A 144,179-nucleotide genomic window follows, 5' to 3' on the forward strand; every position below is an offset into this window, starting at 1 on the left:
AACCAGCAGGATGTGAGTGAGGAGCAGCCTCAACGTCTCCGTGTCTGATCTCCCCAAATTCACTGTTTGACTTATATACTTTTATACATATTTAGGACATCAGTTACATTTCTGACAGTTGCTTTAATACAACTTTTTGTGAGTTTTTGAGTTAAAGATAAATTATAATAATAATGAAATAGCAGAAATCTCAGATTTCTGCTATTTCCTGTGTCTCCTGTCAACACTGATAGGCTTTCGTGACAGAGCGTCACATAAATTTCATGCCTGAGGTGAAATATTTTATATTGTGTGAATGACGAATTATGCAAATTCTGCTTCTATGCGCCTATTTGCGTCTGTTCACATCTTTGCATTGACTTTGCATGTAATCGCACCGCCATACGTTACGTTGCAATGACTTGCATGTGCGTTTACTATTGAATCCTAGTCATCTAAATGCTGTTGAGACTTTTTAAAATGGTCTTTAAACCTGCAAATGTTCACTGGTAAGTGAACCAGGCACATTTCTTGCTCAGTTCAGCCACTTGAGACACATGCAGTCGATTTGCTGTTTTACAAAACAACGTCCTGTCAGATTTGAGACATGTTTACGGTGGACAATCCCTAATTATTCACCAACAAAGATGGGTCACAGTTCACGCCGGCTTCCTCCTGCCGCGCAGACAGACATCCGACTCTTGACGTTTCTGAAAGAGGTTGCAGCACAAACCCCCGGCAGAGACATCATGACCTCCTTGCCAACAGGTGCTCACTGTTGAATAATAATACGACAAAACATTTGCAGCCTTGTCAGTCAGAATAAATGCCAAATAAATACTTCTATGCACGGTAGTCCTGCATACCAGGTCACTGTCAGGACAATTATTCCCTCGTCGAGTTCGTCAAGTAAGTGAAGCCAAGACCAGTCGCTCTAAATTACTGTCAGCTTTCTACCTCGGCTCCTGTTTCCTGTTATGGCATGTATCTGTCATCCGTGATCATTTATGGCTTGGTGCTTGGACTGCATACTTGAACTCTTTTACTGCATGTCCAGCGGACGATCTGGGGATTTAAGTTCTGCGTCACTCATTATTAAGTTGCTCTGGAAAAGAGCATCAGCTTAATTCCTCCCATGTAATGCAAAATGTAAGCTTGGCTACCTGGCTGGAGTTTTCTGCCCAGATGCTTTCGCCTGGAGCCATATTGACTCCTGCCTGACTACCGGTCAACACAGCCCCAGGCGCTGTTCACGGCAGCTCACGCCTGAGCCTGCACAGAGACATCAGTCAACAGAGTCGGGCGCGCATTTGATTGGACGAGACCAGGGCCAAAAAACTCAGACGGGACCCCCGGGGACCCACAAGGCCGTGCACCTCACTCGTGCTGTCAATAACCCTATCAGCTGCCCTTTCTGAATACTGATTTCATATTGATTGATTCAAGTACACAGCTGCAGCCCTACGTGGCTGTGACAGCTTGGTTTTTATTATGTTACAAAACTATTTAAACATTATATATTCAGACTTTTGATAGAGGTTTTGCACATTCATAAACAAATGCCTAAATGGAAAAACAGGCCTGTCAATAATTACCCACTTCCTTTAAACAAGGTGGACGTGTGCCGGCGCTGGGACCAGTCCACTCAAGCACGCAGTGATGCATGTGTGGAACGCGTCTTCCAAGCGGACAATATAATGAGAACTACTACGCATCGGTGGTGTCTGCAGTTATGCGTGTACACGTCCGTTTGGGAGTATGATCGAGGCTAAAGGCAGCTTTTAACGTGCTGTCACTGCAGCCCCTGACTGTTTAGTCCCATTTTATATCTATAGAGATATAAGAAGACCTTATATTTGCATAGTATGTTGCCCTTCAACCATAAGGTTGGTGGTTCAATCCCCAGCAGCTATACTGTCTGAATGTTGAAGTATCCTTGAGCAAGACACTGAACCAGTTCCTCCCGCTTTACACCAGCCCACTGCACCGAAGGCTTCGGATTAAATGCAGACGTCATCCTCCATGTATGTTAATGAGGACTATAATATATTTAGGTTATAGATAAAGAGATCAACTTGGAAAACTTTGCCTTCACTGACACAGATCTGGAGTTACAAATAATAGAGCGTTTGCAGCTTTTTCTGTCATGACAATGAGTGAAAAACTGCCGGCTTCTTCTTTTGTGTGCTACCTCCATGTCCCGCCTGCTAGTGCAAAGCCACCGTGTCTTGACTTGACTTCCCCTCTGAATGAATCGTGGCCCAGCTGTTGACTAATAGTCCGCATTTACCACTAAAAAAACACCATGTCACCACTCCCGGTGTCCAATGTGTGGGTGGTGGGGAAGGGAGGGGCTGGCTGAGTAAATAGGATGGGGGTTGGGGGCAAAGCAGGAGTTGTAGCATTGTATTGTTTGAGTGACAGTGGGACAGCGAGGGGGAACGGGTGGTCCCAACCCAGAGACAATGCCTGAGAACACGCTGCTTCTCAACTAATCCCCCTTTGTGGGGCAGGGTGGGAAACCCCTTACAAATAGCCGTCACCAGCATGATTCATGCCTTTAACATGACATGGGAATCTGGAATCACCTTTTACAAAATTAACTGTAATCTGCAGATTTTGCAACTATCAAAAAAATAAATAAAGTTAAATTCTGCTGTGACAAAACTCTACTGTCTGGAGTGGGAAAATATTTTTATTCTAATTGTATTCATTATTTAAACTCAGAGATATATTTGAAGTGGTGTATTTGTTTTTGATTTTGTCACCCTAAAACATATTGTAGTGTGAATCGTTCTCTTCACTGTGTTGGAATAAATGCACTCTAAATCACATATATAGCCTACAAATGAACTCTATAATCAACATAATAGTGAACCCAGAAGTATAAATAGTAAAAATAAATGTGCGTAAGGAGGGGGCCAGGGTGGGTATAAAAACACAGTCAACATTGATTTATTTGTAATGTAACTTGCATTGTTATTTTAACCCAAACCACAATCTTCCTAAACCTCACCTAAAGTAGCTTTGTTGCCAAAACCTAACCAAGTGGTTTCCTGTGAAGACGGAAGTTTATTTTGAAAAGCCTGTATCCATGTAAACAGCCTTGACACATGTTGCTGAGTAATGTAGAACATTTCAATCAGATTTACAAATAAATGGATACAAAAATACTGAAATGTTACAGGGAAGAAAAACCTGTTTCCCTAGAAATTATTACTATGCTCCCCATCAACTGCTCAGTTTAATAATTACATTGTGCATGCTACAGTATGCATATACTTTGCCAAATTTAGAGATTGAAATCAGGTGGTAACTTCCAATTCTGAAAAGTGAAGCCAAAGCTGAATTGCCTTCAACCTGCATTCTTTCTAATGGCCATCAGGGGAGGATCATCAGCTTTGTCGTTAAGACTCCAATCCACAAACTGTTCTATCTAAATCTTTTTTGTTGTTGTTGTTAACTTCACCGAACTGGACTAACAATGTGAAACCCAATCCGGGCTTTAGGTGGAACACACCTCCTGAAGTCGAGGTTGTTTATTCAGAAGATTAGGATTGTATTCAGTGAGGAGCTGCAAGAGGGGGAAAACCACGTCAGAGTATCTGCTTACATTCGGCCCAATTAACAATACAATGGTGCAGGGATTTGCGGAGAATCAAGTCGGCCTATTTGTCAGCATACATCTGTTAATTATTTGTGTAAATTAGGTCCCAAACAATAATTATCACCTACAATTAGGTCAGTGGGGAGAGGAGAAGGAACTGTCATTAATTGTGTTTAAAATGCTGACAACACCAATTAGCCGCTAGATTTGTCCCCGCTGCCACCCAAAGACTGCTCTCCCTGTTGTGGGGATGAAACTCACCACGCTTCCCCCGATACACAGTGTGCCCAGTCATACTGGTTCAGCTATCAGCCATTCTGCTCCAGCACACAGAAACGCACAGGGCCGTAATGTAATCTGGCATGAGGTCATGAAATTTGTGGGCGAATCGCTCTCAGCGTGGAAAATGATCCAGTGGGACTGGCGCTGATAGTGAGCCTGGGAGAAAACAGAATATGCAAACGGCCGCTGAAAGTGCACATGAAGTAGCGTTCGGAAGTTCAGCGTGTGTTCTTAAGTAGCCAAATGTCCTGCTGAAGTGTCCTTGACAGCAAATTTAGCTGCTTAGTCAGTGAATGCCCTCAGATAAGATGGTTGAAAACAAAAAGAAGAACAAAACACACATCGATGGATTCAACAACTACAAGTGCAGATTTAAAATACACACACGGGGAGTGAAGAGCAATCTGCTCAAAGCATCAGCTGTGTGTAGGTGCTCATCAACGTCCACACCGTTGTCTTTACCTTCGCAGCAGTAAAGAGTGTTCAGTATGTGGAGGGAGTCGCCCTGATTCTCCTAATGGGAGAGCCAGTGAAATGGCCGTAGTGTCACAGAATGACCACATAACTTTTGAGAGTATGAATAACAATATTCTGTCCTTTTACTAATTAAAATTCATGCTGAGTGCAATACATTTGTTCTATCACTCCAACCTTACTTGCCAGTGGTTTATGGTGGCTAATGTTGTGGCACACTTCTGATATATAAACAGATTTCTGTGTGACTGACATTATAGAGTCAGTTAGCTTTAGCTGTTGCTTATTTACACATCCAGCATGCACCGAGCAACGTCAGCATCCATTTGATGTTGTGTTAAGTACAGAGAGAACATGACTAACATGTTCACTCTCCTTTCATCTCTGTTTTGGTCTCCACCACCTCTTGAGGGAGAACCTGATCCAGTATGTTCACCAACTGATCGAAATGTTAAATGTTTTTTGCATTCTGGTCAGAGGTAGTGAGGTAGTATATCGAGCAACCATTATTGAAGGTTATGTGGTATAATAAGAGATGAAGTCCACTAAGAGAGGGTCAAACACAGGCCGCTGTTCATGTGTGAAACCAAAAACAAACCTTGAGTTTATGTTTGTTATGTTACATTACACAATAAAGTCTGCTGTTACATTCCACATTACACATAGTCATTCCATGTATCGTTGATATCAAATTATTGATTACAGCCACTTTAAAGTTGCTTCTTGCTACCATCATGTAAAGGTTAAGACTCTTTGTGTGTTGCTCAGCTGACGTTGGAATGCCTTGCTGAAGGACACTGCAACAGTCACTCCTGAAGGAGGAGACAGCGCTTCCTGTGGACTTTCCCACAGTTTCCCAGTCCAGTCTGCAGGTTTGAACTTGTGACTCTGACCTGTCACCTTTCTATCTTTACGGATGTCAGAGTTGTTATGAATTACTTTGCTTCCGGGAGCGCAGATGACTTGATGTATGTGTTCCAGCATTCAATAGTTTATACAGTATGTCAACACACTGTATGTTCAGACTATTTGATCTCATGTTGCTCATTACTTAACTGTCTGTTTTCTTAATATTTCTGACTGAATCACCTCCGTGATGAAATCTTGGCCAGTTATTCTATATCACATCTCACTGACCAGCGGCTTTTGTATCAAGAAAACTCAAACGTTTCCAAAACATCACTCCAGCTGAATATTGATTCAGTCATTTTCAGATCAAAAGACCAGATTAAAATTGACATTTATCGGCTGCATATTGAAATACACAGTGATATGTAACTTAAACATTTAAATAACGTTTCCCTTTCAAACAAATTTAGCCCAGACTACCAACTATATTAACAGTTGGTAATGAGTTGAGTATACATCTGCTGAATGTAAAACAGGTCACGTTTTTTATGACCTTCATTTATTTCCACAGTCGAGAACCGCCCAGCCTCCTTTACTGCTGAGCACTGATCCGGAGCAGCTCTGAGCCAAAGCATGGCTGTTTAAAGGTTTGTTTCTTTCAGCTTGACAGATGTGATTTTTTGTAAATAAAGCGCAGAAAAATTGAAAGACAGGAGGTTGCGTATTCGTGGCCATGTATACTTTGATCGCAGCAAAACAATGATTCCATCGCTATCCAACAACCTCCAACAATACAAAAGAGAATCCCTTCTCCTGTCACAATAGTCAAAAATCCGCACAGTTCTACATGTATAATACCTACAGGCATATCAATTATTGAGCTCCACTAAAGCACCTCAAAAATAATTAAAACAATGGGCTAAATTGGATATCACTCTACTTTACCGCTGCAGCTACTTCAACAAATTAACAAATGAGCCAAAACACGGCGCAATACTGAGAACCGAGTTCATTTTCATTAAATGATAACACATTCCAGCCAATTCAGGTCTTTTTAATTTTTTTTTTTTATTATTTGCGTATTCATAAATTCCGGGCACGGGCGCATGAACCTCAACCTTTGTTAATATGAATATATTGTGAGGCATTTGCATAATCCACTTCATAATCCACTGCAGCACTCGGCGGTAACAAAGATAAGGAGGGGTAGCCACTGTTTCTCCTGGGAACGCTACACAGATAAACGGAGAAAAAGAGACCCACTTTCTGCTCCTATTATGAGATAAAAAAAAAAGAGGAAGGCTTTGCAAAGTTTTCACTTTTCAATGCATTTCCCTTTTAGAGACAGATGGTGGTGGAATATCATTATTTGTATGTGTTCTGTTTTTTTTATTTTCACAGACGCTGAAATTTACTGAATTTCCTCAGAGACGAGGTGCATGGGTTATTTATGTATCCGCCACAGACACAGCATGCTGATTGTATTACCTCGCTGCTGCTTCACTGAGACGCTGAAATATGTTTCTTGCAGAATCTTTTTTTTTTTCATAAAAAAAAACTGCAACGGGAGGAATCACAGGGCGACAAATGAGCAAACAGAAAACTCCCGACTTGTCCTGAACATCACTAATGAGAACCCTTTTTAGCTTCAATGTGGATGGAAAAGTGTGTGTGTGTGTGTGTGTGTGTGTGTGTGTGTGTGTGTGTGTCTGCACCTGAATGACTTTGTGAGTGCATGAATGTGTGTGTGTGTGTGTGTGTGTGTGTGTGTGTGTGTGTGTGTGTCTGCACCTGAATGACTTTGTGAGTGCATGAATGTGTGTGTGTGTGTGTGTGTGTGTGTGTGTGTGTGTGTGTGTCGTGACTGAGACAGTGAAAAGCTCTCTTAAGTCCCGCAATCTTTCCAAATTGGCCTATGGGATGACGCCACCACACAACTACATCCATCCCCGCTGTGCTGCATGCATTCCTGGTGTGTGTGTGTGTGTGTGTGCGTGTGTGCGTGTGTGTGTGTGTTTGGACAATGGCAACACTTCCTTTTTGGCCTAATAGGCAGGGAGCCCCAACCATTGTGGCCTGATTAGGGCTCCCATTCAAGCTCTCTGGGATTTCTAATTGCGGGGCCTTGTGCGGCGAACTCCCCCTCACTTCCCACCCCGCTACACTCCCCTCATGACTACTGTAAGACTTAATGAGACACAATTACTGCCCCCTAGGAGTCCTACAGCGAGCCAATCACAAAGAGAGACAAAGACCCCCAGTGAATGGCCACTCAGCGGAAAAAGAGACAGAAAGAGGGAGCAGGAGGGAGGGAGAATCACAAGCCCTCATTGTCCGGAAAAAGCACAGAGAGAAGCCTTTTTTTTTTTTTTACAAATATAAATGTTTTTATTTAATGCCGGCTCATAATTAGGCCCCTGAGAGGGGAAGGGAGAGCCAAAGGAGTGGAGAGGGCGGGGAGTTCAATGCGGAAAAAGGGCCTGTAGGTACAAAAGACCAAGAATGACATGTTTGACGTGCAAAGAAGGAGGAGAGGGGAGGAGGGAAAAGGAGAAAGGAAGAGGGGACAAATAGATACGGTGGAGAAAAAACACAGAAGCAGAAAAAGAGAACAAAACCAAGTGGAAAAACTTGACAGGACTTTCTCCGTTTCTTCCCGTCCTAAGCCTGTTTGCCGTGGGAAATAGCCCGACATTGAATGATGCGTGCCAGGCGGAGTGAAAAGCCGAGACGGTGTCGCTGTGTTTCGCAGGTTTGGCACTTCATGTTTGGCTCAGGAGGTGAAATATTACTCGATTTTTAGAGGCCTTTTCGACAAAACTGTGTGGGAAGCCACACAACAGGCTGCAAGAGGTTGGATTTAGAAAGAGCTGCAAATAAAAGACGAGAAAGGCACGGTTCGCAGACAGCTCTTGACTGTAATGGGTACATTTACCAAATGATTCCTCTAGAATAATACAGATATTGTTTCGGGTAGACGGGTTCTCATGAGGGCAGTTTATTGGGAAGCTGAGCCTCTGCATGATGTTCAGACAATCTATCTATCGGACAAACAGAAATCACAATAGTCACCCAGCAGGAGATGTGGCAGGTGTGACCCGAAACACACACACACACACACACACACACACACAGCGCTCCATAGCATTCTCAAATCTAACTGGACAATCTTTGTCTTTTGGAAAGAATTTAATCTAAGAAAATCTCAGTCACACTTCTTGCTCTTGGCTAAACAAGCAGACAACAGTGTCAGCGCATGTTTGGTATGCACACACACACACACACACACACACACACACACACACAACCACAGACAAACACACTCTAACTTTCGACATAACGGTCCAATTTTATTGTGGAGCACAACTGATTTCATTGGTCATTTTCATTTGTGGATTGAGCCAAAGAACCAGTGAGTTTAAAAAGCGGATTGACAGTAAATGCAGCATTAGAGGCAAATATTGAGATATGCATCTTCATTTAGACCGGTTATCAAGCTAACCCCTTTGGGACATGCCCCCCTTTAAGTCAATCTGATGGCATGTAAATTACATGAAATATCCACATTCCCTCAACAGCATCCACAGAAAACAAATGAGGATTCCTTTTCATTCTCCTCTATTTTTGCTGTACTCTATATGAGCATATGTGTAGGCGTACCATGAGAAATATCTTAATAAAGTAATTTAAAGGCATTTCATATGTGAATTGTATGTGGAGATGTTGACCAAAATACAGGGTAACAAATAGCTTAAATCAACCTAACCACTCCTTTTTAATGTTTTGTGAGTCAAGTCATTGGTTGCTTTTGAAACATGAAGATTTACATCCAATCTCAGTGATGATGGTAACCAATAAATCAGTGATGTCTTCGCAGCTGTGGCCTTTAAATAAAATCTTTGTCTGAGGAAAGGCAGAGTACTAATGCAGCAATTTACGAGACGACATTTTCAAAAAGAGGCCTTGGGACCAGCTTTGGGACCAGCTTTGGGGCCGGCCTGGAGCACCACGACACTGTGAGGAACCCAGTGAGACAGACTCTTTGACTTTCTCATATCAGACTAGTCCATAAAAATGAATATTCCCCTTGTATACTGGAGCAAAAGAGGTTAAAAAAAAACCTCATTAATACAAAAATAATCTGACCAGCATCCTCACCATATATTTCCAATGTTCATTTCTACCAATGACTTGGAGGCATAAATGAATATTCAGCAACACGAGTCCCGACTGTCACAGAGCCAATTCCTGCTGTTTTTCCAACAGTCACACTATCATGTGAAAGATTTCCTGATATACTGTATGTGATGATACATATTGGTCTGAAAAGAAACCTTTGGATGTTAATCGTCACCGCGTGCATCCGCATCAAGACATCAGCCTCAGCCCTGTTATGTCATCAGTGTAAGCCAGAAAAGACCCTCATCGGAATCTCCCGTCGCCTCGGATTGGTGCTCCGAGGGAAGGACGGCTCATTTCACTAAATACATATTCCCTGGATTCCTCTTTCCTCACGTCGCTTCCTAATGTCTTAGGATGGGAGATCTAAGAAAACAAATGACACACACATTTCTCTGTTGTTTGCGTTAACATTGCATTAAATCTCCAACCTGCGACACACACACACACACACACACACACACACACACACACACACACACACACTCACACACTGGCTTGGCCCCATGTTCCTTTCAGTGTGTGCAGCCTCTCAGCTACTGACTGAACCCCCTTTGTTCGGCGGTGACCCTCTTAAGCGCAGGTTGAAGCCTGCAGCCATTCCACTTTGGATTTGGACCCTATCGCGTGTCACACGGCTAAGTCGACCAGGACTGGGCCTCTTCACTCAGACACACGGCAACAAGTATCCATTCATGTTACAATGAATGCTGCAGCGGCTAAAATGACGAGATCACCAAAATGACGAGCAGCCATACAGGCGTTGGGTGGTAAAAGGCTGCATCGCATGGACATTTTTGTATTTTAACAAGTAATTTTATGTTCAACTGGTTTTAAAATGCCCAAAAAATGCCCAATAGTGAAGTCTCTATTGTTTGAAATGAGCGACTGGGAGTAAACAAACCGATACAAATACAAACATACATAGCTGCACAGCTGCTGACCAGAGTTGTAATATGTTGGTTACAATTTGGCACTAAATAATTTGGATTCTCAGGTCAGACAAGTCCATCACTCAAGATCACTCAAGGCTAATTAGATTCTATCAATCTACTCAATCCTCTATCCTGGATTTTTCATCCACACCACCAACACTAACCATAGCTTTATTTAGACACTTTGCGTATTATGCTTTTTCTAAATAACTGTCTCACAATCAATCATCAAATTCATCAATCATACCATTTCAAACAATCAATCTTTGAAATTGTAACAATGGTCGCCATTCCCATCACTCCCATGACAGGATACGGACGTAGCGTCAGCCAGGAGTTTGAAAAGCATCTCATCTGATCTCTGCTGAATATAAAGTGCCTTGCCAGGGTGAGTTAGGCCCCGATGTGTCAGACCGCGTTTGAGCAGCCTGGGGCGTCTTTTTGGAGTTGGTTCAGTGAGAGTGGAGCGTTTAGCATGCTGCTTTTGCGTTTTTCCACTATATTCAGCTCCTGTTTTTACAGGAGCGCCCTGAACGCCTCCTTGAAAAGTCTTCAAAAGTGTTTTTTCTTTCTGATTTTCCAATCAGATGAATTGAGAGGCAGCATGGTGTCTGTTACTGGATACGTTATATGTCTTTACCAACAGTAGTGACCCTGATCTGAACACAAAACAGGAGCTAATTTAGTGCACTAGTGTTTCAACTGAGTTGAGATTTGGGGTAAGTGGTTTTCATGAATTTAAAATAGGGGTGTAAAATGTATTTGAGCTCATTGGACAAATACAGTTCAATTTGATCTCCAGTCAAACTGGACCAGTAAAACCATTTCATAATCACCTAAATAACGACAGAAAGTTTGTCTCCCTCTCTTGAGTAATGTCATGTAAAGGGACTGAACTTGTAATAAATTGATATGTGTTAAGAAAAATCATATCAACAATTATACAACAATTATGTGCATGACGATTTTGACATCACAGTGCATCTGCAAAGGCACAAAACCTTAGTCACATGTATTTGGGAACTGAACACATTATTTTGTACTGAAGCTGCTGATCGACAATATTTTGAACAATGTCCAATATCTCTAAATATGACCATTCTACATATGAATTGTTTATTCGGAGAAATTAATTGTGGAAAAGCCTCTGAGGCAGCATTTTACAAGAAGCAGGCCACTCACCGTTTAACTGGCTCCTGTAATGCCGCTACTGCTTTCCCCTTTTTGCTCTATAAATTGTCCAATTTCCTCTCGTTAACCAGAGACGCATCAGAAGGCTCCTCGGCTGGACCACCTGACTCCGCTGTGGTACGGCAGACCATGGCTAATGTTTTTGACAGTAAGAAGGCTGTCAAACTGGCAAGGCTTCAACAAAAGAGGCAGTGTGTTTTCAACCTGCCAAAAGCTGCTCTGTCTGATCGGGGCCTTAACACATATGGTGGAAAAGGAAAGGAAAAGCAATAGTTATTTTCTCTTAATTGGGAAAGTTGATTTGGAGCTCACTGCAGCACTTTTGGAAGTTTGTACCTGACTTAAAAATGTACCCAATTTCACCAAATTAGTTGACCTGGCTGACACTGTGGGCCCTAGTTTCGTGGCGCAGCGCAGGGCGGCGCAGGGTGGCGGAGCCGGCGTAATGCAAGTTTCGACCCGCGCAGCCTTGCGCACGGTCAGTTTGGCAGTTTGGTGGATCGCCTGCGCCAAGATGGGTGTGGCGGCGCAGCAGGGGGAGGCGTCACAGATTCAGCTTGGCGTAGCGGAAGTTTCGTGGCAAAAAGCCTCGCCGAGACTGCGCTGAAAGCTCGCCAGCTCCAACCTGGTCTACTCTCGGCGCAAGGCGCAAGGCGTAAATAAAGTCCATTCATTCAATGCGAATCCCAGCTGGCGGATCGGAAGTTTGGCTGACGGCGCGCAGTGCGCACACGTCACCGAGACCTCACAGGCAGGTTTCCACAGTTCCAGGCACATTTAAATGCAATACATAATCACAACAAACACTATTAATGCAACTAATTGAATCAACACGTGAATGTATATCTATATAGATTGTCCCGTCACATCTGACGTCAGATCAAAGGCGGATGGCACGCGTAACGGAAACTCAGCCTCTCGGACCAAAACATCTCCCTCTCTCTCTCCTGTTTTTTATAATATCGGCATTGTTATTATTATGATACGCGCGCACAGCGCGTGATGAGCGTGGTGGGAGCAGCGGCGCTGCTTCTGTCATCGGGTTGTCAAGTGACAGAACTTGCACTGAACCTCCCCTAACGCATTAAAGGAGAGGAGAGGAGCTCATTTGATTGGTGAAGATCTGAATCGGCTGTATTAATCCCAGTCCACGCCTCGTCTCCTCCTCGTCTCCCACTCACGCCTTCTTCTCCTCCCTCTTTCCCACTTGTGCCGGTGGGCGAGACGGGAGGTGTGCCTGCACGAGCCTGCGCGGTGCACGAAACTTGCAAAGTCCAGGCGGACACACCCCGTCGGCGCGGCGCAGGTGCGCCGAAAGCTGACTGCGCCTGGTCTACGAAACTAGGGCCCTGTATCTTGTCCATTTATTTATGCATAGAAATTAATGTTCAAATTGTACATTTTTGTAGTAGAGTTATTTTTAATATATGCCGTATTAGCCGTAGTCAGGCTCGATAATGATGCTGTTACCATACAGGTGAATCCCACCAGTTTAACCAAATCAACACAGCACTTATCATAAAGCAATCATTTTACTACAAATCTTTTGGAAACATGCAGATCAGGTGCTCAGGTGTCAGGATGATGTCACTCAGTGCAACGCCACTCTTTAGGTTCATTTGCACTGGAAACAAGTGAACTCATCTCAACTCACTGGCAGATGTTTTAAAGAGCGGGTATCAAAGTTTATTTTCGGAGCTGCCTTTTAACGTCTGCCTTCAGACGAGTCGTCAGGCTGTTGCTGCTGGAACAACACGCCTGCCTGACGCGTACAAAGTGGAACGCGTCTTTGTCAGTTTCAAGTGTCTCTCTGTTGGTTTCATCAGGTTTAATCAGGTCCAACAGTGACTTAGATTGACAGGTCATATGTCAGACGTGGATGTTTCACAAAGCAGCGCACCTTTCCTGGAATCCAGGAATTTTTTGCTAATCCCTCGTGCTGTTTTCTTTGCCGTGATCTCCCTCATTCAGCCCCACATTTTCATACCAGCTCAGTGCTATTACGAAGATGCTAAAAGCAAGTTTGGAAGTAACAGTTCATATGAAACTACATTAAGGTAAATAATGTTTTACCTTAAGTTAAGTGTGTGGTTTGAGTTGATTCATTGCATATACATCGACATTAATGCTGCATTAAAACATAGTCAGCATTAATGTTTTGCTTCACTTTTCCTCAGTGATTGATTGTGTTTCTTTGATTTATAAAAGGGGCACATAACTCATTTTAATTAGTTTATGCCAAATCACAAAAACACAACAGCATTTTTATAGTTGTTTTAGCTGTTTTTATAGTTGTACTTTTATAGTATAGTATAGTTAATTTTATACTGTGCCTATTGCCTGTTTGTATTTTTGTACTTTAAGAGCACTGATGTGAGAGATTCTACCTCAATTTCGTTGTACCTGTGCAATGACAATTAAAGATATTCTAATTCTAATTCAGGCGAGGGTAAATGTATATCAAGCACCTTTGACCAAATTATGAACCACTTTCTGAAAGAAACAATTCTGATATTTTTGAGGTTGCACCTCTAATACTGGCCATCATCTGATTTATACTCAGAGGGTATTTTCTGCTGTTTCCACACAGTGTGGGATTGACTCTATATAACTCTCATGACGTATATATCCATCTTTGTTCTGAGCCTCTCTGTCTCCTCTTCCTGCAGATGAGTCAACAGTGACGGTGTTAATGTGTCTTTTATTCCTCTGTCTATTCTCTGCATTCATTCTAACCACTGTTTCTCATGGTTGAAACGCCTAAAATAAGTGCATTGTTCTTTCCCAGTGGTGTCGCAGGAAGTCATGACGCTGAGCCACCGTCAGAATAACGCAGAATGCTGCGGTTATCTCCGAGTTAGCCCGGTGCAGTGTAGTAAACACCGAAAGAAAACATTAACAAGTCTGTATAATGCTTGATTACAGGTCTGTAATCATTATCTGGAGGAGGAGATCCAGAGGCATGGGTGGATTATGAGACAACAGGCCGCAGAGCACTGACATGCAAAATGCCCCAACACCTCTCCTTCATAGAAGCCACAGACCGTAGTCTCTTTCTGTTGTAGTTGTTGTTGTTGTTGTTGTTTTGTGTGTCTTTGTGGTCGATACACATCTTTCTGTGGTTGTGTGTCTCTTTGTGGTTGTTTTTTGTCTCTTTGCAGTTGTTCCGCATCTCTTTGTTGTCATTTTGTGTCTCTTTGTGGTTTTTGTGTCTCTCTTAGGGTTTTTTGTGTCCCATTGTGGGGGTTTTGTATTATGATTGTCTTTTGTCATTTTGTAATCGTTTTGTGCATCTTTGCAAAAGTTTTGTACCTATCTCTCTGTGGTTTTGTGTCTATTTGTGGTCATTTTGTGTCTTTTGTGGTTATTTTGTGTCTCTGTAGGAGTTTTGTGTCTGTCGTTATTTGTTTAATGTCTCTTTGTAGTCATATTTTTGCTCTTTCTAGGCGTTTTGTGTCTCTTTGCAGTAGTGTTGTGTTTTTGGTTTGGGTCTATTTGTAGCCCTTTTGTGTCTCTTCCTTGTAATATGTCAAACCTATATAAAAAAAAACATTGCATCACGTCAAATCGTATTGTGTTTCTTTGAAGGACACATCATAGGTGAAGGCCAGGGGACCCCTGTCATCTCGGGCCCCTGGAGCAACGTCCATTAATCTATCCATGATTGTAAGCTGTTAGATGAATAATGATGTATTCTTTAAACACACATGGCGATGGTATCTCCTGTCTTTACTTAGTGTAAATCAGATGTTATCAAGGGCCTAGAGAAGTTTGAAGATATTGTTCACTTTGACTAAGACGGATGTTCTTTTACCAGACCGATGCAGTCGGGCTTCACATCACAAAATGTTCCTGTCACTTTGGTTCTGGATATCTTCTTAAAACAGCAGCACAGAAAAAAAAACATTCATGAACAAATCAAATATATACAAGTTACAAATTACAATGTTTCTCTACATGTTAGAAATACTAAAACAAACGAAACAACATCCTGATTTAAAGCTACAGTCACAGTGTGAAATAGTTCCTGGCAGATTGCCCTGTAGGAATCATTATCCAGCAGTTTAAATCTTTAAATCCCAGTGTGCAGCCATCAGCTTCACTGAGTGTCGCCTCTACGACAAGAGTAAAACATTTACTAGTCTGCCCCGTGTTTTCTGCAATCCGGACAATGTTTTATATCCTTATGTCACTATATCATAGAGATAAGACGGATAATGTTCGAATCCAGTGGAATTTTTATTAAGCTGTTTTCCCACTTCTTTGATGTGGTGTTTTCTGGAGTGGAACTCACGGAAGCTGTTAACCTAAACATGGGCTGCTGCACATATGTGTCAAGAAAGAACTTCATTTTAAAACTAAAAAAGAAATTCATAATAACAACAGTATTGGCTGTTATAATAAACCTGACTTCTTGGCAGGCAACACATGTTCACACTTTTTATGACGGACTGTGAGGAAACAAATACACCCTCATAAACGTGGCCGTATTGTAGTTTACAGCTCCAGGTATCGCCTCAGTCAGATGTTTAACACTCCGTCGCTTACAATTCAAACCACATTGCAAAAGTGTGTTAATCTCAAGTCTGTGAATGTTACATCAACACCACCTTTGGCTGCTGTACAAATTTGCAGCTTTCGTTTTTAGGTGGCTTAAACTAAAAACTAAAAAAAAGAAAACTGTTGCGGAGGCTGGGTGTTGTCTACCGTCCTTTACGGCAAGAAAAATCTCATGATGAGGTGCCTCCACATGATAAACATGGATTTTCTCACACATGTACACTCAAGAGGTTGCTGAAAATGATCTTTGCCATGCACAAGAGTCAAACTGGCTTGAGCTGCTCGATGAAATCTTGCGGTACAAAGGTCAAAGGAATAAAGCCCTGTTTATCCTCTAATACTGGTTCAAAGGTCCTCCCATTGCACTCTTTGCTATATACTTCCAATACTACGGTGCAGAACTTCTTGTTTACCTTTTGCTGGCTAGATTTAGCTGCAAGCTACACACACGCTGTGTATGGCTCTATACGCTTTTATGAGTTATTTTCATATGAGGACTTGTTGCCTTCACACAATGGTGTCTTGGTAATTCCTTGTATTGTTGGATGGGAAAACAAAATGCTTGGCATTAATACAGGAACAAAATGGATAATCCAGAGTATAATTTCATCACAAATTAAAGAGTATAGGCTACCTCTGATAAGATGTGGAATTACACTTATTTAATCTCTGTCTCTTACACTTACAGACAATAAAAACTAAAAGTGCCTCCAACAAGGTACTCAAAGAACATAAAATATGTAATTGAGGTGTTTCAAGAATTGTGTACTGAAACCTTACCATAAATAGGATGAGGATTCCTCAACAACCTACAAGCTCCTGCAGGTTCCTGCAAGTACTTTTCTTCAGCTCACAATTTATATGAGTCACATGCATTGGTGGCTTCTAAAAGAACCCAGTGCCTAAAGGAACTAAGATTTTTGTAAGGTTACACAATGATCTGTTTTACTCAGGATATACATATTCATGACTATATTCATGACTACGGTGGTTGTTTTCTTGGATTATAAAGGAAATTGCAACAAAATAAAATAATAAACATCCACATGTGAATGTTCAAGTCAAGTCAGAAGTCCACACCAATATGTTTAGAACAGAAAAGTCTCTGCCATCCTCAGCCCTGTGTCTGCTTATAGTAGTTTTGTGTATCTTTGTAGTCCTGATGTGTCTCTTTGTGGTTGCCTTGTGCCTCTTTCTTGTTGTATATCAACGCAATAAAAAGATGAAATCACATCCAATCATTTTGTGTTTCCTTGACTGACATATTATGAGTTAAGGCCGGGGAACCCCCACTTCTGTATCTCTTCCAGCCCCTCAGTTGTCTTTCTCCCTCCTCCATCTTTCCCTGTCCCTCTCCCTCTTGCCTCTCTCTCTCTCTCTCCCCCTCCTTCATTTGGCTGAAGCTAAATGTCTTGTGTGAGATAACATCACAGTAGGAAATTCCGCCTGTGTTGCCAGACTGCTCAGTTTTCTCCCCCGGGCTGGCAACAATGTGCATCCTTCATAAGTGCCTCTGCAGTGCTCAGGATCTCCACTCATCCCCAGTGAGCCCGGTCAAAAGACCCGCCGGCGAAACCCAACGCCGCGCTCCAAGCTCCACGCCGGAGCAGTGGCAGCGAGCCAGTGGGATTACTACAAAGCCACTGAAAAGTCCACCTTACGGTCTTACATTAACTTACAAGACCCCGATAATGTGGAGAGGCCATTAGCATAAGTGTCTCAACCATTTGTTGTGTACTCAATTAACATTTTTTTTACAACTTGAAAGTTGTCTTTCGACCTGACGACGTCTACACTTCAAGAAGTCACTGCACCCTGCCAAGAAATATTACAGGATAACATAAACATAACATAAACTTCATAACATAAACTTCTAAGTTCTTAAAACTACAGTGCATTGTTTTCAAACTCTCATTTTGGATCCCCAGTTTCAAGCGTCGTGCTAAGCTAAGCTAACCATCTGTGAGTTTAGGCTTCATAATTTTTGCAGGGATCAAGCAGCACCATCCGGGTCTCAGAAGTATCAAGTCTTCTTCAGCCTGATGTTCATTTAGTAAATGATGGTCCATTTAGAGTCAAATAGACCAGAAAGCAGCGTATGCTTTAGGGCGGGGCTAGCTTGTGATTGACAGGTCGCTACCACGGCCTTATCCGGTCTGGGAATGTTCCATGTTTACGTCTCGTGGAACCAAAATTTCAGGTAACATTGACACCTCCATATTGCAACTATATATGCACCAATAACAGCCAAGAAGAAAAATTGCTGAAGTGGGCATTTTTTAAGAAATACACAGCTATAGCCTCACTCTTCTTCACTCAGGGGTCCTAATTTGTCTGTTGTACTGAACATCCGTAGCCTCTTGTAGCAGGAAGGCTCACGGTTTGGAAAGTCTTGATAACAAATAAATCAGACCTTTTTTGTCAAGCTTCTGCGTTAAAGAAAGGTAAGAAATAAAGAGTCAGAGACAAAAAGCAAACTTTTGAAATGTATGTCTGCAGAAGTGAAATCCCCAAAGATAAATCACTGACTTGATTTTGTGAGACGCTATTGAAAATGAAAGCCCACAGCTTTTCTGGCAAATGCACAGAAGCTGCAAATAGTCACAGACATGGTGATGTCTTCAATTGTGCTTTCAGAGACCGAGGCTAAAGCTGGCGCTCAGTGAGCATAAAAGATTAATCTCTTATGGCTATGGCTTACCATAAGAACATACAGTGTAATGGTCAGTTTACCCTCCAGATGGGTCCATAGCGTCTGTCATCCATGAAGGGCCAAGAAAGCTCATTTTAATGACCTGTGTCAAATAGCATTTATCTTTTTCCTGCAATGTAAACATTTAAATCCCTATAGTCTTTATTTAGCCCAAACCGAGCGCCACAACACACAGCGTTGCCACGGTAACAAACAGTTACCTTCAGCTTGGCCGAGATTAGTGGGTTGTTGTCTGGGCAGGACGAGATGTTTGCGCGGCGTACGGCATGAAAAGCTTTATGTATTTAGGGTTGTGTCTCTAACTTTGGAGCGTCTGCGCCATAAGCGCTCGAGGCTCTTTGACAGCAAGGAAAGGAGTGTCTCGCTGTGTCAACGTCTGTGACCTTTGGAGTTGAGTTCAGGGGCCGAACTCTGTTCTTTACACTGAAAGAAAAATGTCTGCCAAAGAGAGGCAGACCAACTCGCCGAGCTTCTCCCTAACAGCATCGTAAGCAGGGAGCTACAGGTGACTGACAACTAGGAGTGAATGCCTCCTGGAATCGCATTTAATTGCATAATTGTCAATCTTGACAAATTATCGAAAGACATGAAATTCCAGAAGTTTTTAAAATCAAACCTTTTTCAAGAGTTCAAGAGTAAAATCTACCTTATTATGAAACTGTTTTATCAGCTATATCTAGGGAAAGCATTGCCTCCCTGATATTGTTTGGTCTTAAGGTATCACAAATGCATTTAAACAAAGCTTCTGTTAAACACAGTCCTTTCACTCAAGGGGCTACTGTCGCTATCCCATGTAAAACCAAAAAGTACATCCTTATTTAAACCCCTAACATGATCTTTCACTAAATCTCAAATAGTAGATTTGTTGCCCAAACCCAAACATAATTGGGAATGCAGTTTCAATTAGCCAAAAGCACTACAGCGGGTTAAAAAACATCAACGTTGATGTAATAATGTAGATATTTTTGGTTCAGAAAGGATTCAACGTTTCCATTGTTTGCAGGAACATACAAAGCCAACATTTGACTTTAAAAAAATCATTCATTCATTTTTTTGTTGAAATCATACCATTCAGTGAATTTCAATCAATCAATGTATGATATCTTAACAAAGCAAATTCTAAGTTTTAGTGTGTTAAAAACAGGCCCTGAAATTGGCAATGTTGGGCCGTAATCAGGTATATGAAACTACCAAACTCATTTGCAGACTGAATGCCATTAGTCAGTCCTACAGACATCTTTATGAGCGTCTGAACATTCGCAGCCATCTCTCTTCGGGTTGGTTAGCCTTTGACAGCTCTATCTCGCAAATGAGGGCTCTTGCAGCTGCAATCCTTGTCAACCGCCGCACTAAGCACACCTGTTGTCAGACCTATTTGAGGTGAGATAAGGTTAATTACGCTCCAGTGCATGCTTTATCATCGCTGAGTGACACACATGGAGTTTGTACAGGGGCTGCACTTCCAGGGCTGCAGGAATGACATTCAATAGATGTCGTGATCTTTAAGAGGGAATCGTCATAAAAAAAAAACTTGCTTCGCCTTCACTTTTGATATAATCATTTACTGCAAACCAGTCGCATCAGGTGGAATACAGACTGTATAGAAGTACTATATGTTATACATTTACACGTTAAGCTGCTGCAACAAAGAATTCGTAAATCTATAGTTTATGATTACTGTTTGTAACGGCAGTGTTAGCAATAAAAGTACCAAAAGTACTGCAAGGACATGTTCTGGTTGTATATTAAGAGACATGTAGTGCATAGTTGTTTTGTGAAATTATGACAGACAGAAGGAGAAGTTGTAATTTTAGTAGCAGCAGAGGGGAAAGTTACAATGTCCTCCAATAAAGTGCAATATAAAGGAACTTTTTATTGAATATTTTCCTTTTTCTGAGACTTTACCTCCTCTACATCACAGAGACTAATGTAATGCTATACTGTAATGTACTACCATTTATCTGATGTTTGTTTTGCAGAGCAAGATCCAGTGCTTTCATATAACATAACTGTGTTGTGGTATTATCCACCCAGTTGGCAGAAAACAATGTTGGATATCATAGTATAATTTGAATGTCCTTATAAACCAAATATATATTTCATGAATAGGTTTGATATCAGCCTCGTTTCACACTCACAGACACGCATAATGCCACAGGGTTAACGTTGGGAAATGATTGGTTCGGTTAGGCGACGAAACAACTTGGTTAAAGTTAGAAAAAGAGATCACGCTTTGTGTTAAAATATTAACAACGTATCAATGTAACTACCATAAATGAGTAACATCCTCGGTGGACTATTTTACATAACAAGCGTGAACTCAACAGTTATTTTTGGTTTCACTCGGAACACGTACAGTGGTCTCCTGGGTGAAAGTCCTGTGCCCTTAGTGCACTTTCTTGCTTCTTGTACTTATACCATTTAATAATGTAAAATACTTCATCACCTGAGAATGCATCTAAGTCCACATTCAGTTTATCTACGGTTTGCAGAAAGGTTTTTTTCTTTTAGACAACTGGGATGCATATTAAACTTTTACTTCAGTCCTTTTTCAAATTAATTCAATGTATTCATCCAACTTAATTTGTAAAAAGCTAAAAGCAGACACATGTAAATCAGCAACAATGAACATACTACACTTAATATCTATACGCAGAATTATGTGTAATTCCATTAAAGCGCAGTTATTGAAACTGGACATTTTCTTGTTTATGTCTGACTTGCCTGTCTGTCACTAATGTAAACCCTCCATCTCTGTCCTCCTCCTTCTCCCTCTTCACACCCACCTTTTCCTCTTTACACCATTCGATGTCCTCCTCCTCCCTCACTCCCACATCGACCCACATTCACCCCAATATTTCACTCCTGTTTGGGGGAAGCCATGGTGCTCTCGGTTGACTGTGAGCCTGTTGATGTGTGTGTGTGTGTGTGTGTGTGTGTGTGTGTGTGTGTGTGTGTGTGTGTGTGTGTGTGTGTGTGTGTGGACTGAAGGATTTGGGTGAACAATGGGCGTGGGTGGGTCGACAGTGTGGGTGGAGGCTGCTGCCGGGTCTCGTCTGGGTCAAGGTTGACTCATCACCTTCGTGTGGAATTTGTCGATCCTCCAGGTACAAATACATGTATGCACACTGCCTTCAGAAAGCAGCCAACACCCTTCGCTTGGTCAATATTTTGAAGGTGGAATCAGTGAAATCCAAAGTTAAAATAATTATCAACACTGATACAGACACGTCTTCGAAGAAATATTGTCAAGGGTAAGGCTCTTCTCAAAGATATACCTACTAAAAATAATGCAATGTAATTAGATCTCCTACAAGATCAAAATTTGTATGAAATGTAATCCACCTAATTGCAAACTTGGAAGTATAAAGAGCGACAAACTCCGTGTAAGGAGGAGGTTGCACCCGACTTTCACCCAGGAGACCACTGTTTGTGTCCAGTGTGAAGCCAAGAGTCAATTTTCATTTATTTGTCACCTAGCTTACATACTTAATTAACACCACTTCCATAGTAACCCAAACCAAGATATTTTCCTTAACCTTATAAAGCTGTTTTGTTGCTTTTTTCCCTGTGAAGACGAGTAAGATATTTTTAAAAAGACTGTATGCATGTGACAAGCGGAAATCGACACACGTTGCTGGACATTCGTAGGAGAATCCACAAAATATGAGGAATACTGCAGCATGATATCAGAACAAAACTGGCATTGCAATATTTTTTTCTGCAGTAACTATAGTGATATGAAAAAATAAACCCTAAATGTTGTCGATGTGAAACTTGAACGGTCTTTGAGATCTAAATCAAGGACCTAGTTTCAAAGACGGGCTCCGTGTTTCAGGGGAGGTCGAGAGGTTTACCAACATGGCCAGTCGACGGTTTGCACTGGTTGACAGTTCCTCCCCGCGTGGAGAGAGGGCGAAGCGAAGTCCACAGTGAGGTGAAGGCGAAGGTTGTGGCAGACCCACCCTGGATGTAGGTCCATCCATCCATCCATTTTCTACTGCTAATCCTGTATTTAGGGTCACGGGGGGGGGGGGGGCTGGAGCCAATCCCAGCTGGTGGATGTAGGTCATTCATCAGAAATATTGAATTTGTCATGGAAAAACGACAACTGTGTGAGTTTTCCTTTGTTTCAAGCAGCAAGATAGTTGTAGTGTGACATGTTTGAGTTCATTTGCAAACATCCTGCGATGGGACCACACATCGCAAAGTTGATGCTGTAACGATATATTTTGCAGCCCTAATGAGGAATAACTTTTCATAAGATATTATAACCATTGTATGAGAATACATTGCAAGGTTCTACACTCACACACACACACACACACACACACACACACACACACACACACACACACACACATACACACAAACACACGCAGTCTGAGTAAATGCAGGAGACGCTGTTAGTTAAGGGGATTACATCAGTAAATATTAGGAGAGAGAGAGAGAGCATGACTGTTTACCCTCTGTGCAGATGTGTGTATTTGTGTGTGGGATGTCTTCCTGAGTGTGTGAGTGTGTGAGTGTTTATTAACCTGCCCGTACGAATGTGTATGTTAGTCAGATTTTTACCAAATGAGTAAAACGAGGCCACGTAAACCCTCCAGGAAATAAGTCGATCCTTCAAACTCACATGCCGCGTACATGTTATTTTAAGCCCAAATTACACATCATCTGATATCCGTCCTAAATGGCTTTTCCAGCTTCACTGCTCCAAGTATTCTGAGGTAGAAGGACAGCGGTGAAAAGGGGCCAACAGGTTTACCAGCGGTGTAAAGAAAAGGAGGGAAAAGAAAAAAGAGAAGACAAGGCCAGCTCCACTAAGATGAGGGAAAGCTGCCAAATCCCCAATTCCCTGAGAAGGAGAGGACAAGGCCCAGGCACTACATAGATGGTTGGCTACTTATCTCTTTTTCAAACAACTTCACTCAAGGCTTCAGTACTTCAGGGAAGTTGATCTTCCCAAATGTTCAAGCCTCCATTTGATGAAGTGCTGGACGGATGTTTCCGAGGCATCCGGTGTAAATTTAACAAAGAGATAAGTGTTAAATTAGGCACGGCTCTTTAGTTTCAGTCATGCAGTAACATTTGTGTCAGTGACATGTTATTTATGAATTCAAATGTGATTTAAGCACCCCTGGGTCATGATATGATTAGCTGCCTCTGTGCAGAACACGGCTTTACTGGAACTGAACCATTTTGCCAGAATAAAATGTTATCATTGAATAGTTTCTGAAAACCAAGGCTCACATCCGTGAACTTTTCTGAACTATGTTACAGAACATTTCAAGATCATGTATCACCAGACAAAATTATGTTTCTGTTTATTTACATGCGTGAATGAATTAGTGTTTTAGCCGCTTGTGGTGCTTTTGGCATTTCAAAACTACAGTATTGATTAGGTTTAGGTTCAGGCAACAAAAGGTATGTTAAGTAACATCAGTCTTTGACCCAACCATTCAACCGGAATACAGAATTGATTTAAATGTATTTGTGAAATGCAAACATATTCCATTTTTGAAAATACATTCCCACGAAACTGACAATGCAATTTTGTTCATCGTTTTTTCGAAGACTGTTTGTAGATGTAGCTTGTAAATGTATCAGTGTCTTAGTTTGAATGATAAGTTACAATCAATGTCAAGAATACAAAATCTCAAAGTGGGAAATTGTAAAAATAGTATTTACAAACACAAGCCAGGTCTAGACAGACAGATATAGTGACTAGCTGATTTAGCAGCTAAATAGCCAGCTCAGGAGATGGTGGAGACCAAAAACAGAGTAAAAAGACAGAGAATTTGGGTTACAAACGCAAAGTTGGCCATATAAACCTAAAGGTGATGATATGTATTTTTATTCACAACCAGTCTGTGCTGCTCACAACTGTAGGCAAAACATTTTTATTGCAGGTTTTTTAAAAAATCGACAAAAAACAATTTGGTCATAACACAAAGACAAACCACATTCAGCCTGAGAGTTCACTGTTGACCTCAGAAATAGTTGTTTGAAAATCTCCAGAAATAGCAAGTGGAACCTTCTATCAATTTCTGTTACGAATCGGAAACAGATACACTTCCAGCTGCAATCTTTAGCTTTGTACATTATTTTTGCTAGACCAATGGAAATCTAACTCTAATGGTCTTAGATGTAGATTTCTTTGTGGTAAAAGGGATACGTTAATCCAAAAAGCCTGTTAAATAGTCCTAAAACAACATGTATGTGGTCTAATAACATGCTGCTCAATCAAGAACAGAGATAACTTGTTTTAAATGACCTGTGACACGCATGGCATGAAAAAGGTGCAGTGTGTCACTTCTATTTGCCACAGCTCACTCCTGAAAGCCAAACACTAAGGGAACACTAATGGCTTTCAACATGGCTCCATTTCCCCCCTCGTCACTGTTTCTACCCTCGGAGCGGCTTTGATGACAAGCTGCCTCTGAGTCGAGAGAGGCTCATAAAACACAGCCAACGACTCGCGAGTTAACCGAGCTCCGAGGCTGTCGTCACAGCCCTTAATGAATCCTCGGGTCTGTGCGAGACCAGATCCGGCCCAATGAGTGGGTCCACCACGGAGGAGACGTCATTGCCCCTGAAGAAAGAGCGTAATTATAAACATGCCACTGCTGTTTCCAGGGGCAGCCATTTAAGAACAGGCCTCCTGTCGCTTCAGGGTCTTAATGACGCCAGCGGAACAAGTGGCAATTTAGAAGGGCTCATGGTAACACCCTCGGTGTGGGGCTGGCACCCTCCTAACAGAAACTACAGTATGGAGGGATTGTGGAGGGTGTAGGAGGGAAAACGGAGACAAGTGGTCACACTTGGCAGCTGGTTTCTCCCGCTGAGAAAAGAAAACTTCTATATCATAACTTGTTCACTTGCCATGAGGCTACCTTCCCTTTCCACAAGGCCTTGTTTCCAAACATGTTTTGTGTGTTAAATCAATAATTCTCCCAAGACACTTGATTTATCAGTCCAGTTATACACACGGCTGTTTAAACAAACGTTAATCAAGACTTATGTCTTATGTACATAGTTTTGTTCAAGTTACTTCATAAGATCTGGGAACACAGAGACACATAAGCTCAAAATAAATCAGAGAAACCAAACGATAAAGTGGTCCTGTGTTTGTTTGTTCTTCCCTGTGTGGACTTTCTCACTGTTTTTACTACATCAGTTGCTCTGATGGTTGGTTTGAACCTCCAGTTTGGCATTTTGTTGTCTTGCAACCAAGTGACATGAGAAGCTTAATACAACAGAATGACGAACAAGACCAAGCAAAAATCGATTTCCATACAGTGCAACACACTGTATAAGGTGTAAGACAACACAGACAACTCAGAGACTGGTCCTGAACGATGAACACACAGTAGCCCCTCCCTCAAGGAAACCCTGCCTTATCAGTCGACTCTTACAGGAACTTAATTTACTAACTCAACATAGTTGAGTACTGAAGAAAGTAGCGATTGAGACCATGAACTCATGCTAACAATGTTGACTAAAATAATTAATCAAGTGGGAAGTATCGCATAATTTTCTCATAAACTCCTTCTGTCTTTCTTCTTTTTGCAAAGGAGTCACCCCCTGATGGCCATTAGAAAGAATGCAGGTTTAAGAAACTTTTTAGATCTGGATGTTGCTGCATGGTGAAAACCAAACGAAATGTTGGTAATTATAAAGCACAGGTCTGCAACAAAAACTACGGGTCAAAGTTAAACCTAGAAGCAATTCTGTGATACTGGGATGGAGAGTTTGAGTCATCATGTTACCGTTTACCTTCTTCTAAATGCGTTTGTCTAACCAGATGTTTGTTTAAAACTTCTCTGACCATCTGGGTTAATTGCTGAGATCTGGAAACACAATAAGTAATTATAATTACAATCATTAATAATAACAGAAATGATGGCCTAAACTTTAACAGCAAATTGTATGATGCTGGAATGTCCCTTTTCCAATGAGTAGTTTTATTTGTGTTCCGAAGGGTTACGATCTGTTAAAAGGATTAAGATTAATGCAAACCATCTGCTGGTTCAGTAATATTGAAAACAGGTGTGCATGATTAGCTGAAGGCAGTGAGAGACTGGGCGCTGTTAAAGTTAAGGGAGGAAGGGTAAAACCGTTCTGCAGCAGATGACACTATTCAATGTGGTGCCCATGTGTGTCGGTTTGTAGCTAAATTCAGGCTTTAGTAATGGCTAATTATCTTGATTTTACTGTTACTGTCTATTCGTTGAAGGATTACATGTGTATAGGTCACCACATGCACACCTGAGCAGATGGTACGTTCCAGTTCAGGTGAATCGGAGAGATGCACTGGTCTGTAAAGCGATTAGCAGTTTGCTGTGAAGCTTTAGTTGCAGGATTTCTTTTTGCCTCTTTTTTCTTTATTGTTTTTGTTAATTATACTCCACCTTTGTCACATGGACTCCACCAACATCTCATTTGAAACACCCTGCGATATCCAGCCTCGCAGATCACTTTGATAGAATTGTTTTTTAAAGATCTTCACCACCACGGTGCTGCCACCACTTCACCACACAGCCTGGTCTCCTTAAAATGAACGTTCCCACACGACCAAACTGCATTGTGAGTTACGTTTCAAGGGAAAGCGTATTTTCATGTGAATAACATTTGCTGTTGACATGTCGCAAATTGCTTTTAAATAAGCCTGCGGACGCCGGCCCAGGGAGGAGGTTAAGGTGGTGGATGGGCTTGTTTGTGTCCCGTGTGAACCAAGTACTTTTGTGTTGCTCTTTTATTTAAATTTCATAGTAATTTTAAGCCAAACCATGTTTTTTTGTCTTTCACCAAACCTAAACAAGTAGTAACTATGTAGTTTTATAGCGTTTTTTTGTTTTATTCCTTAACCACGTGTTTCATTCGTTAACCACGTGTTTCAAACTGCGACCGTTGGTTCCGGTAAAAAATAAGTTTCCCTGGAAATGTATTTGAGAGTGCAGTTTAGTTGTATGGGAATGTTTATTTTGTTGCAGCGCAATGAAGGTGAAAGGAAACGATTTTGAGTGCTGAAACCATTAAACAACAACAACAAAATTAACATCTTTTCATGATATATTATTAGTTCCAATTTCCATGGCGTGTAGATATCTTATTGCATTTAAATAAAAAATAAAGAACAAATACATTTCAATGATTTAATGGGGAAATAGGTGGTTTTCTCCAACTACATTTTAGTTAAGAGCCTGAGCTACAAAGATTTTTGTATTTCAGAAATAGGACTTTGAATACATAAGTTAATATGAGCCAGACAGATTAGCTCTCCCTTCAACAAATATTTGTGTGTCTGGATGTTGGTGTTAGTTCTGGGGCTCTTAATAACATATTATAAGCCTATTTTATACTTTAGACCTCTTAGCTCCTATCTCCCAGCTGTCTCTGTGTGTGTGTGTGTGTGTGTGTGTGTGTGTGTGTGTGTGTGTGTGTGTGTGTGTGTGTGTGTGTGTGTGTGTGTGTGCGTGTGCGTGTGTGTGTGTGTGTTTGGTCTCAAGAGGTTGGTTAACAGACCTGGCTGTCATGATCCAGCCCAGCAGCAGACTGATTGGATGGGAGGGTTTTGTGTCACTGTTTGCTCTGGTTAATGAGCGGAAGGAAGGTGAGCCAATACAATACACACACTCTGTCAACAGAGGGACACTGTCAGGGGTGTGTGTGTGTGTGTGTGTGTGTGTGTGTGTGCTGTCAAGGGTGACTGCTTTAAGCCTTGCATCCCACCTCAGGCTGATTAGTAGTCGGCCTTTAAGTAAACACGCGGCTAACTGTGGAGGAATCTAACCTGTGGAAGGAAGGAAGGGAGGAATCCTTCATCCATCACTGACCAGAAACAGCAAAATGAACACACATGACCGGGATCTTAAATTTCCCCTGATCGTGGCCAGAAAATGAAAGTCTCACATTTCATAATAACACACTCAAAAATGGGGGCACATTTAACAAACCGTTGACAAAGTAAACCTTCAGTGGTCAAAGAAATATGATTCATGGAAATATCAGTTTAGAAAAACATGTCAGTCTAATTTCCAAGATCTGGATCATCTATGGGATCGTTGCATTTTTGTCCCCAAAAATGGATGCATAGATTTTTCTGGAGCCCTTCGTATAGTTATTTATACACTGATTATTTATCCGGCCAGTGAGAACTCAGCGGCAGCAGCGTTCCCTCGGAGATCAAGTGTGGCGTCTGAAAGACGGCGTCCAAACTAAAAGAAAGTAAACATCTTCAGGAGTCATAGGGGGGACCTCCACGTCTTATCTCGGAGTCATACATCAGATCTAATTACACTCAGGCCTCTTCTCCGAAGTTTTAAATCAAGTAGATCACCGCGGGGAGCGAGGCGACACTTTATTTAAATATGTATTTAATTGCCAGCTGCAGAGACATTTTCAGTTGTGGGGTTCATGAAACTGGGTCAGGTTGGTTATTAACAACTGCAGATTGAGGCAGTGGGAAAAATCAAGACAATGTCATGTTCTGTTACATTTGGAATATAGTGACTAAAAATCTCTCGAGGGCTTAATTTCTCTCTCTGGCTGGCTTTTTTTTTTTTCTTTAAGTGGCACAAAATTGGGCGACAAGCTGATTGAAGCACTGTCGCCGAGAGTGTCTTCTTCCTTTCAATAACTTCCAGCAGGTGACGCATCATTATGGATGGTAGCTTTTCTGCAAACCAGCAAAGAACACTTAAACGCAACACACACCTGCAGCATCACGTCATTGAATGCCACAAATAAGTGTTGTCAGGGACTACTGGAACTAAAATCATCATCACTTTAAGATGGAGAGGGCAAGCTGCTACTTCTGTTTTTTTAAAGGCAGTCATTTTAACACTAAGAAGGTGTTGTGGTGAAAAGAGAATCTGGTGATGATGAAGACCTTCAAGACACAGGGTTGGCCAACATACAGCCAGAAAGTCCAATCCGCTCCACTGGAGGACGACTGCAAGTGAAAATTGCAGAGAAGTTATTCATTCCAATTCCAATTCCAATTTGCAAAAGCAAATGCAAAACAATTCCTATTTGTCCACTGGCGGTAGCACTGTCCTTATACATGTAGCAGGCCTATGCTTTTATGCTACATGCTATCTACAGACTATGACACAACACTGTCCAGCATCGGAGGCTGCTGCTCAAGCAGGAGTCGCTTGTCTTTGTGTCCACTTCTCTCCTTTTGGTACGTCTTGTTCCTATTTCTTATCAGAGGAAAACCAGTGTGCTCGGTGTGTTCCCAGCACCTTCCAGTGCTCAAGGAACATATTATCAGGCACCACTAATGGTCCCATCCTGGAGGAATATACAAAAACTAGTAAATACTGACAACAGAGAAGATAAATGATTGTTTTGAGGTTTGAGGTCTGTTTTTTTAGAAGGTGAGAGAACACTAATTCATTTTGAATGTTTTGATGGTGTAATTGTACTTTTTTATACTGAAAGACAGGGCAATATTTTGGTGTGTTTTTGAGGTGTTTTTATGATGCAATGGTTTTACTGCTCTGTCCCATTTGAGATCAAATATCACTGTGTGAGGCCTGTGAGATGAGTTTGAAGCCCCTTCTTTAGTGAGCCCGTCACCACGTCACTGAATCAAAACAAGACCGGCCAGGCAGGTCTGGGTGAGCTGGAACACTAGTGACAAAATCAAAATCTGTCAAAATTGGGAGGGGCCGCTGTATCTCCCCCCTCAATATTGAAAGTGTGATGGCCCAGTGTGACAGGTGGCGTTCCACTCGGTGCTGTCTGGGGCCATCAGAAAATGAAAATGAAGCACTTCACTTTACATGCCAGTACAACTGTGAAAAAAGTTTTGCTTAAATCAGTATTGCTACAGCTACCTCACAATGGCACAAGCCAACGTTAATCAACACAATGTTAATCCACTCAAATGTCGGCACGTTCTCTTATAGGAAAGATGGCCGAGTTTGAGAGAATCACAGGGCCAAACTTCCCATGAGGAGGTTACAAAGACAAACATTTCAGAGTTTCACAGCACGCCTCAGTAACTCTGTGAGAACCCCTCCTCCTCCTCCTCCCTCGCCTTTTCCTTTGCCGATGTGAACTTTGAGAGCCCTGGGAGAATCTGGGGGGAAAAGAGAGACGCGAGAAGGGAGGTTAGATAAAGGAGTGGTGGGGTGGGCAGCCCGGAGAATGCAGAAATTGACTTCTAAACAGATGCAGTAATTCCATTTCCATCCCCTTTACATTTGGTATGCAGGGGGCCAACGCGTAACTCTAAACCCACTATCGCCGTTGCACACAGAAGGCGGGAGGCGTAGTCGACAGTTGGTGGCTGGGGCCGCCGAGTCTATCTGCCTTGTTAATCAATATGGGTTCCACTCTGACAGACAGCGATCGGTGTAACCGATGCTCGGCCTGCTATTCTCTCGGCCCTGGTGGGAGGAGGAGGCACCTGTTTCCTTCCACTTTCACCTGCGGTTCACAGCTCGGCTGGAGATGGCTGGCCCAGCGGGAGGCATCTGGATCAGACCCAAAAAAAAAAGTCTCTGTACGAGCATGGGAATGTCTGAGGAATCCACCATGAGAAAAACCTTCCACTTGTTCTGATGAAATGTTGGCTGGTAATGAAAGTGAAACTAAGTGCTGAAAGTTGGTCGAGTCAAGAGCTTTAAAGTTGCACATTAATGAGAAACTGAGAAAACGCTGTGAAGACTGGTGTAAAGACTCAGATGATATTTTGGTAACGCATGCAGAGCATCGCATGTGCTGTGTTATCAGTCTTGGATTATGGTGATATATTATATGCTTCAGCTGCGACTCTGAAGCCCCAGGAAGCTGTTTATCCCTCTGCACTAAGACGTATCACATCATCGTAATACTCATCATGGCAGGCTGTATGTTAAGGTTGGACGGCCCTCTCTCTCTCTTTCTCTCTCTGTAAGGCATGATAGACGCTTCATTTATTTATAAGGCTATTACTGTTTCTACCCTCTTACATTGCTTCGTTGTTGACTCTTATCAAACACTCTAATGATTGGATTATATTGCGGGTGCCGAGTGTTATTACTGAGTTATAAATACAGGACGGATGAATGAATGAATGAATACACGTTTTCCAACATATTAGCGTGTATTTTAAACATGGGAAAACAAAAGGCAATAGACTCCACTTTCTCATGGCCAATAAGTTGCACCAGCCTTTCTGTTTCCCAGAAGCAGATTATTAAACAGTGAAAATGCTTCTTTTCTGTAATATCTGTTACTTATTCAGTCTAACTAACACATTCAGAGTTGTTGGAACATCGGAAAGACTAGCGACGACAGTTTTGATGAGTTGAATTTACAATGTTGGATGTCTGGTGACCTTGAGAGTATAACAGCTGTTTGTTTTTCCTCTCATGCAGGGTTTATGTTGCCCAAACCAGAGTTGGTGATTGTTGCAACCATGGGAAGACTAACCAAGGTGGATCTGATGGAGTTTTATTTCCGTTCTGTCCAGTTTGAGTGTGTTTCAAATAACTGGAATCTGCAGGGGCAATATCTGTGTGATTACCAGCTTACCAAGCACCCTCAAAATGATCTTTTCACACCGCACCCCACCCACCCGGGACCCCAGACTGAGCGAAGACAAGCATCCCTTAGCAAATACTGGAGCTGATTGGTTCTGATTAACCCTGCACGTTGAAAACAGGCCGCCCGTCTGACAAACGGCCTCAGCTCTACGTGAAGGCCATGAATCCAATAAAGACGTGTGAATGACTTCAATTAGTGCTATCACAATGCTGTATCTGCCTCCGCTTGTTTTCTTTAGGCTGAGCTCTAAAAAGTGTTTACACACACACACACACACTGTCCTGTTTGCGGGTCGCAGTAATCGCCGGCCCAGCATGCTCTGAGTGAAACATTGGCACCAGCGTTAAGACAAACAGCCCCTCCTCCCTATAGACCAGGACGACCCCCCGCTGAGGGTGAGCAAGAACACATTAACCTCCCTCACCACACACACACACACACACTGCCTCTGTCTCTGCAGCAGGCAAACAGACATGCACTGATTCTCATATAGGACACACATTTTTCACAGAGGCTGGAAGTCGTTCACCGCGGTGGAACGTGAATGACGAACAATATCAGACTAGTGCTCCCTTGTGGTTTTCAGAACCATTTGCCGGTGATTAATTGACACATTTGTTATCCCTAAACGTTGCTGAACCAGGATAACAGCCAACATACTTCCATCTTAAAGTTGAAATGGTCAAACTATGTCCCACTGCCCGTTTTTTAAATTAACTAATGTGTATTTTGAGCATATTTCTAATAAATTACAATGCTTTGCATGTCAACCACATTTAGTGCAATTATCTCATAATTTGTTTAATTTCACTGAAACCAATATTACTAATATATCTTAATTTAAGAAAGATTTTCATTGTACATTAATATTTACATTAAAATCTCATATGCATGCACTTAGGCCATGAACAGAGACCAATATTTGTCCATTTCTGTCTGCATTTTCTCTATTACAGATTTACCTAACATCATAATATCATATAAGACTATTATCTGTGAGAGTTTAAAAGTATCGGTAAATTTACGAGCAGCAGAAATACTTTTAGTAATATGTGGGCACCAAAACACTTCTCTAATGCCAGATATACTGTTTAGTAGTGTTGCTTAGTTTTTTTTAATAGAAAATGTATTTTCTATGACACATGGGGATTCTAGTCCAGAAACAATGACCTTCTTGCGGTGAAACTGGTTGAAAACGTCCCATTTACTCAAAAAAAAAAGTCTTAAAGGAACAAATTGTTTTCCACGCTGTGATAGAAGTGACTGTAGAAAATAAAAAATATGGACCTTAGACCCTAACAATGATTGTGAAATAACTTTATTGCATCTTGCCTTCTTTGGATGACATTTTGAAAAGTTTGAACTCTGCATTCCTTTAAAAAGACAAATTAAAGAAAATAAACCATCAGAATAACTGGAAGTAAACAGAGGACACAATAAACTCCAAACTAAACATCTCAGTAATAAATAATAAATGGGTATATTGTTTCATAGTTAAAGACACAAGCTGCAGTATTCTGCTTTAAATATTAAGAAATGTAATCCTGTTCAGACTCCAGTCAGCTATGACTTGCAGATCCAATATGTTGCATGCTTTAAACCTGCGAGGACAGCTCGTGACAAATTCAAATTTGAGCAACAAGAACACAGCGAGGTTCAGACCTGCGTGACTTTGAAAACGAGAGCTGATGGACAGTCTGATGGATTCAGTTGACTCATATCTAACTCAACTATTACAAAATGCATCTTACTTTTAAAATGTTTCTCTCACTGTCAAGTTCTTGTTTTAAGCAAATGAGAAGTTTTAATGCCTTGATTATATCTACAAGCTACATGGACCGAGAAATATCAAATGCGGATTGATGTGGTGGTAAATAAATAGCTAAAGGTTGATAGTTCCTGGTTATATTAATGGTTTGCTATCAGGAATGCATTCATATGTAACTTGCATGCAATGATGCATTCAGGTACATCCCGTATCCTGCTGGACTAATACGTTTTACGGTTGACTTTATGTTTACCCCCCACAGTCTGCATAATAATTATATGTCTTCGTCGTGTGTGTGTGTGTGTGTGTGTGTGTGTGTGTGTGTGTGTGTGTGTGTGTGTGTGTGTGTGTGTTTGGGAGGGGTAAACGGAGACAAAGTGATTATAACCTTTCCTCCGGGGTGAAACATTTTAAACAAACACCTATAGAAGGAACCCTTGATTGACTTATTCTCGCTCCCCGCCCACGCTGGAGGAGTGTCCTCGCTCCTCCCGTATAAAACCCAACGCACCCACCAGCGCCGGAGCATGCATGAGACACAGGGCGCACCGTCGACACAAAGGGAGAGAGAGAGAGAGGAGACGGCCGGGCGCTATCCCAGACTGTGTGAAAGTAAAGCGCTTGTTTTCTTAGTGGGATATTGCGGACGACCACACAAGTACCTGCGCTCTAGCATGAGTTCCGCAGCATCCCGGGATTAATCGCACTTGCAGCCTACTTGCGAAGCGCAAGTTCGCTGGCACTTTGTCGAGGAGGGGAAACCGCGCACGGAGACAACGACGATGGAGAGGAGCATCCCGGGATGGTGCGCGCTGTTCGCCCTCGTCCTGCACGGCTCGGGCTGCATGGCGGCCAAGGAGCTCCAGTGCCAGGAGATCTCCGTGCCCCTGTGCAAAGGGATCGGCTACAATCACACCTACATGCCCAACCAGTTCAACCACGACACGCAGGACGAAGCCGGCCTGGAGGTGCACCAGTTTTGGCCCCTGGTTGAGATCAAGTGCTCCCCGGACTTGCGCTTCTTCCTCTGCAGCATGTACACGCCGATCTGCCTGGAGGACTACAAGAAGCCTCTGCCGCCGTGCAGGAGCGTCTGCGAGCGGGCGAAAGCCGGCTGCGCGCCCCTCATGAGGCAGTACGGGTTCCCGTGGCCGGACCGGATGAGGTGCGACCTGCTGCCCGAGCAGGGCAACCAGGACACGCTGTGCATGGACTACAACCGGAGCCAGACCACCACCGCGTCCCCGGTGGTGGCGAAGCCGACGAACCGGCCGCTGAAGCCGTACAGCCCCAGGAAGAAGAGCGGCTACGGCCGCGGCGTGCCCGGGAAACACAAGCCTGCGGCGGCATCCCCGTGCGAGCCGGGCTGCTTCTGCCGCGCGCCCATGGTGCCGGTGACCGGCGACGGACACCCGCTGCACAACCGCGTCAAGACGGGGCAGATCATGAACTGCGCCATGCCGTGCCACAGCCCGTACTTCACCCCGGAGGAGAGGACTTTCACCGCCTTCTGGATCGGCCTCTGGTCCGTCCTGTGTTTCGTCTCCACCTTCGCGACCGTGGCGACTTTCCTGATCGACATGGAGAGGTTCAAGTACCCGGAGCGCCCCATCATCTTCCTCTCCGCCTGCTACATGTTCGTGTCCGTCGGCTACATCGTCAGGCTGATCGCCGGACACGAGGAGGTGGCGTGCAACCGGGAGAACGGCGCCGAGCACATCCACTACGAGACCACGGGTCCCGCGCTCTGCACCATCGTCTTCCTGCTCATCTACTTCTTCGGCATGGCCAGCTCCATCTGGTGGGTGATCCTGTCCCTCACCTGGTTCCTGGCCGCGGGCATGAAGTGGGGCAACGAGGCCATCGCCAGTTACGCACAGTACTTCCACCTGGCCGCCTGGCTCATCCCCAGCATGAAGTCCATCGCGGTTTTGGCTCTGAGCTCCGTGGACGGGGACTCCGTGGCCGGGATTTGCTACGTGGGCAACCAGAATTTGGATAACCTGCGAGGTTTCGTGTTGGCGCCGCTGGTCATCTACCTGTTCATCGGCACCATGTTTCTGCTGGCCGGCTTCGTCTCGCTGTTTCGGATCAGGAGTGTAATCAAGCAGGGGGGCACCAAGACGGACAAGCTGGAGAGGCTGATGATCCGGATCGGGGTGTTCACGGTTCTGTACACCGTCCCGGCCACCGTCATCGTGGCGTGCTACTTTTACGAGCAGCACAACAGACAGACGTGGGAGATTACGCACAACTGCACGTGCGCGTCGGACCCGAGCAGACACAGGCCGGACTACGCCGTGTTCATGCTGAAATACTTCATGTGCCTCCTGGTAGGCATCACGTCGGGGGCCTGGATCTGGTCCGGGAAAACCCTGGACTCCTGGAGGACTTTTTGCACGCGGTGCTGCTGGGGGAGTAAAGCCTCCGCGGGCTCCATGTACAGCGACGTGAGCACGGGACTGACGTGGAGGTCGGGGACGGCCAGCTCCGTCTCCTGCCCCAAACAGATGCCACTGTCCCGGGTTTGACCGCAGATGCGTCTGACGTCATTTGACACTAAAGACTTCAAACCAGCGCATATCAGCTCTTTTATTTGGTAAATTATTCAAAGTGAGTCACCAAACTGCCCGTTTTTTTATGTAACTCTGGCCACGAGCACTCCTCTAATGTGAACTTTAAAAAAAACAATTATATGCTCCGTTCTGCTTCTAAAAGTTTATAAGATCAGGTTGGGCTCATGGAAAAGTGCTCTTTCATTGCCTTATCCAAATGACGTCCGTGGGTTTGAATGGAGGGTGCTGGGGAGGGAGGGGGGGGTGGGGGGGTGACTAATTGTGTTGGGATTGTCCATCAGCGTGTTGTAATTAGCACATTAATGAGCGCCTAATGGCTTCTCTTTAAATAATGAGACCGTCAGCAGCGGAACAATGTACCTGGCACGAAGAATGCAGGGTCTTATCTGCGCTTAATTGAATGCGCGCAGCTGACAAGATCCCCCTTGTCGATAGGTTACGTGCCATAGCTGAGACTCCTCTTCCTCTTACTGTAAAGAACCGCAGTGTCTTAAACACGAGATTCACAATGAGGCTGCTCTGCATGAAATGAGGCCATCGCCGGGCTGTGTTCTTTTTTCTTTATTTTAATTTGTCTGCCAGATGGATTTACACGTACATTTATCAATGCCTTAATACTGTCTCATACGGGTTGCATTAGCGCGTAAAAGTGTATTTATATAATTATTGGTGTACATATATTGTACATTTGTATATGAAAATTTACGAGATTGTAAATATGTATAATTTCCACTTTGATAGAAAAATTTATTTTGAGAATAAAAACAACTTTTTATTGAATTTCTCCTCATGCGTCCTCGTGATTCTCGCCCCGACACTTTGGCTCGTGAGCTGGGAACACTGCACTGTTTCACATCTGTTGCTGCAGCGTGTTTTAACAAGTGTGGAGTGATGGATCAGCTGATTCATTCTGGGGAACTTAAAGTCAGCGTAATGGCTGACTTATGCGTTTCTTTACTGTTTAACTAAACGTTGCCTTTGGGGCCGCATGGCATATGTAAGCTTTATTAAACCTCCCTGTGTCGCCACGCTGTGAGACGCACACAGCAACACTGGCATGGCAACAGGGGCTCTACAGGTGGTCTACTCAGATGCATGCCCCCTGCGCCTCAGTCTTGTTATTAACTCTTGACTTCTGTCCTCTGTTAAACCCCTGAGCCAGACTTAACGCTATCTTTTTGAAGAATTCAAGTCTGTAAGTCTTTTATTCTTTCTCCAACAGGTGGATCAGGAATATAATTGCTCTTTCTCGGTGATAATCAGCTTGTTTCGAGGGCTTTTAGAGAAGCAAAACTATTTGTTCAAGAAAATAATTGAAACAAGTGGCAAATATCTGCTTCAAACGTGGCACTAAGTGCTCATCTTGTGCGAACCGTTCGCGTTAGTCGAACTATAGATTATTTGCAATGCCCCAGGCTTATAATTAAGGCGTCATTAAGGAGAGACAGACAGTGTGACTGCAGGCTGACGCCCTCCCTGTCGTGCGTAAAGGTAATTACCGCCGTGCAGTGTGTGGTCCAATTATCGTGTGACACTCGGGGCTCTGAGCTGTCAGTGTCATCACTTAACTGTGTCTTAGGAAATGTTAAAAAGGTTTGTGCGTATTGGCTACTAAGTGATGTCTACTTCGTAAAACACAGCACGTCCTCAAGTGTGTCTAGTATTTTATAAATGATATTACAAACGTACAACACACTACTCTCTGTGTTATGCTGCCACCTTGTGGTCAAAGAACGGACAACGGCGTTTATGTGCTTCCCCTTCAGCTCATTTAAATGTTTTACTCCTTCCATAACTCTTAGCTGGAACATCAATATAACACAAGCAAATAAGATTATTCCTTTTGTTTTCGGCTGCACGGATGCATCAGATTAGTGTAATAAATTAGACAGCTTGCACACCAAAAATCCATAAATGTTTGGAGAAAAAAAAGGATCACAGCTGAGAGAACAATGCAGTTTAACGTGCGTTTTTAAAAATGGAGTTGTTGTGTGTAGCTCCGAGTTAAAGGCTTGGTTTCAGTGAAGTTACCTACTTTTATCTTCAGCGTTCGTACAATGGAAAAAGTGGACATTTCTGACTGATTTTTAGCTGTGAAGCCCAGTGACATTAATAAATCAGTCACATCCTAATTGTCTTAATGTATTTCCCCAAATAATGACATTACTCAAATTAAGAGACAGAAGGTCCAATGAGAACTAATTGCTTGTTAACCAAGTTAGCTTCCCCTTCCAGTGTGTGTGTGTGTGTGTGTGTGTGTGTGTGTGTGTGTTGTGGCAGGGGGGTCGGGCATGTTCCCTCAAGCCCCCAAAACCAAACAAGAAATCAACAGAGGAAATGGGTTGAGGGGTCATGCCTGCTCCGTCTCCCTCTAACATAAACAAGGTGCCGGCTCCAGGAAGAGCCCGTCATGGAGAGATCCTATTGGGTGAAATCCAGAGAATCCGACGTCTTCGTCGCTGGTTGGGATGTTTATGAATGCCATCATTGTCTAATGATCTAATTAGCTGTCTGACTCTGACTGGTACGGAATAAATCATGTTAAGATGTCTGACTGCCTTACGTGGGCTATTAAAGGGTCACACAGTGCAGCGGTGGCCGCCTGCCACCTCACAATGTATACAAAGCTGGATGGGAAGCAGTTTGGATTCAATAACAGCTATTGTCATGTCATGGCTGATTTACAGTGCGGTCTAAACAAATATTTCTTCTGGGCCTGACTGATGTGGCTTGTGATGATGATAAACCGCTACAGGACTCGAAGAAGAAGAGAATATAAATCCTCCTCCGTGTTAGCTAATGGGAAAATGGGCCAATCTAAAATAAATAAATCAAAGTACCTGTCACATTTTTCAGGAAGATGGTTTCTGTTATTTTAGGTAGTCATCATGCGGACGGAGGTTAAAGTCATATACATAAAGCAGGGTCATGATTGACTTGTGATTCCCTGTCGCTTCCAAGCATGCTGGGCTCGCGATGCGTTCAGGCCTCGATACCCAACACTAACACGGTCTGCTGTTTGGTGCTGAGCAGGCAGCCTGGCATACAATGGATTTATCAGAATTTGCCTGCGGAGGACAAAAGCGACACAGATGAGAGCTGTGAGAGTGAAGTGAAACGTTAACGTTGAGGACTCGAAAACAAAACGGCTAAACGAATCGTCTGTGGGTTCCTCACTAGGAGCGAACCCGTTCACATACAAGTAATCGTGCTTTATGTAAAACTACAGGCGATTATAGTTGCTTTAATGTGACGGACTAAACAACATGCTGCTGGAATGAGATGAAAACAAGATGTGAGCTTTACTCTGTCTGTATATATTTTTAAAAACATAAAGACACTCACATGATTGTGTGAGAAGGTTTGCTAATGGGTGTTAAGTTGAAAGGTCAAAGGTCACATTGGTAATGTCTGGCATTTTCTGCAGCAGGGGCAAATTAAAGTAAGAAACGTATTATCTCTGTTAAACTTCATTACACAACTTAAATCTTGCTCTCCTACAACTATGAACTTAATTATTTGGGATCTGACACGGCTGAATGGATTCTCTCATTAACGTTTGTAGTCTTTGAGTCGCACATTAATTCCTCACATCAGGCCATTTTACACAAGGAGTGTAACACAAGGGAGTGTTACGTCACGGCCGACTTATGAAGGAGCATAAATCTGAGAAAACCCCAGAGTCAGCAAGATTAAAAAAGGGTGTTTTCCAGGTAAGAAAAATAAAACCGTGTTATTCATTGTATTGTGGGAAGTTTAGGATTCAGTGTTTTTGGAGCTTTACATACACTAGGGACAAGAGAGAGCATGACGATATCATCTGCTTCATTTGATCTTTTATCTTTCCTCCATCTTGAAGTCACTGAAGTGCCCTTTGGATGGACGAGCAGAAACGGAGCGTACATGTTTTTATGTGCTCTGTGAGGGTCGACGGCTGCACAGAGGCTGTAAAACCAATTCAACTGCCGTTTAAAAGTGGCTCAAACACACGACCCTTTTAGCGTTCTCCGAGGTCCAGACGAGGCAGATTTCAACCCACACAGCCTTTCCGTTTCAAATCACTTTCATGGTTGTTGGTATTTGCCAAAGTATACTGAAGAGCCTCTTGTAAAGGCAAGCAAGACCTGGAAGCCATTCAGTCTTGGAGCTCTCTTTCTCTTTGGCCACCCTGCAACCCCTCAGCATCCACATCAAAGACAGACAGAACACCACCAGGGACAAGCAGAGCTCACCGGCCCCCACCCACCTCAGAGGTGAAGAGGACGCTGGGTAATCAATATGTGTGATGCCTCTGACATCTTATCTGATGTGCTGTTGTGGTCAGTGATGACATTTCTCTCCTTCTTCTTCATCTCCTCTATCTATCAGCCAGAGTGTATTATTATTATTATTATTATTATTATTATTATTATTATTATTATTATTATTATTATTATTATGGATTTCATAATGTGGCATAAGTGTTGCCTTTTCATGGTTTTATAGGCTGCATTGCAGTAAAGTGACGTAATTGGCTCTTCTGTTATTTGTTACACACACACACACACACATGATGTCTGAAAGCAGCTGTACAACACAGAGTGAATAAATGAGGCGTTTATCTCGGAATGAGATATCTACCTATTTTTTGAAGGTATTTTTTTCAAGAAAACTAGAAACATTCACCATTTCACCAACCTATTCACCACAAGTTGGACAACTCCTTACAGGATGGATCCATGATGAGTTCCAAGTAATGCTGTTTCCATATGCAAAGTAGAATATTATATATATATATTCTTTTTTTTAGGTTGGAAAAAGTGACACTGAAAGTTGTAGCATTTGACATCTTTCAAGAAAGAGGCTTTAGTATCCAGAAATTGTTTTTTTCACTAAATGATTTTAGATGTGCTAGCTTTACGTTAATATGATCAATTCTTATTTTGTACTTAATCAAAAATTTCACGAGAATGTTTGATGTCATATGGGAAAATAGTTGATAATCTCACACTGCAAGGTTAACTGTGATTTGAGTAATTTCTGTCTATAGTTGCTTTGTCTACCACTGCCCACTAGATGGCAGTATGAGCAACACTATCTTCAGGGTAAATGATAAACGCAGGCAAATGACCTCTGAGGCTCCTTCAGATTCCTTTTGCAAAAGTGGCTTTCAACCACCCACATTGTGGTTAATGAAATCAATGAGTGGTTTCAATAATTTGTTTAAAACTATTTTTATTATTCTAAATCTAATAATGTAACACATTCCTGGAAAGTAATAATGCCGGAAAATGTAATAAAATGTGCCCTTAAATCAATTGATCGAAAATTATATTAAAACCCAATAATGTAATAAGTTGATCAATAATGTAATGTCTGGGGAAAAATATAACATTATTGGGTTCTACAATATGGAGGACTAAACCTGACATTAAAATACATAAATAAATAAATGACTCAATAAATAAATGACATAAATAAAAGCCTCAACCATCAATTAAATGTGCAGAATAAATAAATATGCACAGAAATATAAAAATAAAGTAAAATGTATGTATTTATATTTTTATTTATTATAATGGCAGTTTTAGTGCTCCATAGAGGTGGTTTCAGGATGAGATGTTCAGCTGTCATGGTTGTAATGCTCAGGCGTCCACATATATTTGGCCATGTAGTGTCTCTTCATTCAGCTTTACACACTTGTTTTCAGACCTGTAAAATATGCCAGTAAAATATCCTTTACATTAATAAACCCGGTTAGGGCAAGCAAAATGTTCCTTCAGGTCTTATTTTAGATTGCACAACAAGGAAGCGGTACCTTAACCACGGCTGATATCATGACTATTACAGCATGCGTTCAGACAGACATGGTGGCTGGGATTTTGCCAAGGACACATAGCTAACAACATTGTTTCTGCATGTATTGTCACTTTAGGGACACTGTCTTGTGCGGATATGGGCTGACTCGTGTGCAGGGTCACCAGGTTTGCTTGTCCGACCTCTTGACCTCCACCAGTGACAGTCGAGTCCTTTCTCTGAGCACCCGACCGACCGCAGGCCACCCTGCTAATGTTTCTGCACGTCTTAGCTGCCGCGAATACCGCAGCAGAAGAAGAATGAGACGGGTATGCGGCATGTGTTAGGGTCACGGCTACACTGGAGATAATGTGTCTCAGGGGTTGTCTTGTTGCATTCAGTGTCATTGTCTTAACCAGAGTGTCAGTGACTTATTTCAAGTTACAATTTGTATTCCAGTAAATTAAAAAATGATTTCAGTCGAGGGTTTGGGGGGTTTTGGACACTTTTATAAACAGTGATAACAGTGATAATTCCTAAAAGAGGACAGCTAATAAAATGGTTTCTTCCACAGGGAAAAGTACAGAAAACATCATCCTGTTCTGAGTTTTTTTTTTTTACCTGAGCATTTCAGACATAAGACTAAACTCTGAATGCAGCATTTTATCAACCATAAAGTCAAATGTGAGAGCGATCATTTATCCTTTCTGTGTCACGTAGGTTGGATGTTGAATGGAGGTGGCGAGAGGGTCAGAGGTCTTATGTCATCCGAGCATGGTTCTTCTTAAGTCAGGTCAGTACTGGGTTGTGGAGCGGTCATGTGAGAGGTCAGAGGTCAGTTCAGTGTGTCTGTTGTGGCTGCCAGCACTCAGTTATCCAGACAACAGCTGAGCACAGAAACGTCTGCTTCCTCAAGGTCACCCTGTGCTTTTGTGAACCAAAAACATTACGAACAAGATGTATCGGCCCAATTTACTAATTCCATTTATTTCTCATTAAGCAAAATAGCATTCATTAGGCATGCTTCAACAAAAACTACAAATTAATTGTCACGTGAACATAGCATTTAAAAAAATAATTGAGATTGAGAAGATGGCTTCATTTGAATGTGTTCAACAAAAATAATAGAACTTTCTTTTTCTATGTGAACAATAGATTTACAATGTCTTGCATGATGAGTTACGTTTAGATCCTTAGATGCCCTTGAGCTGTTTGTTTTATATCAAAATGACAAGAGTTTATGTCTAAACTAAGATAAATTGCTTCAACACTGAACTAAATGACCTTTTGATCTTGGGGGAACTGCATATATATCATTTGACTTATCTGAGTTGCTGTGACGAATAGCAAACCATTGCCTATCTAGCTGACTTGCTGCAAAATGATCATTTGTCCTTTTTTTGCCACTCGTCTGTTTTGGTCTCCACCATCTCCAGAGAAAGAACGTTTGCTTGCTAATACCAGATATTTAGCTTGCTAGCTTGCTAGTTTACCATGGCTGTGTCTATAATCACTCACTTCTTAATATATAGTCCACTATATAGTGATTTTGCCATGTTTTAGTGCGGTCTGAATGTTTCGTGATACTCTGTGTCCCATAATTCATCTTGGATAGTAGTGTGCAATCGATGGTCACTAACCGAGCAATATATACCATCATGCATTGCTCTGAAGGAATGTAATGTAAGTAGAGCATCACAACACAGACGGTCACAAAGTAGTTTATTTATTAAGCAGAATTTTATTAAACTAAAAGGATGTGCCAAAAGTTGCTCAAAGACTGTTTCTCTGTGTGTTTGTCACTATTAGTGATTTGACTCATTGTTAATAAACTATTCATTAATGCAGCTTTGACATTTCCGGCAAATCTTCCTGTGGATTTATGCAGAGTTCAATCAACAATAGCATTTAAAGGGACATGTACTTCAGTTTTTGTCCAAGGACAGTAATCAATGGCCGTCCAGTCATCCAGGCTACACCCATGCCCTCTTATCTGGAGATTCACTGCTATCAGACTGTTGGCCTGAGTTTGCCCCAGCAGGCATGTGCTGGTCCAGCTTTCTGACACCCAAAGGTGTTGGCGTTCTGGGGTGGGGTCCTCTGTCAGAACGAGAGGACAGCGGAGGTCTCAGGTGGCTGTGGGGGACAAAGTGAGTCGGTACTGGAGTGCCGATGGGAGTGGGCGACCGAGACATCTCAACCTTAGCATCTTTGCTTTCCAACCACGCATCGTTTGTGGTTCCGTCATTCACCTTGGGGTGGAGAGGGTCACCATCGGGCACAACAGTGGTGCAGTTTTCGTCTTTGAGGGCGTTCTTCGAGCTTTCACCCGGGCCGACCCTTCTGGTCGCAAGAACATCGCTGTCCTCGGTCGTCGTCGTGGTTGTAAACATGCTGCTTCGCTCGCCTTTACTCATCTCCTCCATCAACATCTCCCGTCTCCTCCTCCAGCTCACCATCGCCTTCATGGAGCTCACCAGGTCGACCAAGCTCAGCAGCACGGACAAGGAGGCGACGGCCAGCATGAAGTTGAGCATTAAGGTCTTCTCAGTCGGCCTGGAGATGTAGCACTCGACGCCAGACGTGCAGGGAGCTTCGTAACACAGGAAGCTCTTCGGAACGGACAAACCAAAGAGAAAAAACTGGCCTGCACCAAAAACCCCTTCCAGAAGGATCCGGAGGATTACAACCAGGAAGTAAGCACAGTAGAAGCGCGGCACTCCCCATTCACACGGGAGGTCGTGAAGCGGAGATTTATGCAGGGACGCCTCCCATGAGGACCTCGAGTTCTCCAGACTGGAAGGAGAACCTCCTCGACTCCTGTCGCCTCCAAAACGGGGTTGGGACAACACTTTGTGTGCGACGTAGGTGGCAAACAGCAGGTGGGGAAGACAGAGAAGAATGAGGTGGAAGAGCCAGAGACGGAAGACGGACACCGGGGCGAACGCATCAAAACACACGTTGGAGCAGCCCGGCTGGATGGTGTTGCAGATAAACCTTTCCTGCTCGTCGCTGAAGAGGGTGAAGCCGGCCAGCAGGAGGACCAGCAGGCGTACAACCAGCATCAGCATCCACCACGTCTTGCCTGCAATGGAAAAGAGCAATAATGAGTGCTATGGATTAAATGATGATGAGTGATCCCAGTGGGAAATAGTGAGTCGTGGCAGCAGCACTTCTCAACGTCGCCTCTGTGACTTAGCTCTCATATAGACCAAGATTTATTAGGCTAATACTGGATTTAGTTCATATTTTAAACATCATTGAAAATGCATAAGATGTTGGAAAGACATTGAAACACAATCGAGGCTGAGACTAGATTTTTAGTTCACTTTTCAACCTTGAATAACCCGAATTTTAAACTAGAATCATACAGACAAATCCATCGTTTAAGCCTATTTTAGATGTCAAATTGCTGAGTGGCTGATTACAGGTTACATTGAAGGAGAAAAAAATAGGAGAAAAAAAATCAATATCATATTTATCAGACTTGACACAATAAAGAAAAACTGAAAATTAGAAATATAAGATGTACCGCACAATATCAAAGACAAAAACACTAGAAAAAATGTCATTATACTAAGAAAATTAAAAAAATAAATAAAAATACATTTGTCCTTCATGGCTTCTTTAATGCATCTACATATTCTATTTCAAGTATTTCACAGGATTTAACTGTTTCAGTATTAAACTGTAGTTATTATCACATTATGTCCAGGGTTAACACAGTGACAGCAGACATTAGTGATAGTAATATAATTAATAATATATAACAACTGTGATGCCACAGTATACAGCTCTCATTTCCCAATCATTAACTGTATACAGTCATTTACTCACCCATAAAGGAGACATTGTGACTGATAGTGATAAAGAGTAGATCTGTTGCTCCCATCATCCTCATTGTTCGGTGCTAACCCAGAGCCCATAAGAAGAGCAGAACTCTCCGGAGAACGAATCCAACTGAGGGAGAGGTTCCTGAGCTGCCGCCCTCTTCAACAACTCTGCTGACCCCCACAGCTCGTCACTAAAAACAGTCACCTCCAACGTTTTCTTCTTCTCTCGTCTGCTGGGGCCAGGACCTGGAGAGAGCTATTCTTACCAGGCTGCCTTCAAAGCATAGTTGGGATGTCGAGGTACCAGTCAACCTTACTGGAAGCTGACCATGGGACGTAGGCGAGCTTGTAATAGACCGCCATAAACCTAAAAGTGAGGCTTAGCTGTTGGGCTCATCTATAATTCACATTCAGGTAATAATCTGGTCAAGACAATTCATTATTATCATTATTATCAGGCTACACTTGAAGGCAGTGGCAGTTAAATTGTAGTGTCAGTGCTGTGAAACAACATGTAGAAGGAGAGGAGCAGTTTTTAAAATCAAAAACACAAATTAATCCATAAAGAATTCACAATTGCCTCTTGATACGTGCAACAATTCTTATTTTCAGGTACTTATACACTGAAGAAACCATACTAAATAATATTGTATTCAATGTCTTCTGAATAGAAGAATATAAACGGTACCTTTAAACACAGTTTGGGTCTTATTTCTGTTCTTTTAGGAGCATGCACCATGGCTGCTGCTTTTCTTCACAGAATAAATAGGAGTCATTTGCCTCTTACATAAGAGATGTATTAAAATTAAAGGTTGTTGTTAAATGACTGTGTTTCCAACAATAAACCACCTAGAAACAAGAGAGAGGTTTAGAGGTCTTAAATCACGATCACACTCGCACATCTTTGGTCCAGATTACAGAACGTTCCGTCGACTTTTCCTTTGCAAAATGTTCTGTGAAAACCTCATAACTAATAATCCATTCTGTGAATCTCTCAGTAACTAATGAAACACCTCTGTTCTGTTCTCACCCTCATGCATTTTTAGTCAATATGGTCTAAAAACTTGGAAAGGTTGCAGAAACTCGTAAACCCAAAGTTGCAGTCCTCCAATCTACGCTACATGATCAACATCAATCAAAGTGATTGGCTGTGAGGGAATCAGCTGGGAAATAAAGACAGGCACGACAAGTATGAGACTGGGGATTTTTTATTTTCCAAATTCACTGTAGATGTAATAACTGTTGTCCATTTCTGTGAAACTGAATAAACACAAACACATTGCTCTGATTATTCTGTTGGTTTGAGGCGAAAGTTTGAGTTTTGCTGCTACCCTGCACCTTTTTTTAATGGACATTTAATCCAAATGCAATAAGGCCTTCTGCAATTTTTTAAATCGCTGGAGGCGTGTATCTAATGTGCATCAGAATACCATTTTAAATGATATACTGTCGTTCATCTGAAATGTCCTTGTCCATAAGTCAAATTCTACAGTTAGGAAAACATCTTTGTTTGGTACAGAATCCCCACAAGTCACACCAGAATCATTTTAATAGGTTTAGAAATGAAAATATGAAGAATGATGTAAAAATGATCATTCCCTCTAATATCATAAGTCATGGCAATTCCAATAGACTCCACAAAGAATATGAGGGTGAACTGACCCTTTAAATCCACACAATCTGAAATGACAGTTTATTCCGATGCTCAAATATCCACTAGAGGTCAGCAGTGAGGGAGGCTCCACCCTACACCAAGCTACTATGGGCTTTGAAATTCTGCTGGTGGAAAAAAACTTTTTTTTTTTTTTTTTTTCGGTGATCTGTGGGAGTGTTGTCCCATTGTTTGATTAATCTTTACACTGCAATTGGTTTGCCACTTGTCAAAATTTAAGTTATTCAATTTAAGTATATATAGATGAGCATCACAATAAATCAGAAGCTTAAACGGACTACCTGAGTATCGAGTGGTACGCTAGAAATACTGTAAAACTTGAATATAAATATTCCCCAAAGGGAAAACTTGCCAACACGTTTATTCCTCTAAGACCTGTCGATGGAAATAAATAACCAGTAGAAATTCCAGTGCTACACTGTTTAGCTCTGCGCTCAGGCAGCTGCAAGTGTTCACATACAATAAGTCCACATGATCAAAGTGAAATTAATAATGCACTTCATTGAGAAGTTGCACGGCCATCTCAAAGGCAAGTTGTGTCAAATCCAAGTGCCGATTTGTTAAGGCAGGTTCGAGGTGCCCTGGGAAGTTCTCAACCCTCATCCTTCCCCCGCCGAGAAGATAACCGGAACTTCCCTCTCTCTCTCACCATCAGAAGAGTCGAGGCACTGCGTCAGCTCACGTTAGAAGCTGTTAAAACTACAGGTGTGTTTCACTCCTTTGTATGAAGGTGCGACGTCCAGATGCTGGTTTCAGGTTTGAAATCACAGTTGCAACAATTTCCACATCTTAATCCGCGTTCCTGAACTCACCACAGAACCACGTCGGGCTGTTTTCTGTGTCTGTGTTGAGTATATGGCAGATTAGCGTTGGTTAGGAGAGGATTGCAGGAACCCATTTTATCCCACATAGATTGTCCGTGCTGGCTGAGCGCTTCCTCGCAGCTTTCCGTACGTCCTTGTACTTGTCATCGCACAGCCGGGAAATAGCCTGAAGAAACAGGACATGGGAAGGGTTTTTTTTTAATGTAGGAACCCAAAATTCTACTTTCAGTATCTACAGTATGTTTGTGGTGATCGTTAAAAGAAAGGAAGCTGTTTAAAAAGGTACTACATTTTAGAGCACTCATGTAACGGCAAACCCCTATTAGCTCTGAATTTCAAATTTAGCACCTTTTTCAAGAAATATTTTTCCCTTTCAGACTATTTGCATTAAGTATGCTTGTGATGAATCTCGATTATCTCTAGATTAATGATGCCAGTATGTGTCAAAATGAGAATTTCTGTAGTTAGAAACGTATGGGGTCAGTTCAGTCTCATTAATAATGAATACACAGAGACGGATTCGCAAATGTATTTTGTGATTTATATATAAATGACTCTCTTCTCACAAATACATTTCGTTTTAAATAAATGTAATATAAATCCATAAATATATGAATTAAAAAAAATATTTGCAATTTTCATCAAAAATCTATTTGTATGTTGTTACATTTATAAACAAACTGTTAAACTTGAATTTAAAAGACCCTTTTCATTTGTGAACTTGTTTGCATTTGTTCGTGAACTGGTCTGTATTTGTTTGTGGATTTTTGAGACTCTCCTGACGCGGCTGGATTCACAAATGCATTTTTTTTCAACAAGGAACTCTCTGTAGCCAATCAGATGCCTCCCTCGTTTTCAGCCAATCACATGACTGCATTCCCACAAGGGGTACCTCCCCATGGCCAGAGCACAGCTTTTTCTCTGCGCATTTTGCACATTTGCGTTAGCTAACTAGTTAGCCATAATGCTTTTAGACAACGGATCATAAGCTAACTTAGCTAGCATAATATGATCCTACTAACATCAGAAAACATAACGGTACCGGTCATTTGCTTGCTAAAGCGTACCTGTTGTTAATGCATGCAAAAATAAGTTACAAGCAAACCATAATAACTAATAGGTAAATTGCTTACTACATTGGTTTCAAAGTGCTGACTATAAGAGCTAGCTAACGTTAGCTAGCTAATGGTTTAGCTAGCTACAAACAAGCTAACGTTGTTTTTATTTCTTTTTTTCCCTCGTGGGAATGCAGTCATGTGATTGGCTGAAAACGAGGGAGGCATCTGATTGGCTACAGAGAGTTCCTTGTTGAAAAAAATGCATTCGTGAATCCAGCCACGTCAGGAGAGTCTCAAAAATCCACAAATAAATACAGACCAGTTCACGAACAAATGCAAACAAGTTCACAAATGAAAAGCGTCTTTTAAATTCAAGTTTAACAGTTTGTATATAAATGTAACAACATACAAATACATGTTTTATGAAAATTGCATATCTTTTTTTAATTCATATATTTATGGATTTATATTACATTTATTTAAAACGAAATGTATTTGTGAGAAGAGAGTCATTTATATATAAATAACAAAATACATTTGTGAATCCTTCTCTGTGCATTCATTATTAATGAGACTGAACTGACCCCATAGAAACGCATTTACCATCCGAAATGAAAGCACTACAGAAAGTAAATTCAAGATTTAGGTTTTGTTCTTTTTCACATTCTGAACATCCATAAAGATGAGGTAAATTATAAAATTATACTGCTAAAGTTCTGTAGTATACAGATAGTTTAGATGACATTTTCACAATAGCAGCAGCAACACAGAGTCATGTGTCTCTGAATAACAACGATCAGCTCGGTGTTCTATGCATTTATTTCTGCTTTAGATTGTTACCAGATTGCATCCATTAGAAAATAAAGTTCAAAGTTGGAAGGAGCCGCATGTTACCATTAGTGATTCTACCACTAGTTAGATGTACACACTGCAGTTTCACCTCTAGTTTCTGGGCCTTGTCTCTGCTGAGTGGCTCCAGGGGGAAGCTGAGGTTGTTGGACTCGGAGAGCGATCGCAGGTCAAAGTAATACTTGGCGTAGACGCTGGACGGCACGTTGATGTTGAACTGCAGCAGCTCCAGAAACTGCCGCTCCAACTCGTTCCTGGCAGACAGGTTCATCAATGAAATCAAGATGTTCTGCATCTCCTTACATGCTCAGTACAGAACATATACACAGACTATGAACATAATCGTATTCCCCTTTTGTTCCCAGATGATGTGTGTTCATGACCAGTCTTGTTAACTGGAAGATGTACGTCAAAGTAGTTCAGTTCCTACCTCACCCAAAATGCTGTCCCTAATGGTGATATGAAATCTGATATCTGATCCAAAGTCCCAAACATAACACCGATGCTGTTCCTTCAAATAAACTCACATGTCCTCCACGGTGATATCCTTCAGGATCTGGCAGTAGTCCACGTTCCAGACGGCCTGGTCGTCCCAGACCTTGGAGGCCAGCAGGATAGCACCCAGGACGATCCTCTTCCAGTTACCCGGGCAGATGTCAATCTCTGCATAGGTCAGGAGTCTCTCCAGGTAGACCTGCACAACAGCACAGAAAGAAGGAGGCTTCTCTGAATTCTGGCCATGAATTCTTAAATAGACGAAAAAAAGATGCAAGAACAAGCCAAACAAGCTCCCAAAACAGTGGATGATAAATCCAGTCATTCCCAAAGACTTGGTCGGGGGTTTATTAGAATTGCCCAATAAATGTTTTTCATGCTGTTTATTTATCATCTATATCTGCAGTACACATTTGAGCCACATGAGGGAGCCTGAAGGTTCATATTGTTTTGATAATTGTATACTGCTTAGAACATTGAATCTAATATGAAAGGCTAGCGTACTCTTTATTCAACTAATGAGAGGAAATAAAAAGAAAGAAAGCCTCTTAACTCCGTTTCTCTCTGTTAGCTCCAATTAATAAAGTATTTATGGATATATTTCCAATAACACACATGAAGCGAAACTGTGATTTATCAAACGTATATATCTCTTCCAAATGGCTGGTTTACCTATGAACGATAATACAATGTGTGTAGAAATGACAGTAAAATTGGTCAGGAACATTCATTTAAGCACAAAATCGCTCTTCTAATGAGTGGTATATAAGAACTATTGTGAATCGGCTGAGATGGTTAATCATTTTTAAAACGTTGGTGTTCCTTTGCTCTCATCTGTCACTCATTTATGTTCACGCTCCGCTCAGTGATGTCAAAACGAAAACCTCCACTCTTTCCAGTTTGATGCCCTGCACTCGGCGGCATTATATTATTTTGGATTCACAGCCTCATCACCAATTTACACACATCCCCGGCTTGTCGCAACACATCAGCGTGATATTTCCCCCGAGGCCTGAACAGAAACTGTGTGCGATTATGTGAGGACACAGTTTAGTGCAAGTCACACCTTACCTTTGGTGGCTTTGTCTTGTTTGTTAGTAGTGTTTTATGTAACAACCATGGATTGAATAGAGGATCGTACCAGTGTGACGATGGCACATTCAGCAGTCAGCTGAGCGGCGCTGAACAGCGTCCTGACGAAGCGGTAGATCTGCTTCTGCTCGGGGTCATTCTGGTTGTAGTCCAGCGGCACCTCCGATTTCTGGAGGAGGAGATGGAAGGAGGAGGTGGAGAGAAGCGGGGGAGAAGGAAGGAAGGGTTAAGGAAAAGGATATTTAAATGATGACACTGACACAATACAATAAAAATATTCTAACAGATGTGCAAAACAATACAGATGTTTGTGCAAAATGAAGTCTTACTGAAAGTGGATGAAGTTTCTCATCAAATATATCCACCCGCATCCTTCCTTCCGTTTCCCTGGCATGAGAAAAACAAGTTCCATGGTGGCTTTCATTCAATAATTAAAGTCCTAACGACAAAATGATTCATTTATAGCTTATAGAAATTGGTTACATTGTAGTCGCTCAAGTTGAAAGTTATTAACTGACACTAATGCACTAATAGCTGACATTCATCTAATTGTAACACTATTTTATATTTATTTTCTTCATAATAAAATGATATTTTTCGTTTATTTATTTGGAGGTGATAACAGCTTTCAAACTTGTGTTTTGGTTTTTGGTCATGCAATCAAATACACGTAAAAACAACATAATCCACATCCAGTCCAGAGAATAGACCTACTGTTTGTAATGTTAGTGTTGAAAATGCGAATCCTCACCTGTTTTTTATATGGTAGTAAATCGCCAGTGATACACTGTAAAGAGAAATAATGAAATATATATAATAAAATAAGACAAAAAATACAAATAAATATTATATATATGAGATCAAGTGGTTTTTACCATTTGATGGTGTATTTGAGGTTGGGCTGGCTCACTGTGTTGTCGTCTAAGTAGATGGTGGAGCAGGAGCTGTATTTCCTCCTCGACGTTCCATGCTGCACACACACACACACACACACACACACACACACACACACACACACACACACACACACACACACACATGCACAGTGATTGTTATTAGAGTGTACATGTTTTAGTCTGACCCACATAAAGCCTGCCAGTGTGTCATGCACAGGGGGAATGAGAATAAGCAACATGCGACCTAAAAATATAACTGTTCACATTCAAGCTTCTTTCCAAACGAGGACAGCTGAGTTTGACTGCAAACAATACAATATGTATCACTGGTGGATTGGAGGTTTAAACTAAGGTGGTCTAGATGTGGGAGAGAAATAGAAACAGTTTTGCCCTTACATTATTGATGAAGAGGCTTTTCCGTTTATCTCGCACTGCAGAAAGAAACACAGGGTTTTTTTTAATATTTGGACTGCACTGACAGCAGCAAAAAGAAAAATTCCCAGTTATTAACCGGTGACAGCGTGGAGTGAGCAGCGTTACTATGTTAAATCTAGCACAGACAAACAGCTGTAAATGTCGAGAGGACACGGGTTAATAACAAATTAGAGAGCAGAGATTAGAGTTTCTAAGGACAGAAGAAAATGGTGCTGCAACACCACTAGAGGGAGACAAAGCCACACTCAGGACTACTCACCATTCCTGCAGGGCACCTCTGAAAAAAGAGGAACCGAAAACCTTATTCTTTTTGCAGCATTCAGTTCTGTGACAGCAGGGGCCATTTGCATAAAAGTACACCTTCTTTGTCTTAAATCTGTCTGAAATCAGTAAGTCAGACGCTGCTATAGACATTAAATCCACCTGTTGCATAAAGCAAACAACATAATAACTGTATTCACTCATATTTAGCACCCAAGAGTGTTTTTTAACCACAGTGTCACAATAAAGTGAACATATTTGCTTGTCGGATTCATTTGCTGCTGGTTCGGTCTCTTCAGGGGATTTGTTGAAGAAAATAAAAGGCTAGAATAATGTCTGTTGTCTCCTTTACAGCCATGAGGAAAAAACACGTGACTTTTTTTCCAAAGACAAAACTAAATATTACAAATGACAAGCAACAATAGCCATAACTTTTCATCTGATGGAAATAATATTGATAATGCTCATTCATTCATCCTTAAGACATGATTCATGCTTTTTTTTGTTTGCAGCTGGTTGAATATTCATCACATGGCATGTACAAATTCTATGGATGTCCATAAGCCTGTGCAGAAAAAAAGATTATATTAAATGTGATGCAATACCCCCGTGACCCTGAATACAGGATAAGCGGTAGACAATGGATGGATGGATGGTGATGCAATACAGAATCTAATGTCTGTATGACATAAGGATTACATTAAAAAGGAAAGGGGCATTTATCAGATGCAGTCTTCATCTATTTCAACATCACAAAGCTTGTATTGTCTTGCCGTTTCTTCCCCAGGCCTCTAAGAAAAATCGTGATCTCATGCTGTTGTGTTTATGGCTCTAAAAAACATCTTAATATCTCCTCTGTCACAGTATGACCGAACCCCCCACAGGAAGCTGAAGCTCTCAGTCAGATGCCTCCGGGCAACGGCATAAATTAGCAGACAAAGAAACTGCTCTGGGATCAGAGCTACGTTCACATTGTTTCTCCATGGAAATGATTTCGTTCCCTCGTTATCTTGATTATATTTCATGATCATGTTGTGTTCTGTATGATTCTTCATGTCAAACTCAGGCAAACTTTGAATCTAGTTTGATTTAAAGGGACAATTTTAAAACAGATACGTCGGTTAAATCCTATGAGACAGATACTCACCATCGTTCTGGGATTTGCTGAGGAATATGGTGCTGGCCCGCGGATGGTCCGATGGATTGTACTCCATATTCAACTCTGTCAAAACACAAAGCATACGTGTGGTCCTGTGAAGTGGCAGCGATGGTCAGTCATCGTTAATGACCATTGAATGCTAGTACAGAAACATAAATCATCATGTCAATATCTATACAAAGTCTGGAGGTCTTATGATTGTCAGTCAATACCAATGAATTGTTAAATCATTAAAATAAAGTTAGTTATTGTCATATTGCACAACACAAAAAATGTTGGATTCCCTCTAATGATCAAACTATATGTAAAACAATGATTTTGATGACAAATGATCCTGCATTCAAACTCTCACAAGTAACGTGATTAGCTTTAGTCTTCTCTTAAGACAATAACATTTAATAACACGTTTTCTCTGTATAGACCATTGTTCCATGCGTTTTCCTCTGTGAGGCTTGATGCTTATTTTCTCACACATCCAGGCATGATTCATGTTCCCATCCACACTCTGCACCGCGGCCTGAGGGCGTCAGCCACAGACCCCTGTGTTTGTGCACATCTTATGAAGCATGATGGGAGCAGCCACATATGAGCCCTCCTCATGCAAGCCAAGATGCGTTGTTGCCTTGATCACAGTGGCTACTTTGGAAGACAACGGCGGTGGCTGTGAACTGAAGAGGCAGCCATAACATGCTACAATGTGAAAAGATAACAATGCCCTCTAATTTCCAGTGAGATCTGGCCTCAGAACTTTGCATCTCAAGAAATGTGTCTGGTGGACTCATCATTCAAATATGGCCGGCATGCATTCTGGACTGCCAAATGTTCAGACTCCTACGATATGATCCAGGCTCTTTATTACAATGCGGACGTTGGGAGGGCGGCATCATCTGTCTCAGCGACAGCAGCTGCTGTGGGACGACTGTCTGTGGGGGATTAAAATAATACCGCTGCTGTTAGCTAACAGACATGCACTGACAATCAGACTTCTCTTTCTAACCAGCAGACGCCCCCTGCAGGCGGTCTACAGCCGAACCGTGCCATGGCTCTGCATAGGAACAACATTAGGGCTCACAACACTCATTTGTGTATAACTATCTTATGATGAATTGTCTTCTTAGGAATGAGACTTCCATTAACTCTGAAGACACCTGCAGCCACATAGCAAAGCAGCTGGTGAATACCAAATGTGCTCCTCTTGTATCCTACCTGAACACAGTGGACGCTGCTAGCGGCGCCGGGCTGAATGGACTGAGCTGGATTAGACTTGTGACAGTTTAGCTCTTTATGCAACAGCAATCAGGAGTATCGCTGCGTCCAGCCGATTTCAACACGTTCACTCATTGGGGCTTAAACAGAAGCTCAGCCGGTGTTCCAATGAAGCTTTCTGGTCTAATAACAACACACTGGGAGGAATTTGCATGTGCATATGAACTGTTTCTCTCCGATGGATGCACGAACACCACCACGCGTGAGTTCCCGTCACTGTGGAATCATTTCTGACAGCTGCCACTGGTGTGTCAAATATGTGACGCATGTGTAAAACAAGAGGCAAGGCTGCCAGTCTTTCTTAGGAGTCTTTTGGGAAATAAGTGAGGACTCAAAGGCAGGGTGTTTTAATCCATAAACCCGTGTGACAGCAGGTTAGGCTTTCAAATGTTTTCTTTCATTTTTTTCAACCGCAGCAACCAGGACCAGTTACTTAATACAAGCCACAAGAAATATGCTGAATTCTCTCAACAGACTTATGAATATGCAAATCCTACTACCTAGTGGAATTCCCAGAGTGCACAGCAGCTGGTGTCGAGTGTTATGCGATATTCAGCACCTCAAGTAAGCTTTAACAAAGACTCTGGAGTGAAACAGGAGACGCCCGGCTATCAGCTAGCAAGCCTACCTGTCTGCCTTACTGCTCTTACATAATGAATTAACATCAGGCGCACCCTTCTCCTAACAGCCCAAACCGTAATTGCACGATTGTGTTTCTGATATTTCCTTGACACCTTTTAATTCGGGAGCATTCAGGGCTTCTGGTGGACAAGTGTTAGATTTTGCAGTATGCCTCTGCTTGTTTCAAGCATCTTGCTGCGTCAGCGTCTCTCTCCTTAAATGCGGCAGCCTCAGCAACGCGATGCTACTATCGGTTACCACAATCTGGTTTAAATGAGCTCTCTGACATTCAAATGTCTTTTAGCCCAAATCAATCTTAAACTGTTAAGGTGCTAAATTTGAAATTCTGAGTAGATCTATGATTTTGGGATTGTCTCCACAAGGCTCTTTGCATGGCGATGGCTGAGCCGGCAGCTAGAAGCTAACGGTGCAAACAGCACGAACAGTGCCATCAACAGCAGCAGTGCAGAGCTACCAGTGTTAACCTGAGTGGGCTGGGCTTTATGCTTCTGCAATGAAGCCATTGTTCAACAACTTTATCAGCTGTCACCATCGTATCGCCTGGTTTCTTGTCAACAAACAGTCCTGGGTGTGAGTGCATTCATGGTGCAAACCCACTTCACCAGCCTTCCAAATTTCCAAAGAAATGTGGGTCACTATGCTTCTGCATGGGTCGAGGGTCGGCTATGTAAACAAAGCAGAGAGGCTCTGATTACAACACACACAGAGGGAGAGGGATTTTATTCTCTGCTCAGGTAGACATTACAACACTATTTATATAGCAAATAGTCGTTTGCTGCTATATTCATGCTCTAATTTTCAAATGAACACAATACTTTTGATTTTTTTAACCTGCAGTTCATTATTAAGTTTACTCATTTGTTTAGTCTCACAGCTAGAAAAAGCCACACATTTTCTCAGGAAAGCTGAACCAGACTAAAAGGAGAGTGCATGTTGGACTTGGTTTTCATTAGAAAATGCTCTGGGTCCTGGATCGGATGTGTGTTAGCCAGCATTACAGTCAAGACCACCTAAACCGAGACCAAGTCATGACCAGGACCAGACTGCATCGAGACCGTCTCAAGACCAAGACCATGGCGAGACCGAGTCAAGACCAAGACCGGACAACTAGTAGTTATGGTTCTTTGTTTGTGTTGTAATTATCAGGATTCACCTAGTGGGATCATTTTCCCACCTCACTAGTAGCTCAGCCTCTGACAACAGTTTGAGTTACATGTACAGTGTGCTCCGATATGAACGTGATCCCAGTATTACTGTGTCTGTGTCTGTGGATGAGCATGAATGCTCCCATGCAGTCTATGAGCATGATCGCTGTTCAGTCACGCTTATTCATCTTTGTTTTTTTTATAAATGACAGAATGAGCAGTTAAAAATGCTGAAGACGAGTTTGATGGCATTGGTTGTTGTAGCTACTGTATGCAGGTTTCAGACAATTGATGCATTGAACATTGCAATATGAATACATTTAGGTCAGTAAGAGATTATTAATGTTAGGTCAGCCTTGCTGTTTGTTCTATCTTCATTATCATGTCACCCATCAAACAACAGGAGGATGGTATCCTAACCCCCTTAAACTGTTTCAACACACACGTGTAACCACACACACACACATGTAACCACACACACACACACACACTGATCCAACGCCTTGAGTGGTAACAGACCCAACTTAAACAAACAGAACTGACCTGCACACACATGCACATGGCCCCTTATTCCTGGGAGAGAGAGGGAGAGTTGCCTGGGAAAGCACCAATCACATTCCTTATACCATTGCAATTGGTACTAACATAATGTACAGTATTCAATAGGGGTGTAATATAGCATATTATAGACTTAATAACAGACTAAATGACATGGAAGCCTGCGCATCTGGCTGAAGATGTTTTGAATGCTGAATATTGCCTTTTGATGTTAAGAATTCAGACGCATTTTAATTTGCTACCTGTTTGTTCTTATGTCTGAAAGTGTGTTATTTGTGCTACTGCCTGTCTTGGCCAGGACAACCTGGTTACAAACTGGTTACTTTGTTATTTACGTTTCATTTTGGGTTGATTTTGGCGGTCCCTGTGGACAAACGTGGTAGTGTTTCAGAGTCCCTTTAAAAAAACCTCTCATTTTACTGCAGCAGGGTCTGACAGTCGGCCCTGCTCAGTCCTGGTTCAGGTTGAGACTGAGACTGTTTCATAACCAGTTAAATGTTCCTCACAGTAAGTAGCATATTCCATGAATTGCATTTAGCACTAAAACCTGAGCAATTTGCTTTAAAAAGCAGAAGAGGATCAATTTAAAAAAAACGTTCTACTGACACATTTTATGTCAAAAGTGAACACATTGTGCGATAAGGTGGGAAAAACAGTGACATCCGTGTTTTAATACCTAAATGATACCTAATGATAACATGTGGGGAGTAGTGAGTAAAGATAGGAGAGAAGGGGATTCAACAACAGCCATCCAGGAAGATGTGCAGTACCACATGTGTGTACTGAACTACTGGGGGGTCAAAAGGCCAGGTCAGAAGACTCTGACTCAGCCTGAAATTGGTTTTGGTTTTCATGGGTTTTATAATCAGAACCGACACTCCAGTAAAATCTTGTAATTATTCATGTAAATCAGATCGTCTTTCAAGTGTTTTCTGCCTCGACAGCTCAAAGCCAATGTGCCTTTCTGTGAAGTGATAATTAGTGAGATGAGGTGGTCTTAAATTACTCTCATTAATAGTCAGTAAATCAAAGAAGGACTCTCCCCTGTGAATATCCTGACCCTGAAAGGAATAATCCATCACCAACAAGGGCAGAAGAAAGAAACAACTCTTTTTTTCTGTCTTCTGATCATTGCTTTTGTGTGTTTGTAACCTTTAATAGAGCTGTTTGGTCTTTGCCTGTCAGCTGCCCCTGGTGAAACACATGGCTGCTGTGAAAACAGTGATGGGGCTTGATGTGGCTTCTACAGTGGAAAGAATGAAATGTACTGTGCTATTTTGCCTATTTTTGTGTTGTATTAATGAATTCGCCCTGGACCAAACTTTCCATTTGCTATCAAGGGCAAGACACCACACTGCTAGAAATAGCAATGTAATGTGTTGTTGTTTTTTGGTTTGTTTTTTAAGTTAATTTGAGGCCATTTATTTCTGGAATAATACGTGGGTTTATCAGAGGGAGGAACTTGAAGAAATCTTTCGTTTGTTTCCATCTCTTTATGCGTTTTACATGGAATGGTCTGAGTCCTTTTGCTGTGATCTTGATGAAAAGGAGAACCGCCCGGGACCCAACATGTTGTTTGATGTGTCTGAGCAGACGAGGAGCAGCTGATGTATAAAAATGGAGGAGGTGGTGGTTACTGTAGCATGAATGAGACGCTGAATGAAATGTGTTGATGCACATGTTGAGATGTTGCTGCTCTGTGAGTTTGTTCCACACAGCCCACACCCTCAACCCTTCAGCTCGCCACCTCTCACCATATTACTTATGACTGATGATGTCATTTCAACCCATGCTATTCCTCACCTTCCCACCAGTATGTTTTCAGTGCCATCGCGTCACCTGATTAGTGGCCTGCCTACACACCTGCTTCCTATTAGACATCAGTGCGAGTATAGATTCTCCCTCGGCCGACACTCACTCTTTTGCCAGATCGTCCATGTTTCTGCTGCTCCTCATTCTTTTGCCGGGCTTTGAACGTTTTAAATGTGTTTGCAGATTGTGCCTGAGAAGCAGTTGGTGACTGTTAGCCTGAAACAGAGCAGTAAAGACCGTTATATCTGCTGCCGCCTTGCTTGTAAAGATTGTTTTCTGAGTCTGAAACCACAGCAAATTACAGGCTTTTAGCACACAACCCTATGTGTATTGGTTTATAATGTGAGGGTGAGATGTAAAGGCAAGATATGGTTGCTGTTGTTTGAGATTTCATACGCAAGTGATAGACTATTGAGTGTTTATATTAGATTAATTTCATACTGAGGCATTTTGAAGAGGTGTGAGAAAGCAAACCTGAGAACACAGAGGTGGATAATTAACCAGTTTTATATTTCCACTGTGTGCTGCACAGCCCTACCACACTTAATCACTTGTGAAGATCAAAGATAAGCTCTGTGAATGTACATATCACACTATTAAGTGCACTCAAACGGAGAATAAAAAAAGGCTTAAGTTCATACATAAGAAGTTAATATGCCGACTACACTTTTAAAAGTGGCATTAACGTTTCACATTTGCCAACTTCCAATCCTAAATATCATTTAAACATTGGGGCCCACTGTACATAAGTGTAAGAGCGTCAGCTGATGCATGATGCCTCATAGAGACAACAGTCTTCTTCAGAGAGAGACACAGCGGGCTTTGTCGAAGAAAAGCAGATCATATGATCTCTCTCTCTCTCTCTCACACACACACACACACACACACACACACACACACACAATAAACACCCTCCTTGCTCTTACTGTGACAGCCGCACTTTAAAATGAATTGCTGTCTTATGTGAGTAACTGCACTAAGTTTGTGTCTTTAAAGGGGACAAATGCTCATTTCCAGGTTCATACTGGTGTTTTGGGTTCCTATTAGAACATGTTCGTATGCTTTAATGTTAAAAAAAACGTTTATTATATATTTTTTGTCTGTCTGAATGTATCTGTATTCACCAACTCCCTAAAATGCGTTGCTAGGCAACAGCTTGGGTCCATGTTTACTTCCTGTCAGCTGATGTAATTTACATACAGTGGAACAGGAAAACCTGGGACACATTTATAAACTGTGAAATGGTCTTAATATTTCATAGTTGTGACATCACAAACGTACAGTAATCCTGATGGTTCATTTAAAGGCACGGTTTCTGAATGTATGTACAGTACTTCTCCATGGATTGAGCTTTGGACACTTTCACAGTATTTATATAGCAGTGATTTATAATTTTTAAAAAGACATGGAAATCTCACGTTTTACAAGATGGATCCTTTAAATAAACTCAGCAAAGGAAAATGTAAATTTTTGACTTTCTGAATTCCTGTGGGTATGTAAAGACTAAGCTTATTACCCGTGCTGACAAAATCTCTCCAATATAATTGCATATTTCAATGAGAATATGAGAGCCTTGTAAATCAGCTAAAACCATAATTCTGTCAAACTAAGCTCTTTTCTGAAACTCTATCCAGCCGTATAGCTCTGGATGTGCTTCAAGGCCCCAGGCCAGTGAAATGGTGGTGTTACGCAGTGAAGTGATTATCTGTTCTTAAAAGCAGAGGGTGATGGGAGGTCATTCTAGGACTCCAGGAGTGACATAATAATCCACACTGAGAGAGACACACAACTGTCTGCTGTGAAGGCGAAGCAGGAAAACATCTGTCAAATTACCGTACAGTGATGTTTTACTCTTTGACTGTTTGAAGTGATATTGGATTTTTTTCTTTCATAAATAATTTATTCCAATACCAACACACAATTTACATATTGAATTTACTGTAAAACTTTGGGAATGCACCTTTTTCAGGGACATTTCCAGGCAAGGAAAATGATCATTTCCAAAGAGTGCTTCCAGGTTTCCCACGACTCCTTAAACCCTGTCAGCTTTCTTATGTGAGGCAGCTTGTCCAAAGTAATAATTCCCTACGTAGCAGCTTGTGAGACTCCGATCAACCCGAGGCAGAATTTATACTGCACATCCTCAGACCACCCTCATTCTCCTGGTTTTTAAAGGAAAACACCACCGCATTTCCATACTGAACTATGTTCTGCTCTGATGTTAGACGAGGTGATACATACCTCCCTCTCCTCTGTGCGTGCACTCAATGGCTCTTGCGCGGACTCCGCGCAGCGCTAATTTGCTAGCATGTAGCTTGTCCTTAGGATCCAAAGGGGGATGAAGTTAGAAGCGACCAAGCACTTCCACGTTGTCCCTATTTAAATACGGTTACGTGAGTAGTTACACGACCCAAGTTTGGTTACACAAAATGAAACATGCCAATTTTTCTAAGCGGATAACAAGGATAACTAGATAGTATGGCGGAATAACAACTGGAAGCACTTCGACGTCGGCGCAGTAATATCATCACTCAAAACATGACGGGACTATATACCTTCTGCTTGTTTTCACAACCCTGTACGATCCACGTTATAACCATGATGTTTGATTGTTCACAAACTATCTTACTACAACCTGATGCTTCCTCAACTGTGCACAAACTACTACAGCTGGTGCAGGCGACGGCGTGCAGGTCACGTAGGTTCTATTGACAGAAGTAAGAGGGGGAGCGGAGTGATGATATTACTGCGCCGACGTCGAAGTGCTTCCAGTTGTTACTCCGCCATACTATATAGTTATCCTTGTTATCCGCTTAGAAAAATTGGCATGTTTCATTTTGTGTAACCAAACTTGGGTCGTGTAACTACTCACGTAACCGTATTTAAATAGGGACAACGTGGAAGTGCTTGGTCGCTTCTAACTTCACCCCCCTTTGGATCCTAAGGAATATACTGGGACAAGCTACATGCTAGCAAATTAGCGCTGCGCCGAGTGCGCGCAAGAGCCATTGAGTGCACGCACAGAGGAGAGGGAGGTATGTATCACCTCGTCTAACATCAGAGCAGAACATAGTTCAGTATGGAAATGCGGTGGTGTTTTCCTTTAAGCTGTGACTTTGTTCATATTCGGTTCATTCTGAGAGCATGATAATTATTATTATAAAACATCACATAAACTGAACACAGTTTGTGGGGACATTTTTATCGTCTGCCAATCAAAGTTTTTATGGGATTCGGGGAGACCATACTTTCTGCGTTCGAACCACATAAATGTCCAGGGAAACTGTGACACATTAGCAACCTAAGAGGCTACACTTGTGGGAAAGTATAATGTCAAAGTTGTGGTCATTTTTAAGGCCATTTTTTTACTGGTATGTGTTAATGTGATTGCATGTTTCAATATAAATTATATTTTATAAACTTAGCAAATAACTTAAGTAGCGGAAAACAAATCAATCAGTTGACAACAATCAAACAATTACATGTAAAACAATATGGAGGAAGAAGAGAAATCACCTAGGAGCTAGCCTTCTCTTGCCACCGCACTGGTTGACCTCTGTGGACAGAAATGGCCGCCACTAAATGGGTTGGATGCAGAGAAACCATTCTCAGTACATGGAAGATTAAAATGGGCGTGACATCTTACTGTGCTGCTTCACAAGTGTCACTAACTTTGTAGAGCACAAAAGGCCGGCCCATTCAATTAGGAGCAGATGATGTCTTTGAAAGCAGCGTGTCACACTCTAAATTGAGGCGTTAATTCTTGGCAATCACGCGTCCCTGGTGGCTTCCCCTATCTGCTCCGACACAGGCTCACAGCTGCCTCTCTGGGCCTTTTCTTTTGAGGAGGGGTTGAGGACTTTTCCTGATGGTGCGGATCGTAATGAAGCGTGCTAATCTCTGCCGAACTGTCTGCAAACTCATAATAGAGCCAACACATTAGACGCACTCCAGTTTGAATCACGGCCCCACCGAGACAGACGGGCACGGGTCGTCTTCACCCCCGTCGAGAAGCGTTGGTGGACTGCCAATCATATGTCTTGAAATCACTTTTTCTACTCGGGACGGAGGGCATCTGGCGCCACATTCATATTTGCATCCTATTAGGGTAATGATCGGCATCATTTATTTGAAGACTCTGCTATGGTACATTGCCACTGCTGTTGACACCAGGCCAGCCGGGGGATATCGGAGACATAATAACAATACAACACCCACCACAATGCAAAGCACTCCGGTTAATAGCCATCACAAATGGCATACAGTATGTAAGTGGCATACACTCCTCAAGTTTACAAGAGGAAATGACATCACTGATCAATAAAACGCAGGACGCTCATAATGCTGACAGTGCAATAAAAGAGGATCCAGTCTGTTTGGTAATAGATAGCGAAAGCTCGACGGCTCCCTAAGGCAAAGTGCACCAACTGCCATGAGCCCTAATAGTCTTTATTCATGTGTAATCGGCACTGAGGGACACCAAGGCAGCGTCCTACGTTCACTTCCAATAAAAACGAAGTTCATCTGTAGAGTTCTGTTCCAAAAAAAGTGATCCAGATCCATTAAACCTTCTGTTTTTGAGATAATTTCCTGTGACTGGGCCAAATTTAGTTTTAACACCCAACAAATAGCAAGACAAGTCACACCCACTTTATTTAACAAGTTGTGTGTGTGTTTTTTTACAAGGTTTCAAAAGCGGGTTGGTTTTGAACTTCTCTTGCAAGGGTTCTTTTTTTGGAAACATCTACTTCAGTCGCTTTAGTCAAGAGCAACACTATGAACGTCTTGAAGGAAAGCATTCAATGGACATTCAGAACAGGTAGAAACATCTATCGATCTAACGATCTAGTCTGAGCAGCACACTGAACCCTCAATGCTGCCAATGTATCTCACATGCAAGGACTACCGACTGGGCTTAAATAAACTACTGTAAGCATCATTGCAACAAACTTTCTTTTTTTCCCCAAAACAGAATTGGTTTGTAATGAATGTCATCTGAACAAAGAAACCAGATTATTATTATGATTATTTAGGAAAGGTACAGTTAATTTGCATATTGTGTAAACCAAAAATAGACAGAACACATGAGGAAATCTGTGTCTGCTGCATCTGTGTCTGTCTCCTTCAAAATGACAGAGAGCCCCTCCAGTGTGATACTTGAAATTAGTAGCACCCACGGCAAACATTTATTCCATCTGTTCAATTTGATCTATTTTAACTGCATATGCTGCAACTCAGGCATTTTGACTGCGGAAATCCCCAATACACTTTTATTTAAAAGATTATTCATAAAGCACCAATTAAAACAAACTAATAACAATCACTTGACGTCATGAGAGAACACATTGATTGACAAAGTCCTACAAAAATCGGACTATATGCTTGGCTTGAAGGCAGAATGGTGCAGAATGTAGACCAGTTGATCATTGGCTGACTACCTGAAAACAGATCTATCTATGCTCATCCTGCTGTCACACAAGAAAGCCACTAATACTGGGATTTCTTTCCAGCAACAACAGCAGAATGAATAGATCAGAAGCTATTTTATATTTGTCTTTACTTAAGATTGGTATTCATAAGTTTATCCACATTGCAGTTTTATTTATATAGCAACCCTTCTTGAACAGACTGGTCAATGGATCCACTCATTAACAGCCTTAGAGCCGTGTATTTGAGGTTACTATACATGTTATCTCTCATATTAAGCCAAGTTCACACTTAATCACATGGCTCTGCTGTTAACACTACACAACTTGCTGTCTGGTAATTATACCAGGAGGAATCCCCAGTGAGTATGTCTCAACTCCAAACTGCGCCTGGTCACGAAAACAGGCGTAAGAAGTGATCTCGCAAATGACCAGAATGGACGTCCGCCAGAAACAAGCGCTCAAACTTGTTTGTGAACTAATTTGCAGCTTCTGCCAAAGCTGGTGTCGACTCTCCGCTATGGTCCAAGCAATCCACTGAACTTTCCTTGTAGTCACGCGTTACTTTGGCACAAATGTTCACAAAACAGCCTGTTTCCACACGTCTTGACTATTTATTCCATTCCTCCAGGTGCAACATTTAACAACGTTGGTCTGTATTGCAGATGAAACATGTACACTAAAGTTCCAATTCTTACAGGCGACACCTCCGCCAGGTTTCCTCTCGACCCGTGTCTCGCACTCTCATTGGCTCACCGACAGATCCAGATATTTAGCCTGCACGATATCCGGAAACCCTGCGAGGCACAGGCGACACTCGGCTCTTACACAGTCCACACATGGCGCTCAAGCGCCGATGTGCAAGCGACTGGGCATTTTGACTGGGCTCAAGTTTTTAGACATTAGCAGCCACCCTGCTTTCGTCCCACCGCTGTGGTGCAATCGTCCCGACGGAGCAGGACTTCCGATCAAAGTTAAATAACACCAAAGTCGTTCCGCATTTGTATGAAATAGCACCAGGTATTGGTAGAACACATGTGAGTTGTTGATCACAAACGTTATCTTTTAAAATAACGTTTATCTGAAAAGTGTTTCAACTCCCAGTTCTCCCCTACTGCCGGCAAAAGTCCTAGAAATCCAGAAATGAGTTAGCATGTTTGGACTTCCGGTTCACCTTATCTCAAACTCAATGGGTTTTATTGTTAGATATCTGAATTAAGGTCTGTGATGAGCACAAGCTTAAGAGATTTAACGATTTTTCTATGACATCGAATGCGTCAGTAAAAACCCATCTCGTTAATTTTGAAGCATTTACGTGTCTTAAAAAAGTCCGCCTTTATCTTAGTGGTGGTGAGGTCATGTGACCATAGTGTAGCTCGTTTAACATGAGTTTAACATGAGTTTTGTTCTTCTGGCGGTTGACTTCACACAACAAACAAAAAAAATCATAAAAGTGGCTTTCATTGTGAACATAATCTTGCCGACAAAACGTGTATAACTATCATAACCATTTGCTTGTTTGCCACGGATACATTTCTGCAATAATCCATAATCCAGTGGCGTTTTGTCGATGGACACAGTGCGATGCTAACTTCTGGGTTAGCCGAAAAAGTATGTCAACCCTGCTGCTCTCTATTGCCTCAAGCCTAAGTGAAAATGAGTGGACATACAGTCACAACTGCTACATATAAGTCCAATAGTATAGGCTGATCATCTGATGATGTGATGAAAAAAACAACATTTCAAATTACTGGTCGAAAAATGGGTCGTATACATTTTCTGAGAAAATCCATTTAGATGTAATGGTTGGCTGTTGGCTGAAAATAAGCAACCCATTTAGTAGACACGTTCCAGTGTGAATGGGCCAATTGTAATGCATATTAGCATGTGTCAATGGAGGGGGGGCTGAGCTCCATAGCTGCAGTTTCTTTCATGCACGGGCTGGAAACAAAGGGCAGCAAAAAGGAGCCTGCCCTCGTGAACATGATGCTGTCTGCAAAGACACATGGGAGTGTGAATGCACACATGACTATACCATGTGCCTGGCTGTACTGACGGCTGACATATTTACTGCCGGTCGCTCAATATCACAGAAAGATGAGAACGGAGGCAGCAGCCATTTCTCCAGGATATGAAAATGATGCAGATATCATAGAAATCACACAAGAGGTCAAGAGTGATTTAAAAAAAATGCCAATGTCTAATTTTGAAGTATGTATATGTATTTCTTTCTATTTCATATTCCCATAAGGATTAACAGTGTAAGTGTGTAATTCAAAAGTGTGGAAAATTTGCACACTGCCTCCTGTATGTTGTATGTTTATCCTATTTTTATATGTTATACTGTAGTTGCAGTCGGGTATATCACAGTGTATACTTATATATTGTTTATATTGTATATTCCATAGATAGTTATGTTGTGTGATGTGTAAATGCACTGTACATTTCCTGTTGTTTTGGATAACTGGCTGCGTTAACAAAATAACTCCTAAAAATGTCTAAAATCTATCTATCTATCTATCTATCTATCTATCTATCTATCTATCTATCTATCTATCTATCTATCTATCACGTTTACTTTTTTGCTATTCATCCTCTGAGTTTATCAGTATCTCTTTCAGTGAGTAAAAGATAATTTTCACTCAATGATGTTGTATTTCATTCTATTATAATAACCTATATTGTAGGCTATAATAACCCATACACCATCACTAGAAATCCCTGTAATAACCCTGTGGTGTTCCTACTATGTGACTTACAGTCGCCTCTCCTGTAGTGAAAGTCTATTCCTTCATTGAACACCATCTAACTTTATTTCCATGTTTGCCTTCTTATCATCGTCTCCTGTCATGGTGACGGACTAAACCCCGGTCTTTGAGTTGTGTTATTACCGTCGACGTTCTCCCGGTCGCTGATGTGCTGCAGGTTGCACCCGGTCTCCTCCCTGCTCAGCTCCGACTCCTGGTGGTACGACTCCAGCCTGGAGTGGGCATTTCTGCGGAGCTTGGGGCTGGCAGGCACGCAGCAAGAGGTCGTGCTCCCCATCGCGACCCCCTTTAACCGGACCCCAACAACGATAGTTAACAATGCTTCCCGCTGAAATAGGAACGTGAAACGAGGGGTCGCCAACTCCACCGAGGCGAGCCGGTCACCGCAGATCCCCAGAGCGCATCCGTAGAACCGCGCGGTCGGTCGGCCGTCGGTGTCCGCGGAGAGGCTGTCACAGGCGGGGACGGACGTGTCACTTCCACCGGTAGTGGCCGATGTGTGGAAGGGGCCGGCCGGACCACTCTATCCCAGGCATCGTGAAACAGGACGCATCCTGCCGTTCCGGGCACAGCGGTGTGCGCGGGTGCGTGTGCGCGTGCGTGTGTGGATCGGTGTTGTGGCTGGCTGGCTGTCAGGGCGATAGACCGACAGGGAGGAAAAGGTTCCGGTTCAAGTGGGTGGTTACAAAGATAAGAGGAGAGGTGACGGAGCGGACTTCATCATACACGGCTGATAGATTGATCTATATTTAATCCCGATAAGATGAACATTAATGGATCAATAGGCAACATTGCCATGTCAAAAAAGATATAGGTCTCCTTCTAGAGAGAGCATTTCAATCTAATTTAAATGCAATCTGTATTGGACAGATGACGGCGTTTATGTTCATTTTGAGAATCGAAAGTTTTCACAAGGTTGGAGATATAATAAACCTTAAAATGATTATATTAAATGGTTTTCTGTCCATATGTCTCTGTGGTATATTCTGGATTAGGTCATAATTTGGGTCATGGTTATATGTTTACTTAATTATGTATTGGGAAGGCAGTCACAAAGTTGTGCATATTTATATTTTTTTAAGATGCATCAAGAGATACTATCATAAACTGTACACGATTTGTGGTAGACGTAGTATTCACCCATTGGTTTGTGGACTCCGGTTTTGAAGCCTCAAATTCAGCATTTTTGCCGTCACCATGTTGGAATTTTTGCAACCAGTGAACAGAAGTGACCATATTTGGACTGTGGAGGAGCGACAGGTGGATCTGACAAACACAAGATGCAGAGCAGCAACCTTACTGGATCTGGCTTCTGGTGTGAAGCTTTGAACAAAGTGAACTTCCATAATTCAAGATACACTTGCATTGGTAGCGACCTATCAATCACAAGGTAGCCAGTATTTACTCTAAATGGGGCCATAATGTGCAAAATGAACATCAAGCTACACTGTTAGAAATTACTGTGAAATTTACATAAAAACTATGTAAAATCACCACAGAAAAGTATTGTAAACCCCAAAACATATATTTTTTGTTGAAATTACAGTGAACTTTTATAAACTATTAAACATAATGTGTTGTTATATTTACAACAACAACAGGTGATTAGAATCAATTTTATTTGTGAAAACTACAAATATTGGTAACAAAAACTGAGGAATACTGTAATACTCATAACAAAACAATGTTGTTAATTTGACATGCAAATTTTGTAAAAACTATAGTTTTAGTCAGTTTGTTTTGAAAAATACAAAAAAGAAATAAGTCACTTTACAAGTGTATGCTGTACTTTTACCATAATTGATGCAAATTGAGGTAGCCTAATAAAAATGTTTTCACACACAAAAAAATCATTGTGAACCTTAGAGGTTCCCTATAGGCCTATTCATATAAAAAAAATATAGGCTAAAATTATAATAATTAGTTTCTGATTGGATAGTGACGTTAGAAGGAGCTGGAGAAGCTCCTCTTTTATGGCTGCAGCTAAAAATCTTAATGCAAACAACAACTTACCCATATCTTTAAACATTACTGAAACAACAATGGGGAAAGCTTGTTTCACGGGTAATAATAAAAATAAAAACAAGTTTATTCATCAACTATTTCAACAAGATATTGTTAGTTCACCCTCTGCTTTATCCTACTGGTCTACATTTGTTGGAAATATTAATTGGGAAAAAGTCTGGCTACTACTTAATACGTTTTTTTTAACCAACAAGGTCAAAGAGATCTCATTTAAAATGCTTCATAGATTTTACCCAACTAATCATTATATACACAGGCTTAAGAAGGACATTGATGTGAACTGTGTCTCTGTCAACGAAACCTTGGTTCATTTATTTTGGTCTTGTCCACACACCAGACAACTTTGGAGCAGACTGGCACGCTTTATCAGTGATCATATTTATCCCCAGTTTAATTTATGATGGGAAAATGTTTTGTTTGGCTACACTGAATATGATAAAAAAAAAAAAATTCTCAGTTTTATATGATTAATTTGTTAATTGTTTTATCCAGATTTTACATACGTCTAAATTTTCTGGTAAGAAGCCAAACTTCCTGGAACTGTCTGCATATATTGGTCAATATATCTCCTCCCTCTGTGATTGTGAGAATAAAAAAGCTGTTAAAACGTATGATCTTTGTAAGCTTTACAAAATATTTATTTAAATGTATGTTTTTTATTTATTATTTTTCTATCTATTTTCTATCTGCTGTCTAATCAGAAAATCGAAAGTTCTTCGTTCAGGGCTGCAGCTGATGTCGAGTGGCAGCGACCTTTGCTGGAGAGAACACAGGAGCGGAGCAGAAATCTTCGGACCACTTTTCGTCTTTTTAAACGTTTTTTGGACAAATCTACAATTTTAACACAAGTTTTGTGGAGGATCTGCTGCTGTCTAATCGGAAAATCAAATCCAAAGCTTTGCCTATTTTTTTACGAGACCAAACGAAAATGTGTGTGAAAGCACATGGTGTAAGCTAGCACCAGTTGATATTTAAGACCAGTAGCTGCTAGATCAATTTGTGATAACTTAGTTCAGCTGAAAAGCACAGGCAAACACTTAAAACCCTAAAAATGATCACCTGCATCTTTTGTAAAAATAAATTGGATGCATTAAAGGGCTATGTACTACATTGAAGAGTGCATAGGAATGAGCCCCATTGTCTTTTCAAATGTGTTGGTGCCAACTGCAGTCAAACATTTACCACTTACTCAGCTTTCAAGGGCCATTTTTATCATGTGCACAATGCACCTGCACCGCAAGCTGCTATAGCTGTTGTTGCGGATTTAAAATGTGCAGTTTCATTATGTGCCTGCCATTTTCACACAGTGAGAGAGCTAGTGTCTCACTTAAATGATCATATTGGAGAGGGCAGGTCTGTGTCGTGTCCAGTAAGTGATTGTAAGCACGTGTTTACAAAAGAGTCATCATTTACTTCTCACATGTGTAGGAAGCATAAAGCATGCTCCCCTGAAAGTATTGATGACATGTACAGAGAAACTCGCCCTCAGCCCCCAGATGTCATTGCCACTACAGATGATTCAGAAAACATACATAAAGCCATGCCAACAGCTTGTGCAGTCAGTGATATGCCAGAGAATGATAGTCAGTCTTATCTTAGAAACGTGTCTCTTTTACCTTAAACTGCTAGGTCAGCTGCTTATTCCTGCCTCTACTATACAGACTATTGTTGCGGAAGTGCAAAATGTGCACGAGTTAGGTCAAGCCTACACAATAACTAAAGTAAGTTCTTTATTAAAAAATTATATGAGCCTATCAGATGAAGCAATCGCTAAAATCTGTGACTGCATTAAAGAGTCAGTCAGATTTGTTCTCTGCCTTTCATCAGGGACCGAAGAACAACATACTCCAGAAATCAGACCTTCACAAAAATGTTTAAATACACAAACCCCAAAAAGTGGCATTGGGAATGGATGAAAACATGACACAAAAATATGCCTACTACATACCAGTGGCCGAAACCCTGAAGAGCTTTTTACAGTCACATTTAGGGAGGAATGCACAGTCACAACAGTTTGGAGATCCGGATGGAGAGGTTTTTAAGGATTTATATGATGGACAAAATTTCTAATTTCACCAGTTCTTTAATGAAAACCCTGAAAGCCTCAAACTGATTTTGTACCAAGATTCATTTGAAATTGTGAATCCCCTTGGTTCTGCTAAAAAGTTCTTGCAGTCTATCTTTCATTAGCAAATTTACCCATTCATTTGCGTTCAAATACTGATAATATGTTTTTAGTCTTGTTGTGTGTTGAGAATGACCTTAAGCGTTTTGGAATAGCCAAAGTTTTCTCAGAGTTGTTGGCAGATCTGAAAACCTTGGAGACAGATGGAATAAATGTAGGTGGAGAAACGGTAAAAGGTGGTCTTTACTGCATTGCTGGGGATAACTTGGATTCTCACTGCATAGGTGGGTTAACCGAGAATTTCAGCTGCTCTAAATATTTTTGCAGGTACTGTGAAATCACAAGAAGTGAGTTTGAGGCTGATCCGAAGGCCTGTGGTCCTTCACGCACCCCAGCGAGGTATGACACGGCTGTTGCTGCATCAAACAGTTTAATTACAAAGGATCCGAAGCACAGAACCCTGACAGAGCCAAGTTATCAGGGCAAGCCATGAACTGGAACCTTTTGAGATTGCTACCAGTTTTGATTGGTGACAAAGTGCAAAACCATGAGGATGAAGTATGGCAGTTAGCTCTCCAGCTAAAAGACATAGTGGATCTTATTTGTGCTCAGAAAATGTCCTTGTCCCAGATAGCATATCTTGACATTTTGATCCAGGAATATTTGGTGTTGAGAAAGATGTTGTTTCCTGAAAATCAACTAAAACCCAAGTATATGAAGTTTGGTGAACTTCTATCTTGATTCAAAATGACACATCTGTGTATGTTTTGATGGATATCCACAAAGGCATCTTCCTCTCAGAATACCATCTGTACTCTGTGACAAAGGACAGTCTTGGGTTACAGTGTATCAACATTAATTACCTGCCCGATTTCTATCCTTTGGTATCATACATTGTTGATGAATACCAAGTCATACCACTAAAACACAGTATTGTGGAAAAATAAAGTCCAATTAAAGCTCACTTACTTCTCACTGCAAATAGTTTGACATTAATGCAAGTGTTAGCTGATGCATCTCCCTGCTCTTTTAAGTGGATGTACTGTATATTTTTTCTGTTCTGTTTCTTCTTCAGTGCAAATATGAGTGACTCAGAGCAAACCTTCCTAGATGTCGCCGTCATGGAAGTCCTACCAGAACTTCAAGCAGTAAACAAAAACATCCTGGAAGAGCACTTGCAGTCCATTGGAGTCGAGACGTATGATATTCTACGCTTCGTAACAGAGGCTGATTTGATGACAGCATTAAGACCTATACAAGCCAGAAAGCTTCTTACCATTTGGAAAAGGAAATGTAAGTAAAAACAATGCACAACTATTTTAAAATCAAAGGCAGACTTGGACATTGTGTAATATTGTACTGTGAATCATAATCTTTATTTGTCATTTAAAGACCAAACTCCAGAGAACAGCTCAGCATCATCTATGGAAGCCTCACCTATCCAGTCGGTGTCATCGCTCTCTGTTTCACCCCGAAGTTCATTGTCAACCTCCTCCAGCAGCCCAAGACTTGACACACAGTGGGAAGACAACTTTGAAATTCCATGGAGTAAATCTCCTGAGGAAGTGATGCATTCTTTGGAGAGGGGAAAAAGATCAGGCCCAAAACTGAGGAGGCAAATGGTCTGCATTGTTGTGACTAAGATGATGGAAAAATGCCCTCATGTAGGTAAAAAGCATTCAACTGACGTTGCAAAAAAAATGGTGGCAAAATTTCCCAAATCTCTGCAAGATGTAGTAGAGGGTGATGTTGTTGGAGCAGGTTACCATTCCCTACCATTTTTGTTTTAGTCTTAATGGTGCACTATGTAACTTTTTCTGGCCACCTGCTTCTTGTTTCATGAAGATGTTCTTTCTTTGCAGGAATGTTCCATAGTATGGTATAAAACGTATCTATCTTGCATTTATTCAATTAGAACTGTTTTTATTGCAAAAACATTTTTACTCCATGGAGATAAGTTTTATTCCATACTGCGGAACATCAGGGAGAGTGTGGGTTCTTGTTTTGAATTGGGTTGTTGAGCAAGCACCGCGATGGTTCGGAGTAAAAAATGCACCCTAGGGTAATTTCCACCATGACATCCAGCCAAATACCCCCTCAGAAGCATTTTTAGCAATGATTTGTTTAGTTTTATGTCAGTCAAAATTAACTATACTTATGGATGCTGAATAGTCATTCCCAATAAAAAACTAATAGTCTTCATTTCATTGCTTGAGTCATCACATACAAAATTGTTGATCAATTTTTTTACCTTTCTTTATCATTTTTTCCTGGAAATGTCTCCTAAATTGAACAATTGCTCTCATGTGAACTTCAGCTTTCAGTGTGTGAAATATTAGTTGTAATCATCAATGATGAGCCACTTCACAGTCACTCAGGGATGAATCCCATGAACCCTCACTTGGCAAGTGTATACGCGGTTCATATACACTCAACAAAAATATAAACGCAACACTTTTGTTTTTGCTCCCATTTTTCATGAGATGGACTTAAAGATCTAAAATTAATTCCAGATACACAATATTACCATTTCTCTCAAACATTGTTCACAAATCTGTCTAAATGTGTGATAGTGAGCACTTCTGTGCAGTGCTATAGCACCAGCAGCCTTCTGTTCTCGCTAACGTTACATAAAGTCTTCCATATTTTTTCTGTTAAACAAGCAAAGTAAGTGTCTGAATATTTCATCTCTTGATGTTTTGTGAGTAATGTTTATCAGAGTGATAAAAATGTAAGTTTACCGTTGTCTAATGTTTAGCGGTTTAAAGGACCATATGAACGCCAACCAACATATCGTGCTAGCTAACTATATGAATTGTCTCGTACTGAAAACCAGGCTGTAGCGATCTCTAATTGAGCCGCGGCCGTGCTAACGGTAGCTAACTCGGCTCCATTGACTTGCGTGTAAAGCAGCTAGCAGGCTAGCGGTCGCTGGCTTTGTTTACGAATTTTGCGGTCCATGGTTTGATTTATAAGGTAATTAATCTGACGTACATTATACCATAATTGTTTAAACTAACATCAACCTGTTTGGAGTTTATTAGCGTTACGTCATTGGCAACACAGCAGACTTAAAATAGGCCACATGTGTACAGACCACACACTATGTATGTGTGTTGTGTATGAACTATGCAGTTCATTCAGAAGTGTCAGAATGCCACAGTAATGCTGGGAATATCATGCTGTTATCATCATGCACACAATTTCTGTGACTATTGTGGAGTCCAAATGAAGACAAAGATATTACTCATACTCCTTCCCTTTCTTCTATTTCAGAGCCCACTCAGCTATTAAGGACAGGGTCTGTATAAGTGCTGGAAATCCTTGGAAATGCTTCAATTGCAGTGATAAGTTGTTGGATTTTGAATAAAGTGCTGGAAAGTGTTTGAAATTGTAGTTGCAATAAATCATGTATTATTGCTTGATCAGTGACACAACTAGATACATTTTTTCCATCCTAATTTGTCTCCCTTTATGTAGAAGGCTCTCACGAAACATAATTGTGGTAATTTAAAGCAAAATAGCATCTGATTTGGTTAAGTAAAATAATCAGTTTGTACACAAACATAATAGCCAAACACTTTTGCTACACCTTAAATGTTCTTAAATTACTCCAATGTGTTTCAAGTAATGCAATGACAATTTAGATCAATAAAATGTATTATTATTATTGTTGTTATTATTACTATTGGATTAGAATTGGGTGATAATGTTTTGCTACATGATTTACAACCAGTCAAACCAAAAAAGTGAACAGTAGACTTAAAAGTAGCAATAGAAAACTAGAAGAACTACTAGAAAACACAGTGAACTGAAAGAGTTAGTTTTATTAAAAATACTTTTGTCCCCCCCACCTCTGAAATCAAAATTTCCTCCTTGCACACATTACGTAAAAACATACATACAGTATGTCTACTGTTTTTTCCCCCTAATTTACACTACAAAGAGTAAATATATTTATTTTTTCATTTTTGGTACATTGCTTAACAAGCATAATTTCATTTTGCTTAGTTGTGACCTGTTGAGGTGCAATAAATATCAAAAGTTCCAAAAGACATATTGTGTTATTTTTACCAATCCACTCTATAAGCATAGTAATTATAATATCTCCAATAAAACTGTTTCGTGCACTGTGGATTTCTGTTTGTAATGTATTGAGTATCCATTCCATTATAATATTCAGATTTATCATAAATAATTGAACACGCACATGTATTTTAAGTTTCGTCAAAGAGGGATGGAGATGGGGTCCAAATTATTTGACACGTCAGTATTTAAAAATTATTGGAAAGTAACGCAATAGTTACTTTCCAAAGTAACTAGCTACTTTTAGAATTTGTAACTCAGTAACTACTTTAGTTATTTTCTGGGAGAAGTAACTAGTACATTAACTAGTTACTTTTTTAGAGTAACTTGCCCAACACTGCGTAAAACTGCCGTAATGTGGTGCTTAAAGGGCAATGCACCAAAAACAGACCTGAAGCGATTACATGCAGCAAGTAACTGTAGTTACCTCTGGGTTACCCATTTATTTCCTCACTTGCGCTTGCTTATTGACCGTCATACACCATGTGCCTAATAGCGATGAGGGACTCGGGGACACGCCCCCCTCCAATATATATGAAAGAAATTCTGTAGATTCAGGTTCATTCTCAGAAAACTGCACCATTTTCAGGATCTTGTGTAGGATTACACAACGGAGTGGGGGCAGAAGATTGCCAACCAGGTTATATGAGGTATATGATAGAGTTCTCAACGGGCCTGAAAATTACGACCCTACCCGACCCGGCCCGTGGCTTTTAAAGCCCGGACCTGATATTACCCAACACATCAACATGGATTATCTTCCCGAACCCGGCCCGCGGCCGACGCCGCCGCCCCCCCTTCTTTTTTTTTCTCATACACATATTATCATGACAAAAAAACGGCGACGGTGAATTCACCTGCGGCAAGTTTACTTTTCACCAACTCAGGTCTGCCCCCGCCCCTCTCCACGATGCACGTTACACGCAGCAGCCAGACTTTCTTAACGGTGAACAGCAGCGATGATTTATACACTGTGCGGAAAAAATTAAGCCCGAGGTCCGACCCGATCCGAGTCACTTGCTTATATTTTAGACCCGAACCGATCCATTGAGAACTCTAGTATATGAGTATATGGGAACAGCAGTGGGAAGCTATGATGATTGAATGATTGATTTAAAAACATATGAATGATTTAAAATATACTAGGACCCGTCCTTTAAAGTCAAGCTGAAATGAAAAATGTGATTTTAACTAGGGATGGGACGAAATATCGTACAAAACGTGACGATACGCATCGAGTTTGAAAAAAATGGATCGCGAAATGAAGACTAGATGACATGATTTGTGTAGTATATAAATAATTTAGTGTGTGTGTTTGTGTGTATATGTGTGCGGCAGGCTATACAGTCTATGGTGGCAGGCTGGCAGCACCATCTGCTGGTTAAGCAGCGGAAAACTAAATGAAAAACAAATTCCATCAAACATTAGCACCAACTACCTTGCCCTCAAACCGCCGAACAATGGAGTCGAATGAGGTCGAAATTGAGGACGCTCCGCTGGATACAGGTCATTTGTCTGGCAGTATTTTCTCATAAAAAAATAAATGGCTCGAGTAACAACGTTATTCATTTCGATCATAGAAACAAACGTTAGCAGCACAGCTAATGCTAGCAGCATTAGCACTGTCCTGTTACGAGCATCCGGCTGTCCAGCAGCCGGACAGCGGCCGACCGGACATCGGCTGGACACTAGCAGCATTAGCACTGTCCTGTTACGAGCTGTGCTGCTAACGTTTGTTTCTACGATCGAAATGAGTAACGTTGTTACTCCGCTGTCCGGCCGCCTTCGGCGCGTTTGGATACGCCAACAGCTCCGGCAACCTTGAGTCTGGAGGGGAAGGGGTGGAGGGGGAGATGGATACGACTCGCTGCAGTGTTTTGAATTTGAGTGTAGCATCGTTTTTGGCCACATTCTTACATATAGCGCCTTTTAAAAAGGCTGAGATAACTTAAACTAGGGTTAGAGCACTAAGGGAGTGTTCTTGTTTGTATTTGAACTGTTGGGCCGTGTGTTTCCTTGTGTGCAACTGAAACCAAAATAAATAAGTTGTAATTACGCAGTAATATTCTGTTTTGTTAGTTTGTTATTTTGTTTTTTGATATCGTATCGTGACGTATCGTTTCGTGACCCTGGCATATCGAGGTGCATCGTATCGTGAGTTTAAGTGTATCGTCCCATCCCTAATTTTAACTGCACGTACTTAAATCAGCTAGTACTAGTGATGGTGAGATGAAGCCTCATGAGGCATCGAACCACTTGAGCCAATTGGTGCGAGAAAGGGTTCATTTCTCGAAGCTTCATGTGCACACGAAACCACCTACTGGCCAAGTGTATAATCACAGGCAGCTGTATCTGAACCACATAATGTGTGATGCATTGCATTTTTGTGTCTGTTATGTCTGTTGGGAATGACTATGAATTACAAAAAATGGATGTCCAAATAATTACTTAAAGATCATTGAAGCCGTTAAATTATTCTATACAGATGGTGTGGTAACGGGGAGAAGACATTGGGGGAAATTGTTCCCGGGCCGAGAGTCGAACGCGAGATCGCCGCATCGAGGACGTTGAGCCTCTGTACATGAGGCGGCTGCCCTAACCACTGCGCCACCGGTCGCTCCATGATAATATAATTTCTGTACACACATATGTGTATCATAAATTGTTTGAATGTATTCTGTGTGTGTAAATTTTCCCCAAATGGTAAAATCATCAGTCTCCTAAATCTCTCACTCTCCCTAAACTATCTCCAAACTATATAAAGGCTATCCAAACTCTAGTATCCAAACTCCCCAAACTATCCAAACTCTCAACTGACCGCAACTCTGCTTCAAAACCCACATTTTGAATGGAGCCTGAGGGGTCTATACAGCTGTAAAACCTCGCGGCAAACTCTGAACCACTTCCCAAAGCAGTCACGTGGTACAGCCGGGCAGCGAGGCTTCGGATATCATCATTTTTGGCCCCTCCCCTAAATGAAGCAAGCCTCGATACGCGGTTCGCGGAAACGCCCCCTCCATTACTCGACACACGCTTCGAAGCCTCGGCCCATCTCGTAACATCACTAGCTAGTACCAACGAGAGAGAGAAGGTGGTGAGCTAATTCCTCCCGGCCTTATGTCCTGCCCGTGTTTCCTGTTTCACTGGGAAATAAGATTGTCTGTATGCCAGTTAATCAAGTATCTGTATATCTCTAACCCAAAGGAGATTTAGTAATTACCAGAATTGTATTTGTTTTATGTTAATATTTCACACATTTTTTTAATATATACTGTATATATACAATTTTGGCATCGGGAGCGAGTTGGATATTATAGACGAGCTGAAGACTCTGTGCCATTCACACCCATTATAACCTGAAACTGCGATATCGGGAAAACCGTATGGACCATCGACATGAATGTTTGACCCAATAAAGTCCACAGTCTTGTAAACGTTTTTAACTTTTAATCACGTTTGGAAGTTAAAGTATGGCAAACTTTTGGGATGCTGAAGTCAATGAAAAACCAATGTAAACATTTTTAAGAGCAGTGGTTACCATGGCAACCTGAAAGTTCTTTTCTTTTTTTTCAATTTTGGAATGTACAATGTGCTTTGATGTCTTTGATGTCTTTGATGTCTTTGATGACTGCTGACATCACGTGACACTGGACTGTATAAATACAAGCAGCGACCAGAACTCAGCGTGGAGTTATTGGAGTTTGGAGAGACAGATAGCTGAGTTATCTCAAAAGACCCTGGACCAGGAGCTGGCGGAGGAGGCCCTGAGAAAACAGGTATCCACCAACCAGCAGCTGTCAAATGACCTCCAGACTGCTGAGGAGGACAACAAAGACCTCCGAGGTGAATTAGTTCAGCTTAAGGCAGAACTTCAGCAGAGGACCCTGGACCAGGAGCTGGCGAAGGAGGCCCTGATAAAACAGGTCTCAACTAACCAGCAGCTCTCAAACGACCTCCAGACTACCAAGGAGGACAACAAGGACCTCCGAGCTAAAATAGTTCAGGTAAAGGCAGAACTCCATCAAAAGACCCTTGACCAGGAGCTGGGGAAGGCATCAGCAGAAATTGAGGTTGTGAATGGTGGTGCTCTTCAGGGAGCTGAGGAGCTGCACTAGATCTCACCCGACCAGCTGGTGACTGAGCTCCAGGTCAAAAGCCTGGAGCAGAGTCTTCCTTGTGTGGAGCTGCCAGAGGAGGTGCAGCTCCCCAAGAAGAAGAAATCTCTCTTCAAGAGGTTCAGACACAATATCGGTCTGCGCAAAAGGCGTTGAACTGGTGCTGTGTCCCAATTTGGCCCTAAATTTATAATTCGGAAAATAATGTATGCTGTAAAAAAAAAAAAAAAAATACAGCTATATATTATTATAAAAAAAAGGGCGGCACAGTGAATTGTACTGTGTCGTGTGGGTTTTTCCCCCGGGAGCTCCGGTTTCCCCCCACTAGAAAAAAAACAATTTGGCCCCAAATTAAATATCTCCTCATCCCCTCCCCTATTATCCCCTCCCATGTGGGTTTTCCCCCGGGTGCTCCGGTTTCTGATTAGCATAAAGTAGATTTGACTTCAACTTTATGCAAATGAGGAGCGGCCAACTCGCGCGCCCTCTCTCGACATTCGCCGCGACGCTACCAGAATGCATTGCACGGCAATTCACATTGACAATAGGCGAATTCGACTTGATGTAGCCGCCTGCAGTGCGCTACCTAACGTGATGTATTGTGGGTTGAAAGCGATGCATGATGGCTAGAATTGTGTCCGACTTAGCAGCCGACTACAAAGTCGTCACAGGGTCGCGACCATATCACGTGCCCCAAAACATCGCAAGAACAAGTTTTTAAGAGCCGCTTCTTGCAGCACCTGGCAGCGTGGTCTACGACGGCTGCAACCGGCTTGTCCACACCTCCGCTACATTGGAATGGTTCTCATTAGTTAAAAGTTCAATGACGTGTGTTCAGGTCCGCACTCGGCGGCCACCTTGTGGTGAAATGATGTGCCTTTTTATTTTGGTCGCTTTGATCTCATGGCTTGATCTTAAGTTCCGTGCATTGTGCTGTGAGTAGGCCTATTTATTTGTAAGGTCTGGTTAATACAAACATAGAATGATAATACAAATATACTGGAAAAAAAAGAATGCCTTCCACATGTTATATATATATATATATATATATATATATATATATATATATATATATATATATATATATATATATATATATATATATATATATATATATATATGTCTTTGGTTTGCTTGTTAACGGGACAGTGGTGAGGACCCAAATGCGGACAGACAGGAGTTCAGGTGGAATTAACAGGTTTTATTGAAAAGGTTCAATGGCAGGCAAGTTGAGGGTCTGGGGGTGTCCTTGAAGGGGGGCAGGCTGAGGAAGGAGCAGGCAGGGGTGTTACCAGGCGGAGGCTGGTGGAGGTGAGCGGGGCCGGGGAGCAGAGCAGGCAGGCAGGCGCTGGAGCAGGAAAAAACAGAGTCAAAAAAGGTGTCTAGTTTCTTAAATTTATCCAATGCTAGAATCAAGCAGGGTACTGACGGAACAGTGGCTACGATCTGGCAGCGAGCATGTGGCAGGGCTGAGGAGAAGTAGCCTCGGTGATTGCAGGATGGGATGCAGCTGATGGGGCTCTGCTCTGTCTCAGCACACCTGCAATCACTCACTCTGCCTACACACACACACACACACGCACGCACGCACGCACGCACGCAGTAGCTGTAACAGTACCCCCCCTCCTATGGGCGCCTCCTGGCGCCCGAACGGGCCTGTCAGGGTGGCGGGCGTGGAAGTCCCGAATGAGGGAGGGGTCCAAGATGAGCCGGCGAGGAATCCAGGCACGCTCCTCTGGCCCATAGCCCTCCCAGTCCACAAGGTATTGCCAGCCTCTTCCCCTGCGTCGCACATCCAACAGCCTCTGAACTGTATATGCAGGGTGACCATCGATCAGCCGAGGAGGAGGAGGTGCTACAGTGGGGGGAGACAGAGGACTCGAGCGGACAGGCTTGATCTGGGACACATGAAAGGTAGGATGAATGCGAAGAGCTTCAACCGGACAGCAGAAGGGTTGATAACACGATCAATTACAAATAGCCCAATGAAACGTGGGGACAACTTTTTAGACTCTACCCTCAAGGGGATGTTCTGAGATGACAGCCATACCTTCTGACCAGGGGTGTAAACCGGAGCCACAGCACGGTGACGGTCTGCATAGGTCCGGGCTCTATTGGATGCACGGAGAAGTGCCGCCCGGGCTGTCCTCCATGTGCGGCGGCAGCGGCGCAGATGGCTCTGGACCGAGGGCACGGCCACCTCCTCCTCCTGACTTGGAAACAAGGGGGGTTGGTATCCAAGGCAACATTCAAATGGTGACATACCTAGAGAGGCATTGGTGAGGGAGTTATGGGCGTACTCCACCCATGGCAGCTCAGAACTCCACCGGGAGGGGTTAGTAGAGACCACACAGCGAAGGGCGGCTTCCAGCTCCTGATTGACTCGCTCGGTCTGGCCATTGGTCTGTGGATGAAATCCTGAGGAAAGGCTAACCGTACACCCAAGAGCAGAGCAGAAAGCTTTCCATACCCGTGAAATGAACTGGGGGCCTCGGTCCGACACAATATCAATGGGGATACCATGAAAACGAAACACATGAGAGACCAGAAGGTCAGCAGTCTCTCTTGAGGGGGGGAGTTTGGCCAGAGGAATGAAAATGGGCTGATTTGGAAAATCTGTCAATAGTTAAGATTACCATGTTACCATTCGATGTGGGAAGACCGGTCACAAAATCCAAGGCTATATGGGACCATGGACGACTGGGTACAGGCAGGGGGCGGAGTAGACCAGAGGGGGGTTGAGTTGAAGTCTTGTTTGCGGCACAAACCGGGCAAGCAGTAACAAAGTCCCTGGTGTCTCTGTCCATGGTCGGCCACCAGAAGCGCCGCCGAAGGAAGGCCAGAGTACGGCCCACCCCGGGATGACAGGTAAGTCTGGTTGAATGGGCCCATTGGAGGACTTCAGAGCGGACCGACTCTGGAACAAAAAGGGAGTTGGGGGGGCCATTACCTGGATCGGGTTGATTCTGCTGGGCGCGGCACACACCAGGTCAAGGAGGCCACAATGCAGGATGGGGGTAGAATGGGATCTGATTCCGGAGGTGCATCAGCTGTGAACTGGCGGGACAGGGCATCTGGCTTGGTGTTCCTGGAACCAGGGCGATAAGTCAAGGTGAAATTGAATCTTCCAAAATACAAGGCCCACCTGGCTTGTCGTGGGTTAAGACGCTTAGCCGTCTGGATGTAGGCCAGGTTCTTGTGGTCCGTCCACACAATGAAAGGCTGGTTGGCTCCCTCCAACCAATGGCGCCACTCCTCCAGTGCCAGTTTGACTGCCAGGAGTTCCCGGTTTCCAACATCATAATTTTTTTCTGCGGAGGACAGCTTGTGAGAGTAAAACGCACAAGGATGCAGTTTATGGTCAGTGGGAGAACGTTGAGAAAGAATGGCTCCTACCCCAGTCTCGGAAGCATCCACCTCGACCAAAAACTGAAGATCTGGATCCACCTGGGTGATAATGGGAGCAGAGGTGAAGCGGCCTTTAAGTTCTTGAAACGCACTCGCAGCCTGTGTAGTCCAGTGGAACTGACGAGAGGTTGAGGTCAGAGCTGTGAGAGGGGCTGCTAGGCGACTATAGTTCTTGATGAATCGCCGGTAAAAATTGGCAAACCCCAAAAACCTCTGTAACTGCTTTCTGGTAGTGGGGACAGGCCACTCAGATACTGCCCCAACCTTAGCGGGATCCATCTTCACCTGCCCCTGTGTGATGACATAGCCCAAAAAGGACACAGTGGAAGCATGGAATTCACATTTGGCAGGCTTGACAAGTAACTTGTTCTCCAACAGTCGTTGGCGTACCTGACGGACGTGCTGCTGATGAGTTTCAAGGTTAGGTGAAAAGATGAGGATATCATCCAGATAGACGAACACCAACCGCCCGACCATGTCTCGGAGCACATCATTTATGAAGGTCTGAAAAACAGCAGGAGCATTTGTTAGACCGAACGGCATCACCAGATATTCAAAATGTCCCAGAGAGGTATTGAAGGCGGTCTTCCACTCATCCCCCTCCCTGACACGGATGAGATGGTAAGCGTTTCGCAGGTCCAGCTTGGTGAATATCTTGGCTCCATGAAGAGGGGAAAAAGCAGAATCGATTAGTGGCAGAGGATAGGTATTCTTGATGGTTGTTGTTTAGTCCCCGGAAATCAATACAAGGTCTGAGTGTGCCATCTTTCTTTCCCACAAAAAAGAACCCTGCACCCACCGGGGAAGAGGATGGTCTGATGAGGCCTGCAGCCAAGGAGTCCCGGATGTACTCCTCCAAAGCCTCCCGCTCAGGACGAGAGAGGTTGTACAGGCGACTGCGGGGGTGCGGCGCGCCCGGCTGCAGGTCGATAGCGCAGTCGTACGGCCGGTGAGGTGGTAATGATAGTGCACGATGTCTACAGAAAACAGGGGCCAGGTCATGATAAACTGGGGGTACAGAAGTCAGGTCAGCTGGCTCAGGAACTGATAGCGGTAAAGACGAGGCAGGAGCAGGGGCTGAATGCAGACAGTTGGCGTGACAAAAATTACTCCAAGAGATTACCTTACCAGTTGACCAGTCAAGTTGGGGGTTGTTTGCCCTCAACCAGGGAAAGCCGAGAACCAGGGGAGAGCTGGGGCAGTCTATGACATGAAAACTAACCATCTCCTGATGATTACCTGAGACTCTGAGGAGGATGGGCACAGTCTTGTTAGTCACACGGGTAAGAAATCTATCATTTAGAGCTCTGGCAGTTATAGGCGATTCCAGTGGTACAGTGTCTATAGCCAGCTGTGCTACCATCTTGCTGTCTAAAAAACTCCTCAGCCCCTGAATCAAGGAGAGCACATAAGGGTAATGTCTGGTCCTGCCATATGAGGGAGGCATTGATCTGGGGTCTGGAAGGAGACTGACTACTATGACTCAACAGTAACTCCCCCACTACTGCTGAGCCGGCCCTTTTCCCGGGCGGAGTGGACAGGAGAGTAGAAAATGCCCGGTTTGGCCACAGTACAGACAGCTCCGGGAATTGAACCGGCGCTGCCTCTCCTCTGGCGAGAGTTTGGCTCGGCCCAGTTGCATGGGTTCGGGATCTGGAGGACACTGAGGAACAGAGGGAGAAAAACAAGGTAAGGTTGATGGTGTAGTGGGAGGAGTTACCTTACCCGTCTTCTCCCACCGACGCTCACGGATGCGGTTGTCTATGCGGATGGTCAAGGCAATCAAGTTATCCAGTCCCTCGGGCTCCGGGTGAGAAACCAGCTCATCCTTAAGGGTCTCATTGAGGCCGTTCTGAAAGGCCCCCTGAAGTGCCTCCTCATTCCAGCCACTCTCCGTGGCGAGGCAGCGGAAACGGATGGCGAATTCTGCGACAGAGCTGGCACCTTGGCGGATGGAGATCAGTCTCTTGGCAGCGTCTCTCCCCCGGACGGGATGATCAAAAATCTTCCTCATCTCTGCTGTGAAGTCGGGGTAGGAGGAAACAAGCGGAGACTGCTGCTCCCACACCACTGTGGCCCAGCTGCGTGCAGCCCCCCGGAGACAACCCATCAGGTACGCCACCTTGGCTCGGTCAGAAGCATATGAACTGGGCTGTTGGTCAAAAACAATATTACATTGCATCAAAAAATCTCTACAAGTGCCAAGGTTACCGTCATAGGGCTCTGGAGGCGGCACATGGGGCTCCCGGGTTTGAAGCTGGTTGGTGCCGGTTGCCACGGGGGCTGGGGGACGGTCTTGGGCAGAAAATTGCAGTTGGAGATTTGCCAGGGTCTGTGACATCTCGGTTATCTGAGCCGTGAGTGCTTGCAACACCTCACTGTGTTGCACGAGGACCGCGCCCTGTCCTGTGAGCGCTTGACGGACGGCACCATCCTGGTCCGCTGGGTCCATACTGGCCAGATCGTACTGTTAACGGGACAGTGGTGAGGACCCAAATGCAGACAGACAGGAGTTCAGGTGGAATTAACAGGTTTTATTGAAAAGGTTCAACGGCAGGCAAGTTGAGGGTCTGGGGGTGTCCTTGAAGGGGGGCAGGCTGAGGAAGGAGCAGGCAGGGGTGTTACCAGGCGGAGGCTGGTGGAGGTGAGCGGGGCCGGGGAGCAGAGCAGGCAGGCAGGTGCTGGAGCAGGAAAAAACAGAGTCAAAAAAGGTGTCTAGTTTCTTAAATTTATCCAATGCTAGAATCGAGCAGGGTACTGACGGAACAGTGGCTACGATCTGGCAGTGAGCATGTGGCAGGGCTGAGGAGAAGTAGCCTCGGTGATTGCAGGATGGGATGCAGCTGATGGGGCTCTGCTCTGTCTCAGCACACCTGCAATCACTCACTATGCCTGCACATACACACCACACACACACACACACACACACACACTCAAGCAGTAGCTGTAACATTGCTGCTGTGTTCTATCGCTTGAGCACCATAGTCACGTTGAGTTTGTTGTCCGACTTGACGGTGTTTGGCTACGGTCTCTTTTAGAGCCTGCCCCCTCAGACACCTGCAGCTCTCGTCGGCGTGATAAGTCAAGTCAAGTCAAGCCAAGACCATCCTGAACAAGCCTAATGGGACGCGGGGAAACACCGCTGCCTGTGGACACGTACCTTCCCTCGCTTCGCGAATCGCGCCACTCAATTTTTCAAACAAAGCAGCGTCTTGCTGCTCTGACGTAATCTCGTGCTGCATTCACTGCAGTCAGACATTGGAAATTTGCGCTCGTAAATGTCAAATTGGACATAACTTTTCTTTGAATTCGTTGCTGCCAACTGGGGTGGCAGCAGGGGTGGCAAGGCTTTCTTTTAGGGTGGCATTTGCCACCCTATGCCACCCCGGTAGATCCGCCCCTGCATATACCTCATGTAACCTGGTTGGCAATCTTCTGCCCCCACTCCGTTGTGTAATCCTACACAAGATCCTGAAAATGGTGCAGTTTTCTGAGAATGAACCTGAATCTACAGAATTTCTTTCATATATATTGGAGGGGGGCGTGTCCCCGAGTCCCTCATCGCTATTAGGCACATGGTGTATGACGGTCAATAAGCAAGCGCAAGTGAGGAAATAAATGGGTAACCCAGAGGTAACTACAGTTACTTGCTGCATGTAATCGCTTCAGGTCTGTTTTTGGTGCATTGCCCTTTAAGCACCGCATTACGGCAGTTTTACGCAGTGTTGGGCAAGTTACTCTAAAAAAGTAACTAGTTAATGTACTAGTTACTTCTCCCAGAAAATAACTAAAGTAGTTACTGAGTTACAAATTCTAAAAGTAGCTAGTTACTTTGGAAAGTAACTATTGCGTTACTTTCCAATAATTTTTAAATACTGACGTGTCAAATAATTTGGACCCCATCTCCATCCCTCTTTGACGAAACTTAAAATACATGTGCGTGTTCAATTATTTATGATAAATCTGAATATTATAATGGAATGGATACTCAATACATTACAAACAGAAATCCACAGTGCACAAATCTAAACAGTTTTATTGGAGATATTATAATTACTATGCTTATAGAGTGGATTGGTAAAAATAACACAATATGTCTTTTGGAACTTTTGATATTTATTGCACCTCAACAGGTCACAACTAAGCAAAATGAAATTATGCTTGTTAAGCAATGTACCAAAAATAAATAATAAATATATTTACTCTTTGTAGTGTAAATTAGGGGGAAAAAACAGTAGACATACTGTATGTATGTTTTTACGTAATGTGTGCAAGGAGGACATTTTGATTTCAGAGGTGGGGGGGACAAAAGTATTTTTAATAAAACTAACTCTTTCAGTTCATTGTGTTTTCTAGTAGTTCTTCTAGTTTTCTATTGCTACTTTTAAGTCTACTGTTCACTTTTTTGGTTTGACTGGTTGTAAATCATGTAGCAAAACATTATCACCCAATTCTAATCCAATAGTAATAATAACAACAATAATAATAATACATTTTATTGATCTAAATTGTCATTGCATTACTTGAAACACATTGGAGTAATTTAAGAACATTTAAGGTGTAGCAAAAGTGTTTGGCTATTATGTTTGTGTACAAACTGATTATTTTACTTAACCAAATCATTTCATTTCATTTCATTTATTTATTTATTGAGTTGGGACAATGCACATTCATCAACATTGATGCCTTAAGCGTCAGTGTAAATGTGCCGGACTTAGCATAACTGCTAAATTTCAGCCGTAGTCCCAAGGCAGGTTCCTAGGTAACATAGACACAAAAGACTTTAAAAACTCGCAACGACAAATCATACAACGAACAATTACAAAACAGAACACAGACGGACAATATCAAGGCGAAGCAGACACAGACAGACAAGATAAAACAGACAATTTTAACCCAGTTACAGAACAATAGACCAAAAGCCCCTGGGAACAGGCATCAGATTGAGAACAGTATTTAAGCTATATGGGTACAAGTCTGATTTGTTTTTAACCAATGTTTGAGATTTTTTTTAAAAAGTGAGTAGTTGTTGCAGTTTCTGATGTGTGATGGTAACTTGTTCCAGGACTGCGTTCCTCTTACAGAGACGACCATTTGACCAAATTTTGTTCTACGCCTCGGTACATTGCAATCACCTCTAGTTAAGGCTCTGGTTCTTCGTCCTTCATTTTTTTTTTCTGAATGAATTCATTCAGTGGTGGGGGGCAAAGTGCATTTAAAACTTTGAAAATGAGGCAAACATCCATAAAAATCTGATAACTATCCAAATCAAGAATGTTAAACTTTTTTAAAACATTACAGTAATGAAAATGAAGAGGTTTCCTGTCCAAAATTTTAACTGCCTTTTTGAAGAGAGACTTGATGGGTTTTAATATGTTTTCTGTTGTGTGTGTCCATGTTGTAAAACAATAATTTATGTGTGAGAATATCATGGCATGCATATAGACTTTAGCCGTCTTGGAGGTAAGAAATGGTCTTATGTGATAGAAATTTGACAAGTTGAATTTAATGATATTTATGATTTTTTTAACATGTGCTTTAAATGATAAATTTGTGTCAAAGACCACTCCAAGATATTTGAACTCTTCCACTACATCAAGGCTCTCTCCATTGACCGCTACAGATGGTTGATCGCCCTCTGCTGACTGACGAGAGAAAAACATACATACAGTCTTTTTAGTGTTTGCAGGCAAGATTCGTTAAGCCAGTAAGATACAGGTGCCAGAGCTGCTGATAATTTTACAGCAGCTTCTTGTTTTGTTTTTGCGTGGACATATAGCACTGTATCATCAGCATATAATTGCAAATTAACATTTGGGCAAACTTTAGGTAGGTCATTTACATATAGACTGAACAGAATTGGTCCCAATTCAGATGCTATTTTGCTTTAAATTACCACAATTATGTTTAGTGAGACCCTTCTACATAAAGGGAGACAAATTAGGATGGAAAAAATGTATCTAGTTGTGTCACTGATCAAGCAATAATACATGATTTATTGCAACTACAATTTCAAACACTTTCCAGCACTTTATTCAAAATCCAACAACTTATCACTGCAATTGAAGCATTTCCAAGGATTTCCAGCACTTATACAGACCCTGTCCTTAATAGCTGAGTGGGCTCTGAAATAGAAGAAAGGGAAGGAGTATGAGTAATATCTTTGTCTTCATTTGGACTCCACAATAGTCACAGAAATTGTGTGCATGATGATAACAGCATGATATTCCCAGCATTACTGTGGCATTCTGACACTTCTGAATGAACTGCATAGTTCATACACAACACACATACATAGTGTGTGGTCTGTACACATGTGGCCTATTTTAAGTCTGCTGTGTTGCCAATGACGTAACGCTAATAAACTCCAAACAGGTTGATGTTAGTTTAAACAATTATGGTATAATGTACGTCAGATTAATTACCTTGTAAATCAAACCATGGACCGCAAAATTCGTAAACAAAGCCAGCGACCGCTAGCCTGCTAGCTGCTTTACACGCAAGTCAATGGAGCCGAGTTAGCTACCGTTAGCACGGCCGCGGCTCAATTAGAGATCGCTACAGCCTGGTTTTCAGTACGTGACAATTCATATAGTTAGCTAGCACGATATGTTGGTTGGCGTTCATATGGTCCTTAAACCGCTAAACATTAGACAACGGTAAACTTACATTTTTATCACTCTGATAAACATTACTCACAAAACATCAAGAGATTAAATATTCAGACACTTACTTTGCTTGTTTAACAGAAAAAATATGGAAGACTTTATGTAACGTTAGCGAGAACAGAAGGCTGCTGGTGCTATAGCACTGCTAACGTTACCCACACTGGGCAAACTATGCGATTACCGTTTAAAATGACCATTGTTACACACGTGACAAACAGTTGACTAGACACGTTATTTGTCTACTTTTTTCCACTGCAGGTGTGTGTGTAGCGCACACCCGTCACCCTCCCCCCACTACCAGCTCGTTAACATTACCAGCAGGCTTAATTACCGGTCTAAAAATAAACAAACTCACAAAACGTCAAGAAATGATATATCTGTATACTTACTTTAATTATCAAACAGAAAAATACAAGTGTTCACCTTCAGAATTCAAGTTTCTGTTTTAGTTTTTATCAAAGACTAGCTTAATTAACGTTACCTTGTTAAACCGCCACAAAAGATTTCTAAACTCGACAGAAAAACAAAAGAAAACTCACCAAAATGTCTTGACTCTTTTTCCACTGCTCCGGCAATCACTGTCTGTGGTGTTGTCGGAATAAATCCATAATTCACAGAGTAAAGGAGATGTTAAAATAGTGTCCACTCTGAAACAAAATGTCGTCCGACAAGGGGGATGGGAGGGAAGGAGCACATGTATCGACGGCCAGCGGCTGCCCATAATGCGTTGCAAGTCACAAAAAACGTGACCAAAGTCAAGTTGACATATATTACTAATTCAGATGGACCTGGATTTTCAATTGAGCATTTATTTTGTAGTTGAGACGTTTTTAACAAGTAATTTCATGTTATTATAACAACCTCAGTTATCATTTGTCCTACTGACATAGGATAATATGTAAAGTTAACAAACAGTCAAAATCACAATTTACAGTGTGTGCCCTTATGTAGTGTGTACATACTATTTCTCATCAAACTGTGATAACTGTGAGTAAATTCAGTATATATACACGTCCGCCATATGTTGCCACCCCTCAAAAATTCCTGCCCCCCTCTCGCCACCCCATACATATTTTTCTAGATCCGCCCCTGACTGTGACATACTGAAGCAGAGCATGATCCCCTTCCTTCAGAAACTGGGACCAGGGCAGTAGTCCAACAAGATAACGACCCCAAACACACCTCCAAGCTGACTACTGCCTTGCTAAAGACACTGAGGGTAAAGGTGATGGACTGTCCAAGCATGTCTCCAGACCTAAAACCCTATTGATCATCTGTGGGGCATCTTCACATGGAAGGTGGAGGAGCACAAGGTGTCTAACATCCACCAGCTCTGTGATGTGATGTCATCATGGAGGAGTGGAAGAGGTTTCCAGTGGCAACATGTGAAGCTCTAGTGAACTCCATGTCCAAGACAGTTAAGGCAGTGCTGGAAAAAAATGGTAGCCACACAAAAAATGTACACTTTAGGCACAATTTGGACATTTTCACTTAGGGGTGTACTCACTTTTGCTGCCAGTGTTTTAGACAGAAATGGCTGTGTGTTGAGTTATTTTGAGGGGACAGCAAATTTACACTGTTATACAAGCTGTACACATTGTATCAAAGTGTCATATATTCAATGTTGTCCCATGAAAAGATATAATAGAATATTTACAAAAATGTGAGGGGTGTACTCACTTTTGTGAGATACTGTAAGTGTTACTGTTTTTATGGAAAAAGAGATTTAATTTTGTATTTCATTTAATTTATATTATATTATATTATATTATATTGTATTTTATTTTATTTATTTTAATTTAATGTCAATGTAAGAATGTTAGTTTTTCAGATGCTCGTATTTCATTATCAAAATCTTTGAAATTGTTATTCCAACTTCTTAATGTAATACGTGATTGATACTCTCAAAGTGCACCAGATTAATTTAGATTGCAAATGTTCAGAATTTTCTTCCCCCGGAGCCCAGACACCCAGGCATTTCTTTCAATCTGCTGATATTTTAATATCCAGTGATAATAATAATAATTATTTTAAACCCAAGTGAGTTTACAGTAAAAGCAATAAAAACAATGATATCCTTCAACACGGGGGGCGGGCACATTCCCGAAAGCATAAACATTTTTCAGGCACAGGATTTTTTCCTGCTTCAAGCCCTGCAATGGTCAACATCGGTCAAGATAGGGCTGTCAGCCGAATGGCTAAGTACTGGCGCGATGGTACAGTGTGTATATCTCGTGAATGACCCCACTAATAATGACGCGAGTTTCACGCGAGAGTATGAAAAAGTTTTGACAAGTGTTGACCTGATAATACAAGCATTTATAAAAATGTGTTGACCTGATAATACAAGCATTTATAAAAACTCAGCAAAACTTTTTCATACTCTCGCGTGAAACTCGCGTCACGGCATCGGCTGGGTAAACACGGAAGTGGCGTCTACGCTGCGGTAGCACAGCAGCCAAGGATAGAAGCTATCAGGCAAGCGTTCTTTTAAATAAACTCCTGGTGTACTTACAAACTTTCAAATGCCTCGTTTTGTGAGTACAGACCCTATGTGTACTACTGCATAAGTTTGGTAACATTCCATGCATTATTAATGGGGTAATTTACGAGATATACCCCCTGTACCATAGCGCTAGTACTAAGCCATTCGGCTGATAGCGGCTATCTTGACCAATGCTGACCATCGCTAAAAATGCTTCCGAAGGGGTATCTGGCTGTATGTCATGGTGGAAATTACCTAGGGTGCATTTCACTCCGAACCATCACTTTAACAGGGCCTTATTCATAGTGGTCACATGGGGACGTCTGGCATGTTGGAGAGAGACATAAATACATCTTTTAGCAAGAAGTCTGTTTGTAGGCGCTGGTGGAACCGCAAAGTAAATCTGATGGGATTTTTGTCAATATGAACAGTGTCTTGAACGTAATGTTTTGAGATGACTATATTTTCATGCAGTCGGTGACAGTCATTTTTTTTTTTATTAAAACTGAACATTAATTTCAAGTTAATTAGTTAAAAAATGTAAGGTAGTAAGGAACCTCAAATTGTTTTAAAGCACATAACATTTTACAATTACTGTTTTTTTATTTTTTTATTTACATAATTTGAGGTTTGTGTTGCAGTAGCGTGTGTTGAACAGCAGAGGGCCTCCTAGTCCCACCACAGTGAAACACTGTTCATGGAGTCAAGGCAGGAGGTTAATCTCGCTGCTCGTAGGCGTTTGTCTCGAGGTGGAAATTTCCACTCCAGCCACTCTGGACCAAAGGCCATGAAGATGTTTGAGAGGCAACAAAATGAAATATTAAAGAGCCTCCCACACTGCAAAATAATAAATGCAATGGATTTAGAGGTTGAGTAAATATATATTTTTTTTAATTAAACTGTGCACTTTTGAACAGTATTTGATTTGATACAGGTCAGTTTGCTCAAATGAAATTAATGTAAATTTAAATGATCCCAGTGGACTGATGCTTGACTCATATGAGTTGAGTCCACCAAATATGTCCTAGAACCATTTTGAATGTCAGTTAAAGATTGACACTTATGTAACATTTCAAGAGAAGAAGCACAATATTGTTGAAAAGATAAGAATGTATGTTCAGTGTTGGAGAGCGGCAAGGTCTTCTCTTTATAAACAACAAACAGCAGTTTTCAAGGTTTTCCCTCAGAGGAATTCTGTGTGTGTGTGGGTTGTCATGTAGAGATTGCACCAGTCAGCATGCACTTGTTCACTTATGCGAAGAAGAAACATGAATATGATGCGGAAAAAAAGGCCAATCCCACTTTAATAAAGGAGTAGATGGAATTATCTCTGCTTTATAAACACCAGCCCCTTTGAGGTCAATGCTATATCACCAGAGGTTGCTATGGAGACAGTTCACTTTTACTCACATCCCCTTTTAAAGAGTAATTTAATTTGACTGGCTAGAGTTTGCGTTTCATCCCGTTCAGTAGAAAATGAAGACGTTCATTGCTTCGTGCAGGGGAGCTGACCTTTGTTTGCAAACTACCAAAAATAAAACCCAAAGTTTGTTTGTTTGGACATTACATAATCTGTGACCTTTAGGGGTTAGAGGAAACAACAGTGCTGATGAGCAGGCTATGGATGAACCACACCTCTCATCACCTTGGGCTACAGTGGCTTATAGGAACAGTAAGAAAATTAAAGTAGCCATTATTCTGGTGGTTGACCAAGATAAAACATGCAGAAATGCCCTTGAGGGTGTCCTTCCACTGGAGAAAACATTATAAAATGCCAACTAGGGTGGCTTCCCAGTGGAGAAAACAATGAAGGCCTTCAGAAGACATGATACAGGCCCTGCTGGATGCCCCTATGGTGGATAAAACATATTAAATGGCTCTTAGGGTAGCCTTCCAATGGAGACAACGTGATGCAGTGCCATATGGGTTGCCCTACATGCTCGACCTTTCAACGTGGACCTTTTGTCTTCCTTCACCATTTTCACTTCCTTTGACACAAAACATTCAAGTCCATCTTACTACCCAATAAAGGCAGCACTTTAAAAGTTGGCTCGAATCCTAAAGAGGAAGAAGTTGAGTTTGTGGCGAGCAATAAGTCAAAATCCATGTCACATTTGAATATTTTATTGGATAAACAAAAATAGTTTTGGTTTTTACAATTCAAACAAGGAAGTACAGTGAGAGAACACCGGGGAAAAGATAAGAGAAACAAAAACTACATGCAGAGAAATTCAACTCAGTTGATATCAAAGCAAACTTGAATTTTAATTATCACCTGCCTAAGTGCAGAATTTCACAGAATGGCCTCTGTAGAAACAAACCGTGACGAGTCCGTTTTTTTGGGGTACACAACGAGACTGCCACGGGATGCATCATGGTGTTGTCACTGAGCTAGTGAGGAGTTAAATATCTAAAGAGCTTTGGCAGCCAAACGAGATGGTCTGTCACATTAAGAGGCGCTCCTTCTATCTTTCATTAAAATATATTCAGTGGAACAAACTCAACAACTAGACAGACAAAGCAAGCGGTTTCAAAAAATCACCAAAAACATGAACACAACATTCTATATTATCATTAAAATAAAATGTCTTTACATTTTTTTTTAAAAGGAAAGAATTGGCATCACCCTTTAAACAGAGCATTTTAATATCTAGCCATAATCAAATACAGTTTTATACCACAACGGATATCCATCATCTGCAAAAGATGCTTGCGTGACAATAAAGCAGTGACTTATGACTCTTAACATGTCGCTTTACAAAAGTTCAGTTGTTCCGTATAGTATAGACCATTTCATTTGGAGCATTTTAACTAGTTAATAGGTGACGTTTGCTCTGTAGCATAATATACAAACTTGTGGAGTGACAATCTTCAAATAAATGTAATAAAATATATAATCCGATAACATCCACGCGGACACTTTGGTACTTTCTGTGCTTTGACTAAAGAGCACTTCTGCTCCGTCATTTAAAATACAATCAACTCACTTCAGTGATGACAAATTAACGTGTGATCCAGATAATGCCCTGGCTTCTACATTGGCATGAAATATAGTTTAAAGTTTGCTGTGCAAACAACTGCCAAAGAAAAAGAGGATTTTAATCTTGAATTCTTCTTTGAATAACTATTCTTTTTTTTTTTCCAAATCAAGAATCAGGAACTAAAAAATGTTGATGCAAGCGAAAAAGCTTGAAGGTGTTTCTCCTTGAGTGTTCGCATGAAGGAATGCATGACACAGTTCAAAACAGAAGCGTAAAGCCATGACGCTATCAAGTAAATGCGGTTGAGTTGCCTCGTCGCGGGCTGATGGTGGATCTGCGTAGCTTTGTGCGCCCTTCGTCTGACCTTGGAGGAACTCGCTGGTAGCAAGACCCGGCGAGGCCTCCCCCCCCCCTCACGTAATCTCTGTACTTGAGAGCTACATTTTCAGGAAGCACCTGAATTTCCTCTTCCTGTTCCTCTCCGTCAGCTGGCTCTTATTGGCGTGCACAAATTCAACAGCAAGCATAGTTGTGTACGACGCTTCACGCGCGTCTTCACATGCGAAGAGCACAAGATAAGATCGAGAGCGAAACTGGAGAGCTCAAGCCGTTCCAATTCCCCGGATCGCGTCTGAATTCAGCGTGAACCGGGCCTGAGTGAGCCCAGACACGACGTTATTTGTGTTCCAGAGTCCTTTCTTCTTCTTTTTTTTTTCTTTTTGTTTCGCTGTAGTAGTTTGTAAACGCCGCTGCCTTCCAGCTCGTGACCACAAGTGGCCGCCGCTACTCGGCCTTGTGGCAGTAAATGTCCTTCAGTGCTTTCAGCTCTTCAATCAGGGTCTTGTTTTGGTTTTCCAACACAGCCACGCGGTTTTCCAGACATTTCACGTACTCCTTCTTTTTCCTGCGGCACTCACGGGCTGCCTCCCTGGAGAGGAAAAGGAGGGAGGGCATGTTTAGAGTCACGATGATGAACATGTAATTCAGGCTTCAGAGAAACTGCAAGCTATGCATGAACAATTCTACTGTCCATATTCCTTTATCTGTTACGACTTGTCACTTTGGCAACCAAAATAGTGTGAGCAGACCGTTGACTTTCATTTCAGTGCATGAAGTTGTAAATCATTAAACACATGGTTGTAGATGGTAACTGGTGCATCTTTAGCAGCAAAACAACCAGATTTGAGAAATATGCAGCGACAGCAGGATGGAAAATAAGACTCACACATGTAAGCAGCGTAAATGCTCCTGTTTGTAATCTCATCTCAGCGACTGCATCTGTGAGTGCTTGCGCAACAAAAATGTCCTCCACGTTAGCATCTCTTGGCTCCTACCTGTTTTTCATCAGTCGGACCTCCCTCTTGCGGGTGACGTCTTCAGTGTGCTGCGGTTGGGGGTTCTGCATGGCTCCCGGGGACGCGGCCATCACGATGCTGTGAGCCAGGCCGGAGTTGGGCGAACGCAGCTGGTAGGCAGGTATGTCTCCTGTGGCAGCTGCAGGGGGGGACACACACAGAGGCATAAGGATTCAGTCAAAGTTGCCCATTTTCTCTTTTATAATTTATAATTTAACCATAAAATGACTTTTGTTCCCCAGATCTATTCAATCCCTCTGTGTGTTTCTTAACATTGACACCTTAAAAGCACAGTACACAGGAATGTTTTTCACCAGAGGATGTGAGGCAGCAACTTCCGCCACAAGCATTTATCCGCTCTCCTTCCTGCCTTAAAAGATGCATTTCCTGTGACCACGAGTGTCCTTTGAACAGGTGTTTGTTCTTATATGACCTGACTTGTTGGAGGGGAAAATGCTTCTATTTGTGTCTCAATCAGTGGTTATTCTCATGGAGGGGTAAGACACAAAGTTAGAGAGAGAGAGCTGAGGAAAGTAGTTGATTATTTTGTATCGTGTTTGTTATCGGGCAGCAATAAAGAGCTTTTGGAAAAATGTTTTTAATTTCAGAAGCAAAACCCTAGTCAGAATTGTAAAGCATGCAGTTCCTCCAAAGACCACTAGATGGCTCAAAATGAAACACACCAACTTCGCTTTTATACGTGCACGGTTTCATATTCTGCTCTTGAATTACTTCATGTGTGCACACAAATTAGTGGTTTGTTTAGATATGGGACGGTGAATCATGGACATATTCTGGACTGAGGATGTTAAACACCGTCGTGTTGTCTTTCACACCCCTTAAAGTTTTTAAAGTAAAGCGAAAAACATTCCTCAAAGTGAGCTGTTCATGCACATGTATCATTAATTCAAACACTTTCATGTCTCGTGCGCTCAAATGTCCACCGATGTTGTGTTTACCGGTGTGTGAGGCAGCGCGTGCCACCGATGACCAGCAGCTTATTGTCTTTGTCATTAAAGGTGAGACTGCCTGTTGAGAAAGAAGCAGCTGTCTGGATGCGGTTTGTGTTTGAGTTGACTCATCGATGAGATGACTCAACTGTTAACTGCTCTGCCTGCTGTCTCTCGCCATTTCAGTTTCTCTTCTGCACTTTGTTCCTGAGAAGTTGCTATCCCCCCTCCCCCCTCCTTTACACACACACACACACACACACACACACACACACACACACACACACACACACACAGCGCCTCTCTCTGTCATTGTGATAACAGAGTGACTCGCGCTGTGCTGACGTCAGTGTGTGCGTCTCACTCGCCCGTTTTGCATTCTCTCCTAACTGCCTGGCCTCTGTTCCAGGAAACTGGAGTGACGTCAAACCGACAAGTATCTCCCCCTCCCTCCCTCCTCCCTCCTCCCCCTCCCTGCCTGCCTGCCTGCCTGCCGTTCTGCCTGACAGCCAGTGGAGTGGGTTCAGAGAACAGACTGTTTGTGTTCTGTGCGAGCGTAAGAGCGGGATTCACACCGACAGGAACACAGTTGAGCAAACTAACCCGACGCCCGGTCGCGGCGCTTTTTCCTGTGGCGAAATGGGAAGCACAGCTGTCCGAGCTGCGGCGCGTGTTCTCTACAATTACACAACGCGTGAGGTCAAAGTGGTTTTAAGAATAAGTCATTTCAGAACTTCCCTCTCTGAAGGAGAGTTCTTGTATTGAGATCCTCCACAAATACCACAAAAAGCACATTCTCTTCACTCTGCTGCTGGTTTGCAGGTGGAACCTCACAAGTACTTTGAACCCTTCCTGGAAAACAGAACTGACCACCTACGTGCTACATGCAGAGTCAAAAGAAACACGTATGTGTGAGAGAAACTCTACCTGACTCCGTCTCATCCCCAGTAACAGCCATCTCTCGTTTCCAATAATCCAGCCCCACGACAGCAAGGCACCTCAGCACAGAAACACTCTTCTAGCCTTATTCCCCTCTTCTGCTTCTCAGGCTCTGTTTCTCCTTCTCTTGCTCTCTCCGCTTCAGAGTGGTCACTCTTCAACTTAGCAGCCCGATTACAATTACAGGCATTGACATCACAATGACATCACTCCTCCCCGCTGAAGTCAGTAAAACACCCTGGATTAGAGTTCCTCCCCCTCTCTCTCTCTCTCTCCCCCTCCCTCCCCCCGCTGCGGATCAGATGGTGAAGTAGAGAAACACAATGTGAGCCGGGCAGGCAGTGCAGGGAGGGAGGGAGGGAGGGAGGGAGGGAGCTGGTAGTGGAGGGGTTGTATTTTTAGAACTAGTGACGCAATTGGAGAGACGCTCGACAAACAAGAGGATATTGTGTCCCAAGTGGCTGTCGTGCAAACTGTTGAGCACCCTGATTGGAGTTCTTCTGTGTGTGTTTGCGTCTTTGAAGGCGGGAGGAGGGATGAATCAAGATAACTGCGTTGTAGTTCCTGTGTAAACGGTGTGATAACGCAATGCTGGAATGGTGCACGGACTTGCGTACTCTCCAATACCCAGATCAGCTTTGTTGGCTGCTTCAGGGGCATTTCGGATACCGGAGCGACTCTGAGCTCAAGTGACGTGAGACAGAGGCGCCGCTTTAACGCCGGTGCTCCGCTGACTCACTGAGCTTTGCCGCCACATTTCAAAGAGCGGCGTCCATCAGGTTTACATGTTTCCTGTTTGCTTTGCTGCAGTCGATTGCTGCATTTTGATCAGGTTACAGCTTCGTCGTTATCAGCTGAGAATTGTTCTCAATAGTTTGATTGTTGGTCTCCATGGAGATCGATCGGAAAAGGTGATTCTGGATTGAAAAGTTTTCCTTGTCCAGTCATTGGCTGTAACCGATATTAAGACTGGATTTTGGTGCTCTAAAAAGTGTTAACTAGGCATGCGGCGTAGTGAAAAAACGCTTAGTCCAAGCCCTACAACGGTAAAACCCTGCTGTTTATTCTGGCGTCATGTCAGCTAAAATGACACATCAGGCAATAATAACAAATGGCCAACAGTCATAGTCAGCCAGGTGGGTGTGAGCTGCCACAGCAGGAAAAAAAGGAATGCTAACAGCTAATGCTGTAAATGGCATCAGTGCATTTGATCACAACGCAAAACCACCACAGCTGATGTGAAGATGCTGCCAAAGAAACATATATGCTACAAGTAAACCACTGCAGGTGAAGACTCAAGGCCTTCCCACAACGGGGAGTGTGATTCGTGCCATTCATTTGCACGTCAACATATTGAAACTGTTGTTTTTGTCAGGAGCACTTTTACACAAAATGCTAATATTAGCCTTTATCGGTGATAAAGTGGCGTCATTTTGGGCTTTTGCAGCATTTAGAAAGGCGTCGATCAGTTACTGTATTGTACAACAACCACAATGGCAAACTTTTTATTCCTTTCAACCTTGACAAAGGCTACGCAGACCAGTTCCACTCCTTCTGTCCTCACCTTTCACAATAAAAGCCCTAGTCATACACACCGTCTTACTGGCTACCACAAGGAAGTCAAATTCACTTACAGCATTTCAATAAAAGGAAACTCAATCTTGCTTACCGTAGCCTGAGCTACACAACAGTTTATCTCAGACCGACTTCCTGACACTGCTCTGGGCCAAAAGGATCCTGGGTAGTTGGTCTTCTGTCAGCGCAAATCTTTTCCAACCTTTTTATACCTGTCACCAATGTGCATCGCTGCCGGTATGAAAAGTTTTGTCGTTTGCATTTTCACGCCATTTATTCGACACACCCCCGGTATCCGGTCATGCCCTTTACATTAAAAAGTACCTTAACTGTTCATTTCAATTGTATTTTTAAGTTCAAGCTAGTCGTTTTAATGCAAAACAAAATAAAGACTTGAATAATGCACTGATTGACCTCCATTCTTAAGCTCTTAAGAGGAACAAACAGATAAAAAAGATGACAAGGATTTGTCTGCTTCTCCTTAACAGTAAAGCACAAACTGCTTCTTTAAAATGTATGTTACTGTAGTAAAGATATACCACCTCGTCTTGCTGGTTTCTCTTCTATGTCCTTGTCCCCACCCTTATCTGAGATCTGCCAGTAAAACAGTCACCATGAATGAGTCTGTCACATCTGAATGAACATAAGCAGTGTCAGCTGCAGCAGAGAGGACTGAGAAGCAGATCGGAGTGTCAAATATCCAGCAGAGACTCCAGAACAAAGAAGGACCAAAGGTCTCATATACACTCTTATTCCAGTATTATTCTGAATATGATGATATTCTGAATTTGATAATATGGGTCATGTCAACATTATATTCTGTTTGGAAATTTTAATTAGACATCTATATGCCGCATTCGCAATATGCGTCTCAATTGGGGTACTGTGCGTTGAACACAAACCAGCCTGACAATAGTTTGCAAAGTTGGAAATAAATGGCCAAAAGAAAAGCCCACATTTCTGGATTTCTTGGATATCAACAGGTTTTGGGATATTCACAAATAAAACCTCCTCTAAAAAGTGGTTGAATGGATGAACGAGAGAAGCTCACACATCCAAAATCCGCTGACCGGTGGAAAACACAGTGACACAGAGTGACAAGCAGCTCCACTGTTCCACTTTTCAATGTTTTGATGTGATAAACGACATTTATGGGCATGAATATTCATTTTCACAGCCGTGCAAACAGCTTATGAGGAATATTGTCTTTTTCGGAATAAAGACAGATTTCTAGAAAGGTGGCAGCGAGGGTCTGACTGGACATTGTTTCTGAAGAGAAGCAGAGTGGAAGTTTTAAAAGTCGCAGCAGAACGGTGACTTTAAATGCATTTAAAAAAAACAACAACTAAAAAAACAAATCCCCTAACTTCAAACATAGCAACATTGAAACTTCCATCTTAGGTCCTTCAAAATAAAAGTGTACATGGATCACAAACTATGACTACCCGCCACATTCACACAGCGACGTTGGCTTCCAAATACTAAAGTTGAGTTCAGCGCTCGAGTAGTGGTTAAGCAGAGAGCACAACCTCAACAGTTCTGGGGAACTCCCTGAGAGGAACTGCCCACTGGGTCGCTCCCTCCAGAACTCAGTTGAACCCTACCTTGGACGAGCACCTGTCCTCCCTGGATGTAGAACTGCTGTTCTCCGGGTTGAGCTGCACACTGCAGGATGGCGGCTCCAGGCTGCGGGGCGGGGGAACCGGCCACCGTCGCCGTCTGAGCCCCCTGAAAGGCTTCGAATCCAGGGCTGGTCAACTGCATGGCTCTCCCCTGAGAGATCGCAACTGTGTGGGATCAAAGGTCATACACAGAAAATGTGAGATGACTGATAATTGATGGATGGACATCATGGTTAAATCTTTAGTAAACACAAATTGGTCAACAGTATAGAATGTTTCAACAGAGCGAGGCAACAGTTTGGATCCATGTATACGTCCTCTCAGCAAATGTCAATCACAAACACTGCAATAGGAAACAAACTGGGATATATTTGGGATGTTAACTGTGAACTGGTCTGCAAGACTAAGACGTAGAGTCACAAGGCTCAAAGTGACGTCCCTGCACCGTTAATTAACAGCATATATAGCAACGAGGATCCGGATTTCTGTTCCCGATTGACGCAACAAAGCTTTTTCAATACAAGAGAGCTTGGGTTTGTGCTTCTGGTTGTTCTCCATGGCAACAGCACTAAGGCTCTCGGGTACTGTTGTATTTCAAGCCAATTACCACGTTTAACTGATAGTCAATGTGATGAAGCCCACACTGCTACACTATAAAGTAAATGACGTATTTACATGGACACAATTATGTGATGTCGTAGGGGGAGAAACTACAACATTTGTATTTGTATGTACTGACTATATTGTCCTGAGCTGGTCTGGTAGATGGAGGTCGGCACTGATGCCGAGGCATCACCAGAGACCGGCACCACGTCCTCCTCCTCATCCTCTTCCTCATCATCCTCATCCTCCTCGTCAGTCTTCTCTTCATCGATTTTAGGAACTGCCGGCGAATCCGACGAAAGTTCATTCAGTATTTTTCTGCAGAAGAAGAGGGTTCCTTAAAAGTGATTCCACACAGACAGTTCAACATATAGTCCTAGATCCAATCTATCCTATAAATACATACAAAAATTAAAACAAAAGGTTTATATTTAGTACATAAACACATACAGTTGGACATCCAAAGGGAAAAGAATGAACTCTTCAAACTCTTCGGGGCTGGATCCTCCAATATTGTTTAATTATAACCATCTTATTAAACCCGTTTATTCCACTTATTGTTGTGCTTGATTTCAGATTCTCATAATTGTTCTAAAATGCTGTTTCCATTTGGCTTCCGGTTGATCAAATAAAGGTGGAGCAGGTTTGAACCAGCTCCTTGCTATAGAGTAGATATCTGTCTATTTCTCATGGGAGTTTAATGTTGACGTCTTCTCACCGATAAGACGGACGCCTGGAGAGAAGCACCCGTCTCTTCTGGGCGTCTGTGACTGACTCGCCATCCTCCAGCTCCGCTACAGTGGCGATCTGTAGAAAACAACCGGCACTTCACAGTCAAATTAAAAATGTGAGTCATCCATAATGTTATTTTTTTTTTATTTTTTGGGGAATTTGTTTCTGAACGTTACTCTTGTGGGGGTGCTGCTTTCCACGCACGCACTGTTGTGACTAAACTGGGAGGATGAGGTCAAAGAAGTAATGTTTATCTCCTCAACCCATTACACGTCTCAAAAGAGTCTTTACACATTTCCATGTACATTTGTGAATGTGCACTACTTTCTCCAAGCATTTTTTTATTGCAGCACAAATCAACAATTTTCCATTTTACAAACCAAAATAGTGTTGTTGGAAGGATAACAAACTTGACCTGGTTTATGTGTCATCAATCGGGCTCTATGACTCACGCTGGGACGGAATGGTTCTGTTATCAACACAAAGTCTTGATGAGTCCGATTTGATCCAGGTTAAACGTGGCCGTGTCTATTACGCTCACAAAGCAAAGGTATTTCAAACCTGGCTAAATCATTTCATGTGTCACACTGTTTTCAACTTGAATCTGACTCCAGATTTTTGCTGAAGCAATAATAAAACGCTTCACCAACGAGCTCAGCCAGAATCATGCCTTGACAATCAGTGACACAGGATATTTACTGAAATGAAATACGGAGCGCTTTGAAATCAGTCAACAAAACCGCGCTGTGGTTGACGTCGGCTGTTCCTCTGTGCACTTCACAGGTTTGATCTCCTTCCTGACCTATTTCCTAGTAAAGATAAGTTTCATGAAATGACGAAGTAACTTGTGCTTTGCAACTCGAGCCGCGCATGTAAGAAAACCTGCTGCAACCTTTACTCTGAGCCAGCGTGAGGGGAGGATTATTTCATTTCCCATATACACACCGTTTTCAAGTCTGTGAATCTACACCACACTATTGAGTGAAACGATCCCAATTGGACTTGAGGCCAGAGTCACACAGCTTCTCTGCGTCTACAGCTGGCAGAGCTGGCTCCTCGTGGTCAGGCATGACAACAACGTCTCCTGAATGTGAAGGTTAGACTGATGAGCTTAAACCTCAGCTCCCACTGCTCACATCAATCCTATTAACAGATGCACTGCATTAGACCACAGGCACTCCAGAGTAGCTACACATGGCACCCGAATCCCCATTCACCAACACTCGTACTCTGACATCACAACTCCATTTTTGTTAAAAAAAAAATATATATTTTTAGACTTGACTTAGACTTGATGTCGGATAAAGTGTCCTGACTGGACACTTTATCCGACAGATTGACTGTGAGATGTCTTTAACAACTTGAGACTTGCCCTGAAAGATTGGACTTGAATGGCCTGAGAAATTACTTGGACTTGTCTTCAATGACTTGAGACTCAACTTGAGGCTTTCTCTGACAGATCTGACTTGGTCATGTCTTGAATTAACTGTAGCTTGCTCGGACATGTTTTAAACTCGACTTGGACTCGTCTTGAATGACTGGAAACTTGGACGAGACAACTGATTTGGACTCCAAAGGACTTAAAAAAGACAACCTGTTGATACTGATCGTTGTATTCATACATCCTGTCAGTGGAAATGTTCAATATCTTACAGACAGAGTTCAGTTTTAGAAAAAGAGAGGCCGTCGTGCTCTCACCTGCACTGTCTGGACCTGCGGTGACTGTATGACGGAGGTCTGAGGGGTCTGGATGACTCCTTGGACCTGAACCGTCTGACCGTCACACAGCTGGACGACGGTCACACCAGGAGACTCCGCCGACACCTGCCGCCACAAATCAGACACCGACACGGCAAAATGCACAGATGTAAAAAAAAAAATAATAACTTGGAAGCAATAACGGTATGTGTGGAGTAATCTTCAGTCGAACATCGTAGATTGGTCTCAACATCATGTTCATCATGAACAAGTGCATATCGCTGGACACTTTCTCAAAAACTTTGTGAGCGTGTGTGTGAGAGTGTGTGTGCGTGTGTGTAGGTGTGTGTGTGTATGTGCGCGCGTGTGTGTGTGTGTGTGTGTGTGTGTGTGTGTGTGTACCTGAGGAAGGGCTGAAGTATCTGGACTGTCTTCACTCTGGTTCTCCTCTCCACCCGTCACTGACTGGTTTAAACTGCTGTCCAGCTGAGGTGAGACTGAGGTATCCATGGTCAGTCAACTAGACACACAGACAGATTATTAATACTGACAAAGGACTTCCTGATATTTTCTCCTCCAACACCAACAGCAAAGATCTCAAGTTGTATTGTATTTTCACACGATACCAAACTTGAAACTAGTCAGACATGGTATTTAACTAGTCGGTTACTTGGTGTTATTACATTCAAGGCCAATGCAAAGATGCAAATAAATGCAAATTGAGTGTTGAGATTCTCCTTCTGTCATCACTGATGTCTTGACTTTGTTGAAACGCTCTCCATTATGACCATATATACGTGTGTAGGAATGTATGTGTATAAACCGCGGACTGTAAACAACAAGGTCGCTGTCTTATTGATGTCTAGATGACATCATTTTGAGTGTTTTAATTGAGCAGCTAGCATAGCCTAGCACTGATCAATGTGAACTCCATTCAGAAAACTGTCGTCTTGCAGACAGACCTGACAAAGCATGACTTTAGACTTTTAAAAAATCTGCATTATTATGTAGTTATTCAGCATTGTTGTAATCCATTTATAGCAAGTAAATCAAAGCAACAAAAGCTTATTTGGGGTTTATAACACAGTAGTAAACCAGCCGACATGTTGCTATAGATACGGTGAAAACAGCTCAGTAAAATCAACAGAGCGCCTTCAGTGGATGTTATATGTTGGCTTTCCAGTATGTCTGTGACTTTCACAACATGTACATGGAGACATCATCCTCCGCCTGCAGGAACCACAAAATGAAAATGTTGTAAAAATGTGTGTATATCTTAATATACACATCTCCAGATACAGAGATATCAGTGAAGTTGAAGGCCTGAGGATCATAAAGACCTGATTGACGTCAATAACCAGCATCACAGTCACCAGCGGCTCATACTCTTTTCACAAGGGACCCTCGTGTATAACTACAGGGCCCAGGGCCAGGGTTTGATAAAGATTTGTTCCGAGCACTTATCAAATATGAAATCAAAGAGATAAAAATGTTACTAAAGCGTAATGCAACTGTCCTTCAGGCCCTGGAAATCCCCAAAATGTAAAAGAAGCACAGCAGTGTGGAAGCAGGGGCCAACGTATACACTCATTTTCAAATGGTCCTTTCAACTTAATTAAAGCAGTTTCAAATGATCAAGTGGAACAAACTCATTATTCAAAGAATGTATTGACTTCCGTATTTTTACTATCCTTATACAAAGTGAAAATAAAGCTATGCTATGACTTCCCCAATGTTTCATTTTAACTTTCATTTCATTAACGCAATTTAGAAATAATGAAAGCATATGTCAAGGATTTTTTTAGAACAAAAATTGAAGCGTTGATATTTTTCGTGAATGGCATATTTTATTTTGAAGATCCACCTTTCACTTCCGACATCCATCACTCCGTCAGACTTGACGCAGCTCTGTAAACTTAAACAGAGAGAAGCTGCTGCAGCTACCGGAGCCCACCGAGAACCGTTTTTTGACTCCATGTTGTTCGGCTAATTCATCCGCCTGTTCCCCAAAGCAAAGTTGTAATGAAAGCTTTGGCAGCGCGGACGTGTTTGCACAGAGTCCCCCGACTCTGGCCGACTGACGCTGAGCAAAAATGTGACAGCTTTGCAGTGACTTACCGAAGTTTTACGTAGTCTGACTCGTGACTAATTACCGCATGGGTTGACGGCCTGCGCCTTCGCTCACGTAGTTTCACGTCAGCGCTGACGACGCTGTGCCGAAAATGTCGACCGACGAGTCGGTTTAACATCGAAGAGTGTCTAGGTGGAGCGAGATGATGTACTTCCACCTACTTCCGTGTTCGCTACGCACGGCGCGAACAACGTTTTTCTCGCTGAATATTTTTAAAAGAGCAATAAGTAAGAATTATATAGCTGCATAGGACAAACTCGTTGAATATATTAAAACGTATTGACACGTTGTTTTTTTAAATACCGTTTCTATTTACTATTTACTCTATTTTCTATTGTACCAAACTGCGTTGTTTACATAGGCATTGATCAGCAGGCCTACATGAAGTTCAACTCAACTGCAAAAATGTGTACTTATAAATAAAATAAAAAAATACGGATATTCAGTTCACTGTAAGTCGATATACATGTGGATATTAAATTACATTACGTTACATCAATGTCACAACATATCTATAAAACAAAAAATAGGACATTTTATAGCTAAATGAGCAACGCAATGACAATTTAAACAGCGAAACGTGGGTCAAACTGGCAATGATCTCATTTAGACGATAGATATAATTTAACGGACAAAATAATTTGGATATTTTCAGTGTTTCGCTGTGGTGAGTCAGATGTCTACGGATCAGAGTAACGCTGCCATCTACTGGCGGTAAAAGGGGACAACACTTTAAAAAGCAGACGTGCAACAGGGTCCATTTATCCATTACATGATATTTTATTTTAAGTTTTTCGTTTTTACAGAAACAATAGTAGGCTAAGTGTGGACATGTAGAACAAGTCTAAATCTCAGCAGTAAACATTAATGATGTTATACCCAACATAGGCCTATAGGACATTTTTGATGCATAGGCCTATTTGTTTGCCATAAACAATCAAAGAGTACCGGATCTGTACTTCTGAAGGATGCGTTGGTGAAGGAAGGTTTGTTTCGTAGAGCCTTTAATTAAACAACAGCCTATCCTCATCAGCATGACTGAATTAAACATTTCTAATTTAAATCTTCCAAAAGTATACATAAACCACATAGTCCAAATTATATTACATTATAATATTATATTACATTATTATATTATATACTATATTACACATGTTTTTTTTTTTTCTAATTCCATGCTCCCTATGTTTAATTTGACTCTCATATAAAAGTGTGTACTGTTCTGGACTCGCTGAATGTGTTCACACCAGAGCCTCCATCTGTCCCGGTGCATGCCAGAAGAGGTCGCACTGTTCAAACACTGTCCCTGCTGCTTTCAAAGAGCACTGCTCTGCATGGCCGAGTCCCTCCCTTCATCTCTGCCAGCGTGAAGGAAAAAGTGCCTAATTCAGCAATAAGTGAATGCAGTGTTTTCAAGTGCTGTTTTGTATATTGCAAGAGGATAATATGCATAGTAAATGACATATTTTGTACATTTTAAAATGCATGAAAGACTATCTTCAGTTTTATTTAGAAAAAATGTTCTTTCATTCTCTTTCAACGTAAAACGTGTAACTTTTCATACATTTTCCTCTTGTATTCTCAATTGTCATTTGTTCTTAAAGCAACTTCCACGATATATTACTTCCCCCCCCCCCCTTCCTCCTCATCCTCCTCCTTCACCTGCTTGGCCTGAGCTGCGGTCCGAGGATGGATGCTCCAGATGGTCACGCACCATCAGCAGAAGGGGGACCCTCGGGGGGGCACAAAGGCCTGACAGCAGGGAGCCACATGACCCAGGCCAGACAGCTCTTTAGCACAAAATTAGCCTGGGATGAACGCGTAACACAATTGCATGCTGCTAATACCATCAAAGACCTATTTGGGCGTCTGTTGTGCCCTTTGCAGCTTAACTGACCTAATTTGTAAAATTTCACAGTCCTTTCAGGCAAAATGAGATTTAAAAAGGCCCAGAGGTCAAGCTGCTACAACTTCCCCCTCACTCACATACAATCATAACAGCCTGAGTTATTACTGATGTAACGAGTCTGCACTAAAGCTATGATGATTTGTTGATCTGACTTGTGTATTTCTTGCAGTATGACTCAGACCAAGAAGGAGGCTACAGGGGCATGAGGGACATTATAGGCTTGTGTCCCTCAGGGGTCATAGGTGTGTCAGAGGTGACTTGCCCTTCTATTTTAAATGTCCCTGCTGATCCGTTAGATAAATTTGATTCCTCATTCAAGCTTGGGTCCTACCAGAGCTGGAAGCCTGCCCTGAGGGTTCTTCAGTATCTTAGCTGTTCCTAGGACTGTGGTCTTCTGGACAGAGATCTAAATATTGATCCTGGACTCTGCTGGAGCCACTGTGCCAGTTTGAGGGTTACAGTCCACCTCCGATCACCACTGGAACCACTGATGTCTTTACTCTCCACATCTTCAGCCCTCAGTGTTTTCATTCTCAAACAACTTTGGAGGTGTCTTCGATTTTGACCTTTGGACTTCCAGCCCATAATACTCACAGATGTTCCTCTACATTGTGCCAGCCACTTGAATTATGGCTCTCCATGTCCGCCGTACCAGCCTGTATCTTACACCCTGCTTTTATCTGCTGGACTGTCTCAGGGGCATCTTTGCACAGCCTGCACCTGGGGTCCTGTCTGGTGTGGCAGACCCGGGTCTACACCTGGGGTCCTGTCTGGTGTGGTAGACCCGGGTCTACACCTGGGGTCCTGTCTGGTGTGGTAGACCCGGGTCTACACCTGGGGTCCTGTCTGGTGTGGCAGACCCGGGTCTACACCTGGGGTCCTGTCTGGTGTGGTAGACCCGGGTCTACACCTGGGGTCCTGTCTGGTGTGGCAGACCCGGGTCTACACCTGGGGTCCTGTCTGGTGTGGTAGACCCCGGTCTACACCTGGGGTCCTGTCTGGTGTGGTAGACCCCGGTCTACACCTGGGGTCCTGTCTGACCCCGACCTCTATTGATCTTTACTCAGTGCCTGTTCTTGAGCTGCCAGGATTAGTGCCTCCGTGCTCTCCTTCAGACCAGCCTTTTCTAGCCTCTGGTAGGATTTCTTCTTATCACTTCTTCTATCTGTTCTCCTCCTCCTCCTCCTCCTCCTCCTCCTCCTCCTCCTCCTCCTATCATCACCACCAGAGGTCACTACTGATTTAAATATGCCAGACACAAATGTCATATAATCTCATGGATAGATATTAGACAGTAAGACAGTGATTTTAATTTTTAAACATGTATATGATTTCAATTATTTGGATGGGTGAGTGAATACTTATCATATCACGTAGTATGCTTTGGAAAAAACATTAAGTGGCACCTCTTCTTTTCTTGTGTTAAAGCTCAAATTCAATATGAAAATAAAATATTATAAATATATGACAAAGCAAATACAACAATGTTTTTTTAGTTTGTACAAATTCCTAATTTTGTGTCGCTTCAAGCCGTGGATTTCTCCTCTTGGAGTAAAACAGGTAATACATCGTGTTTCCTTGAGTTAAACTTTGCCTTTGGGGAAATTACATTTCCTTTGATGTGTCAGTTTGTTAAAAGATTCTTGTTTCTTCTTCGGCCACTTCTCTGTCACCACTCTATCAAAACAATCAGTGACCAAAGTAGTTCTGACCTTTGACCTTGCTCCATCCCTCCTATTGCTTATAATGTATAAAACTGAAGCACATTCTACTGTAACGGTACCTCACCTACTCCTCACCACTACTGTAAAAATAGCCATTCTATTACTCGATTTCTGTTTCCTCCTGTGAAAACCACTGCGAACAAGTGCTCATATTGTCCAAAGTTGAGGCTGTCTAACAGCTGAGGCTGTGGTTGGTGGCCTGTGAGCGCTCCAGCTGTGTTAAGAGTTAAAATAGTCTCACACAGCTGCATGCTGGCATTAAATGGTGGAGCGGCCCCATTTCACCATCGCCCATGTAAACCACACACACACTTTCCACATACTGGAAATCCAGCGGCTCTGCTCTCCTTTTCATGTTCTCATTAAACTTTGTGTCGCAGCCCTCCTTGGCTTGATGGATACTATTACTCTTCAATCTGTGTGTACAATTTGATTGAATTAATCAAATGTGAAAACGTTTTCTTTTCTTTTTCGGAACAAATATGATATCTGATCTCCTGGCTCAGGTGGATATTTCTTATAGGAGCCTGAACCCTTTGGTGCAGACATGTTCATCTATGAGGTCCAGTTGCCGGGGGGGCAGCTGTTCCTAAAAGCACCCCAGACGGATTTGGACTGCTTTTCATTTGGGGGTTTGGATCAGTTTCAGTCCTGGGTGGAACGGGGGCCTGAAATAGGACAGGACCAGGTGCACAAGAAGACCTGTTAAAAAAGTGGTGATGTATCAAGTGCAGTAAAAATAAGTAAATAAATAAATATACACACACAGAATACGTGTGCTGCTCATAATAGCTCTGGACTCGTGAGGACTTGAATTATTGAATAACTAATAAAGATACCCCTAATAGCAATCCTAATCTCTGCCTAATTTCAATCTAAACTCAAACCCATTAAACCATTCGCTAACACATTGGAAGAGAAGATGAAACTTCACCATATAGGATTTTACTCAACTTTCTGTTCCTTGAGGGCCCATCTAAATGCTGCAGTGGCTGCAATCTGGATTGTTTTCATTCATTGCATTGATTCAGATATGATTTGAACCACTTGTCCTCTGTGTGAGTGCAACGTTGTCTCCCTGCGCGCCAAACATTACCCGTCGCGACCACAGCGGGGGGCCAAACTGCAGCTGTGGCCTTCCCTGCTCCTCTGGTGCATTCACGTACCGCTCGTCAACTCCAATTTCAATTGTTGGAAGTCCCACTTGCAAGATTCTGAAGTATTAATAGAAACTTGCTCACAACCATGTGAAAGTAGATCTACTAAATGCTGTAGCGACAGACTAGAGGACAACAGCCCGCACACGTGTTATGTAGTCTAATGGATGCCTTCATTAATTTATATCCTAAAGTGGGTGTTAATTAATGCAGTGCAACTTCTGAAGTCATGCGATTCAAGTCTTAACTGAACACTTCCTGCAGCTGATCTCTCTTTAACTCTGAGTAGTGTCTCCTATAAACAAACAGACTAGAGACTTAAAGTTAGATTTAGATTTGAGCTACATGCAACAAATAACAATATACAGATTCTAAATGATAATCATCACGCCTACTTTTCATTTTCTATTTTAGGCCTACCCATGCATGGATAGATTATAAAGCTTTCTCTGTGATGGGAAAGTCTCTGATTCATTTTCACCCAAACCTGCATGACACATGTTTAACAAAATAGAGCAGTGGCAGTGATAACCAGGTATTAGGCCACTTTTTAATTTGAATTTGATCACCAAACAAAGAAGGAACCGTTTATATAATTGTTGAATTATCCCTGACATGTTGACTCAACCAGCTCGCTCATATTTTAAATAATTGAGGACTATTCCTGCCTTACGTCATCCACGTTGAACGGTGAGTTGTGGATTCCAACATTCCCAAACGCACGTGAACGCCACGTGTGACCGAGCATTAGCTCAGCAGAGAGGGAGAGAGCCGGGGATTGGGATAGAGGGAGAGGGAGAGAGAGAGAGCAGCTAAACAGGTGGTCCGAAAACACACAGAAAACAATGTCGTCCGGCGGGGACGAGCGGAAAGACCTTTAGTCCTCGCTACTGTGAAGGAATACCGGGACAGCAGCGGAGCCGGACAAACTCAAACCCATGCTCCTTTTTTATTTTCACACGGGTTTCTCCTCCTCCGCCTCCTCCTCTCGGCTTCAGTCCGAATCTGGGCAAGATCTCGGATACTAAACCATGAAAGTCACGGTGTGTTTTGGCCGGACCCGGGTGGTGGTGCCGTGCGGGGATGGAAATATTAAGGTCCACACGCTCATCCAGCAGGCTGTCATGAGATATAAGAAGGCGATCGCCAAGGTAAGTGGCGGCTACTTTGTTTCCTTGCGGCTTTTGTTTTCCTGGGAGCAAACGTTGCGACGTCCCGGGGGCTCCGCAGGCGCACTCAACATGGCGCTAACTTGAATTGGACGTAAAGGAGAGGGAACCGGGGGTTGCCCGTTTCTGTTGTCTTCCGCTCGCGCTGCACAAGTTGGTTCGGTCCACGAGCGCACACAGGTTCTGCACGCGCGTGTTATTCACCGTTGCGTTGCCGCTTCCAAAAGAAAGGCGCAGCGCCATTGTGGTTCTTGTGTTTGGAAACGCGCAAAAACTTCCTCTGGGATCAGACAAAGTAGTCCGTGGCTTGCTGCAGCGTAGAAGTGTTACATGTGGGGGGTTTCTAACACACGCACGTGCACAAACACGCGCTTGTGGACTCGGTAACCCGGTTCTAAGACCTCGGTTCACGCCTGTGAAAGTTGCCAGCGGAGATTAGCCGACTAGCAAGTTAGCCAGCGGGCTGCAAAAGTGGGGCTGCAGTCAGATGCGTTCAGGCTTCGCGTCAGAGCGGTTGAATTAGCAACAGGAAAAGTCAACTCTGTTGTTTAAGTGTCCATCACGAGCAACAGATCCTCACACGTTCGACTTGTGATGAGCTCGTTTATGATGGCAGCGAGGGTAAAGCTGGAGCTGCAAGCACAGACGCATGATGCTAATCAATGATGCTTCAAATGCAACAGGAGGAGGAGCGAGAGAAGTTCTCCTGCATTACAGTTCTGGACCAAATGCAGAATGCTGAGAGGAGGCGCTGCCTGCAGCTGCACGGCTGTCTGAGCAAGGCAGCAGGCCCCGCGGGTCAGGGAGGGAGGCCACAGTGCCAAGCTCCACCTGACAGGAGAAGGCACGGACCTGACACATAAATCCTGGGAAGAAAACTTGGAGCATGGCGTTGGAGTAGCAGCAGATAACCTTTGAACCCGCTCGCTGCTTTATGTGCCAGGTTCTCCGGCTAGATAAGAGAATGGAACAGGAGCATTTATAAAAAGTCTTATGTGTTTTCCCTCCGTTTATTCCACCACAATTCAACGGAACTTCCTATTTCTTTTGTATCTATTTGTTGTTTTGCTTGAATGAATGTGCTTGTGTGATGATTTGATCCGCAGTCTCTCCATTATAATCTGAATTCATCTCCACGTTTGGCAGTTAGGTTTATCGTCCAGCCTTCGTCACGATCCATAAATAATGAACGCTTTTCCAGTCCACGTGCTGACTTCATGCCTCGTCTGTTTTTGTTGTAACGATACAGCCCTAGAAGTCGTACTGTATCCTCCTCTCCTTTTTGAATAATTCAGTGTGAGCAGACACAAGAGCGCAGGAGAATATGTTTGGCGTTGAGAGCTGCTGACGGTGAAGAAGATACCGACTCTTCTTTGACTCCATGCAAATTGGGATTTTATTGGACTCTTCTTTGTCCTCTTCTACCCCTTTTCCACAGGCTGGAGAGCCCAGAGAGCCACGTCATTACGTCACTGTTTACGTCTGAGGTTTCCCCGCTAGCGCTAATTTCAAGCATAGCAGACATGTCTCTGTTTATTTTGGCAAATAATACAATAACAATAAAATACACAAAATACTAAAATCACAACATTTTTAAAGTGGACAGCAGTGTGTGCAATATCAATGATCAGAGTGTTTGATGTTTAGTCATCTGCAGGTTGGACCTCCGTTCAATATCGTCCATATCAGACAGCTCTACAGACACAAACAAGAGAACAGCGGTTTAATCACAAACTTGTCCACGACGCGTAAAGACAGATGTTAAGTTATGTTGGTAAAGTTTAGTGAGCCAACGGCAGTCATAAAGGAGCATGCTATCGTTATTGTTAGCAATATCACGCTATCTGGCGAGCTAGCCGTTGAGCTTACATGACTCAAGGAAGCATAACCACTAGTTGCTGCTGTTGTAATCACTAGCTTGGTAAACTAAACATGAATGTGTCGTTAAAAGTGAAACTTTCCAGGAAGAGTAACGTTAGTAAAACTCCACAGCAGCATATTTTCACCGTTGCCTTGAGCGTTAGCCCCGCCCCCAGCCCCCGATGTAGGTTTGCGAACGGTTCTAGACCAGCAAAGAGTTGGGGCTGCAAAGGAACCAGTTTTCTTGGCCAAGAGCCGGTTCTTTTTCTGTGGAAACGGGAAGAACTGGTTCGCCATAAGCCTCGGTGGAAAAGGGGCATTAGATTTAGAGAAAAGTCGAGTAACGCCAGGTTTCCCTTGACAGAACAGGATGTGTGCTGGCAGTGGCACCTTGATATGGTACCACATTATGTTTTCTTTACTGCCCATGTCTTCGTCAGAATGCGGATGAATTCGTCGAAGTTCCCTGTCAGAATTCCATTGGTCTAGAAGCTCTGCTCACTGTAGTGTCGGAGGGTGGATTGTGCCTCCGTGCTGGAAACGAGGCCACGCATTCACTTCTCGTCTTCTTCCAGCTTTGATCTAAAATAAAATAAAAAAAGAAAACCCCAGAGCTCCTCATGAACTTCTCACCCACAACAAAACAGACTGCCTCAAAAAACAACCCCCTTGCCATTTAATCACCTCGTATCTGCGTTTACTGCCCTCCTCCCACCCTGCCTACATGGTGTCCGACCGAGGTTGGGCGTTTTCTCATCTTGCGTCTCATGAGCGGGTGTCTTTTCGGTCGCAGATGTTGTGTTGAAGATCACAGGTTTTCTTGGTCAGCGCGCCTTAATAAGAGGCCCAAATTTAAGTTTGTTTTCCTGCTTCTGTGTTTGTATGAACCTTCTTGTGACTTCCCCTGTCATTAGGGAGGAATGCTTCCTGCAGAAAGAAACCATCCGCTACGGAGGGGCTTGAGCTTTCCCTGAACTGTGGAATCAGGGGGACGAGGACACTGTTCAGGCGCTGCTTGTACGACACAAATGCAACAGAAATCTTAGTCGGCTCGAGAGAGGGACAGTTTCTTTTTTTGCCAACTTCAACGTCTCTGAACGCCTTGAACCTAAAACGGTGTCTGATTATCCTCCACTGCTATTTTTCCTCCCACAGATGATAGGGTGGATTCTCGCCCATTTGACGAAGCGTTTAAAATGACACCCTTGACTGGAAAATCCGTCTGGTGGTTTAACGCTCCAAACCCACAAGTGACATAAGCGCTGGCATGTCAAGAAGAACCACGAGATTAGTTTCTATTTGACTGTTCCTAGCGCTCAGTCTCCAGGAGGATATCAGGTGTCTGGATCGTCGTGTCCACACCAGCATGCAGCAGATTTCCATTCACAGCTTCATGCAGCTGGAGTTTCCTTCGGAGGAGTCTGAGCTATTGTGGACACGTTTGACCGTTGAGGCAGACAGGTTTAACCTGACTTTGACCTGTTGCACATAATACTCTGGTTTAGTATGGTTGAAAAAAGGCGCTACGCTGTACTTGTTTACTTGAAATGTCAAGTTCTGATTAACCCCTTTAGGGCTTACACTATTTTGGTTATTGACTTCCACTATTTTCTAATATTGGTTGTTTAGTATAAAAACCAATATAGACAAACAAACCAACATCATGGAACTAATGGCAATGAAGGCTGACTGTTTCTTTAGGTCACCTGTATCACGGCCTAAAATTTGCATTTGAACGCACCGCTTCAATGATCAGTTTTGATACCCACTGATGTTGAAATGGACTATTTCAAGAAGATGCTCTCCACAACGTTTGAAACGTTTTCTTTTGCTAATGGGTGTTTTGAAACGGGAAACCACAGCAAATTGATTTCATGTTTTAGTTGGTGTCAAAATTCCCAGTTTGTTAGATAATGAAATGTTGGTCATGTGTCAAACATGAAATTTCACAGTGAAAACATAACCAGCCTTCAGGAAATCATCAGGCAGTGCCGTCGTCGACGACTCCAATCCGTCAGCCTGTCTTTAATCTCGTCCCGATGTCATTCCTGTGTGCTGCACCGTGCTCAAGATGTTATCCAATTCATTGCACAAATGACTGTTATTAATTAGTGAGCGGGAGCCTTTGATGGCGGAGGGGGCCTGGAGATAAGCAGCGGCCCCTCCACGCTGTGAGAGTTAACTGCTGCCGTTACAGTCATGCAGATTAACACGTTCATCACCAGAACTGTTCCACATCTTCAAAGGAAGAAGCTCCCACTTTTCAAGTTGCCCCCATTCTGTTATGAAGAGCAACTGAATTGTATGCGTGAAAGGGACTTTAAACTAAATGCGATGAAGAAGGATCGTAGTGTCACATGTCCAAGGCTGCGGAAAGTCTCGCGGCTATAAGGGTGGAGAGCATTCACGCGCTGGACAAAAAACCCCACTGCCACCCACTAACATCTGGCTTTTGTCTTCAGTAGGAAAGGTCACAATCAGCAATCACTCCCCGACAAATGACTCTGCAGTAGTTGAAGGTATTTATCAGATCCTGCGTCCAACGGCAGTGAAACATGACACCCCTTTTCCAATCTAATGCTGTGGTACTTTATAAGTATTATAAATAATTAACGTACAAAACATATAAGTTAATGTCAGTCATCTTTGTCTGTCTTTCCGCATTTTCAGTTTTTACTAACCCTGCTTCCGGTGCCTTCTGACGCATCTGTGACTTTGAACTAGACACACCAGGAGCAAACAAATAGAGGCATCTACTGACGACTGGAAGTCTACCCCCTATTGTTTGTGGGTTTTCCTGAGTTTAACAAACGGCCTGCATGTACTCGATGATTTTGGGGGAAATAGGGTACGATTCCCCCTTGACTCAAACTTTGCTTGTCCTTCCAATCTGAAGTTTTTTTTCTGTATATCTGTTTGCCACAGTTACCAAGACTGCTGCCCATTCTGACGGCTGCATTGGTAAACAGAACCATGTAGTAGGCAGACACTAGAGCAGTACTGAACTAGAGTGCAATCCTTTTTATGGGCTGCAAAGAAATGGGGAAAACCCCAACAACAATGGTTCCTCAGGCTTGCACGTTATTCTCTGCTTATACAGTGAAGCTTCTATTTCTCTCCTGTTTTCTTGGTAACGGTGCAAAAGTAGCACTAGTGATGTCATCACAAGGGGATTTCCAAAGCATTTACCTGCTTTCACACAGGTCTATTATGTCAATACTAGTACCTTTACTACCAGGTGTATTTTATCCCATCTCAGGGACTCTTATTTTAACAATTTTTTAGTTGGTTTGAAGGGATATCGTCCATTTAGGATTGAAAGAAACTTCCAGCGTTACTGTGCTATCGGTGTAGGTGCAGTAGATCTACCTCGGGTCGAGTCGTAAGCTCAAATCATTTTCCAGTTCATCCGTTTGATGTCACCAGACTGTACCAGCCAGAGGTTCCTGCCTCCAAAACGGGCACAGTGCAGGATTAAGAGCTTCACCAATGATCCCCGGGCCGCTGACTTTGCCCTTGACCAAACTACTGTGAAAAATGTCCTAAAACATGACATCATTTCCTAAAGGAGTCCGTTAAAGAGGCACCGGAGTGAACAGAACACAGTAAGCTGCACGAGGCTTCCTGTGTGAGGTGGTAGAACAAATATCAGGGCACAGTGGCTTCACGTGTGCTTTAACAGATCCAGTGTACCTCTGAAACCTGCATTCATCTTGATATTGAGAACTCAAAAAGTTAGATAAAATTACTGACATTACGTAAAATGCTTTGGACCCCAGGAAAGATGATTCAGCAGCAGCAAAGTATACTGTCTTTTTTTTTTTTTTCCTTTAGGACATGAGACACTTGTTTTTTTCTTTTTGCCATTTGATGATGTTGGCATTGCTGCGTTTCCCACACTGCTTCTTTTGCTGCCCTGTGCATTTTTTCTCCCTCCCCGTTGTTGTTACAACTCAATAACGCTCCTCCACTGTCATCCCTACCAGTGTTTGGCATCGTGATGTTGATGTGATAATAGCAATGCGCCACTTTCACTGCTTGCCAGCGGGTTTTCCCAGGAGGAGGGCGAACATGGCACAGAGTCATTAGCAGGACTGTTTGGGCCTGTTAAGAGAGAGAGAGAGGATGTGTGATGCTGTAACATGTACTACAGAGTCCTCAGATGGAGATTTTTTTGGTTATTTACATTTTCGAAGTTTCAAGTTTACGCTGTGCTGTTCACAGTAAGAGTAATGATGACATTCCTTAAATTGCCAGTCATGGAAGAAACCTGTGTTTAGGAGTTAAAAGGCCAAAGCATCAGCACCCTGCAGGAAAGGAAAGAACATATCTGCAGACTTGGAATGTTATGCCAGAAAACCTTTTAGATTGTTGAATTTAAAGCTTCTTGACATAGCAGAGGTGCAGTCTCGAGACAAGACTTGGAGTTGGACTTAAGTCATGGAAATGAGGAATTGAGACTTGACCATGTCTCACCATTGGTTTTTATTTAAATTTTTTTTCATTTGAATTTATCTTATTTTATTTAAATTTCCTAGATAAACCCCCTAGATTTTATATTTAAGGTTTAAATATTTCTTGCCATTTGATTGAAGCCATTGGGAACAGATATAAGCCCCTTTTCCTTGAGACGGGTTCAGATTACATTGGTATGAACTAGTTCATTTGAAGCATTTAGAACCCTTTTCGATGTGACCACCAGTATACGCACCATTGATATGTCTTGAAAAATGTACTTGTAAATGCAAAAAAAGACTTCACCAACTTGAGACTTGCCTTGCGTCTTGTTTTAATGAGACTTAAGTTGAACTAAAGAGAAGAGGGTTAGCGACTACTTTGGCCCAGGCTCACTTAAGGTAGGCTGACCTTTTTAAAGGTGGACCAGCTATTCTCATTTTAGTGACAAGCTGCTCCTCTTTGATCAGCTTTAAAATAAATGTTTAATGCTAACAGTTAAAAAAATCAATGTTGTTTGTTAACAGTGATACGATAAAATACTAACATCCCTAGCTTTGACTTTCCCCCAAAAAAGATTATTAGTGGTGTATCATGAAACTAAATGCATAATAATAACTGACACATCTGTCGTCTGGAAAATCAGGCTGATCCCAAACTACCCACACAGATGTTGTGAATGATCCCTCCATTGAAAAATAGCACAAGCAATAAAACGGCAATGGTTGTCTTTAATGTGACGCGTTGTGAACTGTACTGACTGGCCGTGATGGGGGGAGGGGTCGCCCAACAAACCCAGAGTTAATTAGAGTCCAGATCATAAGACTTAATGACACACAGAGCTTAAGTGGTTTACAGAGTGCTATGAAAACAGATTACTTGAACCCTGGCATGGATCCAGTCAGCTGAGCATTGGCACCCCAACCATGTGCACCAAAGCCGGCTACATATGGCACTGCATCCCCCCAGCAGGGCCCACACAAACAAAGTAGGCCAGAGACACGTTGACTGACAGCAGCCTATTTTGGGTGATGGATGCTTCAAAAATTATCACCAACACTTGAAGTTCTTTTGATGAGCGATGTATCGCAGGGTTGTGTTTTTGAGGTCAAGTCCCCCTCCCCCCTCCCGAAGCCTCCTCGTCTCAGCTGTAGACTTTCTACCATAAACAGAGGAAGCTCCTGAATGTAAACTGGTGCAGGGAAAAAGCATCAGGAAACTTATAAAAACCGTTTAACGATATGTGCACTGCTCGGATGTTGCTGGTCCACATTTGTCGACCAGGCCTTTTCAGCTAGTTTATTTATAAAGGAGATTCTTGTCACGTTTTCCTACCAGAGAGTTTGTGGAAAATCAGCGTTGGATGCTGACATAGTTGATTATATTAGGAAGAATACTGTCATTGTAGAAGAAGAGTTAACGATGATTTGACTTCATCCAGATTGAATGACTGCGCTGTTTTTCCAAATAAAGATATACTATGAATCGTGGCACACCGTTAAAACATCTGGCCGTGTTATTGAAGTTATTAGCAATTTGAGCGATTTGCTTAGAGAACAGAGTCATTACTTGTGTTGAGAACACTGCGTCGTATTCATCCCAGCACCTTTTTCACGTCCGCTCAGGTTGAATCCACTCAGGAGTTTTGCGGTTTGAGCCACAGCAACATTTAAATAGTCTCAGCCGATAGTTATACTAAGCCGGCCAAGCACAACTGAGCAGTCATCAACTTTCTTCCATAATAAACACGGAGGTTACAAAGGCCAGACATTGTCTACAAGTGCCTGCTCGAAGCAACAATGCTCTCTTTGGACTGGATATTATGCAGCAAGTATGGAAAAGCTTTCAGCTTTGAATTTCCCTTGTATTAAAACCTGAATGTATTAAAGGGAAAAAAAATCTGCCTGACACTCCTTCAACCCGAACCACATTGACTTCATGGTGCTGCCAGACTGGCCCAGCCATCGCAGGCCATCTGGGAATACTCATAACTGAAATCCTTTACTTAAATATACAGCCGCAACGAAAGGTTATTTTAAAACAACCCCGCTGATTTTTATTTATTGATTAATGGTTTGGTGTATGAAATGGCCAAACCCCAAAGATATTAAATGTGCTATCCTTGTTTTCACATGTAAGAAGCTGAATCCAGCAAATTTCTTTGCTCGACAAAATTGTAAGAACGGTCCATTTCCCTCTGAAATATAGTGGAATAAAAGTATAAAGAAGGTCAAACTTGCTCCGAAAATACAAGTATGTCAGAGTTTTACTCAAATAATTTTGCTTTATTACAATTTGCATCTTATGTTCGTAGCATTTTCAAATCTAATAACATAGCGACAACTAAAAAAAGAAATCTGGCCAAGAATCCTGAGCATTGAAATGATCAATGTGTTCTGCAGGAGTAAAATGATTGAACTCTGTAGAGATTTCAATATGTTCTCAGATCTCAGGAATTATTATTAAGCATAACTGATGGAAATTATAGCGGTCAAAATGCTTAATCTCCACCAACCAATGGGGGACATCACCATGACTATGTCCACCTCTTATATTGTCTATCGTCACACTGTTAAAGTAATCGCCTAAGTCATTTTTTGTCAAAATTGTTTTGTTTTTTTGTTGCCTAAATCATCTCCTCATGACGCCGGCCACCTATGGTAAAATCGCCTACATCCTCAGGTGATCAGATCATGTGATTTTACCCCTTTCAGATAATGGCCTATGTCAAGTGTGTTACATTTTTGGTGAAGTTTTTTGTTTTTCATGAAAAACTTGAAAAAATTAGTTAAGCGATTATTTTATGTTATTTTTATGTCGTTTTGTTACATACCTTTAACCTGGGGGGTAGTTTTGTAGCATTTTCTGTATATTGTAACCGTTATTACAGGTTAGTAATAGTTTGTAGTAGTGAATTGCTTATTATTTGTCAACAATGGGAATGTGTGGTCCAATATCTGGGTCCGGGGGAAAACACATTTTCCCTTTTAATTGCAGTTTAGTTGCATGGCGACATTATTTTGTAGGACAGGGTTTGTATTCTACAATATTAAAAGGTTGTCTCAATGCCTGTCTGCTCATTCCGTGCGACTGACTTCAGACCAGAGAATCGGCTACATGTTAAATGAATGTTCGCTTGTTTTCAGCCGGCAGGCCGGCCTTGTTCACAAGCCTGAGCGTCCCTTGTCCACCCAGCGGACAGACACCGACTGAAAAGTCAAGGACTCGCTGTGTGTGGAGCACAGGGAGAGGATTGTCTCTGAGGAATGCCAGGACACTGAACAAACAGCGACGTAGCTCAGATATACTGTATCCCTCAGTGCAGCCTGATACAGCCTGGAGATGTGATTGAGTCCGAGGACTTCATATGCTTACCAAACTGATACTTTCTTCAATAGGGATAGATATTGATAGATATAATAGAGGCCTGGATCTTGTATTTCTGCTGTTTTGTAGCCTCATTGTTTAGATGCTGGTTTATTATATTCTTCCTCCCGCCTCTAGAATTCCTGTGAGATTCTTCCAGTCTTCTTGCCAGTCTTAGAATTTCATTTTATTTCCCCTCCTCATAACGGAGCCTGTTGTTCTCACCGAGCTGCTAATTGCCTGCAGCTGAACGAGAAACCTGGTGGTTTAGTGATGCAAAAAAAAAAGTGCAACGCTCAGGCCACCAATCGGGATTGCCATGGAAACCCGAATGCCGTCAAAGCGATGGAGGGCCTGCACTGGCTTAGTCTGAAAACACGGTGATGCTTCGGAGAGGTGCGCGAGGCTTAGCGCGGACAGACACGGAAAACCACATGCTGCTCGGAGGGTGAAGAGCCCACATTAACATAACCCAAATGATTCATGAGCGTAGATTAATGACGTCCCTTGAAATTGAATTCAGTACTCAGGCTGATGAGGCTTTGTCTGCTAAATATAGGACGGGCCAGGCGAGAGCTCTGCCTTTGACAGATTATTGGCCTTTGGGCAGAGCAGAGACACGGAGGGCCTTGAACTTCATTCTTCATCGCCCTGCTGTCTGCTGGGGTGTCTCCATTTCTAGCGCGGACCGTGTAAAATGTGGACCACGACGTCACCCTTAGATTTCTGAAGAGCCGTCATGGAGCTCATAGTGGGTGGCTCCAGCCGCCGCCGTGTTAGCAGTGCCTTGACTAGCTAGCTAGCAGCTAGCGAACTGAGGCGGCACCCACCTGTCACACAAAGCAGCTGCACCCTCAGTTATGCATTATACACGGCACATGTGGGTGCTCGAGTGCGATACGCTACCAAAACAAAACATGTCTGTGGAGACAGTCTAGCTAACGTTAGCACAACTACTAAACAACATAGCTGACGTCAACAAAGATTCCACTGATTTGCATTATGATGCATTCACTATTCAATAACAGAGTATTGTGTGTAGGTTAATTCTTATGTTGTCATGTCTTCAAATTAATCTGGTAAACATGTAGGTTTTGCGATACACTTGAATAAATATGGTTGTTTTAAGATGTTTTCATTTACATTACATTTAGGGCATTTAGTTTTCACAGCAATCTAGTAAAGAGGAAATTATGGTCTGTTCAACTTCCTGAAGCAGTTTATCATATAAAATGAAACCTTTTCATGCTAAGGAAGTTTTTACTAAAAGCAAAATAAGTGCAATCCTGAAGTGGCGTAGCCAGGTAACATGTTGATATCTGCCCCATTGGGTTGTGATTAATTTCCCTTAGTGTATGATGGGTGAAAGAGAGGCGTTGATTCATCAACACCTCCACCATTGCAAGCCTTCCCTCTCTCCTGGGTGTGTGTTTGACACGACTGGTCTGCACTTGTCAGAATGAAGCCTGCACAGTGATTTATTATTCACCGTTCACACAGACGCAATAATCAGAAAAATTGGGGATTCACGTAACCCTATGTGCTCCTGCAACTAATGGGGTGGAAAATATTTTCGAAAAAAGACTATTAATTAGAACATAAAGGCGAAGGTTGGTGAACAGATTCCTGATCATGGTGCCTTTTTAAAGTATTATAAAAAGTTGAGTTCCCCCAGCAAAACCCCAGAGCAGCTTCTCCCAGTTTCTGTCGGCTGGGAATATGACTGTATGAGACGTACATGTTGCTCGACAGGAACATCAGCTTTCTGACTGACCAGCTGATGATGCAAGACTCTTAATCTCCCTCATGTCTGGACCTGAGCAACACGTTTCCTCTTTCCGTCAACGCCAGTTTCTTGTGTAGACTTTGGCATGTTGCTGTTTGCCTACTTACTTGTTGATCGTATGTGTGTGAACTGTCACGTTGAGTGACGGATCCAGACCACGGGGAAGATGCATGGACTACCAGACCGCTTGCATGGAGCATCTGTGTGTGTGTTTGTGTCGCCATATTTCCGCCTGTCAGACGTGTTTGTGTCGGAGGCGGTTCACACTGTCATCACGTCTGCAGCCTGCAGCATCAGCCCAGCTTGATCTGCAACAAAAGTGCAATTGTTTGTTGGAGGAACTATGTGAAATGGAACAAATATAGACTTTATTATGTGCTTTGTGTTTTCTTCTATGCGATGGTAAACAAGTTCTTGCACAAACTTGTGCTGTTTTGATATTTTACAATCCGTTCGTTCTTCGGTTATTTTGTTTTCAAAACAAAATCATTTTACAACCCAAATGGAAATAGTTTTTCTTTTTTAGTTTGATATTTTTTACCTGATTTACCTAATAATAAATGAAGTAGAATAAACTTCATGTGAAAAATTGCATTTTTCCATTTTGACAACGACCAACACTCTACTGCTAGTTTGTTGCTGATTGAAAACATTAAATTAAATCCTTAAATGTGTAAACGTGATGCCTCTGTGCAATGCCTTCTGGAATAATTAATTCCACTGAGCAGGAGAATAGAAGGCCAGGTAGAGCTGCATTGGCCTCTCCGAGTGGATCGTCAAACCAACATCTTGAACTGGTTCCTAAGTACGCCAACCAGGCTGGCAAACTCTTCCCAAAACGGAGCCCTGCTTGTTATTTCCTGTCTGCCTCAGCACTTCTGATAAGTCGGGATAATAAATTCAGGGTTTGTTTCTCGTGTTGAGTTTAAGTGAAGTCGGTTGTTGTGAAAGGAGACACTTCAGCCCAGACGGGAAAGACTGCTTTCCTCTTTCCTGTCCCTCGTCATTAGTATGCCGGGAGGCAGACGTGAGGAAGTGCATCGGCGGGACCAGCTGGGCTCAGACGCACCAGATCAGCTGAAACGTGTCTTGCAGATAAACTGAACTTTCAAGGTCTGATTTAAATACAGGTACAAATATCCGATGCCCCCGATTGAGCTGCATATAGCTTGCTTCGTCGGCAGCAAACGGAAGTGAGAGAGCGCGAGCATGTGGCACACATAAATCCCACAGGGGAGCGAGGCTTACGATCCCTGATGTGGTCTTCTGAGAGTGAGGTTACTTTGTTACCTCACAGTTTAGGAAACGTCTGATTTAATTAACTGGAAAGTACAATAAACACTGAGGGATTGTTTTGGAGGCCGCCGAGCGGGGACGTCATCTAGGCTGTGGGCTTGCTGTCTGTGTTCTCATCCCGCTCTGCTGTGTCGAGACGCTTGCACCGGCGGGGGAGCGCGGAGATAAAAGAGGCCGCCACAACCAGAAAGTGTGTCGAGCAAAACGAGGGGAAGAACAGCAGTGATGTGGTGAAAGAACATCTGAGGAAACACTGTGTGAAGCTTTATCACACATTCAACTTGCATGAGATGAAAAAAAGATGGAACCACAGATACAGTGGACTGCAGGACACGATAAAAGATCGTGCATACAAATTTAATTTTTAGGTTTAATCTTAGTATCTCTTACATTTGAGATTCTTGGTTATTGTATTCCTGTATGCAGTCGCAGGTATGAAGGGTCATGAATTACTAGTATTTGAATGTTTATGTAAGGAATCACCTTTTGTAATAAACAAAGATGGATTCTTAATGGGACTTGAATGCAGTTTATCACAGTGGTAACAGTTGAGGCAGAAAAGGACATTCGCTGGATAAAAAGCTTACTGTGTGAATGAACTGTGTCAGGTTTGGCCTGGGACTACTGCCTCTTTTGACATGATCAGACAAGATGTGTGTGTGCGCTCCAGAGTTTGCCCTCTTGCACACATGAATTAGGACACCAAACCCAACACGCCTGGCATTTCAAAGAGGAGGCCATTTGTTGGAAACAAGCGCCCCATTTAGACTATCTTGATCCGCGTATTGAACTGTGCCCAGAATCTCTACCCGTCTCTCTGAAGCCCGGACTCGTTCTTCTTTTGTACTCGTCGCTGAAAGCAAATGCATAAGCATCCGGTCCGTGTAAGATTAGACCGCAAACGTCTTTCTTGTGTCAATTCTGGGATTTCTCTTTTGAATGGAGGAACAAATGAGGTTTCATAAAACCTCCGGGACGATGGTATCTGAGTTAAATGGAACTGGCAGGGTTTAGTGCTTGAAGACAAAATGATCTGGCAACGTTCCACAATGCAATCTTCCACAATAATGCTCATACAGGTCTGAGATGTATCTTTGATAAAGTTATTTGAATTCATAATCAAACAGTCTTGTTGTGATATGCTGAGTATTGTGAGAAGAGATATTGCGAGTTATTACTTTCTCAACTTCAAACTCTGCAGGTTGGCAACATCTGATTCATCTTCTATCTAAAGTTTTCACTCGGTTCATCTCACGTCAGAATCTTTATTGCAGCAAAATGGGTTCGTCGGTCACGCAGAAGGGCTGACCAACATGCCATCTTTGTTTTGACCAACTGCCTGCCCATCAGCTGACCATCCACCATCAATAGGACTGAAAACGCAATTGTGTCCAGGTTTAATTTGTGTTTGCAGTATGAATAGTTTGTTTGTTGTGTATTGATACAATATTTAGACGGATAATATCGTAATACTATGCTGCACTGATTTTTGTACCCTAACGAGAAGCATTTTCCAAAAGGTTTTTTTTAATGCATGCTGCAAGGGTTAAAAAACGGCTAAAAATTTTAATTTTAAATTTTACCTACCCAACGAACGAATATCGGAATAGTCAAATATTCGCGTCCAGCACTAATTATTATTCAATATATATATTGTGATAATTATTGTTGAGTTACACGGTGGTGTAGTGGGGTAGCATTGTCGCCTCGCAGCGAGAGGGTCCCGGGTTCGATTCCCGGGTCGGTCCGGGTTCCTTCTGTGTGGAGTTTGCATGTTCTCCCCGTGTAAGCGTGGGTTCTCTCCGGGTTCTCCGGCTTCCTCCCACAGTCCAAAGACATGCAGGATGGGGATAGGTAAATTGGTGACTCTAAATTGCCCGTAGGTGTGAATGTGAGCGTGAATGGTTGTTTGTCTCTACATGTCGGCCCTGTGATAGACTGGCGTCCTGTCCAGGGTGTACCCTGCCTTCGCCCAATGACAGCCTGGATCGGCTCCAGCCCCCCCCCCCCGCGACCCTGAATACAGGATAAGCGGTAGAAAATGGATGGATGGATTGTTGAGTTTGACAGCACAGCTTTAATTCACCTTTAAAGTGTGACCTTTAATTTCCTTTAACCGTGAGTAAGTTTAACCATGTAGTCTGCTGCTTAAACCCAACTAGACCTCGACCACAGAGCTGGCAGGTCAAATAAGGACTCACTTCAGTCTATTCAGACACAGTCGTATGGGTTGTTCTTAAAGGCACAGACAGATTTCCTGTTTTAGTCGTTTAGGTACTGTTTAAAGGAACAAGTCCCTCCTTTACGTCTCTTGAAGAGTGATTTGGTTGGAAAATGGCGGCTGGGAATCACGGCGTTTAGCTGTTGATCTGTGCAGTCCAAAGTGATACTAAGCATAAACGTTACAAGCTTGTATCGCTTTGATTTACATTTAGAGTGACTGCAGCTTCAAAGTCACATGCCCTACTTATTTGCCAATTACATGGCCTCTGCAGCAGTAGGCCGGCTTGCTGTGTCACAACAGGAAAGCCTTGGAGGCATTCACATAGATGCCCGGGCTTTTCTGGACCTCCAAGGAATGGTCACATTCCTTCCCGACCCAATCATGGAGCACGCAGTGGAAGAACCGTGGAACCGTATTTTTAATCTGATTTTAAAAAGCTGCGTTCTTAATCGTTCAGCTGTGATTATCATCAGGGACTGATAAGCTTAAACTCTTATGTGAAATAAGTTTGAATAAAATGACAGTCAGACTAGTTTGGCTGAAATATTCAATGTGATTTTATGAACATTTGTGCACAGGACTAAAAGGCAACAAAGTAATGACTAAAATTAAAATCTCTTGTGGAAAAGATTTAAAGTTGTGCTTTTGTGTGATTCTTGTGTGACTCTGTGAAGCCCAGAGTCCGGCGGGGCTTTGTGAAAGCTTGGCTTGGAGACAGAGATGCTGCAAATACCTCTATCTTCACCATCCAGACTCGATGGGTGGAAAAAGCCTCAGCCCTGCCAAAGATTGGGACGGCTTGTTGAGTCCAGCTGGTTCTCTATGAACAGCAACATGACTTATTGTCTGGTTTTTTGGTTGTTTTGATTTACTCCTACTTCTTATTTTCAGAGAGGATTATTCAGCCATTAGAGACAGACAAAGATAGACTTGGACCGATTTTAACATGGAAATGAACACGCCATGCAGGGGAGTTATTCTGCAGACACTGAGTGGAGACGAGCCAGCTGAATGGGGTTTAAACATTATCTCACATCACGCCACGGAACTTCCTCGGTTCATGATTTCCATGAAGTTTTCTGAAGAACTATACGTAAGGGAATCTCTTTGTATCAATCAATATATCAGAAAATAATCAAGTTTTGCTATGTTTTCAGGAATAAAATGTTGGATAAATCAGGCTCTAATTGGTTTAATGAACAAACCTCTAAAAACCTTCAGAAAGTAGACAGGAATGAAAGGTGGATTGGTGGATGCTTGTGCTGCTGAAGTGAGTCTGAGAAGAAACTACATTTAGAGAAAACAAACTTTAAACATCCATCCATTATCAACGGCTTATCCTGTTCAGGGTCGCGGGGGGGCTGGAGCCGATCCCAGCTGACAATGTGCGCTTTCACGTGACCCTGTACTGCAGCCATAAAATCCCTTGTTGCAAAGATACTGTTCAGCTCAGCTAGAGATGGAAGCATTTTTAAGAGAAACGGAAGACTGCTGCGGTGGCCCCAGAACATATTCTTGGCAATGTCATGCAACGTCATCGGGGGGGAATCCTTGATGAATTTAGTAAAAACAGTGTCCAGAGATGCATTACAACCACAACTCACTTTTGACCCAGATGCCAGATGGATGTTGCATACTTCCATCGTTATGACTGTGATTTCATCATATCTTTCAGAGAGCCAAAGGAAACTATCTCATCTCCTCTCTTGCTGTAACTAACACCCCCCTAGTTTCTCTCTGGAGGAGGAGGAAACGAGTGCAATCTGCATCTCCAACCTCCCCTCTGCCCACATCCATCTCCACGGCTCAGCTCCGGTACCTCCCCCTCCGTCGTCCCAACAAGCCTCTCTCACCCCTCTCCTCCTCTCACTCTCTGATTTAGCTTCGATCCACGCGGGCCTTTTGCTTGAGCTTTGAGGAAAACGGTTCCTCTTCTTGTCCTTGATTTCAATGTGCCTTACACAACTGAGTTAGTGAGCGCTGAAGAAGCAAGGGAATAGTTGATAAAGTCTCTTGCTGCATTGCTCTTGAACTCGTGGCTGTTAAGGGACACACACCAGCTGTCGGGACATCTTGCTTGCAGGATAACCATGTTCTCCATGTCCTCCCCTGCTGCCCCGCACATGGACACGCACACTCGCTCTCCCCTTTGAAGTCTCTCCATCTCCTTTTTCAATAAACTTTTGTCCACCCGAGCTGTCAAAGATCCCTGTGTTTGAAGTGAGTCCACAGTCATTACATAACAACGTCTGTAAGACATCATTGTACGGTACTGCACGGTTTCCTGCCTGTCCAGACCTGTCTGTAAAGGCGTCTGCGGTCCCCAGACATGGGAACTCATGGGTCCACACACACCACACCATGACACTGCAGTTCTGCTCAAACCGCTGCAGTACAATTGCATCTCGGTAGGTTTGTGAGTTCACACATGATGTAATCTGAGATGCCCTGAGCTGACCTGCAGGTCACAATTACTGCCTCCATTGGACAATATTGTCCCAGAAATAATTGCGATACACGATAGCTATGCCATTTTATGCCTCTGCTCATCGATTGTATAATAGCAAGCACATCCTTTTGAAAGAGCATGAACTCATTGAGACATTGCAATTGGAAAAAACAAATAGACTCAGGCTCCGGTAAAGAGTGACTCATGAAGTTGATGAGTTCTGCTGGAGATCGGATGTATCACTCTGGATTTATTGGAGCTCCAGAGACTCTTGTGACTGTACAGGTGTTTTGTGTCAGAGTGGAGGTTCTTCCCTCACATCTCTAGTGTGCTTCCTTCCAGGCACGCTTCTGCTTGATCATTAATTCAGATAAATCTGGTTTCAATGATCAGGATGTTGACCTAGTCTGATTTCAGACTCACAAACAGAACTTATGTCAGAGTTTCATTTTGGCTGCAACTTTTTGAATCTGAACTTCTTCCCTGGTCTGTTGGTCTCATGTATTGATGAGCTTCGAACCTTGAACCCTCGCCTACCGGTGGAGGACCCTGCAACCATATACTGGAGCCAACAGCTGCTGAAGAAGCAGATGACAGTACCAGCAAATCTGTGAATGAACAGTGTTAAAAGAACAATGGTTTTCAGCCTTGTTTTCTCCGCTGTTATTGTTGCTGATGCTGGCCTTTAAGGCAAACAGAGGCGTTGTTCATGGCGGCCGGTAGCTCCCATGAATTTAGCTACATTTTTATTAATTTGTCACGTTATTATTACTGGAGCACTTCTGGCACATGACAGAGTACGCTCATTAACATGGGAAAAGGAAGTGTGGCGGTTGGATTAAGGGGCAGCAGACCTCGAGGCAAACTGACCCAGCCAGACCTGCCGGACCAAACGGCACTGAAGGCAGAGTCGCCCACCGAGGAGGAGAGGGAGGAGAGTCCAGTTGGAAGCTAAGCTAACCCACCTAGGACCTCAGGCTACTCCACGACCCAGCATGCTCCTTGCTGTCTGATCGCTGATCTCAGGAAGATAAGATGAATGAAATAAGAGCTGAGTCGGCAACGGGAGGCTGGCGACTGTTGGTCCACATCTTTACAGAGACCTGCCTCCTCTGCTGGACTCTGGGACGAGAGGAGACTCTGCTTACATCAATGATTCTTGGTGCTGAAATATTGTTTCCCTGATGTCGTATTTTTAATGGTGTGATTCTGGCCTTATTATCTGGCCAGAGAATTGTTTTTGTTGCTGCTGTTTGCATTCCTCCTGATGCACATCAAGTACACGAGTGGATTTGTTTTGTTTTTGAATCCTTTTTACCGTATCTATTTTCAGATATATGTTGCCATGGTTGCGGACAATGCAGCTCAAATTAAATAATTTTGAATTTTATTTGATTTATTATTTGAGCTGCATTTACTACTACCGTGGCATAAAAACCAACATATACACTATTTGAAAATACTGAGAAAAAAGAAAATATTATCAACAAATATTTAGATTTACACCACCCACAGTACATCAGCAGTTCTAGAGGGTAAGAGAAATGGAGAAAAGTTTAGTTTCACGATTTAATTGACTGTAGAAGTGATGTCCTCCATTAAATCAGTATTACCCTACACGCACATTTTCTTTTTCTTTTCTTTTCTTTCATTTGGAGAATAGACTGTTGAGGTGTAAAATGGGACTACTATGGATATTTACTAAAGTTTTTTCCATGCCTAGTTTTACAAACATTTTTTCCTTCCTTTGTCTCAGACTCAGACTAATGATATGAATTAGGCCTACATTTAATGAATTGACATTTGTCAAAAAGCCACATCGTAGCTCGTTGCAGGCCTCGTTAGAGTGTAAAAGATCGTGCTGCGGCTCACAGAGCTCGTCAGTGTATCCCGGTGGAGTCGTGAGTCTGCTTTTGGCAGACCTCCTCCACCTCGCTCTGCTATCACAGTTATGTATAATAGGACATATCTCAGCCCAGTACAAATAAGCCTCCTTATTTTTGCCTTTTTCCATTTGCTGAGCTGTAATCTGATACGGCCGAGGCTGTTGGCAGTTATTCCTCTGTGCTGCCGAGCGGTCACGTGACGCAGGCAGACAGAGCCCTGTTTCTGACTGTGTGTGTGTGAGTGTGAGTCCATGTTTTGTAAAATAATCCCATGCTCCGCTGTCTGCCCATTGACCAACTGTTCCCACTACTTCTGCCCCCGCAAATCCTCTTGTACGACATCTCCCAATCCCTGGGATAACATTCAGTGTCATAACTGGATCACCAGTGGTATGTGCGCAAGTCGTTTTTATTTTGGGGCCGCGGCGTCACCAGATGCTTTCACAGGAGAAGCCAGTGATTTCCCTGACCTCCTGAAAGCCGCCTTTTACATCATGCATGGGAGGGAGACCGGCCACGGTGTGTGTTTGGACCCTGATGGGATGCACAATGAAAGCAGCTTTAATGACCCTTTACGGTTTCATATCTATAATCGACCGATAAGAAGGCCCTGTATGTGTGAGAGTGTGTCACAGACTCTACGAGAGGAAGGTGTGTTGTGTGTGAAAGTGCAGACCGAGAGTGGTATTTGTTTTAAAGCTCAACCCTGAAAACAAAATCTGGACAACTATAATTAACTCGTCATCCACATCCAGCGCAGACTGAAAACAGAACCCTCCACTGAGAGCCTTTCAGAGCTGGTGTACATCTGGATTGGGATTTGGTCTGACCTTTGTCTGGGTCTAACTAAGAATTTACTCAGAACTGCCACAAGAGAAGTTTGCATATTTTACACCACACACACAAAAAACTATTTTGGTAAAATAAGGGAAGAGACATGTCTAGTTTACACGTGGTTAATTGGCTTGTCATAATAATAACTATATGGACTTATTGTTCAAAACATGGATATGACCTCAATCATTTTTGCTTTCATTAAATAGTCTTAAAATAACAACAATCATGTCGTTTACAACAACATTATTTCTAGAACAAAATATCGCCCAACAAAATAAGTTACCATGGCAGGCTTGTCATTCTTTTTGATGCAATGCAATGCAATCCATATCTCCATTGAGTTACACCAGTATTCATAACACATAGCATATTCCAACTGATAGTATCTATAAAATAGCAATAGAACTCATCGAAAGTCTAGTAAACCTGTTGATAAGAAATGATGAGTTACCTCATTCAGTGTGTAACATTGTTAGTAGCAGCAGTAATACGAATGACTGAAGATTTTGTGAAATAAGATAACACAAAAGCTCAAATAAATAATCTCTTATTGGTTTAGAATTTGCATGTAAACTGGGTACTTATGAAACAAATCAGTCATATAGAAAAGGAAGTCTTGGCCCGGATGGTCGCTGGCACCAAACCCCAGAAATAAAGCCCCTTCCCCCTAGAGGCTAATCAGTCATCAGGCCGATACCTGATGGGTTCAAAGGTTGTCACATCCATAATATATAATAGTAACAGCGAAAGTAACGTTGCACTGTGGTAGAACTAATTTGGTTAAATCTTTGTCAATCCTGACATACGCAGCTGTAATCAAGTTAAAACGACACAGCTGGACTTCTTGGTGTCACAGTAGAAATATTCTGTTTTCCCCTTTAACCCAATTATGCAAACTCAGCTGTTACTTATTATATTTGTTGACATGCAAATGAGTGTTCGTTTCTTGCCCGAGGCTGCTTGTGACTGAAGAACGGGTTCTGCTGTCGTGTCACTTCATGGGTTGAGGCGTTTTAAGGGGGAAACTGTTCTCTAACATTTGTCCCCATGTTCCCCCCAATGTAAACGGCGAGGGTGATCTCATCGCCATCAACCTCGCCAGTCATTTTAACCGCCACGACTAGTACTGCCACTACCAGGGCAAATCTCCCTTTTGACAGAGTAGAGGGATAGAGTTTCCCTTTTCCTTCTTTGTCATTATTTTCTTTTATCTCTACCTTACATTGAGCATTCAGTTTTCTGTCCTTGCTCTCATCATATCTCAGCACGCATTCCCATCATCCTTTGCCATCTCTTTCTCCATACATATCTGTGTTACATATGCTTTTATTACTCTTGGCCTCTCCATCCTCGGGAGACGACCGTTTCCTCCTCACACTCCCTGTTCCATCCCCCGTTTGGATGAGGCGAGAACTCCTGCTGACCCCCAGGGAACGATGTCAGTTCGTCTCCATGACTGCGGTCTGTGTTTGTCATCCGGAGGGACGGCCTGCGATGTGTCACCGTTTGAGAGAGCTCCTCTTGGCCGAGCTTCTATCGGCGCTGGTGAGAACAAAGCTAGATTGGAGGCTGCGTTAACAGATATTAAGAGGCTTGAGTGTTGGTCCAGTATCTCAACACATGGACACAGCTGTGCAGTGACTTTGTGCTGCACAGTTTGTGGCTCACATCCTATAGAGGATGGATTCATGTATATGACATGAATGCAAATCAATACGGGCCTTAAGTGTTGCTTTTAGGCAAATTCCACTTTTTTGCTGTTTAATCTATACATGAATATCATAAAATAGTCGGGGCTTTGGGCAGCTATAACACTATTACTAATTACAAAAAAATGGTATCATTGGGATCAACAGGTTTTGTATGAAATAGTCACAATACCAGTATAGGACATATCTCTATAGCCTTAAATGCTGGATCAGTGCAAGTGTGATATCACGTTATCATATAATTTATTGCTACACAGGAACAACTACAAATCGTGTCACTCACTACCGGATCTGTACATCCTGCCTGATCGGTACTGCACATGTGCAAAGTAGCACTAAACATGTGGTTTGCCTAATGATGCTACTTTGTGGAAAACAGATAATTGAAATCAGCAGGACGAGAGCCGGCTGATGTTAACTGTTGGCTAAATTGAGCTAACAGCTAACGCTAACAAAGGTTGCATGGAGTTACGCTTGTGGCTCAATAAGGATGCTTTCTTTAGCCATTTGATTAGGAGCTCCCTGTCTTTCCTTAATTATTCAATTCCTTTGTACCTATTCTTTTCTTTTTGCCATGGACTGGTGGTCCATATACTGATGATATTCCAATATGTGAAGGAGTTGCCTTTTGATGATTTGCAGTTGATTAGAAGTTGATTGTAAGAAAATAATAACCTCACGGACAAACGTCAAGTTAGTTTGAATTAGTCAAAAGAAAACAGGACATTGAGCATCAAAAGGGATGGGATCCACAAAACCCTTGCAAACTGTCCTGCTTACGTATCTTTGTAACAAGGTACCAGGTGTGTTCAGGGACCCTGTAGGTTTCCTTGGAATTTGCTCGTTTTGGGCAACATAACAAATCAATGCACATCGTAGAATAGGTCGCTCTGGAAAGGAGAAGGAATTGCTTTGGTTGAACCGGTCCTTGGAGGCAGCTTGATGTTTTGTCTGCCGGACTTCCACCTCTGACAGGCAGGATATCCGTCTGTCACATTCCTCCAGAAACCAGACGAGTGTAACCACGAGATGGTGTCATGATAGCAGTACCTCAAGCGGAGAATGTTTTGTAATATGACACTGACTCACTGATGTCAGTCTGCAATCACAGAATCAAATTGAAACGGCTTATGGTCGGCTACAGAACATTCCATTGAGTTGACATGCAAATCTTTGGCTGACTGTCCGGAATGACTTGTCCTCCACCCTGCTAGTAGCTCAGGGCTGCACTCAGTGAAGTATCTGCATGTTTAGTGAGAATATGTTTCTCTGTGTGGCGGTAGTTGGCGGACAGACAGATTAAATAATAGCGTGTATATTTGGCATGGACGATATGGACGATTGTCAAATTGTGATTCACAATATTATCCCGATAATCATGAAAATGTGCTTAAAACTGTTAAAATGGCAATAATACATACTGGAATCACTTCACAAATATTGTTATTACATACAAATATTAAATAATATGATCAAAAATCATAATGGCCAAATAATAGAAAAAAATATATATTTTAATATCATGTATATTTTTTTATTTTCCACTTCTCTGCCATGATAAGAAGCTATCAAGCCTTTTTCAAGTCACTCTATGTTTATGATATTCCATTATTGGTGATTCACCACAATCAATTCAATGTTTTTTATTGTCCCGTATCTCCTACTGGCTTGGCTCCATACTTGCTCATTAGTCTCTCTTGCCGGGAACCTGAAAGTCATCCAGCTTCATTCAAACAAACTTTATCACAACAGCAATATGCAACAGGTACATACATGTATTGAGCTCTGCATGAAAGCCATCCTAAGCATTTTTAGAAGCAGTGAGCTTCTGTAAAACGTCTTTCACCTGTGAACAGTAGGAGCAGGGAATTGAATTGATACTATTTGCACTCACTATGCTATGCTAAAAATGAGTCGCTAAAGTAAAGTGTGAGAAAGATGGATGAATATGATGACTCAGCAAACACTATTATATTTTTTGATCGAGACAATCACAAAATGGTGGAAGACCTACGTTTGAAATCCTAGAAGGCCTAGAAAGTGGTGGAAGGTGGCACAGAATCTCCTGAAGGCCTTTCAGCTGCTCTGGCTCAGTAGGTTGTTCATCTGATCCGATCCAGCTGCCCGTAGAGCCGCCTCTCATATTTGCTTTGCCTCCCCTCCACATCTGACACTGTCACAAACACTTCCACAGATTTGTACCATTTGTCTTTGTGGAAATACGAGTTGCTCTGTTTTTTTAATGTGATTGATATGGAACTGCTGAGATTTACAATTGCCTTAGAATTCAAGAATGTCCTCCTCCTGCGGGTTTCGTGTGTTTTATTGCTGAAGGGCCACCGAAACCTGCAGGGAAACACAAAAATACATCATGCATCGAGTTTCCATACGTTTGGAATCACAAGTTGAGCCACTTTCACCTAGTGGTCGACCAATTAATTAGTGGTAGACCGATTAATTAGTGGTCGACCAATTAATTAGTGGTCTACCGATTCATTTCTCGTCTCACACAATGTACGTCACCCACACGGCTGTTAGCGTGGCTCGCTAGCTAGTGTGAGTAACGTTAACAAGGCATCGTAGCTTTGGATGTGTGGTCTTTCTACCTACGCATTTTCTATCGTATTCTACTTAAAACGAAACTTCAGGCAAAACTAAATGACACTAAAAACCCTTTTGACGAAACTTTCTTGACGTGCAAAATGTATTCATCATGTGTGTGTAATTCATGGCACAATTCAAAGGGGGTCAAAAATGATTTGTCTTGTCTGTTGACACATTTATATCAAAACAAGGTCCCACGGTGGTCCACCGGAGGGAGCCATGCCAAGTTTACTTTCTGGATTATCGTAAGATTTATGCTACATGAAGATATCATTCACTACCTGAACCAGCTGTCAAAACACGGCATGTGCATGTAAATGAAGTCCTGCTACTCGAGCTACACGTCTGCTTCTCTTTCATGCAGTCGACTGTACAGTTTCTTGCCGCCGTGCCAAAGTATCAATAACCAGCGTCGCCGTGGCAATCTGATACGCACTGTCTCCGATGTGAGTGAGCAGGTCATTGTGTTGCAGCGCGTGTCCCCTTTCAGGTCTCCTTCACGAGCTACACCGCATTCACATGCATAACACGCCAAATGTGCCGACACACGTGCACCGACGTCGTCTGCAGCGTCGTACGCATTGAGGATCAGCGCGTCGTTAAAGTTTAGCTTGCGATGTGGAAACACCACCGCGCTCTCAAGAAGAGACTCAAAGTTGGGTGTTCTCAGGTCAGCCAGGGACAGGTACGTTTGAATGTCACCTTTGGTGCTCCGCGAACACATTCCGCTTTGTATCGTCTTCTCATTCTGTTTGTTTCGGCGCTGCAGGCTGCTTGAGATAATGTCATGTCTGTTATGTATTTAGCTCTGTCTAAGGTTAATGGTCAGGTTTCCATACACACACACACACACACACACACACACACACACATGGGGCAGATTTAGATTTATTTTGATTTCGATGGGCTGACGATGTAAATCCTGATCCGTCTCTGGTCCGTGCTTGTTGGTCAAAATGCCCGATCGCTCTGTCCCAACACCGGAACAGCAGAGTCGAGAGTGGCTTTGAATGAACTGCGGAGCGGCCACAATAAATAAACAGTTGGCAGAAGTGGCCGATGTGAGCAGAGCTGCTTCAGGTAACAACAAATAGAGAAACGCTATTCTATTATAGCGACATGTTTCAGGTGGTCTTGTTTATTGAAAATAGTCACTGAAATTCAATCTTTCCTTTGTTCTTTGTTTGACAGTAAAGAGAGACTGATCCCCTTCTTCATGCCTCTTTGGTTCGGTGTCCCTGTGCAGTTGGATAATGAAGACAACTCATATTCCTTCATGCCTAATTAGTACTATCACTACTCTGACTGCTTAAGTGTCACTCTTGTCTGCTGGGCTGCAGTAAGAGTGCAGTCCTTTGTGGTAGGGGATCAGGTTTCTTGGCTAGACTCCAGATCACTAGTTTCCATCACACCTGAACCTCTGATCCACCCTCTGACTCCATCGCTCTCTCTCTTCCTGCCCTCCCTTGTATGCTTTCTCTTTGTCTCCATCATCTCTTTGTCTGTGTTGCCTCCCACCTCCTGTGATGTTCCTCGACGTTGGTAAAGATATCAAGAAAGAACAAAGCCTCGTCTTGTCACAAGTGCTGCTTTCTCTGATCTAGTTCTGTCAGTGATCTCGTGAGGGGGGCGAGATTTGCTTTCTTTCTCTCTCAGCCGTCTTGCCTCCGCTCTCTCCTTTCAGAGTCCCTTGTCATAACAAGAACATGTTATTTTACTCAAACGTGAAAATACAAAAACCCAAATTGTCTGATAATAATATTGAGGTTTGGTGGAGGAGGTATTAGGGGCTTCCTAGCGAATCAGTTGTTGAAGCACTTTCATTCATTTGTGGCTCTCGGGTATTCGTCCAGGCTCGTGTGGAGCGTTGCCAGGTTTACTTCTCAGCTTTGCCTTTTGAAAAGCTGTCCTAAGAGTTTGTGGATCATTTTTCTTCCCACTTGGACTTGATTTCCATCCGTCTCGTTGTCGAGGGATCAAGAGCAGTTGGACCGGGGGGGACTGGCGTGGGCCGGCTGACAGCTGGTGTAATCGTAGACGCCACGCCGACGTGTGTCTTCAATTAACCTCGCCATTTTCTCTGAGACTGACCCTTTTATAGGAGAAACCCAACTCAACAGTCATTTCCTACCTTGTAATTCTCTCTGTCGACCAGGAGACGCAGACTCACGAGTCCAAATGAGCTGTGGCATTTTGTATTGTAAAGACTGGATTATTTTCTTTTTTTTGTTAGCGTTGTTAAAGAGTTGGCTTTCCATAGCATTTCCAGTATTTCCTGTTCTGACATGGTCAAAGGGATTTCTTTACACAGAAGAATAAATTGTGTCTATAAAGTTCTGTTTAAAAGCAAAACATTGTCGACTTGAATTCATGTCTGATTTCTAAAATGTCTAAATCCGTCTCTCTAAGGCCCAAACGTTCATTATTTTGGCTTATTTTACGCAGAATTTTTGCCATAAAGTATTAACGAGTGGACGGATCATTACATATGGCATTATATTGACCACGACATGTACATCAGCAAGCCAGTCTGAGTTGTCCTGCTGCAGTTACCTCGCACCTGGACCTCCAGTGAGACTAAAACCAGCAGCAGCCAAAACACAGTAAGTGCTGCGTGAGTCAGAGAGAGCAGTTGGGTATCTCTCTGTAGGCCTAATGGAGTCAAAGGCACAGTTTGCTCTGATAAGAAGGCCTTCATCTGTGAACATTACATGATTAGATAGTAGTTAGGCTCTTTGGGAAGCGTTCTCACTCAAGGAAACGCCAAATGAAGCCCAAATATTTCAGCATGGGAACTTTTCTAAGCGCTCTGGCATCATGCCGCATTATGAATGATAAGCACAGACCGCTTTTTTGTTGTTGCAGATATTTATTCAAATAAGCTGCATAAATCTAATGTGAATTATGCTGATAACGGCAGAAATCCATTTCGGTATCCCATGGCGACGATGCAACTTTAAGGCAATACTTGCAGGTGCACACAAAGTCAGGAGCAGAAAAGTTCACTGGCAGCCATCCGCTGCTCTGTGAGTGGCTTTCCAGCAAAATAATAGTTAAAATAATAAATCTTTATAATAAAGAAGGAAACTATTAGTTTAAAAAAAAAAAAGTCAACATGATAAGCTCAATACATGTTTGGTGAGAAAACAGCGGCCTCACTTCTGATTCCATTGATTATTTAGCTTCGGCCAGTTAACATTCAACCAGCGTGAAGGTCACCGCGGCGCCACGCTAGAAGACAGTGTGTTCGACTGTTGATCCTGAATGCTTCTGCCGTGTTTCCCCTACTAAGCTGCTTACCTGCGGCAGGGCCCGAATACAAATGAATTGATAATGGTTGTATGACATACTGTGTTACCAAAAGATTTGATCACCAGCTGCAGCCTAGAGAGGCTCTAAAGCCCCCAAATACTGTGATGGATTGCAGTTTTCTGTATGAAAATGGGGAGAAGCAGCAGCGTCTGCTTAGTGAAACATCATCTGGATGAGTTTGTTTGGAGGCTCCTGAATCCTTCTCCTTCTGGTGATCCACGTTGTCCCAGCCCGGCGGACCGCCTCCGTCCATCCTGTCTTCCTCTCGGGCCGCCTTGGGTTTCACTGCACAGGAGGTGGAAGTCAAAGACACGCCGCTGCTGTGTGTTCATTATTCATCATGTTCATCAGGCCACGGGCTGAAATCAGGCTGCTTTTGTCCCTTTGCAGCACATGTGAGCTCCTCGCGTTCTTATGCATTTTTCACATGGTTGCCGTTTTGTTTTTGGACCATTCTGCCTTTTGCTTCTTTTCATGAGTAATTAATGTGACGAGGAGCTCCCTGCTTCCACCGTTGAATGCTAACTGTTGTTCTCTCAGGCTGAAGCCGAACTGAAGACTCTTTTGTTCCTTCCACTCGAGGCTGAACGTGCTGATTAATCGTACCTGCCTGCGTTTTAATGTCTACTCGCGGGCGGTGTAATTCTGACTATTTTAAGAGCGTGGCGTGTTGCTGTCAAGCGGTCGGCAGTTTTGATCAGATACACGTCTCTCCATGAATGCCGGCGTTGTTCTGTGCGGTTCGGTGCCATTCGAGGAGCTTGCTCTTGCCAGTTTCTCTCTGATTTCCCCTCGGTTTTCTTTCCCCCCGCTCTGCGTTTTTCTGAGACAACTGAGTTGAGTGGCTGAATGGAAGGACACGATGCTGAAACATGGATGGATTGAATGATACAGAGGGATGTCCTTGAACAGTGACCTTGAGCCGATGGTGGTTGTTCTTTCAATGGAGCAAGTTGTAAGGAGATGAAAACGCTCAGTATGGAGGGAAGAAAGAAAGATGTAACTATTAGAATATGTGAATATTTCATTAAAGTATAAGTGCTCTATTAGTAGTTTGGTAAAGTGTTTTTTTACCTTTCAAATCCAGAGAGCATAGTATAATAAATACATAACATTGTAACATTGTCTTTTATTATATAAACTAACCGTATTGAACCCCAAATGAAACCTTTTGGTTGTAATTGCTTTTTAAGTCCACTAAACATTCCTGGGTATTTTCTGGTGCGGTCGTGGGTGAAGTCAGCGGGGTTGGCAGGAAGTTGGTCAAAAACAAAGATGGAGTGTCGGTGAGTCTGCCGGCTTGAGTAACGAACACATTAAGCTGCATTTAAAGAAGAGTGGGAACTTTGTCAACATCTGTTTTGTCATAATTTGCAGTTGACAAAAAGTAATACTTGGAACAGAATATCACAAAATGTTTGCATTTGCTATCTTATATTTTGACTTAAGTATTGTGATAAAAGTAAGTTCCCTTAGTTGATGCTTAAAATGGCTTTTTTATTTATTTATTTTTTTACTTATTAGCAGGACTCTACTGCATAATTGACACCACATCTGCCGTTTTCTCTCCATTTCTCTTTTCCTTTCCTTCTCAGCCGAGGTGTTACTGGTGCAAGCCGACCTCACTGGCCGTGAAAGTGCTGTGATTTGTTGTGACCTTTTTCAGCATGAAACATAACCTTTGGATATGTGGGGCTATGAAAACCTGACCTCTTCTCAGTAAAAACTGGTCAAACAAATACTTAACACTTCATAATATGTTAGCCGTTATTATCCCTCCTCTCTCTGGCTTTGTCTTTGTGGCCTGCCTCCTTCATTGCAACGCCTCGGCCCTCGCTCCCATCCACACTGAATATATATAGCTAAGGACCACAGCCATTCACACACACACACACACACACACACACACACACACACACACACACACACACACACACACACACACACACACACACAGCCCAACACAGGCCAACACAGCGGGACGGGGCAGTTAATTCTGCGGAGTAAATGGCGAGCAGTGAGACTGGCAGCAGGCCAGGCCCTTGAGTTCCACTTGACACTTACACGGGGAGGAATGTTTGGCACTTGAATTGGGCAGGACTGGCGGTGCGACGCAGTCAGTCAGAGTGATGTAAACGCTGACATATGTGACACACAGGCCCGTCGCGGTGAAGGAATTCCCCCTGCGGTTATCGTCATTGCTTAACGGTGGAATTACTGCTGAAATGACTTCATTTATCCTGATTTTAGTGCCATATATAGTGTTGCTTTCTAAATGGCACTTTTAAAACGGAAAACAGAAACGCAATGTTTG

At 42.6% G+C, this 144,179-nt stretch overlaps 4 protein-coding genes and 1 pseudogene across 15 annotated transcripts in view; 2 read left to right on the top strand and 3 right to left on the bottom strand.

The window, feature by feature from the left end:
- The first annotated feature begins 34,716 nt into the window (after nucleotides 1-34,716).
- LOC311012378 (frizzled-8 pseudogene) lies at nucleotides 34,717-37,432 on the top strand (annotated as a pseudogene). Its single transcript has one exon. The product of its transcript is annotated as a frizzled-8 pseudogene (transcript).
- Nucleotides 37,433-44,406: 6,974 nt separating this feature from the next.
- Nucleotides 44,407-46,334, bottom strand: LOC311011744 (gap junction delta-4 protein-like; the record flags this gene model as incomplete). Its single annotated transcript, XM_084006873.1, has 2 exons — nucleotides 44,407-45,518; nucleotides 46,271-46,334. 2 exons carry the CDS (start codon nucleotides 46,332-46,334, stop codon nucleotides 44,407-44,409), a joined length of 1,176 nt encoding a protein of 391 aa, XP_083862999.1.
- Nucleotides 46,335-47,471: 1,137 nt separating this feature from the next.
- On the bottom strand, nucleotides 47,472-69,248 carry LOC311011738 (cyclin-Y-like). 2 transcript variants are annotated; one of them, XM_084006865.1, is made up of 11 exons: nucleotides 68,748-69,248; nucleotides 54,996-55,070; nucleotides 53,847-53,864; nucleotides 53,549-53,583; nucleotides 53,132-53,226; nucleotides 53,008-53,043; nucleotides 52,586-52,643; nucleotides 52,306-52,425; nucleotides 51,197-51,363; nucleotides 50,761-50,923; nucleotides 47,472-48,928 (listed from the first exon to the last, which is right to left on the bottom strand). In XM_084006865.1, exons 1-11 carry the CDS (start codon nucleotides 68,899-68,901, stop codon nucleotides 48,812-48,814), a joined length of 1,038 nt encoding a protein of 345 aa, XP_083862991.1. In that variant the 5' UTR covers nucleotides 68,902-69,248; the 3' UTR covers nucleotides 47,472-48,811. The 2 variants fall into 2 exon arrangements, with proteins under 2 accessions (XP_083862991.1, XP_083862992.1); XM_084006866.1 differs by lacking the exon at nucleotides 53,847-53,864.
- A 26,396-nt stretch (nucleotides 69,249-95,644) lies between these two features.
- On the bottom strand, nucleotides 95,645-108,239 carry LOC311011868 (cAMP-responsive element modulator-like). Its single transcript, XM_084007051.1, has 8 exons — nucleotides 108,110-108,239; nucleotides 106,394-106,511; nucleotides 105,992-106,117; nucleotides 104,280-104,368; nucleotides 103,698-103,879; nucleotides 102,941-103,123; nucleotides 97,852-98,011; nucleotides 95,645-97,445 (listed from the first exon to the last, which is right to left on the bottom strand). The coding sequence occupies exons 2-8, from the start codon at nucleotides 106,499-106,501 to the stop codon at nucleotides 97,301-97,303; spliced, it is 993 nt and encodes a 330-aa protein (XP_083863177.1). The 5' UTR covers nucleotides 106,502-106,511; nucleotides 108,110-108,239; the 3' UTR covers nucleotides 95,645-97,300.
- A 5,445-nt stretch (nucleotides 108,240-113,684) lies between these two features.
- pard3ab (par-3 family cell polarity regulator alpha, b) overlaps nucleotides 113,685-144,179 on the top strand; it is a 231,816-nt gene continuing 201,321 nt past the window's right edge. For all 10 annotated transcript variants that reach the window (XR_014597038.1, XM_084007806.1, XM_084007814.1 and 7 more), the window contains exon 1: nucleotides 113,685-114,063. Coding sequence is in view for 9 of the 10 variants with exons in the window: in XM_084007806.1 (XP_083863932.1) it covers nucleotides 113,944-114,063 (120 nt within the window). In the remaining variant the exon portion in view is untranslated. The remainder of the gene's footprint in view (nucleotides 114,064-144,179) is intronic.

The sequence above is a fragment of the Eutrigla gurnardus genome (assembly GCF_963514095.1).
Source record: "Eutrigla gurnardus genome assembly, chromosome: 4".
In the NCBI taxonomy this organism is placed as follows: domain Eukaryota; kingdom Metazoa; phylum Chordata; class Actinopteri; order Perciformes; family Triglidae; genus Eutrigla; species Eutrigla gurnardus.

Excerpts from the sequence above, each read along its gene's own strand:
- LOC311011738 (XM_084006865.1), bottom strand. The coding sequence starts at position 68,901 with ATGGGGAGCACGACCTCTTGCTGCGTGCCTGCCAGCCCCAAGCTCCGC. Across the intron at positions 52,644-53,007 it reads TACTACCATATAAAAAACAG|GGAAACGGAAGGAAGGATGC; the intron begins GTGAGGATTCGC and ends TTCTCATGCCAG. Across the intron at positions 48,929-50,760 it reads ACAAGGCCCAGAAACTAGAG|GCTATTTCCCGGCTGTGCGA; the intron begins GTGAAACTGCAG and ends CTGTTTCTTCAG.
- LOC311011868 (XM_084007051.1), bottom strand. The coding sequence starts at position 106,501 with ATGGATACCTCAGTCTCACCTCAGCTGGACAGCAGTTTAAACCAGTCA. Across the intron at positions 98,012-102,940 it reads AGGACAGGTGCTCGTCCAAG|CTGCCACAGGAGACATACCT; the intron begins GTAGGGTTCAAC and ends CCCCCCCTGCAG. Across the intron at positions 97,446-97,851 it reads GTCCGACTGATGAAAAACAG|GGAGGCAGCCCGTGAGTGCC; the intron begins GTAGGAGCCAAG and ends TTTCCTCTCCAG.